General features: G+C 44.9%; 1 protein-coding gene and 1 long non-coding RNA gene across 7 annotated transcripts; one reads left to right on the forward strand and one right to left on the reverse strand.

Annotated features, from left to right (window-relative positions):
- Positions 1-10,095: 10,095 nt before the first annotated feature.
- On the reverse strand, positions 10,096-33,361 carry LOC114816488. Its single transcript, XR_003764267.2, has 4 exons — positions 33,316-33,361; positions 27,427-27,604; positions 13,001-13,209; positions 10,096-10,451 (listed from the first exon to the last, which is right to left on the reverse strand). It is a non-coding gene; the product is annotated as an uncharacterized LOC114816488 (long non-coding RNA).
- Positions 33,277-110,615, forward strand: FERMT2 (FERM domain containing kindlin 2). 6 transcript variants are annotated; one of them, XM_029078747.2, is made up of 18 exons: positions 33,277-33,498; positions 34,946-35,111; positions 60,543-60,776; positions 79,863-79,997; positions 86,318-86,350; positions 86,701-86,926; positions 87,044-87,146; positions 87,540-87,647; positions 95,495-95,629; positions 97,047-97,096; positions 100,698-100,822; positions 102,355-102,461; positions 102,608-102,829; positions 105,450-105,473; positions 106,039-106,059; positions 106,698-106,822; positions 107,148-107,289; positions 110,342-110,615. In XM_029078747.2, the coding sequence occupies exons 2-18, from the start codon at positions 34,955-34,957 to the stop codon at positions 110,513-110,515; spliced, it is 2,121 nt and encodes a 706-aa protein (XP_028934580.1). In that variant the 5' UTR covers positions 33,277-33,498; positions 34,946-34,954; the 3' UTR covers positions 110,516-110,615. The 6 variants fall into 6 exon arrangements, with proteins under 6 accessions (XP_028934580.1, XP_028934581.1, XP_028934583.1 ...); XM_029078748.2 differs by lacking the exon at positions 105,450-105,473 and having other exon boundaries at positions 33,278-33,498; XM_029078749.2 differs by lacking the exon at positions 86,318-86,350 and having other exon boundaries at positions 33,279-33,498.
- The last annotated feature ends 10,841 nt before the right edge of the window (positions 110,616-121,456 follow it).

Here is a 121,456-nt window from a genome sequence, read left to right on the forward strand (position 1 = left end):
TTTCCTGGGAATTCTTTGAGTCTGACTCAGTTCTCATGAGAAGCCGGCTTGTTGGCTCAGGTGAGTGGCTGAATCATGAGAGACGTTGGCGGGGCGGGTCGCTCAAAGAAGCACGCGGTGGTTTTTCCTAACGAGCTGGAATGTCACGAGTCCTTCGGGAATATTTACGGGCATTGAGTGAGCACCTACAAGCTCTCTGGTTTACTTTTGCCAGCTGTACTGGGATAAAGAAATACCATTCACATGGTTGGAGGAATTTTGCTTCGTCTGCATTGGGTTCCCAATGTCTGTTGCAAACCCCCTTAGTCCTTTTGGATCCGTGGATGAGGCGGTGTCGAGTAGGTGACTTGTACCGAGAATTCCTCACATGTGGCAGAGAAGTCTTTCCAAAGCGAGAAGCAGCGTAGCCTGGTGGAAAGAGCCCGGGCCTGGGCGTCCGAGGTCCTGGGTTCTAATCCTGGCTCCGCCCCCTGCCTGCTGGTGAGTCGCTTCACTTCTCTGGGCCTCAGTTACCTCATCTGGAAAGTGGGGATTAAGATTGTGAGTCCCTTGTGGGACAGGGACTCTCTACAACCCGATTATCTTCTGTTTACCCCAGCGGCTTGGTACGGTGCCTGGCACGTAGTGAGCACTTTACAAGTACCAAAAAAAAGAAAAAAAGAAATCATTTTGCTGGAGGAGAAACCGTACAGTTCGCTTTAAACTTTTGAACCGGTTTGTGTTTGCATGTTGTCGTGGACTATATGTGTACATATTGAAGTGTGTACACAAAACACGGAGCTTTGGCTGGATTTTAAAGCTAGATCAGTTACTGAGTAACATTTTACGGCCTCCGGGGCAAGTGTTGAAATGGGCCAGGGATTTTGTGTTGAGACCATTAAAATTTTGTTCGTTCCTTTTGTGTTTGGGCTGCGATGACTCTCCTGGGTACAGGTTCTATGTTCTCGTTTTACGTAAAGGTCGTTGGTGCCTTGGGGTTTTTCTGTGTACCAGACTTCAGGGTGACCAACTTTTACTGCTGTTGAACATCTCCAACCCCGTTACTCTTCTGATTGGAGGTCTGTCATTTGCGGACCTTTTGTCGTAAGCCGTTTTCATCCCATTCTTGGGAGTTAGTTTATTTTCCAGGTTGGTAATAAGTAGTCTTATGCAACAGATTTCAGCTGCAGGGAAAATTTCACCAAGGTTCACGGTGCTCTGTCCCTTTTTTTAATGGATGACCCCTCATCCCCTAACACTTCCAGTTGGGGGGAATAAATGAACAATTTCAACCCTTGACTGTTCTCCACTTTCTACTCCTTTTGGCTACAGAACCACCTCTGGATTGTAAGTTCCTTGCAGGCAGGGAATGTGCCCGGTTTCTGTTGTATCGTACTCTCCCCAGTGCTACTCTGCACCCGGTAAGCGCTCAGTAAATGCAATTGACTGGCACCTCAGCCCCCCAAACTTCACGAGTGAGATGATTGCCCAATAATAGATTCTAGCACTTATAAGTATGTATCTTCAATAATAATAATCATAATGATTATATAATTGTTATAATTATTATTATGAAGCAGCGTGACTTAGTGGAAAGGGCCCAGGCTTGGGAGTCGGAGGTCGTGGGTTCTAATCCCCGCTCCGCCTCTTCTCTGTTATGTGACCTCGGGCAAGTCACTTAACTTCTCTGTGCCTCAGTTACCTCATCTGTAAAAATGCGGATTAAAAAAAAATGTGAGCCCCACGTGGGACAATCTGATTACCCTGTATCTTCCCCAGCGCTTAGAACAGTTCTCTGCACGTAGTAACTGCTTGACAAATATCATTATTATTATTATCTTTAAATTATTTATTCATATCTTTGTCTCCCCCCCCCAGACTGAGAGCTCACTATGGGCAGGGAAGGTGTCTGCTAATTCTTTGGTATTGGACTCTCCCAAGCACTTAGAACAGCGCTGTGCACATAGTGAGCACTCAACAACCCCGCGCCTACTGGGACATTCCCCAAACTACTGGAACCGGACTCCCTGATCCCTGGGGATCCGTCCGTCTTCAGCGGCCAGCCGGGAGTGGGGTCGGGGTGGCTTCGACCTCCTAGGAGGGCTCGAGATCCGAGAACCATCGAGGTCCCTTGACCGGGACCCGAATGAGTGGGAAGCGGGCACCGTCAGGCTGGGACTAAAAAGCCCACGTTTTATTACGCTGCGTCAGCCGGAGCACGGTGAGTACGGTTTAGGGAGCGATTGGCCTGGCTTAGTGGCTAGAGCCGGGCTTGGGAGTCAGAAGGACCTGGCTTCTAATCCCGGCTCTGCCACGTGTCTGCTTTGTGACCGCGAGCAAGTCACTTCATTTCTCTGTGCCTCCGTTCCCTCATCTGCAAAATGGAGATGAGTGCGAACCCCATGTGGGACAGGGACTGTGGCTGACCTGATTAACTTGTATCTACTCCAGCACCTAGAACGGTGCTCAGCACATAGTAAGCGCTTAACAAACACCATTATTACTATAATAATTATAATAAAAATAACAAGAAGAAGAATTGGGCTTGGCCGGTGCTGATTTGGGTCCATTCGAAAAGGGCTATGGAGGTAGGATTAATGCTGAGTTCCTCAAATCTCTCTTCCTTTAGCGATTGGCGCGCACTTCAGGAATGTACCAGAAATTTTTTTCTTCTTTTGTTTTCCCTTTTCAAGATTCTAGTGATAGAGATAGGAGCTTTTCCTCTGCCTTTGTTTCTGGGCGGAGGAGGGAGCGTGGTGAGCATTGTCCGGCCCCTTATGTTTTATCGTTTATAGGTAAAAAGGCCACAACCCACTTCCTCCCCACCCTACCTTCTGTTTAGTCAGGAGATCGTGGAGACTTTTTCCTTACAAAAGCATTTTTGCTGCTTCTACGTCTCTTTAATGTTAAGATGGGGAAAATGAGCGTAATATTGTGCCTTCGCCCCTCTCCCGGGTCCAAACGTGAACGGACCCGAGGCAAGGAAATAGCCCAGTATCCGACTTCTGTTACGTTCTGGGGATTTTGAGAATGAGAAGTCATAAATGTTTTACTGTTTGCAATGATGTATAGTAACATCTCTCTCCCCCTTTAGACTATAAGGTAGCTGTGGGCAAGGAATGTGCTTACCGACTCTGTTATGTGGTGCTCTCTCAAGCATTTAGTACAGTGCTGTACACACAGTAAGTTCTCAGTAAGTACCAAGGATTGACTGAAATTCACCGTACTAAGCCCTTGGGGGGAAAAGAACAACAGAGGCATGAGACCTTTGTTGCCGATCCACAGTTGCACACACGGTGTCGGGCGTCTGTACGTGGGCCTGGGAGTCAGAAGTACCTGGGTTCTAATTGCGCCTCCGCCACGTGACCTTGGGCCAAGTCACTTAACTTCTCTGGCTCTCAGTGAAATCTGTAAAATGGGGATGAAGACCTTGAGTTCTATGTGGTTCGAGGGCTGTGTCCAACCTCATTACCCGATAAACCCCAGCGCTTAGTGCCGTGTCTCCAGATGCAGTTTAATTCAGGATTCCACTGAATTAGGACCGTAGACTAAGCCCATCTTATAGACTGAAAGCTCATTGCGGTCACAGAGCGTGTCTACCAACTCTTGTATACTCTCCCAAGCCCTTAGGACAGTACTCTGCACACAGTAAGCACTCTCTAAGTATGATTGTTTGATTAGGAAATGTCATGGGAATTTTTTTTATATTATCCCACCAGATTTGATAATTGTTAGTCACCTACTTTCTTGAATGTCTCCTTTCCCCTCTCCATTTTCAAGTAGGTGGTTTAGTTTCTTGCTCATAAAGAAGCACATCTCGCATAGCGCGACCCCCGGGATGTGAAGAGAAGCAGGTCCCCCCCCCCTTGACGATTCTGAAATCTGCCCTCCCTTTCGGAGAGACTTAGGCCAACCGTGCTTCTCGGTATGCCAGTAAGTCGATTGAACGGACAGCCGTTCGCAACTCGTTTTATATAATTCCCTCAGACGAATGGTGAAGCCCGTTCTCCAGTTGGGTAATTCTGTCGGTCCCTCGTCTTCCATGTGCCCTCGAGGTAATTGATCAGAACCCGTGCCTGGAGATCGGGCCTGGGGCCGTGGTCACACGTCATTAACCCAGCCGGGCCCTGGAGGGCTCTGGACGCCTTTAAGACCCGCGTGTAACGTTCCGCTTCGGAGTACAGTGGCCTTTTTGTTGCAGCGTTCGGAGTTAAAGGATTCTCTTTATCCGCTGCCAGAAAATTCAGACATTCCCTTCGGTACAACGTACTGTACGTGCCTTAGACTTGTGCCTACTTGTGAAGCATTAGGGATTACTGAGTCCATGTCCCCCTTCCCTTATTTTTTTTTTTTATTTGAAACTGGTCCAAGAGGAAGAACACATTCAACTTTTCGATTGTGTCTTTTTTGGGAGCTCACGTTTGTCCAGACGTCTGGTGTTGGGCCTTAGGTGCTCAACCCCAGAACTGTTCCTTTAAAGCTGCACGGTGAGCGACCGATTGGCACTGCTGCAAAGGGGGAATCGTTAGGGCCATTCGTCCTCTTCCTCTCTACGGCCCTCCCGAGCCTAGGGAAGAAGCAAGGCCTCATGAGTCGATCGTATTTACCGGCTGGTTACTGTGTGCAGAGCACTGTAATAAGCTCTGGGGTAGATAGGAGCTAATCAGGTTGGATGCAGTCTCTGTCCCACAGAGGGCTCAGTCTTAATCCCCATTTTCCAGATGAAGGAACGGAGGCACAGAGGAGTGAAGCGACTTGCCCGAGGTCACGCAGCAGATAAATGGCGGAACCGTGATTAGAACCCAGCTCCTTCTGACTGTCAGGCCTGAGCTCTATCCATTGGACCAGCAAGGGAATACAAACCTCAGGGTAAGGAACCAGAAACCACAATGAGATTCAGGCCATCTGGGCGAGAACGTTAAGATTTTGTTTTCAACCTTAATGACTATGATTAAGGTCCTCGAGGGCCAGGATTATGTCTCCTTCCTCCCTTGAACTCTCTCCGGCGTGCCCTGCCCTGCAGGCAGCCAATCAGTGGTATTGATTGAGCACTTACTGTGTGCAGAGCACTGTACTAGCATTTGGGAGAATACAGTAGAGTCGGTAGATGGGATTCCTGCCCTTGAGGAGTTTAGAGGGGGAGGCCGACATTAAAATAAATAACAGATTGGGGAAATCGGCTAAGGGTGGGGTGAAGATCAAGTGCGTCAGGGGTACAGATCCGAACGCATAGGAACGCAAAAGGGAGAGGGAGTAGGGAAAATAGTGAGGGCTTAGTCAGGAAAGGCCTCTTGGAGGAGCTGGGATTTTAATAAAGCTTTGAAAGTGGTCTGTCGCATATGAAGAGAAGCAGCGTAGCCTAGTGGATAGAGCATGGGCCCGGGAGTTAGAAGTAAGCAAATAAGCACTTAATACCACAACTATTATTATTGAGAAGGAAATTCCAGAGCAGAGGGGAGGACATGGGCGAGGGGTCGGTGGCGAGACAGACGAGCTGGAGGTACAGTGAGTAGCTTGGGGTGAGAGGAGCGAAGTTTGCGAGTTGGGTTATAGAAGGAGATCAGCAAGGTGGGAGAGATCGGATTGGAGCACGCAGTAAGTGCTCAGATATTTCTGATGGATGAATTGCAGCCTAAAACAGCAAGGACTGAAAGTCTCTAAACTTAAAATCTGTCAGGAATGAGGTCAGATGGGTTATAGTCCCGAGGGCATATATCAAGGAAAAACTGAGTGTTCCTAATGGAGTGAACTCATAGGGAAATCAGGGTCTTAAAAATAAGATTTACTGTCCATTATTGCAAGGGAATGGTTTCTGCATTGCGTTCAGTAGTTTCTCTCAAAAAACTTGTGATTTTTTTCAAAAATAGCACAGTTCCTGGTCTGCAATTGGGAGCATTTAAAAGTTTTGGGAAAAGAAATTCAAAAGAGAAAGGTTTTAAAACACACACACACGCATACATATTCACACTAACATACATCGAAGGGAAGGGAGTGCAAGGGAGAGAGAATGGGAAGGAGAGAAAGAGAGAATGTGAGAGAGAGTCGGAAGCCTATGCAAACAAGCCGTCTTCTGCACTGTCAAAACTGATGCTTCGTTGTCTTAAGAGTCAAAATTAGAGACTGGAAAGAGCACGGGCCTGGGAGCCAGAGGACTTGGGTTCTAATCTGCTGGGTTCTATTCACTTGTCTGCTCTGTGACCCGGGGCAAGTCACTTCACTTCTCTGGGCCTCGGTTTCCTCATCTGGAAAATGGGGGTTAAATCCTACTCCCTCCTACTTAGGCTGTGAGGCCCCTGTTGGACGGGGACTGATAATTGGTATCTAACACAGCACTTAGTAGGGTGCTTGGCACTCAATATGTGCTTAACGAATACCATTATTCGTCATGGTGGTATTATCAATTAAAGATATCTTTATCGATGGATGTCTTTTTTGATATCTGTATCGATTCAATTAAAGATGGCCTACCTCACCCTTTCCCTATCACTGTTGGAGTCAAGTGGGATCGATGAAAGGTTCAATCTGGTTCAACATGTCCCATGTTGCCGTACTTAATCATTCAACAAAAGACTTAGAATCTGGTAGGGGAAAATACTTTCAATCCCATTAAACCATCTTTAAACCTACTCCACAGTCTATTTCAGATCCAATATTTTTTCTTCCTCTCTCTCTCTCTCTCCCCCTCTCCCCAGACCTATACAATGGAGTTCTGCCAGGGGAATCCTGTTCCACCCCATGGCTGATGGAATCTCCACCTGGTTGCTCGCTTAACCTAGCTGTCAGACGTAACCCCTGCCTTTTTTTCTCCCGTGGTATTAAGCGCTCACTGTGTGTCAAACACTGTCCTAAGCACTAGAGTAAATACAAGTATATCAGGTTGGACACAGTCCCCGTCCCTCATGTGCATTACACCCTCTTGCTAAGGCTTCTGGATAACAGCACCGGTGCATTTTGCAGGGGGTGAGGGGGAAGGGCAAAGCTAAGTGAGATGGGTCTCTTGCCCGGAACTTAAAACCCCTGGGAAAGACAGGACTGAGGTAAATGTAGAGATAGGGTAAGAAGTCATCCGGCGTCAATTGGGATCGCCCAGGAGAGACCCTAGACCCCTCAGAGCAGAAGCTCCTTGTGGGTGGGGGATGTGCAATGTGGTCTAGTGGGAAAAGTACAGGTCTAGGAGTCTTGGGAGGACCCGAGTTCTGATCCTGGCTTCGCCACTTACCCGCCGTCACTCGGGCGAGTCGCTTCTCTGGTTCCCCAGTCCCCGCAAGATGCGGATTCAGTCCCCGTTCTCCAACCTATTTTGACTGTGAGCCCTATGTGGGAAGAGGGCCTGCCCTACCTGATTAGCTTGTATCTCCCCCAGTGCTCAGAACAGGGCTGGATACACAGTAAGGGCTCAAATACCATGGGGAAGGTTAAAAAAAAAAACAAGTTTCAGGAGCGTTGTCCCTCTGGGAGAAGGCCCAGATCTTCCTGCCAGAGAGCATGCGGGTACAAGGGTTACACAGTTGCCTTTTGGAGGAAAGAGAAGGACCCGGAAAAGTTGTCCTTGGCTGGAGTTACTGAGCATGAAATTTGTTGCATCGTGAACTGTAATGCAAGACATCATTACCTAACTCCCTTATACTCTTCCAAGCGCTTAGTACAGTGCTCAGCACGCTAATGAATGATGACCGTGAGGGCCAGCGTGCCCTAGTAGAAACAGCACTAATCCCTGCTCTGCCAGTTGGCTATGTGACCTGGGGCAAGCCACTTCTCTTCTATGTGCCTCAGTTTCTCCCACTTAGACCGGGAGCCCCCGTAGATCAAGAACTGTATCCGAGTTGTTAGAACAGTGCTTGACTCATAGTTTAACAAGTACAATAGTAATAATAATAGGTTCTGTAAAGATCAAGATGTTGCCGAGGGGATTTGTGTGATAGAGTCGGGCTGGTCGTACCTCGGTTTTCTCCCTGGACAAGATACCGGGTGAGGGTGGAGGGGACAGCCTGAAAATCAGTTAATCAGTGGCATTTATTGAACTCTTACTGTGTACAGGGTTACTGTACTTGGGAGAGGGCAGCACAGCAGAGTCGGTAGATGGTTCCCTGTCCACAGTGAGCCTAGAGGCGGAGACCGAAGTTAATATAGATCATTTATTTATATGGATTGTAATTACAAATCAATTATTTATCATTTATTCTTAACTTGGCCAACATAACGCAAGTCATGCCTGGTTCAAATGGTCCGTCCAGTGATCCGGCCCTGAGACCGGCTCGGCGTCGGAAGCGGCGTGGCACCGTGGATGGAGCACGGGCCTGGGAGTCAGAAGGTCGTGGGTTCTAATCCTGGTACTGCCGCTTGTCTGCTGTGTGACCTTGGGCAAGTCACATGACTTCTCTGGGCCTCAGCTGGAAAATGGGGATTGAGACTGTGAGCCCCATGTGGGACAGGGGACTATGTCCAACCCGATTTGGTTAGATCCACCCCAGCGCTCAATACAGTGCCCGGCACATAGCGTTTAACAAATACCACTATTATTATTATTATTATGCTCAGAAGAAATGTGTGGCATTGGGCCTCCTCGACGCCCAAACTGCATGGTCAGCGATGAATTGCTCACGTTCCTGGCGTTTCCTTACCGGAACCCACTACGGGGCCTCTCATCCAGGAATTTAACCAACCTCCTCTGGATATTTTCCGCCTTCACAACTTCTGTTGGTAATGAATCCCACATGTTTACCATTCAGTAGGTGAAAAATTATTTCCTTTGGTTTGCTCCCAACCCACCATCAGCAGCCGTGGCCTAGTGGAAGGAGCACGGGGCTGGCAGTCAGGGGACCTGGGTTCTAATCCCGGCTCTGCCCCTTCAATCAGTCAACTGTATTTAGTGAGCGCTGCCTGTTTGCAGAGCACTGACGATTTCTACCCTTTCCATCGGGCAGTGTACCTGTCCCGGTTTTAAATACGACCGGCCTCTGCCTTTGTTTCATTTTCTATCCCTTCCTATCGATGCTGAAACCCTACTTAAAAATCACCTCCTCCAAGAGGCCTTCCCAGACTGAGCCCCTCTTCCCCCTCTACTCCCTCTGCCATCCCCCCTTTACCTCTCCGCAGCTCAACCCTCTTTTTCCCCTTTTCCCTCTGCTCCTCCACCTCTCCCTTCCCATCCCCACGGCACTGTACTCGTCCGCTCGACTGTATATATTTTCGTTACCCTATTTATTTTGTTAATGAATTGTACATCGCCTCGATTCCATTTAGTTGCCATCGGTTTTTACGAGATGTTCTTCCCCTTGACGCTGTTTATTGCCATCGTTCTCGTCTGTCTGTCTCCCCCGATTAGACCGTAAGCCCGTCAAACGGCAGGGACCGTCTCTATCTGTTGCCGACTTGTTCATCCCAAGCGCTTAGTACAGTGCTCTTCACATAGTAAGCGCTCAATAAATACTATTGAATGAATGAATTTGTTTGACCTATGTGGCAGCTGCAGCGTGGCTGAGTGGAAAGAACCCGGGCTTGGGAGTTGGGGTCATGGGTTCAAATCCTGACTCTGCCACTTGTCAGCTGGGCGACTGGGCAAGTCATTTCACTTCTCTGTGCCTCAGTTCCCTCATCTGGAAAATGGGGATGAAGACTGTGAGCCTCACATGGGACAACCTGATTACCCTGTATCTACCCCAGCGCTTAGAAAAGTGCTCTGCACATAGTAAGCGCTTAACGAATGCCAAGATTATTATTATTATTACAAGCTAATCAGGTTGGACCCAGTCCCTGTCCCTCGTGGGGCTCAAAGACTTAGGATTCATTCTCATTTATTCTGTACCTAAAGGCGTAGTGGAGTGGAGTGAAAAATCAAAGTGCTTAGGGGTTAAAGATCCAACTGCATAATGGGCTAAAGAGTTGCCAACCCTTGTTTTTAGTAGTTGCGATGGTTTTTGTGCGTGCCAGGCACTGTACTAAGCGCTGGGGGGATCGAGGAGGGGAAATACAAGCAAATGGGTTGAAAATAGTCCCTGTCCCACATCAGCCTCAAAATCCTAATCCCCATTTTACAGATGAGGGAACTGAGGCCCCGAGAAGCAAAGTGACTTGCCCAAGGTCACAAAGCTGACAAGTGGCGGAGCAGAGATTAGAACCCATGATCTTCTGACTCCCAGGAGGCCCCGAGCTGTATCCAGTAGGCCATGCTGCTTTAGTAATGCTTGCTAAATTGTTCCCCGCGGGCTGCTGGATTGTAAACCCCCTTGAGGGCAGGGATCATGTCTACTAACTACAGTTCTCTCTCAAGCACTTAGTAGAGTGCTCTGCACACAATGGGCATTCAAATACTATGAATTGATGGCTTTCTGGATCCCTAAAGCAGCTCATTTACCACAAAAAAAAGCTCCGACCTGTCCAGACTGTAAAAGGCTGCAAGGCTTTCCATTCCTGCAGGAGTTCCTCCTCTTCCCGGTTAAATTGTTCAAAGACTAGAGGCCTTCACAATACCCCTGTTGGTGAGAAACGAATGAAGAGGTTCTTTCAGTTCTGGGAATCTCATAGGGCCTTTCCAGAAGAAGTCGTGCTGACCACACAGAAAAGGGTGCAGATTTCATGCCACTTCTAATTTTCCTGAAATGCTCTGATCTCTCCCCGGCTGGAGAGTAGCAAACTCCATCCGCCTTGAGGTCCAAGAAGAACTTCAGAAGTGTTTACATGCCGATTTTTCTCCGTTAAATCGGAGATGATGCATCTGGTGCAGTGTTGAGGAGTGACTCCTCATTGGTTGGGCCTAGCAGTCATCATCCCGAAAGGCTGTTTTTTAATGGTCTTTGTTAAGCGCTTACTATGTGCCAGGTAATGTACTAAGCACTGGGGTAGATACAAGCCAATCAAGTTGGGCACAGTCCATGTCCCACCTGGGGCTCACACTCTTAATCCCCATTTTCCAGGCCCAGAGAAGTGAAGTGACTTGCCCAAGGTCACGCAGCAGCAGACAAATGACGGAGCCCTGATTAGAATCCAGGCCTTCTGCCCGCCCGGCCCGTGCCCTATCCACTAAGCTGGGCTGTTCCACAATATTCTCACATCACATTCCACTGGTCAACTCTTCTACTTAAAAAAAGACCTACACATGGATTTTTAGAGTCGTCGGTGCCGCTCAGTCGATGGGAGTCAGAAGGTCCTGGGTTCTCTTTCCGGCCCTGCCCCTTGTCTGTTGGGTGACCTTGGACAAGTCACCTCACTCTGTGCCTCAGTTCCCTCATCTGTAAAATGGGGATGGAGACTGTGAGCCCCGCATGGGACAGGTACTGTATCTAACTCGACTTGCTCGTATCCACCCCTGAACTTAGTACAGTGCCTGGCACATATTAAGCGCCTAGCAAATACTATTATGACGATGATGAGAGTAGCGACCACCCTCTCTGCACCACCCACCCATAAAGGATGTCTTTTCCACGCTGTTGCGTTTGCTACCGTGCCCTGGGGGAGCATATTCAGTTTCTGTTTCCGTTCTGAAGGTTTTCCGATCATCACCTGCCGGGTCTGTCAGCTGCTGCTGTTTTCTAGCTGTTACTTCAGGTCGTACTGTGCTACGTCTTCCAAGTCCTCCTACTTTCCTCTTAGCTTACATCCCCCCAACTGGGCAGCTCAACCTACGTCATAACAGTACCCGTAGACCCTGAACTCGTTGTGGGCAGGGATTGTCTCACTTTATTGCTGTATTCTGCTTTCCCAAGCGCTTAGCACAGTGCTCTGTACTACGATTGAATGAACAATAAATAATTGTGGTGTTCATTAAGGGCTTACTCTGAGCCAGGCTCTCTACTGAGCGCTAGGGTAGACGCAAGATAGTTGGGTTGGATACAATCCCTGTCCCACACAGGGCTCCCAGCCTAAATCCCCATTTTACAGGTGAGGAAACGGAGGCACAGAGAAACGAAGCGGCTGTGTCCAAGGTGACGCATTAGACGGGTGGCGGAGCCGGGATTGGAATCCAGTCCCTCTGACTCCCAGGATCTTTCCACTGGGCTACGGCTGCTTCTCAGCAACTGTTGGGACATCCTGTTGCCATGGTTCCCACTTAGGTGAGATGTAATGAGCACCGCTGAAGTGTTGGTGAGGTGGCCACATCTCAGGATTAAGATGGGGAGTAAGTCATCCCAGAGTTGGGCGACCTTCTCAGGGCTCTGGGAAATTTTCTCTATACCCAGTTGCGTGGGAGGCGAAATGACTTGTAGCATCTGATAAAATTAACAATAATAATAATTATAATAGTATTAAGCATTTACTCTGTACCAAGCACTGTACTAGGTGCTGGGGTAGATACAAGATCTATCGAACGCTTACTATGTGCAGAGCACTGTACTAAGCACGTGGAATGTACAAATGGGTAACAGATAGAGACAGTCCCTGCCCTTTGACGGGCTCACAGTCTAATCGGGGGAGACAGACAGACAAAAACAATAGTAATAAATAGAATCAAGGGGATGAACATCTCATTAAAACAATAGCAAATAAATAGAATCAAGGTGATGTACATCTCATTAACAAAATAAATAGGGTAATGAAAATATATACAGTTGTGAAAATATAATCAGGTTGGACACAGTCCCTATCCTACACTGGGCTCACAGTCTAAGTAGGATTTAATCACTATTTTAAAGATAATTTAAGATACTTTTGCATGTGTGTGGTGATTTAAATGAATTTATTTAATTGCTCTCCTCCATATAATCAGATGTATAATCAGTTGTCCCTCTCTGATCTCAATCCCTGTGTCTGCTGCCGTGACTAAGAAAGGCCAGTGTTAATAATCCCTGTTCACGTGTAACTCTGCCATATCCTGGGCTATTTTCAATTCTGCCTTGTAGATTCCTGCTTTGGCAAAAGCTTCTGCCCGAAAGAAACAGCCCCCTTCCCCATCATTTCTCCTCCTTCTGGGAGCTTCAGGCTGAAATGTGGGTAAAGAATGGGGAAGCCAGTTTATACTGCTTTTTGTCAGTAGCTCTTTGACAGTCACTAATAATAATAATTGTGGTTTTTGTTAAGCACTTACCATGTGTCAAGCACTGTCCTAAGTATTGGGGTAGGTAGGTGTGAGATGATCAGGTCCCACACCTGGGGCTCACAGTCGAAGCCGGAGCACTCTCCAGCTGCCATCTCAGATTCATCAGCTTTCTGTTTCAGAACTGACGGTGGTGTTCCCGTTTGATTCGTGCCTTGAGTCCTGTGGTGGTCACCTTAAGTTTCGGTTGCAGTTGTCATCTGGAAGACAATTTAAGTGACAGAGCTGAAGGAATGAGTTGGTAATTGGTCCGGGAATCTTTCATTTCTAATGTAACTCGGGTGTTTCTGATGTCTTGGCAGTACGGCCCGTGGCTGTCGACATAATCGATCTGATGCTTCAATTTAGATAGTAAGTTTGGCTGTGCTGTTTTCTCACTGACTTTATTCCAAAGGTTCAATTCCCTCTCACCTTTCGTTTTAAAATTCCCAGGTAGCATCAGTCACTCTTTTAATAATAATGATTGTAAAGCAAAACAAAAAACAAATGCCATCATCGTCACAATATAATAATAAAGAGACATATTCCCTGCCCCCGACTGGTGCCTAGGGTGGGATGCCCTGCCAGTTCGGTCAAAGGCCCCGAGGTGCCCGTTGGTTCCTCTTTGCTCGTCGATTCCCGAGTTCATTCTTACTAGTAGATCCAGTGCGGTGAAGAGGTGAGCATCCCTCTTTGCCCTCCCTTAAGAAGGTGGAGCTCCTCCCTGTTCCTTGAGCAGCTTGCCTCCTGCTTGCCAGATTTCATTCCTGGTGACAGTGTTCTTTGCTTAAGTTTTCAAACCAGGATTGTGGGGCAGCGTTAGGGGAATTTGTTTATAAGGGCAAGTCTCCAAATGAACATCTGTGTCGCTTCCCTGACTGAAAAAATAGTCGTTGGGCATTAGAGAAGCAGCACAGCCTAGTGGATAGAGCACAGGCCAGGGAGTCAGAAGGGCCTGGGTTCTAATTCCAGTTCCGCTTCTTGTCCGCTGTATGACCTTAGGCAAGTCACTTCACTTCTCAGGGCTTCAATGACCTCATCTGTAAAATGGGGGTTCAGACTGTGAGCCCGGTGTTGGGCAGGGATTTTCTCTCTCTGTTGCTGAATTGTACAGTCCAAGCGCTTAGGACAGTGCTCTGCACACAGTAAGCGTTCAATAAATACGATTGAATGAATGAATGTGGGATATGAACTGTGTCTGACCTGATTAGTTTGTATTTACCGCAGTGCTTAGTGCACATCGTAAGTCCTTACCGATTGTGGTATTTATGTACTTACTGTGTGCTAAGCCCGGTATTAAGCACTGTGGTAGAGACGAGATAATCAGGCTGGTTGCAGTCTGTGTCCCACAAGGGGCTCTCAGTCTGAATCCCCATTTTAATGGATACTATTGAAAAAAACAACAACACTTGGGGTATTTGACTCTCAGGGTCTGGCAGAGTCAAATATTAATCCAACCAGCTGGGAAAAGAGACAGATTCCATTCCACCACGGCCTTCACTTGGTTGCTTTTGCAGCTCCTCGGGTCGGACACCCCCTTCCCCGGGCTCCTCCACGGAGGAGGACTTAGAAATGCGAAGGTTGGACTGGCTTTAGTCAGTCTTCTCCCAGGCTGTTTGCTTTGGGTGACCCTATTAGGAAAATGGAAAAGCTCCAAACACATAACCCTGACACCCTAAAGGTCATTAGATTGGGCAAGCCCCGCTATTATCTACAGAAGCATAGTCCATGAGTCAGTCCTATTGGAGTGCTTACTGTGTGCAGAGCAGTCTACTGAGCGCTTCGGAGATCCAGCGCTTAGAACAGTGCTTGGCACATAGTAAGCGCTTAGCAAATACCATCATTATTCTTATTAATATAACAAATAATGCCCATTTTACAGATAGTGTTGGTATGCGGTAAGTGCTTACTATGTGCAGACCACTGTTCTAAGTGCTGGGGTAGATACAGGGTAATCAAGTTGTCCCGCGTGAGGCTCACAGTCTTAATCCCCAATTTACAGATGAGGTAACTGAGGCACAGAGAAGTTAGGTGACTTGCCCAAAGTCACACAGCTGCCAAGTGGCAGAACAGGGATTCGAACCCATGACCTCTGACTCCCAGGCCCAGGCTCTGGCCACTGAGCCACGCTGCTACAGATGAAGTAACAAGCACAAAGAACTGAAGTGACTTGCCCAAGATGTCACAGCAGACAAAGGGCGGAGCCGGAATTAGAACCCAAGACCTTATGACACCCGGGCCCGTGCTCTTTCCACCTGGCTGTGCTCCTTCCCTCCAATCTCTGCTGCTCCCGCTTAAAGACTGTGAGTCCGTTGTTGAGCAGGGATTGTCTCTATCTGTTGCCCAACTGTACAGTCCAAGCGCTTAGTACAGTGCTCTGCACACGGGAAGCGCTCAATAAATACGATTGAATGAATAAAGAAGTAACTGGGGTCTTGCCCAGGCGGCTTTACTCTTCCACAGAAGTCAAAAAGGGCAAGGCGAGAGGCACCTCGGGTTCTGATTCCGGCTCCGTCAACTTACCTGCTCTGTGACCTCGGGCAAGTCACTTTACTTCTCTGGGCTTCAGTTCCCTACTCTGCAGAGCGGGGATTCAGTCCCTGCGCTCCCTCCTCTTTAGACCGGGAGCCCCATATGGGACCTGATTATCTTGTACCTACCCCAGTGCTTGGCACAGAGTAAGTTTAGTAGTAGGAATATTACTGGATCAAATCCTGCCTTGGAGCCAGAGAAAACAAGTTCTAAGGGCTGAAGCAGTAGGAGAAAGACCCCAGGGAAACCAGGGTGGGGTGCGTGGGGAGCCTGAGAGGAATGCCTCGGGGGCGAGGGCCAGAGACCACCCTTCCCCATTTAACACAAGGCCATTCTGGGTGTCTCCAAGTGGCCTGAAGATGAACTCTAGGGGTCTGGTCATTTGAAATGGGCTGCAAACACAGGGGGCAAGTTCATCACCTTCTCCACTCCTCCTCTTGGCTTAAAAAACCAAAAATCCACCCGACACAAAGTAGTGAAATTTGCCCCTCGTGCTGAAGGCTTTAGCTCACACTTTAGAGAAAGGACTTGAGAGGCTGCGTGTGATCTAGTGGAAAGAGAATGAACCTGGGACTCAGACGATCTGGTGTTAATTCCAGCCTCACCCCCTTCCCTGCCGTGGGACCTTTGGGAAGTCCCTGAACTTGTCTGTGCCTCAGTTTCCTAACCTGTAAAGTGGGAGTTCAGTAGCCGTTCTCCCTCATATTTGGACCGTGAACCCCATGTGGGAGAGGGACTGTGTCTGGTCTGATTATTTTGTATCTGCTGCAGTGTTTAGTCCAGCGCTTGGAGCATAGAAAGTCCTTAATGTGTGCCCACTATTAGTATTATTCTAGGGAGTCCACTGTGCCTCTCCTGTTTCCTTAAGTCTGTGGTCTCTTACTCTTTCTCTCACCTTGCATCAGTCTCGAGGATCTTCCCAAGAAAATTAATTTTGGAGATGATTCCAGACCAGCATTGTCCAGACCACAAACGCCAGCCTTTTTATTCCAGCTCTTAACTGTCTGTGCCAGGCTATTTTCTGCAGTCTGTCCTGTTAGAAAGTACGGGGTGCCCTGCTAACTTACGCCCACCCTTCGGAAAAAAAACAACCCAAACTCCCAATTTCAGCTCTGGAGAAATCTCTCTTACTGAACCCTGACTTTCAAAAACATTTTTTTCCTAATGAAATGTGCTGATCCCTGCTTGGGCTTGAATCCCGTGAGGTAAAGCGGTTCTAACTGGTTAGCTAGCTATTTACATCTATTTTTAATCCGTTATCCTCTAGCCCCGTATTAAACGCACCAAGTTTGTAGGCTTTCGCAAGCTACGGGGAGCATCCAGACGCGGAAGCCTCCCTATTTGGAATTGGAGGGAAAGACGAGGGGCCCGGCCCAACGATTACCATCGTGATCACGGTCATTTCTCAGAAAGAAACAACTGTCCTGCCCCATCTTCGTCTGGAAAAAAAAAGAGCCCGTACATATTTCATCCCTGGCTTGCTCTCATTTGAGTTTTCTTTAGTAGAAATGTGTGTGTGTGTGTGTGTGTGTGTGTGTGTGTGTTTTGAGCGTTCTTGCTGCCTTTGTAACCGATGACGTACCGCACCAGGCTTCCGTGCCTCAGAGCGGCATTAAAGGTAGCTTTTATCCTGAAGTCAGTGATCTAAATCACGTAAGCACCCACCGCGCTGCCTCGGACTTGTCGGAAGGGTGCGAAATGATTTAAAATGTAGCCCGATGATAGTTCTGGCGCTGGCTGGGTAAATAGGCCTTCCCACTCTTTTGGAGCCTTCCTCAGAGACTAGCTGGGCAGAAATCTGTTTGCGAAACAAGTCTGTCGTTCTTATGCAATTGCTTGTTATTTGCTCTGTTGGAGCAGTTGGGATGTGCTGCCTCCCCAGGGCCTAGGGACGATGATGGCCCGAAGGTGCCGTGTGTCTTGCGGAAGTTTTTCCCAACTCTGCCTGCTCTTACCGTTCCTGAAAGGAATAGGCAACCCGGCTCGCTGGTCTTGTTAAATTCCAAATTTCCATCGGCTTCGGAGGGAATGTCGACCTTAAAGCAAAGGGCGCGTTGGGTGGATGAAAACCAGGCAGGTTCTAGGTGTAAGGATTAATAGCAAAGTCCGTCAGTCATATTTACTGAGCGCTTACTGTGTGCAGGACACTGGGAGAATACGAGATATATTCTGTGCCCGCAACGAGCTTACCGTCTAGAAGAGATGAATGAAGGGAGCAAGTCAGGGTGACAGAAGGGAGCAGAAGAACAGGAAAAGAGGGCTTAGTCGGGGAAGCCCTCTTGGAGGAGATGGGCCTTCAGTAAGGCTTTGAAATGTTGGATTTGAGGAGGGAGGCAGAAGCAGGAAGTGGGCGAGAGGTCGCAGCGAGATAGATGACACTGAGCCACAGTGAGAAGGTTAGTATTAGAGGAGCGAAGTGGGTGGGCTGGGTTGGGCAAAACAGCTCACAAGAAAAATCATTGGAACTGTTTTTATATGTAAATCCTCGGATGACTTCGCCCTCTGGGCTGTTGCTTGGGATTAGGTTCCCCTTGGTGGCTGTTCAGCTCCTTGCTTTACCACTCTCTCCCATCTGTTCATGCTGGTCCGACTCCTCTCAGTCAATTAATCAGTCAGTTGTATTTATTGAGTGCCTACTGTGTGCAGAGCACGGGACTAAGCAGTTGGGAGAGAACAGTAAAACAGAGTTGATAGGAGTGTTCCTTGCCCACGATGAGTTTACAATCTACAGTCTCTCGCCTCTTCCCTGCGCTTATGTTGTCTGTCTTGGCTTTTCTGTCTGTATTTCTGAGAAACAGTGTGGCCTACTGGAAAGATCCCGGGCCCAGGAGTCAGGGGACTTGGCTTCTAGTCTTGGCCTTGCAAAGCAGCGTGGCGCAGTGGAAAGAGCACGGGCTTTGGAGTCAGGGCTCATGAGTTCGAATCCCAGCTCTGCCACTTGTCAGCTGTGTGACTGTGGGCAAGTCACTTAACTTCTCTGTGCCTCAGTTCCCTCATCTGTAAAATGGGGATTAAGACTGTGAGCCCCACGTGGGACAACCTGATTCCCCTGTGTTTACCCCAGCGCTTAGAACAGTGCTCTGCACATAGTAAGCGCTTAACAAATACCAACATTAACTTGCCTGCAGGATGACCTTGAGCAAGTCACTTAACATCTCTGTGCCTCTGTTTCCTCTTCTGTAAAATGGGGATAAAATACCCGTTCTCCCCCCTATTTAGAGTAGAGGCCCCAGAGGGGACAGGGACCGGGTCTGACCTGATTATCTCCTATCTACCCCAGTGGCTTAGTGGACTGTAAGCCCGTCACTGGGCAGGGATTGTCTCTATCTGTTGCTGAATTGTCCATTCCAAGCGCTTAGTTTACAGTGCTCTGCACATAGTAAGCATGAATGAAAGAGCATGGGCTTGGGAGTCAGAGGTCGTGGGTTCTAATCCCGACTCCACCACTTGTCTGCTGTGTGACCTTGGGCAAGTCACTTAACTTCTCTGTGCCTCAGATACCTCATCTGTAAAAATGGGGATTAAAAAATGTGAGCCCCACGTGGGACAATCTTATTACCTTGTATCTACCCCAGCGCTTAGAACCGTGCTCTGCACAAAGTAAGTGCTTAACAAATACCATAATTATTCTTATTATTTAGTACAGTGGCTGACACACAGTAAGCACTTAACAATGACCACAAATGCCACAGTTATTCCTGTGCTGGCTTCTGACACACTTTGCAAGGGCTTTTAGTCAGTATTTTACAAATGGATAGAGATTTAAATCTGTGGTTATAGGGCACTTCACTAGCTAGAGCAGGGAAACAGTTGGTGTATAGTTTTGTGGGGGGTTTTCTTGCGTCTTTGATTCCTTTTGATGTAAATGCTTGGTGAGCTTGCAGCAAATTCTATAGATATGAATGGGCTTATTCACATAACCTCTTGTCTAATTTCTCCAGGAGGGTGGAGTGAATGTCCAAAAGGGAAAAAGGAAAATTTTTTTCCCATATGGGGGGTGGGGGGAAGCATCAATAGAGGGTAGCTACGCAACTGAGAAATCAAAATTCTAAAACCATCAGCTAATTCAGAATGTACAATGATTCATTGTGCTAACTACTCTGTTATTGGCAACATTAAGTACTATTGTATTGTGAGCAGTCTCTGTGGTAAAATTCGGCATTAGCGCACTTCTAAATCACAGGCTTAAATCCCAACTTCAAATAGGCCCTGACGTTTTGTCTATGCACTTTTCCCAAGTATTTTCTGCTCAGAATGCAATATTAATGGAACAACCAATCAGTGGGATTTATTGAGCACCTACTGTAGCTTTGTAGTATATAACAGAAGTAGACTCGATCCCTGCCCACAAAAAACTTGCAATCTAGCTCATGTTCTTTCTCGTCATATCCGCTTCCATTTCACCTATCTGTAATTTTTTTCGAATGTCTGTCTCCCCCTCTAGGCTCTAAGCTCCTCAGGGGCAAGGACTGTGTCTACCAACTCTGTTGTATTCTCCAGAGGGCTCAGTACAGTGTTCTGCACACAGCAAGCGCTCAATAAATACCACCGATTGATTGAGGCGCTACTGGAAAAAAAAATCCAGGTTCTGTGCATTCTGTGCCTAGATCCTACATGTTCTTTACAAGATCCTCTGAAAAGCCCAAGCTGACTTGCCCATGATGAGCTTACAGCCTAGAGGGAGAGACAAAAATATAAATAAATTACAAATACGGACATACGTGCTGAGGGGGGTGAAAATCAAGTTCTCAGAGGGTACGGATCCAAGTGCATAAGCGATACAGAAGGGAGAGGAAGTCGAGGGAAAGAGGGCATAATCGGGGAAGGCCTCTTGGAGGAGATGTGACCTTAACAAGGCTTTGAAGTTGGGGAAAGTGAGGTCTGGCATATCTGCAGGGGAAGGGAGTTCTGGGCCAGAAGGAGGATGTGGGATAATGTCGGCAGGGAGACAGACGAGATCGCGGCACAGTGAGCAAGCTACCGCTAGAGAAGCAAAGTGTGCAGGCTGGGCTGTAGTAGGAGATCAGTGAGGTGTAAGGTAGGAGGGGGCAAGATGATTGAGCGTTTTAGAGCTGCTGCCAAGGACTTTGATGCAGAAGTAAAGCTTGTTGTGGACAGGAAATGTCACTGTTCTGTATTGTATTGTACTTTCCCGAACACTTAGTACAGAGCTCTGCACACAGTAAGTGCTCAATAAATACGATTGAAGGAGTGAAGTGGATGGACAACTACCGGAGGTTCACAAAGAGTAGGGAGGCAGGAACTGATTTTTTTTTTTTTTAAATAATAAACGATCCAGGCAGCAGCATGCAGTACGCGCTGGAGTGGGGAGAGGCAGATGCAAGAGGTAGGATAGGATAAGTCCTTGGATCTGCCTATTAGTGGTTTGTATGGAGAGGAAAGGATGGATTTTAGCCACGTGGTGAAGGTAGAAATGGCAGGATTTAATGAGATACTGAATATGTGAGTTGGATGAGAGAAATGAGTGGAGAATAATGCCAGGTTTACGGGCTTGTGAGATAGGGATCGTGCTATTGTCTACAGGATGGGAAAGATGGGAGGACAGGGTATTTGTTAGACATTCAAAACAATTGCCTGAGAAAGTTACTCAGTTTTGTGAGCTCATTTCTGGGCATTTGTCCTGAGGTTGTTGGAAGATACAGCTATATATGAGTTCATTTCAGCTGAGCAGGCAGTGTGTGTGTATGTGTGTGTTTGTGTGTGCGTGTGTGAGCACACAGGCTGAGCTTTTTGGGATCTCTGCCAAAGACGCTGGGGAAGATCCTTATGAAAAACCTCAGGGACTTAGCCATAAAAAGATGACCAGCTCTGTGGTGCATCAAAATGGTGCTCTCCAAGGAATGTTGAACTCTCTGGCAGTGGGAAGCTTCAATGTCTGCAGCAGAAAAAAAAAAAGCACACTCTATCCTGCCATCCTGCAGTTGGCTGTGACTGTTGGTGTCCACTGGGGACCCCGGGGGTTCCGTACCTTCCCGGAGGCCAGAATAGGGTGGACCGAGAGGCCTGTAGCCCCTAGTAATAATCATTATAATTGTGGCATTTGTTAAGCTCTTAGTATGTGCCAGGCACTAACAGATGATCAGGTTGGGTGCAGTCCCTGTCCCACTTGGGACTCACAGTCTTAACTTCCACTTTACAGATGAGGGAAGTGTGGCACAGAGGAGTTAAAATGACTTGCCCAAGGTCACGCAGCAGATTAGTGGCAGAGTTGGGATTAGAACCCAGGGCCTCTGACTCCAGGCCGGGGCTCTTTCTTTTCTAGGCCACGCTGCTCCTGTCTGAATGCCGAGCCTAAGCGGGCTCCCGGTGTGGGTCCCGGTCTGACACTGGTATGAGATTGTATTGAGGGGTTCCCAGTTCAGCTCAGGTCTGAGGAGTGTAGGACATCCAAGACCACCCCGAAACTGACCCAGCCACAAGATCCCTAGGTCCAACCCAAGCCTGCAGCAACTGGAACAACCCACCGCGGGCCACCATTCCAAAGGCGGTCCAAGGAACTCAAGGATGCCACCAGGTTCTGGTGTGACCTAGTGAATAGAGCATGGACCTGAGTTCTAATCCTGGCTCTGCTACTTGCCTGGTGTGTGACCTCAGTCAGCTCCTCCGTAAAATGGGATTTAATACCCGTTATTCCTTCCGGTGAACCCCATGTGGGATAGGGTCTGGGCCTGACCTGATTATCTTGTCTATCCCAGCACATAGTACAATGTTTGGAAAAGAGTAAGCACTTAATGAATTCCACAGTGAGGATTATGACTACTGAGACAATAGGTATAGGATTTGGTGTGGCCTAGGGGTGGCTTTGTTAGCCAAGGGGAGGTTTGGGCATGTGCATTAGAGGGGAAGGACCCAGAGGCAGGGGAAAATGGGGAAAGATAATAGCTCCGAGGATGGGAACAAAGACTTTCCAGAGGGAAAATAGACTGTAAGGTACAGCTTAAAGGGTTAACTTTAAAAGCAGGGGCGAGATCCTTCTAGACCTCTGTGACAAGTAAATGATTGAGGAGGGGGAAAAGTGGACTCTAGAAGGAGCAAGCGGTAATGGTCTCTCTCTTATTGTTGCTAATCACTTTGGTATAATTTATCATTTTTCATCTCATTCCGGGGCATGGTTGAGCATGATCTATCACCATTTTACAGAAAAGAAACCTGAGGCACAAAAAAGATTTGGGCGCTGGAAAAGATTTGGGAGCTTTCCACATTCTGACAAACACGTTAGTCCCTTTGTGCTACCTGTAGATATTTTCTGACACAAAATGGAAGTCGTCGATTCTAAATAGAACATGTAAGTACTGTCTCTTTCTAAGGATTTTTAAAGTCCTTTTTAGATACCGGTCATGAATTTTTCATAAGATTCTGAGGCTGACGCATTTTACGAAGGCCGAAAAGTCGATCAGAGGAAGTTGTCACTACGTAAGTAACTAGCAGTTGTACAGTGAATACTTGGTGAAGCCAGGAGTAGAAAATCCCAAAACCCCAATCAGCTATTTTTTAACCTATGTTCATTCAGTAGGAAATTGTTTCTGAGCAGAAAAATGATGCTGGGGGCCATTTAAAGTAGCTCTTTGGTTAAAAAGAAATGCTGAAATGCAGGTTTTTTCTTGAACAGGAAAAACCATGAAGCTGCGTATCTTTAAAATCTCTAAGAATAATAGTGCGTAACAAATTTAAAATGTGATGTGGCAGAAAAAAGCAGACTAGTACTCTTTTGGTCTTCATTCAACATACCCTAAGAGTTTAGCTGTGTAGTTCTTTTAATAATACCGATGAGACCACAAGTAGAAAATAGTGCTGTGTTATGCTTACTTTCAGGTATATAGCATGAGAGAGGTAGGCAAATTGGCAGGTGTTCAGAGAAAAGCAACAAATACAGGACTGGGAGAGAGATTTAGAGACGGACTATTTTTAGGATTTCAGTCAGGGAAAATGATGATCCACCAAGATCAATGCATATTTGCATATTTGAAAGCTGAAACTACCTTTTAAGCTTGATTCAAGAGTGCCCTGCACACAGTAAGCGCTTAATAAATACGACTAAATGAAGAAAAATGAAGATTGAGATTCCTAGCAGGAAATACTCCTTGGGAGGGAAGACCTGTATTAAAAGCTGGATCAGATAAGGATCAAGATGTTTTAAAATAGGGATCTGGCTTGGACTACATTCCTACCTACCCTGCTCCCTAGGAAATAGACTGGACTGATCGGTGGAGACTTTTCCTTCATTTTATTTGGGTTCGAAAGAACCTGCAAATCCAGCAATGACCTGAATGCTTTTTTTTGTTTTAAAAGTGAGCCCTGACGGCATGCCTGGTAGATTAAAATTGCTGAGAAGACATAGCTTCAACCCTAAGGATGTGCAGTTTAACCTCCCATCCTCCCCAACACACTCACACACCACTGTCCCAACAAGAGAAACAGCTGTGGCCTGATGGCTAGAGCACGGGCCCCGGGAGCCAGAAGGACTTGGGTTCTAATCCCAGCTCCGCCACTTGTCTGCTGCGTGACCCTGGGCAAGTCACTTCACTTCTCTGTGCCTCAGTTGCCTCATCTGTAAAATGGGGATCGACTATAAGCCCCATGTGGGACATGGACCATGTCCAACCCTATTTGTTCACATCCATCCCAGCGCTTAGTACAGTGCCTGACACGTAGTAAGTGTTTAATAAATACAATTAAAACTACGAGAGCTCATAGTCCAAGGAAGGTGATAACATCCAAAAAAACCCAACAAAGATAAAAACAGGGAGTGTGGCAGACAATGGAGGAAATGGGTAATGAACTATTTAAGTGGGGACAATTGTAGCTGCGATTAAAGCGAGCTGAGAAATTAGACCGTCATACGAAGGAGAGGATAAAACCTTTGAAGGAATTTCAGATAGAGAAGTACTGACATCTAAATGGTGAGTGAAGATGAATCTTTAATCTTTGGTTATCCCTCCAGCAAAGTGTCAATGAAAGGAGGACAATGTAATTGAAAATTAAACTAAAACCACAGGGAAAAGTCTTGGCTCTTGTCCAGAATGGGATTCTTAATGCCGCAGATGCAGCATAATGCTCGCGTGAATAGTAAAGTGCGGTGGCTTAATTGGCTGTGTTCAGTATTCTTACGTAGATCTAATTTATGGATGCTACGGGGATGCTGGGCGGAATTGTTTGGCCAATCCTCATCCTGTCAATCTCACAGAGGGAGAGGACGTAACCCCGGAAATTGAGGGGGGGGAGCAGTTGCAAGGGGCTGGAGAAGGCCAGCAGACACAAGGTTGACTCCCTCACCAGCCTCTTCTTCAAATTCCCCTGTACTAGCTGTCTTTTTTTTTTTTAATGCACTTGTTAAGCACTTACAAGATTATCAGATTGGACACAGTCCCTGTCCCACATAGGGCTCACGGTCTCAATCCTCATTTTACAGATGAGGTAGCCGGGACCCAAAGAAGGGAAGTGACTTTCCCAAGGTCACCCGGCAGACAAGCGACAGAGCTGGGATTAGAACTCAGGTCCTCTGCCAGGCCTCACCTCAGCTGCTGTGATTCCTCTCTCTCTCTCTCGTACAGATCCTGTGTCCCAGTTCCTGCTGCAGCTTCCTTCTCTCTTCACTTTACTGACTAGGACCTGCCCCATTGTCACTGGTGCTCTGCTCCCATCCTCCTCTGACATCTTCTCCTTCCACTGCTGGGAGACAGAATCTCAGAGAAGTGTCCATTGTAGACATTCCAACCTGGAGTTCTTTGTTCCAATATCACCCGTTGTGAGTCCAACACTGATTTTGGCATCTACAATACCCTGATCTCACCACTGACCCCTCTCCCTAACCTGGAACTCCCTCTCCTTTCTTTTATGCCAGACCACCACTCTCCCTACCTTCAAAGCATTATGAAGGTCACATCTCCTCCAAGAGGCCTTCTCCGATTAAGCCCTCTTTTCCCCCGGCGCCTTTTCCCTTCTGCATTGTGTACGCGCTTCGATCTGAAACCTTTGGGCATTTGAGAGTCACCCCATCTTCAACCCCACAGTACCTTAAAGTTATATCTTCTAAATGATTTATTGATATTGCTGTCCATCTCCCCCTCTAGACTGAGCTCGTTGTGGGCAGGGAACGTGTCTGCCAACTGTTGAAATGTGCTCTCCCACTCATTAGTATAGTAGTGCTCCCCATATAGTGCTCAATAAATACCTTTGATGATGATGAAGAAGATCTGTCTGCCTTGCTCGAAAATATGATCTTGAACAACAGGAGGAGAAGCACTCAGCTTTATGCTACATTTTCAACAACGTTAAATCATTCTGAAATTTTCCCCAAATCAGCAACACTGATGAGAATACTGTTGTAAAATCATGGGATAATTTGTCGGAACAGCCTAAGAGCTGCCAATAGCCCGTTACTAGGAATTGTTTAGAAAGCCTTGGTCAGACAACACAAAGATTTTTCGTTTTTTGGGGTTTTTTTAATGGCATTTGTTAAAGGAATGTGCTGACCATCGTACTAAGCGCTGGATGGATAGAAGATAATCAGGTCGTACATAGTCCCTGTCCACCTGAGGCTCACAGTCTTAATCCCCATTTTGCAGCTGAGTCAACTGAGTTAAGTGATTCGCCCAAATCCGCAGAGCAGACAAGTGGTGGAGCTGGGATTAGAACTCAGGTCCTCTGACTTCCAGGCCCAGACCCTTGCCGCTAGGCCACACTGCTTCCCAGCCTTTCTCCCGTCTTGCAAATCCACAACTCTTGCTTTCGAGGCCCATCTTCTCTAACCTCCCTTTCAACATACTCTTAAAATTCTTGTATTTGTTTATACATTTGATATTCAACACATTTAGCTTGTCATTCCTATCTATGTATTTAATGAACATTTTCTGTGAGCAGAGCCCTGTGCTAAGTGCTTGGGAAAGTAGAGTAGAAGCAAGACGCCAATTTCAGTTCTTGGGAAAGTAGAGTAGAAGCAAGACCCCAACTACCACGATCTTAAAATTTGATGTGGGGAGACACTAAAATTATTTACAAATAGCGGGGATGAGAAGAGGACCGAGGAGAAAATAAATCACAGTATAGAAGTCAGGCTGAACTATTAAAATAAATAATTGGATATTCATAAGAGTTGAGGATGGATGCAGATACATGTGTCCTAAGGGAGGCTGTTGGGTGGCTACAATTTGGGATGTAGGGAATTAATTAGGAAGGCTTCATGGAGGTGGGATTTTAAAGATGGGGAGAGCCTTTTGGATCATAAAGTCTTTTAAGGGCAAGAAACACAAGTATAGGGTGTGTAGCCTGGGGAGACTAAAAAATTCTTGTGGCCTCCCACTCTTCTAGATCTCATTCTCATCTTTATCTCCCCAGACTGGATCCTTGCTCCTCCTCTCCATAACTCTTGGGCAGGTTGGGCTCTGGGCCCGCACAGAAGTTTGCAATAGGAGTTGCAACAGCCCTTTAGCCTAGAATTTTCCACCCCTGGTAATTCTCTCCTGGCTCTGAATGAAAGCTCCCATCCTTTCCTGCCCCCTCGATGTTTGACTTAGAATTTTATTGAATTTTTTTGTTGTTTTTTTTTAACATCTATTCTGTGGTTTCCCCTGTTCTTCCTGTCTCCATTATTTCATGTCAGCTTTTAATCTGGGTTCAAGACGTCTCACAAGACGGTTTCGGATTAAAACTCCGTGAGACTAAAATCAGGGGAAAGTACAGAACGAAAGAGAGGCCTTTTAACCCCGAAAGGGCTCAATTTCATTTTGCGGCGAAGTCCGTAAATGGATCTTGAAGGGTGGCCTCTCCAATCCCACAGGACCTTCTGGGGCCGTCAGCTGCCGGGAGATGGGCAGGGTGCCTACTTTTCTCCATTTCTCTCGTGGTCTAAATGTGAGTTCCGAACCCTGACCTCTCGTAGCAATTACCTTCTCTCCCAACTTTTTCCATCGGCGCTCCTCTCCGGATCCTTTCACCGCTGCCCGGCACAGCTGCAAGGGATGTGACGTCTCTTCCAAGCCCTTCTTCTCACCACCTCCTCAATGGCCAGGAACAACCACCGACTCCTTCCGTTCGGGACCAAGATGGGAGGGTGATGCTTGGTGCCTGGCAAAGGACCAGTAACGTTTAACTTATCTTAAGAAATCAAGACTAGCCATTAGCTTTTCTGTAACCGATGACATTAATTGAGCACCTACTGTGCGCAGAACACTATGTTAAATGCTTGAGAGGGCTCAGTACAACAGGGTTGGTAGACATATTCCCTGCCCGCCAGGAGCTTAAAGTCTAGAGGGTAAGCTTTCAAGACCTGAAAACACACTAAGAAAATTAAATTGGTGGGCTATTTTGTAACCCCCACAATCAGGAGTTTTAGTTATAATTTTTTTTTTTAAATACCTGGCACTTTCTAAATAGACTCAAAGAGAGAAAGCACAAGTTCGCAGTGAGCGCCAAGCTTACTGGCTAAATCGAAGGCAGAACTGTTAGGTATTATTTAGTCTGAATCCAAGACCCATGCTTCTGTACCTTATTTGGATATTACTGCTTTTAAAGCCGAGCTGTTCTTCCAAACACTGGGAAGAGTTCAGAGCTACTTTACAGTGCATGATGTAAGACCCACAAGTCTCTCGCTGCACTTTCCAGGGGAGGATTTCAGATACCTTCCCGAATGTGAATATACTGAACAATGTGGCTGAGTCAACTTTTGAAGGGGGGAGGGAAAAAAAAGCAGCAAACTACACAACCACTCTTGATCAAGCAGATCTTCTCCGAGTTAAAGAGATCAGTGTTTAGCCCCTTCTCATCTAAAAAGCAAACAACTCGGCTCACAGCTAAAGAACAGAAGTGGCCAGATGTGGTATGCTTTATCTCCACTCTCACAATGGCAGTTAACTCTGGATCCCGGTTATCCCTTGGCATTTCTACAGCTCAGATACAAGCTACTGACCTTTAAACACTAACAACAAAATAGGGCAGTTTCCCAGAAATTATTTTTTCCCACTTTTCCTCCATCCCTCAACCAAACTTTCCCCAGGACTGAATCCTAGCCTGGAAGCCCAGCTAAGCATGACAAGAGGTTACACTCAGAAATCTCCCTGAGACTTGGAAGAGAATGAAAATTTAAAAACTATCAAGGTTTGCAGTGCTGGGGGCTCTTTCCTTTTTTAATGCTCTAAGCCACACTTACTGTTGGAATTTAGAAAATTTGCCAGGAAAGATACTGACTGATTCCATGGGTACATAAAGCCTTTTGGTTAGGAAAAGGGTTTTTAGAGGAGGCAAAGCCTCCCAAAAGCCAACTTCAAATTCCAATTAAGTGGATATTTGCCTGGCTCCAGAACAGCCTATTATTAACTTCCATCTCTTTTTCTCCACTGATTTCCCTATGTCAAAGTGAGGAGGAGGAGGAGGATATAACACATGTAGACCAGCGGTTCCCTAATTTTTATTTCAAGCACCCCTTTGGCAGGACCCTGAATTTAGGAGTATCCGTTTCATTAATCCTTTTATTTACCGAACTATTTCTCCTCATGTCCCACGTAATCATTTAACCTTCCAGGGTCTCCAGAAATTTCAGGCAAAGTGTAGGGCTGGGCCAGTGACCTGGTGGATACTCTACGGATTAAGTCGATTGACCTGGTGGATACTGAACGGATTAAGTCGATCCTGTCACTTTAGGCAGGACGGGCTGAGATGGGGAAAAGAGGGGAAGTGAGGGACAAAAGGTAAAGAAGGAAGGCAAGAAAGCTGGGCAGAGAGGAGAAGGGAGAGGGGCAAGACTCACCTACTTTGGCCACCACGGCTGCCTCCTAAAATGCTGCCATCTCAGCCGGTGAGGACTTGGCCCCGAATAATAATGATGGTATTTGTTAAGCGCTTACTATGTGCCAAGCACTGTTCTAATAGGTCAGTTCCCCTGAGGTAAGGGACACAGCCCCATGGCTACGTGGGCAGCATGGTCAAGTTGGCCCTAACACCCTTTTCTGGAGCTGGGAGTCTGGATAGAATGAGAATTATTTAAGCACAGTCCCAGTGTGCACCATTAGTAGGGTGGGGTCGGCAGCAGTGACTGTCCCGCTGAAGAGTTGGAAGAAATCAGCTGCCTTTTCTTCTTTTTCCTTCCTGTGGCAGCATGGCTGAGGGTTCTTCTTCTACCTCCCCATCAAAGGTGTGGGAAAACTTGATGGGTCCTGCCTGAGGCAGTGTGGGTGTCAGGATGGAATCCAAATCCTTAAGGTCCTGCCTAGGGCAGTGACTGGTCCCTGAAGCATATAATAATAATGATAGTATTTGTTAAGCACTTACTATGTGCAGAGCACTGTTTTAAGCGCCGGGGTAGATACAGGGTAATCAGGTTGTCCCAAGCGAAGCTCACAGTCATCATCCCCATTTTACAGATGAGGGAACTGAGGCACAGAGAAGTGAAGTGACTCGCCCACAGTCACACAGTTGACAAGTGGCAGAGCCGGCATTCGAACCCATGACCTCTGACTCCCAAGCCCGGGCTCTTGCCACTGAGCCACGCTGCTTCTCTGCATATAAATGCACTATGCATTTATACAATATGCAGATGGGTACTCAGCCCAAAGCGCACGGGATATTGAATTTTTTTTTTAATGTGGTGGGGAAAGGTGGGTCTATGTGACTTCTTTTCATTAGAAAGCTTCAGACTGGTACATTTTCCCAGGCTTTTGGCTTCTGTCTGAGCGCCTCCAGACGAAGAATTTCAGCCCTCCAAAGGGGAAGCTTCTGGATTCCGATCCATCTCCCACCTCCATCCTCATCTTCCCACCCTGAAGTAGATGGGATCTCTGGGAACCAAGTCTAACGCCACATTTTTCGGTCTGCAACTTTGTCACCCGTTCCTCACTTCCAAAAAGGACTTCTAATAATAATTGTGGTATTTGCTAAGCGCTTACCATGATGTCAGGCACTGGACTAAGCGCTGGGGTGGATACCAGCAAAAAATAATGATAATAATTGTATTTGTTAAGGCTTACTAGGTGCCAAGCACTGTTTTTCAAATCGGCTTGGACACAATACTAAGTCCATCGCTTAGTCCAGTGCCTGGCACACAGTGCTTAACAAATACCATAATGATGATGATTAAGAGGGAGAGCGCTGCAGATTGCCGAAGCTCCTTTCATTCATTCATTCAATCGTATTTATTGAGCGGTTTCTGTATGCAGAGCACTGTACTAAGCACTTGGAATGGCCATTTCGGCAACAGATGGAGACAATCCCTGCCCAACAATGGGCTCCCAGTCTAAACTGGGGAAACAGACAACAAAAGAAATGCCTCATTCCAAATGAAGAAAAAGGAGCTGCACGCCAAGTTTTTGCAAGTTTAACTAACAGTCCCTTTAAAAGAAACTTTCCACCATCTCTACCTATGTATTAGACGACGTGGGAAAACCTCCTGGGGGTGAGCAGGGAGACTGGCTTGGGTGTTTATTCTTTTTGGGGGGGGACTTCAAAGCCCCCATTGCCTGGGCGTTTATTCAATCATTCAATCGTATTTATTACGCCCTTACTATGTGCAGAGCACTGTGCTGAGCACTTGGAACGGACAATTTGGCAACAGATAGAGACCATCCCTGCCCAACAAGGGGCTCACGGTCTAAAAGGGGGAGACAGACAGCAACTTTTTTTGGGAGGTGTTCAAAGCCCCCACTGCTTGGGCGTTTATTCAATCGTATTTATTGAGTGCTTACTATGTACACAGCACTGTACTGAGTGCTTGGAATGGACAATTGGGCAACAGAGAGAGTCAACCCCTGCCCAACAACGGGCTCATGGTATATGAGGGGGAAACAGCAACTTTTTTGGAGCTGTGTTCAAAGCCCCCATTGTTTGGGTGTTTAATCATATTTATTGAGTGCTATGTGCAGGGCACTGTACTAAGCGCTTGGAATGGACAAATGAGCAAAAGAGAGAGACAATCCCTGCCCAACAAGGGGCTCATGGTCTACAAGGGGAAAACAGACAGCAACTTTTGGGGGGCTGTGTTCAAACCCCCCATTGCTTGGGTGTTTAATCACATTTCTTGAGTGCTATGTGCAGAGCACTGTACTGAGCGTTTGGAATGGACAGTCGAGCAAAAGAGAGAGACAATCCCTGCCCAACAAGGGGCTCATGGTCTACAAGGTGGAGATGGGCAGTAACTTCTTTTTTTGGGTGGCGTTCAAAGCCCCCATTGCTTGGGCTTTTATTTAATCGTATTTATGGGTGCTATGTGTAGAGCACTGTACTGAGCGCTTGGAATGGACAATTGAGCAAGAGAGAGACCATCCCTGCCCAACAAGGGGCTCATGGTCTACAAGGTGGAGACGGGCAGTAACTTCTTTTTTTGGGCGGTGTTCAAAGTCCCCATTGACTGTGTGTTTAATCGTATTTGAGTGCTATGTGCAGAGCACTGTACTGAGCGCTTGGAATGGACAATCGAGCAAAAGGGAGAGTCCATCCCTGCCCAATAAGGGGCTCATGGTCTACAAGGGGGAAACAGACAGCAACCTTTTGGGGGCTGTGTTCAAAGCCCCCATTACTTGGGCATTTAATATTTCAAGAGTGCTATGGGCAGAGCACTGTACTCAACGCTTGGAATGGACAATCGGGCAAAAGGGAGACCATCCCTGCCCAACAAGGGGCTCATGGTCTACAAGGTGAAAATGGGCAGTAACTTCTTTTTTGGGGCGGCGTTCAAAGCCCCCATTGCTTGTGCGTTTAATCGTTATTTGAGTGCTATGTGCAGAGCACTGTACTGAGCGCTTGGAATGGACAAGCGAGCAAAAGAGAGAGACCATCCCTGCCCAACGAGGGGCTCATGGTCTACAAGGTGGAGATGGGCAGGAACTAACTTCTTTTTATGGGTGGTGTTCAAAGCCCCCATTGCTCGGGCTTTTATTTAATCGGATTTTTTGAGTGCTGTGTGTAGAGCGCTGGACTGAGCGCTTGGAATGGACAATGGAGCAACAGAGAGACCATCCCTGCCCAACAAGGGGCTCATGGTCTACAAGGGGGAGATGGACAGTAGCTTCTTTTGGGGGGGCGGCGTTCAAAGCCCCCATGGGTTCCTCCCTGGGGGTGTCAAAGGCCGGCTGGTGCTTGAGGGAGCCTCATTTTGCCGGGCCCGGGGGGGTGGAGGAGGCGCGGCCCCCTCGGCCCGAGCTGAGGAGCAGCCGCCCGCGGCCTGCTCTTTTCCCGCCCCCCCCCCCAAGCCCTTGTCGTCGTAGTCGTCGTCGTCCCCTGGCCTCTCCCCTCCGCCCCCCTCCTCAGGACCCGCCGACCAGAGCCCGGATGTTGGACCGGCTTCCCGCAGCGGGTCCTTCATTTCCATAAAAGGGCAGCGGGCCGAGGGGCGGCGATGGCCGCCGGGTCCCCCCCCTTCCCTTCGCCCCTCAGCCTCCCCGGCCCGCCCTCCATCTCTCCCCTCAGCCTCCCGCGCGCGCGCGCGCCGCTCGCCTCAGCCTCCCCTCGCGCGCGCCCCGAGCCCCTCAGCCTCGCCGCGCGCCTCAGCCTCCCCTCGCGCGCGCCCCGAGCCCCTCAGCCTCGCCGCGCGCCGCTCGCCTCAGCCTCCCTCGCGCGCGCGCGCGCGCCCCGCGAGCCCCTCAGTCTCCCCTCGCGCGCGCCGCTCCCCCCGCCCGCCCCCGTCGCGCGCTCGCCTCCCGGCGAAGGGGAGGAGGGGGGGGGGGGCGCGCGCGCTCGGGGCGGGGCCGGGCACGAGGCCGAAGCCTCGAGCCCGAGGGAGGGGGAGGCGCGCGCGCGCGGGGCAGGGGGGGGGGGGCAGCCGGGACCGACCGACTGAGGGACGGACGGACCATTAGGGCGCGCTCCGCCTCCTCCGCCTCCTCCGCCTCCTCCTCCTCCTCCTTTTTCTTCTTCTCCTCTTTCTCCTCGTCGTCGTCGTCGCCGCCCCTGAGGAGAAAGCGGGGGCGAGGACGCCGAGCGCTTCGCCGCCGCCTGCGGTCCGGCTGAGCGAGCCCGAGGAGAGGCGAGGGGAGGTGAGAAGGGGGGAGGGGTCCCCGCCTCTTTCCCTCCCTCCCTCCCTCCCTTTTTGGGGGGGCTGCTCCTCGGACGGAGCCCCCCATCTCCCCCCCCCCCCCCCCGCCGGGGACTGGACCTGAGGGAGGCCAAGGGAGCCGGGCCCACCCCAGCCCTGCTTTCTTTCCCCCTCCTCTTCCCTCCCTGGCTGTGATTTCCCCGGCCCCGGCCCCGTCCCCGGCCCCGTCCCCTCCCCGGCTCGGTGGGATTGTCCTTCCCCCGGGGAGGGCAGAGCAGAGAAAGGCTGCCGAGGACCGTTTCCTCTCCCCCTCCCCGCCTCGCTCGCTCGCTCGCTCGCTCGCCTCTCTCTGTCCGGCTCGCTCGCAATCTCTCTCTCCCTCTCCATCTCTGTCTCTCCGTCTCCCCCGCTCTCTCCCCACTCTTCCTCGCTCCCTCTTTCTCCCCCCCCGTCTCTCTCTTCTCTCTGTCTCTCTCTTCTCTCTCTGTCTCTCTCTTCTCTCCCTGTCTCTCTCCTCTCCCTGTCTCTCTCTCCCTGTCTCTCTCTTCTCTCCCTGTCTCTCTCTTCTCTCCCTGTCTCTCTCTTCTCTCCCTGTCTCTCTCCTCTCCCTATCTCTCTCCTCTCCCTTTCTCCCTCTTCTCTCCTTGTCTCCCTCTCCTCTCCCTCTCTCCTCTCCCTGTCTCTCTCTCCTCTCCCTGTCTCTCTCTCCTCTCCCTGTCTCTCTCTTCTCTCCCTGTCTCTCTCTTCTCTCCCTGTCTCTTCTCTCCCTGTCTCTCTCTTCTCCCCCTGTCTCTCTCTCCTCTCCCTGTCTCTCTCTTCTCTGCCCGTCTCTTTCTCCCCCTGCTTGATTCTTTATCTCATCTCTCCCTGTGTCTTTGTTCTCTCCATCTCTCTCTTTTCTCCCTGTCTCTCTGTCCTCTCTCCCTCTCTCCTTGTCTCCCTGTCTCCCTCTCTTCCTTCCTCTCTCTCCCTCCCTTTCACTCTCCCCTCTCCCTCTTTTTCTCCCTCTCTCCCTCTCTCCTTGTCTCCCTGTCTCCCTCTCTTCCTTCCTCTCTCTCCCTCCCTTTCACTCTCCCCTCTCCCTCTTTCTCTCCCTCTCTCCCTGTCTCCCTCTCTTCCTTCCTCTCTCTCCCTCCCTTTCACTCTCCCCTCTCCCTCTTTCTCTCCCTCTCTCCCGCCCTCCCTCTCTCCTCTCTCCCTGTCTCCCCCTCCCCTTCACTCTCCTCTTCCTCTCTCCCTTTTTCTCTCCCTCTCTTCTTCCCGCTTTCCTTCCCTGTCTTCTCTCTCCCTTTCTCTCTCCCTCCCTTTCACTCTCCTTCTCCCCTTCCTCCCCCTCTTTCTCCCTCTTTCCCCCAACTCTTCATCCCTCCCCCTCCTTTCTCCCTGACTCCCTTTCTCTCCCTCGTTTTCCCTCTCCCTCACTCTTTCCCCCGTCTCCCCCTTCCCAGACAGGAGCCATGGCCCTGGACGGGATAAGGATGCCAGATGGCTGCTACGCCGATGGGACGTGGGAACTGAGCGTCCATGTGACAGACCTCAACCGAGATGTGACGCTGCGAGTGACGGGCGAGGTCCACATCGGAGGGGTGATGCTCAAGTTGGTGGAGAAACTCGGTGAGTGGCATCCTAAGAATGCCGGCTGGGTCCCACGTCCCCCTCACCCCCCAACCCCGGGCACCGAGAAGTGCTGTGACCCAGTGGATAGACCCCCCCCCCCCCCAGGCAATGGAGGCACAAGGACCTGGGTTCCAATCTTGGCTCCGCCGCTCATCCTCTGGGTGACCTAATAATAACGTTGGTATTTGTTAAGCGCGTACTATGTTCCGATCACTCTTCTAAGCACTGGGGTAGATAGAGGGTCATCAGGTAGCCCCAAGTGAGGCTCACAGTCTTCATCTCCATTTTACAGATGAGATCACTGAGGCACTGAGAAGTGAAGTGACTTGCCCAAAGTCACACCGCTGACAGGTGGCAGAACCGGGATTCGAACCCATGACCTCTGACTCCTAAGCCCGAGCTCTTGCCACTGAGCCAGGCTGCTTACCGTGAGCTCATTTTGGGTGGGGAATGTGCCTGTCCAGTGTTGTATTATACTCTCCCAAGCGCTTAGTACAGTGCCTTGCACACAGTAAGCGCTCAGTAAACACCATTGACCTCCGACCTCAGTTCCCTCATCTGGAAAATGGGACATAAGATTGCGAACCCCCTGTAGGAAGCCCGATCAGCGTGTCTGTCCCAGCGCTTAGTACAGTTCCTGGAATTCATTCAGTAGTATTTATTGAGCAGTTAGTACTAAGCCCTGGAATGTAGTGAGCGCCTAACTGGTACCAGAAGAAGAGGGTGTGTGTGTTGGGGGAACTCCTCGAACACGGTGACGCAGCCTGAATGGACAGGAGGGGAAGGCTGGGACCTCGGATTTGCCTCAAATACTCCAACCCATAAAGCACCCACAAAGTTAGCAAAATGTGCTTTTTCTCTCACCACTCCCAACTCTTGGTCCAGAAATAAATCGCCTTGTCACATCTACTTGGTTCTGCCCCTCTCCAAAACCTGACTAATGAATCGCCGACCTGGGAGCCCCATATTGTCACCGACCTCACCTTGTCTTTGCTGTGGCAAACTCTCTCTTTAGACTGTAAGATCACTGTGGGCAGGGAATGTGGCAGCTAAACTGTTGTACTCTCCCAAGTGCTCAGTACAGACTCCTCCACATAGCGCTCAATAAATACCATTGATTGTTTAAGGATGGAGCTCAGAATATGACAGATTAATCATTGCAATGTCCAAAAAGGTGAAGACGTTCATATTTTGCTCACCAGAATGTCGACTTGTTGGACTTTTTTAAAAGCAAGTAAAAATTGACAAGTTTTTGTGTGCAATTTCCAGCTGTGATACGCGGTGCATTTAACTACTGTGGGATGGCAGCACATAGTAAGCACTCAGTAAATACCACTGAATGATGGATGGGACATTGTGTTTATTGAGCACATACTGTGTACTGAACACAGTACATTGTGTCACTAAACTACTACATTACAACGGAGTGAATAGACACTTTCCTACCCACAGTGAGCGTACAGTCTACTGTAGTTTACACGGGGGAATGTGCCTCTTATATTGTCATATTGAACTCTCCCAAGTGCTTAGAACAGTGCTCTGCACGCAGTAAGAGCTCAATAAATGCGATTGACTGACTAGAGGAGGAGTTTTAAAAGAGCTCATTCTCCCTTTGAGGAGGGGTGGGGCACTCTGACAATGTAGTGAGGTCTGGAAATCGAGTACTCTTGAACGTGGCTTTGGACTAATAGGGAGCTAGATTTAAAATAACTAAAATAGATTATTGAAAGCAGTATTATATTTCAAATGTTGATTTAGTTATAGGTGTGGATTGTAGCTTTTTTTCTTTTTGGTTCCACTACAAGGTCAAGGGCACGGAACTCCTCCAGTGCACAAGAAATGTGTGCCAAATAGTTTGACAGTCTGTTTAGGATGCCTTAAGTATTTGAAGCATCAAGGATCATTTTTGTGTGTGTGTGTGTGTTGTGTGTCTTAATGCCAACGTTGAGTTTCTGACATGTCAAATTACTTTTAAAAATGTGGAACATTGTCTTCCGTACATTTGAAGTCGATGTCTGAAGGATTGATGATAGGAATAGTTGATCTTAAGTGGGAGTCGATTCATTCTAAAGCTGTAAATGGAATGGCTTGAAATACGGATTTACTCTACTATAGCAGTAAAAGTAGCTAGTTTATGTGCAGTTCTTATGTCCACGTATTGCCTCCTAAAGATATATTTGGAACTAGTATTCTTAAAGTATTTACCAAGTTCTAAAAATAACTCCTTTCTTATACCAATGTGCAGTTCTTTTATTTTGGTACTTGAAAACGAGGAAGGAAAGAGCAGGTTTAAAGTTCTTGATACTTCAGAAGCAAATGAAAATTTACCTCAGGAATTCTTGCACTTCAGATGAGCTTTAAAGAATGAGTTTGGAGAGGAGTTTTATGTGCAATAAAATGAAGTAAAAGTGACTGCAATAACCTGTAGAATTCTAGATAAGTTAATTAAGCTTTGGAAAGGGCAAAACATAACCTATGTAATGAATAAATAATGCTCCCTATTATATGTTGCATTAATTAAACTGTCTTTGCTACGTAAACCTAGAGAAGTTTGTGAGACCAGTCTACAGACTAGGAAAACTGACCCTTTTTTAAAATTTAGCCAGTGATTTTAATCTTTTAACTGGAATTACTCTGTAGTTGGTCTCCATCTAAAACTTAAACTTACAATGAAATAGGTAACTAGCATTTATCATAAAGAGGAAAACAATGACATTTCTAAACTCTTGTCAGTGAAGTGTCATCTTTTGATTTAGGACATATTCCAATTTTTTTATTTGAAAGTGCTTTAGAATATAGAGATGGATTTGCCAACAAAACTGAAGGATTGTGAACCACGAGATATGGATCTCTTCTGAGTAGTCACTCTAAAGTCTCCTTTAAGTCCCTCTACAGTGTAAGTTCCTTGTGGGCAAGGAACATGTCTATTAACTCTGTCATAGTCTCCCAAGCGCTTATCACAGTGCTCTGCATCCAGCACTCAATAGATATGACCGATTGCTTTCTTTGGTGTAGAATGGGGAGAATACCCATTCCCTCTTCAGATTTTTTTTGCAGATAATCCCCGACGTGGTAGTAGAACTTTCTTTTGAAATTCTGTAGTAAACAAGATATTATAGTGATTTTGCGCTTAGAGGGGAACCCAAAGTGCCTGTTGAACTTTGCAGCCACTTGTGGCAGTGAATCAGAAATGCCGTTCTCTTCCCATCATGTGGAAAAGAAAGAGAATACGTTTATGCGGTGAAACGACAGGAAGGAGGAATTATAGTCCACACATGTGGACTGTAACGGAGAGTTAAAAAACTTAGACCAGTTGGTGTTAGGATGACTGGAGCTTTAGTTTTCTTCAAGGAGCCTGGAAGGCTCACTGGAATCCTCAACTCCCCTGATAACTGTACACCTGAGGTGCTTAACCCATCAATAGTGTTTGAGTACTTACTAGGTGCAATAAATTAATATATAAAGGGCAAACAGTTAAGTGATTTATTGCATAATTGGAGTTTACTCACTTGTCTGTCTTGTCTCTGCTAAATTGTAAACTCCTTTGGGATTAGGGCTCCATACAGCACTCTGAAGTGCATGGCAAATGGCATATCCTATGTTTTAAAAACGATTCTCATATAATCTTTAATTCGCTAGAGCCATAGCCTATTTTTAGGGTCACTAAAAAGGGGAATATATGTGATTTGAACACCTGGAAATGAAGTAATGGAATATTAACGAGAAGAGAACTAGCAATATAGTCTTAGGATTTACATAACTTAAACAGTCGAATTCTTAAAATGTATGTAAAGTGATTTTGTTTAAGCACTTTTTAAAAAATAGGCAGTATGTTTCAGAAGACTTGCAAGATATGATTAGTCACGCTGGGGAATAGCAGGAAATAGAATTTTGCATTTTGGTGTATCGGGAGTGACTGAACGCTCCCTAACATCCCTGGTTTGCCTCCTAGACTAGGGAGATCTACGGCACCTAAACCATTCCTAAAACTGTTTCAGAAAAACTTGATATTAGTGTTATTTATTAGGTGTTTTCTCTGTGTGAAGTACTATGCTAAATGTTAGGATAGAATCAAGATAGTCAAGTCACACACAGTCCTCGCTCTATGCTCATAATCTAAAGGATAAGGAAAGCAGCTATTTTACCCCCACTTGGGGGTAAAAATTTTGGGAAAATGAGACCCAGAGAGGTGAAGTGACTTGCCCAAGATCACACAGCCAGACTGGTTGGAGAGCTGTGACTACAACCTGTTTTTGCATGACACCTGGTCCCCTGATTAGCTTTCTTCATTAAAATTCCTGGCATTCTTCACATGAAGTAAATATGGCCTAATTTCTTTGGCATTATGGTTCATAAAAATATCGAGTAGTCCTGGTGCAGGCACAGAGGAATATTTATAAACAAGATAGAAGTAATTCATTAGAATGGAAGCGCTTGTTCTTATCCTTTTAGTACCTAAGCTGTATGTATAAAAGCGAAAAGGTCAACAAAATATTTTAGCTTTAGGGGTAAATTCGTAGAGTTGAAAAGACCTTTGTTCTAGTCAGGGCCAAATATAGGTTTTGGGATATGGCATTTTCAAAATTGGTAGTGTATTTGACCGTATTTCTTTAAGCACATTTATTTCAGTCTGAGGGTAAAAGTAAAGCCTATGAAACAGTTCCTTTAATAGTAACAAGTTGTTAGAAGGCATACATTGGGAAAGCAAATCCTGTAGTGATGTTGCATACGAGAATTAAGGCGTAGTGTAATATGAAGTCATTTTTTCTTACTTGGAGTAGCTGTTTTTGCTTACCTTTATCAGGTCATTCAGCATCCAGCTCAGGGCCCATCTCCACTTCTGAAACCAAGCAAAGGGATTGATCAAGTTTGCTCTCCGTTTAATGTGTGTTTAAATTTGGTGCTCAGTATTTGCTCAAAAAACACTACAACATTAATTTTTAAAAAAGCAGTTTCTCTGGACTAGAGGGAAAACGGCTTGAGACCGGGGCCCACTTCTTCTCCATATTATGTACTTCCTCTGTAAGCACTCAAAAGTTGTTAAATCCCTATATGCACGTACACGCTTTTTTTTATATACTCAGTGAGGACATATTCTTAGATGTCTAACTTATCTATATTGTGTTGGGAAATGAAGCTGTGTTTCAGGGAGAGCTATCAGTTCAGTGAATAAGGGAATTGATTATGCTCTTAGTTTCAAGAGGTTTTTCTTAATGGAGCACTTGGAGTGTTATGAATAAAACACCAAGGAAGTGCAACATTAAGGAGTGCAGCTCTAGACTGTAAGAGCATTGTGGGCAGGGAATATGACTATTGCTGAATTTTACTCTCCCAAGTGCTTAGTACAGTATTTTGCACACAGTAAGCACTCAATAAATGATTGAATGAATAATTGTAGGTAAAGTTCTATGTTTCCCAAGCACTTGCGGATTTTAGAGCATTTTATAAAGCCCCCTAAACTCAGCCTGGATTCAGATTCATTTGAACGTTCTTTCCAAAGCTTTTACTTGTAGAGGTGAAGAGGAAGTTTGTTGCCATCTCAGAGTGCTCTGATTGGGTTGAGAGAGGTCGATTGCCCCCAAGCTCTGAGTTAATCCCCTGCCTGTAATGGCAATTCTGCCTCCCCGAAAAGAGGGCTGGCCACCTTCCCCCAGGTGGAAGCCATGACCTTCCTTTCTTCAGGCGCAGGGCCAAAATGGTGCCCAAGATGAGTGGGGTCCTGCTCTGAACATCTGTGAGCGTGTTGGAGGTTAAAGAGTACTGGGGAGCAAAGCTGAGCAGCTGCATAGGGAGTGGGTGAGAGAACATTGGTTGGGCAGCGTGGCTCAGTGGAAAGAGTCCGGGCTTGGAAGTCAGAGGTCAGGGGTTCGAATCCTGGCTCCTCCACTTGTCAGCTGTGTGACTGTGGGCAAGTCACTTAACTTCTCTGAGCCTCAGTTCCCTCATCTGTAAAATGGGGATTAAAACTGTGAGCCCCACGTGGGACAATCTGATCACCTTGTATCTACCCCAGCGCTTAGAACAGTGCTCTGCACATAGTAAGCGCTTAACAAATACCAACAGTATTATTAGTTGAGATCATGACAGTTGTTGAGATAGCATATACATGCCTCTCCCCACTTCCCAGCTAGAGAAGATAACCTCCCTTTCGGGAGAGGGAGGAGAGAAAGACATGCTGCCTCTGTTTGTCAAATGCCATTTCCTCTTCTCCTTGCTGTTGTAGCACTGTTAAATCAGTCGATCATTTGTATCGACCTAACACTGTGTGCAGAGCACTGTGCTGAACGCTTGGGAGAGTATAGTACAGCAGAGTTGGTGAAAGTCGTTCCCTGCCCACAAGGAGTATTCATTCGACGCTCAGAGAAAAGGGGTTGTCCTTGTCTCAGACACTGATGATTAAGAGAGTAAAGGAATGTCCTGTTGGCACAGGTCTTGTCTTTTCTTGAGCGTTGATGGTTAGCACCACGACATCCGCCTCTCCTGCCCGGTCCTCCCCACGTCCAGTGGCTTTCATCGCGAGATGGCTGGTAGGGAGAAGGGGTGTGGTCCGGGCGTGGACCGGGTTACAGACACAGTTCTCGTCAGTGAGGTTACATTCTAAATAGGACCAGGCCAAAAAAGAACACAAGGCACCAGTGAGTACTTGGGTGGGGTGAAGGCATCTGGTTTAATTTATGTTTTCTTCTCTTATGGAGCCTCCCAGTGGTGAGTTTGTCTTAATATTGGGAGAAGTTTCAGTAGTTAAATACACAAAGACTTGGAGAAAGAAGTACGGGGGAAGATAATACACTTGGGCAGGGTAAGATGGGGAAGTAGGAGAAACTGGGGGAAAAAAGTTACTTGTGCTAAGGATCGTAGAGGAGAGGCTTGAAAGGGTGAAAAATTTAGTTGGTCTGTAAGAGGCTAGAGGCGGCCAGTGAAAGGATGAGGGAAAAGGAGTTGGGCGTTTGTGAGGCATCTTTATGAATAATCTATAATAATAACCTGCTCTACGATAAAGCACATCTTCCAAAAAAGGTGGCGACCCTCTCATCCCCTCCGAGGACTGGAAGTGGGTGAAGGGAAAGCAGAGTCCCCGTGACAGGGTGGTACCCAAATCTGGAGTCTAGCTTGGGTGGTGCCACTCCCTTTTCGAAGCCCATCAACTGAAAACATTTGCCCTGAGAGTTGGGCCCTCAATCAGTGGTATTTATTGAGCGTTTACTGTGTGTAGATCACTGTACTGAGCGCTTGGGAGAGTACAATACAGCAGAATTAGCAGACATGTTCCCTACCCATTGTGAACTTCCAGTCTAGAGGAGGAGACAGACATTAATATGACTAAATAAGTAATTTTTAATATAGAATTTAAAGATGACATAAGTGCTGTGGGGTTTGGATGGGGTGAATATCGAATGTCCAAAGGTTACAGATCCAAGTCCATAGACGATGCAGAAGGGAGAGCGTCATGGGGTCTATAAGGTTATTGTTAGAAGTGATGTTTGAGGATTTGGGAATGGCATAGGTTGGGCTCATCATCACAAAGAACTCCAGCCACCCCAGCTCCTAACTGCACTCTTAGTGGTGGGCACTTGTGCATGTATCTGTAATTTATTCATTTATAGTAACATCTGTCCCCCCCGGCCCCAGACTAAGCTCGTTGTGGGCAGGGAATGTGTCTGTTACCTTGTTGTTCTCTCTTGAGCAATTTGTACAGTGCTCTGTGCGTAGTAAGCACTCAGTAAATACAAAATTGCTGGAATATCTGTGAGTATTGGAATTTGAAATATGTGAAAACTTTGGCAGTTTTTTTTCCTAAAACCTTTATATGCAGGAGTAAAAGAAGCGTAAATACCCACTTTTGCCTAGGCACTTAAATGAGTGGGAAGAAATGTTTGCTACATGTGAGACAGAGTAAGACTGCATTGGCCTGAGTAACGTTGTATCTCAATGGGCTAGAATTCGAAAGTTTCCGCCCTGAACAGGAAATGACATCCAAACTTTGGCATGCTTTAAGGAGCATTATTTTCAACAGTACATAAGTTCTAGCACCTGACTCTTAGTCAAGCAAGCTGCAATTTTTTAGCCATGCAGTTTTTAGTCATCTACATTTCCTAATATTCTTGTATTGAGTCTTAGTGTTGAGGTCACTCTTGATCATTATTAATAATATTTGCATTATACTTGCTCATAGAACCTACCTTTGCTTGACATGTTGGAAATGGGCCACACGTTGCAAAAGCTGTCAAATGATAAAATCTTTGATATTTACACTGGGGTTGGGCCCCAGAACAAATAGTCTCTCTAAAATCTAAATTGTTTGTAAAGCTTTTCCTTTAGCAGTGATGTCTTCTTAATACTGCTTTCATATGTAATTCTGTTACCATTGCTCGTGACTCAACCTTATGAAATATTTGAAGATTTGGGGTTTTTTTTTACAAGAACAATTTCCTTTTTTTCCTCTGGACGCCTACAGGATTTTCAAGAATCTTTTTGACAATAAGAAATGGAGTTGTAGGTCCCTTGTGCCACAAAGAGGTTATATAAATGGGCATAATCCTGTTTATTGTGGGAAATGATCTTAATTCTATTTAAAGGGTTGTTTTTTGTTTTTCTTAGTGGTATTTAAGTGCTTACTATGTGCCAGGCATTGTACTAAACTCTGGGGTAGATACAAGCTAATAAGGTTGGACGCAGTCCCTGTCCCACATGGGGCTCAGTCACAGTCTTAATCCCCATTTTTCAGATGAGGTATAATGAGGCACTGAAAAGTGAAGTAATTTGTCCACGTTCACACAGCAGATAAGTGGTGGAGCCAGGATTAGAACCCAGGTCGTCTGACTCCCAGGCCCGCAGTCTTTCCACTAGGTCACACGGCTTTGTGGGTTTAAATGAAGGCTTTGACCATTGAGGGCCAAGGGCAAGATTGGCAGCCAGCATGGTTCTGCGGCTTGGTTCCATCACGGGTGTTCCTGGTGGTCCTGGACTACCAAACCTATCCTCATAAAGTCTTGCGGGATCACCCCAAACTGGGAATAGTCCAGACCCGAACTAACATCCTAGAGTCCACTGGGAACAATGAGCCCAGCCCTGTGAATCCTGATACTGTTTGTACAACTGCAGATGGAGTAAACTTACAGTAAACTGGCCGAGAAAGTCAGGCCCAGTACTGACCGGGAGTTTGGAATAGCCCGTGCAGGAAAGTCTTTTGGTGACCTGCTGACTCAAACCTCCTTTTCCCTTTTATTTGGAAAAATGAAGATTGAAATGTTCAGTTATAATCTGGTGAAACAGACTAACCTGACCCACAGTGGGGGGGAACTCCGTACCTTTTTTTAAATTTTTGGTCAGTTGGAAAATTCTATTGTAGTAGTTATCTAGATAAGAGGTATGTTTAGGGGTACCCATCCTTCCAACCTCTCTTCCAATATGACCTTAGCCCCTTGAGGGCAGGGGATGTGTCTACCGACTCTTTAATATTGTACTTTCCTAAGCACTTATTACAATGCTCTGCACATAAGAAGTGCCCAGTAAATATGACTGATGGATTAAATACGAGTGTTTGAAATCAATGGCATTTCTGGAGTGCTTACTAAAAAAATCATCTGGCATGGCCCGGGCCTCCATCTTTGGAGACACAGGCTCTTGCCACTATAACCTGAGTTTGCCAAAGGTGCGTGGTCACACATCTGCCTTCACCCCCTCTTGTGAGGAGAATCCGTTTGTTCGGTTTGTCTCGCCTCCATAAGACTTCAGCCGGGTTGGAAACAGGAAAGGGAGGGGCCTCTTTTTGGGAAGACCGAATTCTAATCCCATCCACAAGAGCTTTCCCATACCTTCTTATAGGACAGCCTTTTAGCTCTCCGGCACGAATTACACTGTGCATCCCCCAAATTGCCCCCTGTTGTGCTGTTATGTTTGTCATTGCAGTGCCTGGTTCTGTTTTTACTTCCACCTCCTTGTTTTACACTCCCCACAAAGCTTCCAGTCGAGGAACTGCCCCTTTTTTGATCACGGTGCTCGGGACAGTAAAGCCGTAGTTAACTCCCAGCTTTCCAACGAAGTGCTTATGATACTTTATACTGCATATTTAAAATAATGCCCTGGTTCCCCTTGTTCACAAATTGCCCGGTTTCAGCTCACGGTACGGCAGCTGTCTTGAAATTATGCCGGTATCCATTTTCCTCACACGTCCCACCCACAAGCGCAGTTTTGGGGTAGACATCATTTCAAAACTAGGCCACTACGTGAAAATCCGAGCAAAGGGAAGAATGGCAGAGAGCAGTAGAGGAATCCTTTGGGGAATGAGTGTTTCCTGATGTAGAAAGGAGAAATGAGCTGACTTGCAAGCATTTGCAGCCTTTCTTTTTTTTTCCCCCTCAAATCAGGATGTCAACTGTTTGGATTGAAGAATTTGTTTTAATATCATGAATACCAGAATGCTACTTTTGTTATGCCACATACAGGAAATTGGTTACAATTGTGACCAAACCTAAATCAGTAGTTTCCTCTTTGTGACTTTCACATATCTGTGGGGGTAGTTTACAGACGTGAGCCGAGTAGTGATTTTAATTTCACTACACTATTAGCAGGCGATCGCTTTTTTTAAACTCAAAACAATAGCCCAAACAAATTAATTGGTAATTTTTCCATTGAGAAAATGCTTAACTTTCAAATTTAATGTAAATGGGGAGATAGGAATGGTCTCCTTCCCTGGTGATCTTTAGTAGTGGCCTCCACTAGAATGAGCACCAGTCAAGGAATCAGGAGTTGGGTCACTGACCTGCTGTGACCTTGGCCAAGTCACATTAGTTGGTCCTCAGTTTCCTCATCCGTAAAATGGGGTAATAATCCCCACAGGGTCATTGTGAGGATAAAAATCAATCAGTGGTATTTATTGAGTGCTTACTGTGGGCAGAGCACTGTAGTAAGCACCTATGAGATTTTTTGATGTGACAGTGTGTTGGAAAAATAAAACCATGTACGAATGCAAGACCCAAATATATACTTTATCTCAGCACTAATTGAAATGAGATTAGCTGCTGATGGACAGGGGCAAATGCTGGACATATCTGCTTTTGGAGAGGGCTGCCTGCTTAAGAATGATGGCTATGCAGTCGGTCAGCTTTGCAGTCAGACAGTCACTATCAGTGCCAGTGCCTCCAAATGACAAATGTAATGAAGAAGCAGGGTGCTTTTACAAAGACGTAGAAAAATGTTGGTATTCTGATGAGCTGATCCTAATGGGAGATTTCAACGTTTGAGCTGGTAGTGTGATGGTCAGACAGGAGAGAAAAATCACCAGACCACGTGGAATTGGTATACTAAACAGAAATAGTCTACTTTTATTTAGTGGTTGTGCCCCAAAGTACTTTACACATCACTAAAGAAGTCATATGTCTTGCTACCTGATAATACATCGCTCATGAACAGTGTGATAGGAAACAGTGATAGAGGAGTGGGTTAAAGAAGGGAACTTGGAAGAATTCAGTTTTAGAACTATTCAGTTTGAACCCAGCTCATCTGGGTCGCAAGAAACTGGAAAGTGGAAAGCAGGTGAAAAACCGGGTTGGCGGTAAAGAGTTGGTAATTATTCATTTAGTCGTATTTATTAAGCTCTTACTGTGTGCAGAGCATTCTACTAAGTGCTTGAATTATCCATATAGAGAGGGTAGTTGAAGGCTTGGGAGTGAAAGAGCTCCCTGAGAAAATACACTTTCAGGAAAAGCAAACCTTGGGAATTGGCTACAGTCAGTGGGTAAGGAGGAGACTCTATCAGCCTGCAGAGATTAGGATTAAAATGGAGAAGAGGTTCATGGAGCTAGCCAGAAGAGCCAGTGGAGACTTTGCGGAGGTGAGCTTCTATGGAGTGAAGTGGAGGAAATATTGAAATGAAATGACTAGATGTATAGGTAAGGAGTCTCGAGTAAATGCAATAAGGGAGGGACAGTAGACAGTAAATTGAGCAGAGGGTTCCAGAGGTGATAAGTGGTATGTGTCGGTGCCATATCAGGAAACATTGCATGGCAGAAGATCTCCTGGGCTGCTAAAGGGCCCTGAGTTGCGATTACAGGATTTTATTATTAAATAACAAGGATGTACCTCAGAGAAAAGTAAATGATTCAATCCGGCCTTCGTGACCCGTGAGTTAAATCAGGTTTTCATTGTATTTGGTGCCTTCGTTGGGAATCGTAATCTCAGGCTCCTGCTTCCTTTGATGTGGTACTGTTGCGCTGACATTTCTCTGAGACACTGGCCGGGGAAGAGAAATCAGGGCTTCGTAGTCCCTTGTTCTTAACCACATTTCCTCCCTTTGTTCAAAATGAAACTTGGGTTGGGAAACCACACAGTTGCCCAAATGTTTAAACTCTTGAACTTTTTTCGTGAATGTCATTGTAATCCTTCAGCTTGTTCTGTTGAATTGACATGTGATTGAATTTAGGTTAACACGATGGATCAATCCGTGGTATTTATTGAGCACTTACTATGTGCAGAGTGCTTGGGAGAGTACAGTACAACAGAGTTGGCAGACATTTTTGCTGCCCATGACAAGCTTACAGCCTAGAGGGGTGATGGGCTTTATTATAAATAACTTATATGAATTTATATATATGTACAGAAGTGCTGTGGGGTGAATGTCAAATGCCCAAAGGTCCCAGATCCATTTGCATGTGATCTTTTTTTTATCCCCTTTAGCCTTACATTCCTCAAAAATACAACTACTATGCTGTAGCGGAAGTGACCCTAATGTATGTTCACCAAACCTCTGTTGAGGAAAAAAGGCTAGAAATTTAGAGATTTGGGCATTTTCTAAATTAAACAAGGAAACCCTGGCTACTTCCAGACAAAGGAAAAAGAATAAGAGGTCAAATTTAGTTAACCAGCCAAATAATTAGTAAGTGCTCAGGGTGTGTTATGTTTAGTTAAGCACTGCATGAGCAAACCAGTGGCTATATTTGGTCTTCGCCTGGATGACAGAGACACTCATTTTCTTTTCCCTGTGGCCTTTCCCACTTCCTGTAATCCTCTTGTTTCTCTGTCCTGCCTCTGCTACTAAACTCTTGGGTTACTATGTCTGTTTCTTCTGTCCAGTTACCCGCTTCTTTGTCCTTCTGTCTCGTCCCCCAACTTCACCCCTCCCCTTGTTCCCTCTTCCCATTCAGTTTTCCCTGTTATTTCACGTTCCTCCGTACTTTTGCTTGATCGTGAAGTCTTTTGCTCCTTTTCTTTACAGGCCCCCGATCTGTTCCTTTCCATCTGCTCTTCAGTCTCCCCACATGCCCTCTCTGTTCCTCTTCTGGACATTTTCCTCTTTTTTTCGGCTGCACTTTCTCCAGAGCCATTCCCTCACCTTCCCCGCCGCTTCCCCACAAAGTCTTCTTTCCCTGCAGCTTGGCGGGTAGGAGGGAGTCACAGGAATCCTTTTCTCTGGCCTCTCTTTTCCTGTTTCTCCCCTCCCTTGTAAGCCCTGGGAACCCCAAGGGGTTCTGGGGTCTGTTTGCTTTTGCTTCACTGTCTGACAAGCCACTCAGAGCCTCTTCTCCCATTAATCAATCCATCGTACTTATTGAGCGTTTACTGTGTGCAGAACACTGTACTAAGCTCATTATGATTGCAGTGCACCGTTGCGGTCTCTCTGCCGCTGGTTCCGGGTCTTTAGCTGTAAGGCTGGATCGTCTGAGGCTTTGTTTTACCACATCCCTAAATGTTTCCTATGCAGTCATCCTGAAAAATCCGACTGTGTTTCTCAAATTGAGTTATGTTGAGACAATCTCTCCGAGTCTTGGCTGGTTTTAGCCTCAGTGTTTGGAAACTGAAATAGTAATGATGTAGATTTGATATGCTGTACTGTGGCTTGGCGTTAGGAATGGCTTTTTAGATTCCGAAAAGTACTCTCTCCTAGAAAAGGAATGTAAGTTGGTTGAGAGGAAAAGGCCCATCTTTGAGGGAAGTATATTTTAAGCTAAATATATTTTAAGCGAAAATGAACTAGTAGAATACTTTAGATCTTCCTAGTAGCATATTTGGAAAAGTTCCAGATAGGAAGGAAAGGCAGAATTTGTTCAGCATTCTCACATCCTCTGGACTCAGGAGTAAAATTGATATTACTGAGTGTGCAGCAGCATGGCCTAGTGAGTCAGAGGACCTGGGTTCTAATGCCTCCTCCCCCACCTGTCAGCTGTGTGACCTTGAGCAAGTCACCTAATTTCTCTGTGCCTCAGTTTCCTCATCTGGAAAATGGGGATTCAGTCCTGCTGCCCCCGCACTTAGTCTGTGAGCCCCATGTGGGACCTGATTATCTTGTGTCAAACCCAGCATTTAGTACAGTGGTTGGCACATAGTAAGTGCTTAATAAATACCACAGTTAATATTATTATCGTTATGTGCTTTTTTCTAAATGGTATTTAAGGACTTACTGTGGGCCAGACATTGTACTATGAACTGGGGAAGATTCAAGTTAATCAGGTTGGACACAGTCCATATCCCACGTGGAGCTCACATTCTTAATCCCCATTTTGCAGATGAGGTAACGAAGGCACATAGAAGTGAAGTGACTTGCCCAGGGTCACACTGCAGACGAGTGGCAAAGCCAGGATTAAGACCCATGTCCTTCTGACGCCCAGGCCCATATTGTATCCACTAGGCCGTGGGGCTCTTGAAATGAGCTTCTTATTTTGACTTGTCTTCCATTCCTAACAAGGCAACAACATGAAGCATTGTTTTATTTAGGTCAGTCTGTGTCAGTGCTTTCAGTGAAAATCCGTGTGCTCTCCCGGGCTCTTGATTTCGGGTGCCTTTTTGAATAGCAAAACTGACAGCCACCAACTATTGGAGTAATCAAGGTCACAAACTAAGGCTTTTAGGCAGGTCTGCAGTAGAGAGGAAAAATCATGCCACTGTAAAATTGAAGCATGGGATGTGATCGATGATCTGTTGAATGCACTACCAAGTATTTGGAAGAGTACGCTAGAATAGGTGAGCCATACTATCTTTTTCATCTTCTAAAAGCGAGGCAATCAAATCTTGCAGTTTCATCAAACACACGTTTCAATTGGAAAATAAACCCCAGAGGCAGAGGGGAATAAAATTGAGTCTGCAAATGGGAACTGTTGGCCACTCTCTTATTGGATGAAGTCACTGGCTTGTTGTTGGTATGAAACCACCGACAGTGAATCACTAACAATGTGTCTGGGTGTGGCCAAAGACTGATGTGGAATCAGTATTCTCCTCCAGACTCGGCACATTTTCTTTTGGTTAAAAGATGCAGCTCTTGATTGCAGTATCTTGGGCTCCTTCTGCTTCTGCCTTCTGTGACTCAGCCTCCCCAAAACCCACGTTCCCAAAGAGTCACTCCAACCCCGACTTCTGCTCAGCGTGCCAGTCGATCAGATACCTAACAGTAATAACTGTGATATTTGTGAAGAGCTTACGGTGTGCCAAGCACTGTCCCGAGTGCTGGGGTAAAGACAAGATCATCAGGTCCCACATGGGGCTCACAGTCTAAGTAGGAGGTAGAGCAGATGTTGAATCCCCATTCACAGTTGAGGAAACTAAGGCCCCAGAGAAGTGAAATGACTTGCCCAAGGTCACACGGCAGGCAAGTAGCGGAGTCGGGGATCAGAACCCAGGTCCTATGGCTCCCAGGCCAGTGCTATGATTCTCCACGCAAACAGCTCTTTCTTCCGACATCGCTTCACAGTCTCTCCAAAAAAGATGTGAGCCCGTTCTTGGGTAGAGATTGTCTCTCTTTGTTGCCAAATTGTATTTTCTAAGCTCATAGTACAGTGCTCTGCACACAGTAAGCGCTCAGTAGATACGATTGAATGAATGAAGGTGTGTTGTTGGGAGAGCGGTCGGTCCCTGATTCTACAACAGTAGTAATAATAATTATGGTACTTGTTAAGGGCTTACTATATGCCAGGCACTGTTCTAAGCACTGGAATAGATACAAGTTAATCAGGTTGGACACAGTCCCTGTCCCACATGGGGCTCACACTCTTAATCCAGTGCTTAGAACAGTGCTCTGCACATAGTAAGCACTTAACAAATACCAACATTATTATTATTATTATTATTATTATTATTATTATTAATCCCCATTTTAATAATAATAATAATAATAATGTTGGTATTTGTTAAGCACTTACTATATGCTGAGCACAATTCTAAGCGCCGGGGTAGACACAAGGTAGTCAGGTTGTCCCACGTGAGGCTCACAGTTTAATCCCCATTTTACAGATGAGGGAACTGAGGCCCAGAGAAGTGAAGTGACTTGCCCAGGGTCACACAGCAGAAGAGTGGCAGAGCCGGGATTAGAACCCACGACCTCTGACTCCCAAGCCCGGGCTCTTACCACTGAGCCACACTGCTTCTCATATTTTAGAGACAAGGGAACTGAGGCCCAGAGAAGTGAAGTGACTTGCCCGAGGTCACACAGCAGGCATGGGGATTAGAACTATCCCAGCTCCATCCACTAAACCACGCTGCTTCTCAGGTAATGTTCCGTCCAAGACACCAAGCAGTAAGCCGGCATTCTGGAGGAACTGACAGTAGAGCACACGATGGAAATTTGTGTCCTATTGTGTCTTCATGGCCTCTTCTCCTCCCCTTCACCTCAGTTCACTCTTTGGGTAACCATATGGCCGCTGTGTGGGTCTCCTACTCTCATCCACATTCAGGAAAACCAGCCCTTCATTTTGGATGGTGGCAGAGTGTATGACACCAATGAAACTTCAAGCTCAGTCCATAGGAGGACCTATTTGGATCCATCTTTAGTTTTTTAGTTAACATTTTCCCACTTGACAGTAGTTACTGTGTTCCAAGCAGTTCTAAGGAGCTGCTGGATATCACTCTCTTGGATAGATCACCCACCCATTTGGTTTCATTTACCACTGCAGATAACTCCTGATACCTCCTTCTTAGTCTTTTTTTCCCTAATGGTATTTAAGGGCTTGCTACGTGCCAGGCACTGTACTAAGCACTGAGGTAGATACAAGTCATACTAGTGTTGGCAGGGCAAATTACACTCTAAAACACGGAGGCTATCCGAATGAACCGGCCGTCGACTTGGTTGAATTTCGGATGTGGGGCCAAGCACGTAGGAGAGTTTGGGATCTAATCAGGGCAGCGGAGGAGCTGTCGTACAAGAACTGTTGTGGTGTACCATCAGAGCCCTCAACCTCCTCAGTTGGCTAGCCGGGCAAGGCCCAGAATGTTGGCAGCTCTCATCACCAAAAATTAATCACTGGGTCGAGTACCTGCCTCAGCAGCAGTGGAATTTGCAGCACCTGATGGCCAAGGTCCCAGACCCCGAGTCCTCCGTCCCCAAGGACATCAGCCGGTGAATGTGGAATACAGATACGGCCTTGTTCTAATTGGAAACGACGTCCCCTTTCACTGAAGGGTGAATGTGTGTAAGTGTGTGCGTGCACGCATGCGCGTCCGTGTTTTTTTCTGTTTATATAATACCATAGTCTCACATACTGTTACTGGCCTGTCCTAAGTTTATGAGTGCCTGCCAGATATCATTAGGATGTCTACACGAGGGAATAGAAATAGCTTCTGTTAAATTAGAGATGAAAACATTTACATCCCTCGACTATCTAAAGTATTTCCAGACTCATGATAAATCGACCCCGGTCCGTGGTGGCTGTAAGAAATCGTTCTGAACAATTGCAGTGATTACAGTTTTCTTGAAGTAGGTGGGCAGGTTTTTTGTGTTTGTTTGATGTTTTTATTTGGATTCACATTGATTGTGGAAGTTAAGACTATTGCCCCATCCTCTGGTTTTTAGTTAAGTGAGGAATAGTAAGCCATAAAGTCAGTCAGTCAGTTGTTTTTATTGTGTGCTTACTGTGTGCAGAGTACTGAACTAAGCAGTTGGGAGAGTACAATATAACAATAAACAGACTCATTCCATGCCCACATTGAGATTAGTCGGAGCAGGGTTATAAGTACTCATCGATTGACTAGATTAGGTCAACGCAAAGATGAGCCAAGCCACCCCAGCATTTCCCTTTTTTATACCTTTTTAATGGTATTTGTTAAGCGCTTACTATGTTCCAGGGACTCTACTAAGTGCGGGGGTAGATACAATTGAATTAAGTTGGACATAGTCCTTGTCCCGCATGGGATTCGCAGTCTAAATAGGAGGGAGAACAGGAGAACTGAAGCACAGAGACATTAAGGGATTTGGCCAGAGTCACACAGCAAATGTTTGGCAGAGTGGGAATTAGAATCGAAGCCCTCTGACTCCCGGGCCCGTGGTCTTTCCACTAGACCCTGCTGCTTCTCTAACCTTTCTGAACGCTGAACTGGCCTAAAATTCTACTTGGCTCAATTCTTCCCTCTCGGTGTTTCAAAGCAACTTTCCTGCCTCTCCCCAACTGTCGCAGGGTCTGTTAGAGCCAAATAAATTCCCAGGATGTCAAGGATGGAAGGGTCTGAAGATGGTATGACTAAGAGTGGAAGCAGGACAGGGCGTGGACTCTAGTTAGTTCCAAGGAGCTGCTGGATATCCCTTTCTTGGATAGATCACCACCTGCATGCTTTCATTTACCACTGCAGATAACTTCTGACACCTCCTTCTTAGTCTTTTTTTTTTCTAGTGGTATTTAAGGGCTTGCTATGTGCCAGGCAGTGTACTAAGCACTGAGGTAGATACAAGTCATACTAGTGTTGGCATTTATTGAGCACCCACTGGCTGCAATTTTCTATAATCATAATAGTGCTGTTAAGCATCTACTATGTGCCAAACTCTGTAGTAAACCCTGGAGTAGATGGGAAGCAGTATGGTCTAGTGGATTGACAATGGATCTGGAAGTCAGAAGGACCTGGGTTCTAATTCTGACTCTGCCAGCTGTCTGCTTTGTGACCTCGGGCAAATCACTTCTGTAGCTCAGTTCAGTCATCTGTAAAATGGGTATGAGCTCCACATGGGACAGAGACCGTGTCCAACCCAATTTGCATGTATCTACCCTAGCGCATAGTACAGTGCCGGGCACAGTGTAAGCGCTTAACAAATACCCCACTTCTCATTATCCAAGTTAATCAGGTCGGACACAGTCCCTGTCCCACATGAAGCTCACAGTCTAAGAGGGAGGGAGGAGCAGGTCTAAGCATCTGGGAAAGTACAACGGAAGGAAGAGATATGATCCCTGCCTACAATGGCAGAGCTGGGCCCTGACATTTCACCAATAATCAAAATAAATAATTGAGTGTATAGTCAGATGTACTGCATATGCACAAATGTCAAGGACGGGTGCAAGCTAGAGGTGGCTGTTGAGTGAGCGAGACTGCAGTTGGGAGTTAAATGAGGAAGGCGTGTTAGAGGAAGTGGGATTTTTAAAGGGATTTCACCACCAGGAGAGCCGTGATCTGTCAGATATGAAGGGGGAGGGATTTCCAGGCGTGGGGAACAGAACGAGTATGGGGATGGAGGTGGTTAGAGGCAAGGAAGTACAGTTAGCAAGTTAGCCTGGGAGGGGCAGAGAGCGGCAGAACTGGGTAGTAGCAAGCGACGAAGCGAATTAATTGTAAAATGGGGAAAGTTGGCGGAGAGCCTCTCTTCTGGCTCAGATTTCTTCCTGACTCCAGAATACGCTGACTTCCTCTGAGATGGGTGTGTTCACTTGACATTTTGCTAGAATGCCGATAGGGAATTGGTACACATTCATCTGACAGCATGACGTGATCTTGGAAGAAATGGTTTGTGCATGTGCACATGAGCAAGCGGTGAGACAAGCCAAGAAATCGATATTTAGGCGCTTACTCTGTGTCAAGCACTGCACTGAGCGTTGGAGTCCATATAATTCATTCAGATCAGAAACAGTCCCTGAGCAGCAGTGTGGCCTAGTGGAAAGAGCCCAGGCTTGTGACTCAAAGGACCTGGGTCCTAATAATGATAATGGTATTTGTTAAACACTCTGTTCCGGCTCTGCGACCCTTGATTCATTCAGTTGTATTTATTGAATGCTTCCCATGTGCAGAGCACTGTACTAAGCACTTGGGAGAGTGCAATATAACAATAAACAGACACATACCCTGCCCACAATGAGCTCATAGTCTAGAGGACCCCTCTGTGCCTCAGTTCACTCTTCTGAATGAAGATTCAGAATTTGTTCTTTCCCCCTACTTAGACTGTGAGTCCTTATGTAGGACAGAGACTGTGTCCAACCTGATTATTTTGTATCTTCCCAAAGTGCTCAGTACAGTGATTGACACAGAGCAAGTGCTTAGCATTATTATTACTACTTTTTCCCCAACCCAGATGGGGCTCAAACTCTAAGGGGTGAGGGAGAACAAGTTTTTCATCCTCTTTCTACAGATAGGAAAATTGAGACCCAGAGAAGTTGAATGACTTGTCTAAGATCACACAGCAAACACTCCCATTCCCATACTCTCTCCACTAGACCACATTGTTTCTCCTGGAGTACAAATGCGAGTTTTCCTCAGTATAATCAGTCGTGTTGAGCGCTTACTGTGTGCAAAGCACTGCACAAATGCACTTGGGAGAGCACAGTATAGTAGAGTTGATAGACACCTTCCCTCCAACGTAAGAATGAACTGGGTGTGCATCCTGCCTTTAGTTTCCTACCTTTAAGCCATCAATGGGGAAATAGGGTTGGTTTTTTTTGTTGTTTCTGTTTTTTTTATAGTATTTAAGTGCTTATACCCGCTGTCTCAAGTTCCACTCCTCCACTTCTCTCCTTGACCCTCTCCAATCTCGTTCCCATCCCCTTCACTCCACAAAAACCGTCCTCTCAAAAGTCCCAAATGATCTCCTCCTTGCTGAATTCTAATCCTCCTCGACTTTTAAACTGCCTTCAACCCCGTTGACCACCCCCTTCTCCCAGAAACATTATCCAACCTTGGTCCTCTCCCGGTTCTCCTGTCTCTCTGGCTGCTCATTCTGTCTCTTTCTCAGGCTCCTCCTCTGCCTCCCACCTGCTAAAACTTTGGGGGTCTTTCAAGGTTCGGTTCTGGGTCCCCTCCTATTCTCCATCTACACCCACTGCCTTGGAGAACTTATTTGCTCCCATGGCTTCAAGTACAACCACTTTATGGATGATTCTCAAATCTGCACCTCCAGTCCTGGTGTATCTCTCGTTCTCTGAGAGAGAATTCCTGCGCCTTTGACCTCTCTACTCGTATATCGTCCCGTCACCTCAAATTTAACATGTCTAAAACAGAACTCCTTATTTTCCAGCCCAAACCCTGCCCTCCCCCGACTTTCCCGTTGCCCTAGATGGCACCACCACCCTTCCTGACTTACAACCCCATAATTTTGGCATTATCCTTGATTCCTCTCTCATTCAGTCCACATACTCAATCTATCCCTAAATCCTGTCCGTCCAACGTTTACACTGTCGGTAAAATCCATGCTCTCCTCTCCACTTAAGCTGCTACCAGGTTACTGCAAGCACTTATCCTGTCCTGCCTTGATTATCAGCCTCCTCACTGACTTCCCTGCCTCCTGTCTCTCCTCACTCCAGTCCATACTTCACTCTGCTGCCAGGATCATTTTTCTACAAAAACGATCAGTCCACGTTTCCCCACTCCTCAAGAACCTAAAGTGGTTGCCCATCCCCCTCTGCATCAAACAGAATCTCCTTCCCTTCAACTTTAAAGCTCTCAATCACCTTTCCCCCTCCTACCTCACCTCACTGCTCTCCTACTACAACCCAGCCCACATCCTTCACTCCTCTAATGCCAACCTGCTCACTTTACCTCCATCTCGCCAACCTCTTGCCAACGTCCTGCCTCTGGCCTGGAGCACCTTCCCTTTTCCTATCCGACAGACAGTTACTCTCCCCTGTTAAAATCCTGCTTGAAGGCACATCTCCAAGAAGCCTTCTGTGACTAAGCCCTCATTTCCTCTTTTCCCACTCCCTTCTGTCTAACCCTGCCTTGCTCCCTTTATTTATCACGCCCCCTCCCACCCTACAGCCCTTATGTCTATATTCGTAATCTGTTTATATTAACGTCTGTCTTCCCCTCTGGACTGTAAGATCGTTGTGTGCAGGGAATGTGTCTATTACATTGTGTTGTCCTTTCCCAAGCTCTTAGTACAAGGCTCTGCACACAGGGAGTGCTCAATAAATATGATTGATTGATTGCCAGGCATTCTCTTAAAGGCTGGGGTAGATAGAAATTAATCACATTGGACACAGTCCATGTCCCACATGGGACTAACAAGCCTTAATCCCCATTTTTTACAGATGAGCTAACTGAGGCTCAGAGAAGTTAAATGACTTGCCCAGGTCACACAGCAAAAAAGTGGTGGAGGCATAGGGTTGTCACTAGCCCCCCTCTCTGTGACTGTTTTTTGAAAGGTAGCCGAACAAGCCACTGCCCCTCCCAAAGTGTGAAATATCAGGCATCGGGAGATTCGGGCCCAATAGGAGCCTGTTAATAGCAGTCTCTAGAAAAGCCTCTAAAAGTCTTGAGAAGTAATTTTGTTGTCACAATAAAGTTACATTCAACCAGGAGTACCAATCAAACAACGAAACCCGTTCACTGAATTGTAATTTATTAGCATGATAATAGCTTCTCCGTTGGAATGCAGAACAATCTTTGTTCAGAGTTTGGAATGTTGATTGCTTGCCACTGCCCCAAATGCTAATTTGTTTTGAAAACTAAATTCCATTCTACTCTCCCTCCCTTCTTCCCTCCAGTAGGGTTAAAGTGTAACTGATTCGAAATGCTTTTATTTTCACTGCCCTTCTTTTAAACTTTCAAGTAGCAGCTGAAGTGGAATTTCATTATTGCAAAATAATTGCAGTGATTTGTCAGATGTCTGAAAGTAGCCAAAGCCTGGGCAAGTTACATGCTTTTCTATATTTGGTTTTGTTTAATCAAAAAACTATTAGGGAAGTTAACTGAAATCTCTCTTTGGGGGGGACACATTTGTAACAGCATAGTGAGGAGAGATATAACGCTGTGGTTTTGTCGGGGTATGTTTGCTGGAGCCACGTGTCTGAGAATGTATGTTTTGAATTTCCTATGTTCTTTTAAAAGTATTGCCGTTTTAGTGCCATTTATGGGTACATTAATTCCATGCCCCTTTCCCTAAATCAAGCGTTGGATCCCCAAATAGGTAAGGTTTGGTTTAGCTCAAATAGATATATCACACCAGGCAGTGGCATGATGGAACCTTCAGTTGCTGGTTGGATATTCCTATTTTTAAAAAATGGTCAGGGCCCAGGGAGCGTGTACCTCATCTGGAAAATGGGGATTAAGACTGTGAGCCCCATGTGGGACAGGGACCGTGTCCAACCTTGTATCTATCCCAGCTCTTAGTACAGTGCCTAGCAAATGGTAATCGCCTAGAAATTATATATATATGTTAAAAAAAAGTATATTGAAGTGGTCTTAGGAGAGCGGTCCAGGCAGATGAAGAGGGATGTGGAGCTAGTGAACCCGGGAGTGGAAGGCAGTTGTTGTTGCGGTTCAAAAATATTGGATTGTGGGCTGTTCTGAAACTGGATAGAGTGCTTCAGCTATGTGTCGGCAGTTTCCCCGGTCTTCCCAGCAGTAAACCTCTCTCAGCCGAGGAGAACATGATGGTGGTGGGGGCTGGAGGCTGAGAATGTTAACCTTAATAGGCAGTAAGTGGCATCTTTTTCTTGGAACTCCCTTGCTGTGTGTGAGAGAAAAGAGCTCTCCAAATGCCTCTGCGGGGGGAGCTTCGGCCAAGCCGTCTCTTCCCCGCTAACAGGCCGTAATGGTCATCACCAAACATGGAGGACAAAAAAAAATAAATCATTTAAACCTGGCAGTGTCTTTTCTGATGTCGGGATGAAAGCGTTCCGAGGGTAGGAGTTAAATGATTGATCCTGGGAGCACAGTGAGTCGGTGCTGGACCCTGGAATAGAGTCAAGGTTATTCGACTCCTGCTTCAGGGACTTCTGGAGGGGCTCTTGCATGAAGATGCCCTGGCAGGGGGTGTGGGTTTAAGAAATTAATTAATTCATTCATTCAATAGTATTTATTGACTGCTTACTATGTGCAGAGCACTGTACTAAGCACTTGGAATGTACAATTCGGCAACAGATAGAGACAATTCCTGCCCAGTGTTGGGCTTACAGTCTAACTGGGGGAGACAGATGGACAAAAACAAGACAACATAATCACGATAAATAGAATCAAGGAGATATGCACCTCGTTAACAAAATAAATAGTGTAATAAAAATATATACAAATGAGCACAGTGCTAAGGGGAGGGGAAGGGAGAGGGGGAGGAGCAGAGAGAAACCAACCCACCAGTCCCTCCCTAAACTGAAAAGTTGGCTCTCTGGTCTTAGAACCCAGGACCGTGGAACTGGGAGAGAACCCAATAAGGTGGAAAGGAAAGCAGTGTGGCCTAGGGGCCAGAGCACGGGCCGCCTGGAAGTCAGAAGGTCGTCGGTTCTAATCCCGGCTCCGCCACTCATCTACCATCTGACCTTAGGCAAATCACTTCACTTCTTTGGGCCTCAGTTACCTCATCTGTAACATGGGGGTTAAGATTGTGAGCTCATGGTGGGCAGAGAATGTGTCTTTTGTTTATTGCAGTCTCCTAGAAGTTTAGTTCAGTGCTGTGCACCCAGTAAGTGCTCAGTAAATGATTGAGTGAAATTAATGTGGGACAGGGACTGTGTCCAACCTGACAACCTTGTATCTACCCCAGCACTTAGAACAGTGCCTGGCACTTAGTAAGTGCTTAAAAAACCCACACTGCAATAAAATGGACTCGAACTTAACTATAAACCAGGATCTTGGGGAAAGTAGCAGCTTTTCATCTCACTGCCACCTTCATTGGCAGTAGAAAGAGTACAGGATTGGGATTCAGGAGGTTTGAGTTCATTTCGGCTCCACCGCTTCCCTGCTCTATGGCCGTGGGCAAGTCGCTTCACTCCTGGGCCTCAGTTTCCTCATCTGTAAAATGGAGATGAAATTTCTGTTGGCCCTCTAACTTAGTCGGTGAACCCCACATGGGGCAGGAATTGCATCCAATTTGCTTACCTTTTATTTCTTCCAGCTCTTAGCACAGCGCTTGGTGCGTATAAAAGGCTTAGTAAGTGCCATCATTATTATTACTATTTCATAATCTTGTACGCCAAATCAATTTTAAATGAACCCATCTGCCTTGTTTATACGTACCGTTTTGGCTTAGTGTTAAAGCTTCTTTGGTGTCATGTTGATTTTTATCCTTTTTATTAAGGGTTCAGGATTAGGAACGTTCAGAATAAAAGAAAGTATATGGGTGGTTCTTGCAGGTCATTATAATTAGAGTGTACATTTAGGGCATTTGTCTTCTCTTCGGTTCACATTCAGAACTCCCGTTAATATTTAAAAGAGTAGACGAACTAGTGAATTGTTTCTCTTCCTTGGATTGATTCAAGTGGTGCAAAAACAAACGTTTTAATTGATCAATCTTCAAGATGTTTTTCTGTCCGTTTGCTGTAGATGTCAAAAAAGATTGGTCGGACCATGCCTTGTGGTGGGAGAAGAAGAGAACGTGGCTTCTCAAAACTCACTGGACTTTAGACAAATATGGTATACAAGCTGATGCTAAGCTCCAGTTCACACCTCAACACAAACTGCTCCGCCTCCAACTTCCCAACATGAAGTACGTGAAGGTGAAAGTGAATTTTTCCGACCGAGTCTTCAAAGCCGTTTCTGACATCTGCAAGACTTTCAGTAAGTAACAAACAGACCCTTCCCCTGAAGAGTAACCACTGCTCCGTCTCCTCTTCTTTGACGGTAGTTTTTCCCTGACACTTTGGACATCGCAAGTATCAAATGTACTAAGCGCTTGTTCAGTGTTAAATGTTCAGCTATACCTTTCTTGGGTCTTTTTATTTCATTCCAGAAGACATTCTTGTGGTAACTGAAGAGCTAATGTGGGGGACTTAGAGGAAAGAGGAGAATTATAGCATATGTAATAGCGTTTCTACTGTGACCATAGTAGGCATTATTGGTCATTTCTTCATTTAAAATCTTGGCCATTTTGTTGATCAGTAATTAGGTTTTGTGACGTTTCTGTTTCTTGGGCATAGCCATTCCAGTTGCCTCCTTGTTCAGACTTTAAATCTAATATAATGTGGGTGGATTTTACTCATTTCCTTTTTTGAGGGCCAGACAGGATTTGAAAGGAAATGACCAGAAGAATATAATCTTCTCTAACTGAGGTTTACAGTTTGAGTTCTGTCATAATAAATTCCTTCATTCATTCAATTCATTCCGTCGTATTTATTGAGCACTTAGTGTGTACGGATTACTGTACTAAGTTCTTGGAAGATACAGTTGGGCAACAAATAGAGAAAACCCCTACCCAACAAAGGGCTCACAATCTAGAAGGGGGGAGACAGACAATAAAACAAAACAAGTAGACAGGCATCAGCATCGATATAAATAAATAGAATTATAGATCTATACACATCATTAATAAAATAAATGGAATAATAAATATGCACATAGATACACGTTCAGGGGGCGGGGCGTAGAGCAGAGGGAGGGAGTCGGGGCTATGGGGAGGGGAGGAGGAGCAGAGTATTTCTTCATTCTGAAATGAGTTGTGAGTTACTTTTGGCTGATCCACAGCAAAAAGTGTCCTGCTCTAAGAAAATGTGAACTATGGACAGGGTCGTTAATGTGTGTTTGTTGATCTTATACTTATGTTCTTTAGTTAAAGGCAAGCTTCTCTTTAACAGAGTTTACCCTTTAGAGTGAGACAAACTGAAAGATAGAAGAGCTAAAAGAGATTAAATATGGCTGAGTAAGTGCAAGGTTTTAACCCTTCAGGAACCAAGTCCACCCTTCAGGAACCAAGTCCTAACCTCTGATTTATTACTAACGCATCAGGCTTTTGTGAGTCACTCGTCAGGAAATCCTGCTCTGTAGAATCCGTTAAAAAGGACACGATCTCCTCTTGAGATTAAATACAACACTCATTGAAATAGATTTTAACACTAACAATGAATGAATTCTGAATTACCGGGGAATTGCTTGGGCTGTGCTTGGAGTTAGGAAGACTAGGCTGAGGTGGACTCAGGGAGCCAGGTTGGGTAGGAGGCGAAGACAGAGTCGAGAAGGTTTGGGGAATGAATATCCGAGCAGGAAGGAGAAAGGGAACCACAGGATGGCTGAGATGGGACAGATACCAAAGCGAACAGAAGAAAGAAACCAGAAATCATAGAAATACCGTCACCATCGTCATCTTTACCGTCACAGCCGGGGTAGGAGGTGAAGTGAGAGTTGGGATAGGCTTGGAGAGGGTCCAAGCAGGGAGGAGGGAAGGGACCACAGGATGGCTGAGATGGGACGAGTACCAAAGCCAACAGAAGAAGGCAAACAACCAGAAAGTTCAGAAAAGTACAGTCACCATCGCCATTTTAACCGTCACAGCTGGACTCATCTTCCCTGAGTTCATACTCCACCCGTGCTCCCTTCTGTGCATCTGTTGGAAAGAGGAGTAATGGCTTTGCTGTTGATTGTTTTCATTGTGTTGACGGGACAGAATTCTTCCCTCAGAAGTTGGGCTGCAATTTAAAAAGGCATATTTAAATTGATCAATCCGCAGGAGTTTAGATAGCTGCTTTAGTAATAGTATTTATTATAATAGTGTAGTACAGTCAATGCAGTTGAATGAATAGTGGTAGTCTGGAAGTATAATAGTATTATAATAATACAGTAATATTTATTAAACACTTACTCTGTGTCAAACACTGGGAGAGAGGTCACGTGGGAATTAAGACATGGTCCCTGTCCCTCAGAGGGCTCACAAACTAAAAGCTGCTTTAGCGATGATGTTCTTCATTAAGTGTCTACTATGTGCCAGGCACTGTCCTAAGCGCTGGGGTAGATACAAGCTAACTAGGTTGGACACAGTCCCCGTCCCCCATGGGGCTCACAGTCTCAATCCCCGTTTTCCAGACGAGGGAACCGAGACCCAGAGATGTGAAGTGACTGGCGTGAAGTCACACAGCTGACAAGTGGCGGAGCCGGAATTGGAACCCCTGTCCTTCTGGCCTGTGCTTTATCCACTAGGCCATGCTGCTTTCTCCGCGCGGTGAACAAGGGATTTAGAGGGGCAGGAAGGAAGTGGCAGAGCCATAGGTGAATGGTTGGTTGAATTATCTTTTCATTCTGAACTTGGGAATCACCTTATATCTGGGACTTCTTGGTTTTAGAGCAGTGTGATAGCACCTACTGTAGATGTACTCAAAAGTGATTACCATTTGTATCCCACAAAAGAGGACAGACTTAAGTCCTATCAATTTAAAGTACTGGGCAAGAAGCCTTGAGTATTATTACTTTTATTTTTAAGCAGGTACTTGCTTTTGGTTTATCCCATGTTCTTGTCATTTGAGACAATGACGAGACAAACCTACTGCTGTTAGATTTTTCCCATCTAAAGCCCATGTAGAAAAACTCAACCCGCCCCCGGGCTGCCAAGACTCTTGTAATAGTCTGATTGAAATGCTTATCCTCTTTCTACTGCCTCTCCCTTCTGACAATCAGCCTAATGATGACTTTTATTCCCTGCTGACTACATGCTAAGCAGTAGGGAAGATTCAAGACAGTCAGATCAGACATAATCTCCATCCTACACAGAACTCACAGTATGAGAGAGAACTGGTATCACCCCCATTTTAAAAATGAGGCAACAGAAGCAGAGAGAGGTGAAGTGACTCTGATGCCCTTTCAATCGGTAGTATTTATTAAGCGCTTACTATGCGCAGAGCACTGTACTCAGCGCATTGGAGAGTGCAGTACAACAGTGTTGGTTAGACCAAACTGCCTCTCATCTCTGAATTCCTCTCCCCAGAATGATCCCATCCCCAACAATTTATTTAACTTTGCACTCTGGGAAAGAACTGAGTTTATACAACCTTCCCAAAAGACAGTAAATAAGTCTGTTATCAGGCATCTACATATGTGCTGTTAACAATCATCCTTTCACTCAGTAGTACTCATTGATTGCCCACCGAGGTGAGCCGTCTCTTAAGCCCTTGGAAAGACCGCAGAAGAGGAGAAATTAGACACAGTCCCTGACTCCACAGGGTGCTCAGCTTCTGAAAGTAGGGAAGGGAGCCGGGTGACAGGCATCCAAGACATGACTGAAATAAGAAAAGCAGGCCAAGACATCAATAGATTGACGAGGTGCTGCAGACCACTGAAGTTAAAGGAGCTGTTTCCAGACTTCCAGACTCCATAGACTCAGGACAGTCAGGGGGAAGGCATGATGAAAAAGTTCCAAGGATTAAAGCCATGCTGAATTGTAGCCAGAAATTTTAATGTCACACCTCACCTGCCTTTGCCACGTGAATCATATCACCTTTGTTTTAGGAGGAAATGCTACCAATGTTTGTTTTACATATATGTAATTGGATTTGCTTACAGTGCACAGTTTAACCTGGGAAGCTGTGTTTACAAGAAACGTTTCTTCAACTTTACCTATTAACACTGAGAGAGCCATGGCTCAGTAGAGTATGTACCGGGGAAAAGTTTTCTTATGAAAAACAGAAAGCTGAGTATTATAAAGCACCTTCACTTTGGGGTGAATTTTCAGTAGATATAATCAGAGGAGAGTAGAGGAGTAGAAAGGATTGACTATTTTGAGAACCTGGCTTCTAATCCTGGCTCCTCCACTTATTTGCTCTTATGGGCCTGTCACTTCACTTCTTTGTGCCTTGATTGCCTCATCTGGGAAATGGGGGTTAAGACTGTGAGTCCCATGAGGGACAAGGACTGTGTCCAGTCTGATTAATTTGTATCTACTCCAGCTGTTAGAACAGTGCCTCACATGTAAGTGCCGAACAAATACCATTTAAAAAAAAACAAAACTGAAAAGCTAGAGGTGAGGCAGCTGACCCCTTTCTCTTGGATTCTTGAGGTATTTACATGTGCCAGCAGCTTTTAAATCCAAGAACATATGAATGAGTAACATTAGGTTGTTGCTCATACCTGTGCACAAGGCATCTTCAGGGATGCTTACTTAATTAGGATGCAAGAAAACTTAAGGTTTACGTGAAATAGAGAAACAGTTTTAGGAGTTAAAATGATTGATTTGTTTGCTCTGCTTTGTAATTACTAATCTCTGGAAAGACATTGAACTTTCTTTTTAAACGTGAAGGCCTAGCAGTCTGAGCTAGGGACAAAAGTTCAAAAGCCAAGTATTTAAACCCATTCTTCTTTTCCTAGATATTTTTCTGTAGTCTTATCTTGTGCTCGATTTTTCCTTTTTTCGAAGACCTAGGGGTGGTAACATGACTGTTTTCAGACTTAATGTTTAATAGGCAATTTAGTGAGTGGATCTAAGTAGCAGAAAGAATAATCCCACAAAACCAAAATGAGAAACTCAGCGTTTTCAGCATCCACTATTACGTGATGAAATGGACTTAACACTAAACTGCCCAAGAAGATAGCTGGCCAGAATTGCTCTGAAACAATGAAGCTTCAAAAACCGAAAGCGTGGAATAAGGACTAATATGATTTTTTTTTTTGTTTAGAAATATGTGGGGTTAAAAAATGGAATGGAATTAGGAAAGGAAATGGACAAGAATAACCCGTGGCCTTTGAAATCAATACTATTTAAGATTTTGTTACAAAATAACCATTTTTAAGATGAGCTTCCTGTGAAATTCCATGGCTGATATTGACCTTCACGTTAACCATCAGTGTAACTAGATCTGTTGGATTTCAGTCCTTGAAAAGACTGCCAAGAAAAATGATCCGTTAAATTCTGTATAGTTGAGCCTTTTTATTTTATTAACAATGCAGGATTTGTAAACCCTGACGTGTCCTTAGTGGACCCTGCCTATCTCTTGTCCAAATGGTACATGAGGGAAGGGCGCTGATAGGAGGGGAAAAAAAAAACCCAACAACTCTCCCTGCAGGCACACAACTGCCAAAGGCCAGTGACATTTCAAAATAATAATGGTAATAATTGCAGTATTTGTCAAGCGCTTACTACATGCCTGGCAGCGTACTAAGCTCTGGGGTGGATTCAAGTGAATCAGATTGGACACGATTCCTGTCCCATGTGGGGCTTGCAGTTTCAATCCCCATTTTATAAGTGAGGTAACTGAGGCCCAGAAAAGTGAACTAATCTGCCTAAGGTCACACAACAGATGAATACTTCTTGTTCAGGATGAGAGTGAAGAGCTGCTTCAGAAGCAGGGCTGCCCTCCTTCCATATGACATCCCTGCGCTTCACTGCCCACATGATGAAGTCTTGCAGAAGTCCATTCATTCAGTCGTATTTATTGAGTGCTTACTGTGTGCAGAGCACTGTACTAAGCACTTGGGAAAGTACAATACAACAATAAACGGTGACATTCCCTGCCCACAAGCGCACAGTCTAGAACATTTCTCATAGTGAGGGACTCCCGTTGACCCAGAAGTCGGTTTCAATTCGTTCAGGGGGCGGCTCCGTGCCTTCACCCTCGGCCGATATCTCTGACAGCGCTCCCCGACTCGGCTGCCTTGCCCGCCGACCGGCTGGAGCCAGAGCTTCTGGGAGGTTTAGAGGTGTTGCTCTGGCTGAAATTAGCTTTGCCCCAGTGACCATTTCTCCATTTCACTTCTGTCCTTCATTCTTGACTTCTCCAGAAGCGGCGTGGCCTAGCAGAGAAGCAGCGTGGCCTAGCAGATAGGGCATGGGCCCGTGAGACAGGAGGACCTGAGTTCTAATTCCGGTTCTGCCACTTGTCTGCTGTGTGACCTTGGGAAGTCACTTCACTTCACTGACCCTCAGTTCCCTCATCTGTCAAATGGAGATGAAGACTGTGAGCCCCATGTGGGACATGGACTGTATCCAACCTGATGACTTTGTATCTACTCCAGTGCTTAGAACAGTGCCTGGCACATTCTAAGCGCTTAACAAATACCGTAAGACCATAAGAAGAGAAGGATGTCACACATCACCTGACGTGGGCTCAATATTATCAATCAAATGTAACTGCTTATAGCAGAAGAGTCAAACATCACCGCAGTGATTGGTTTAACATCTGACCTGAAATTGAGTTGTCCATATAGATTTGAAATATGACACAGGCTATTTGGTTAGAAAGGTTTTGGATCTTGGTAATTGCTGACGGGTTTTAAAATTTTTGAACTAGACTTGCACTTTTAAAAGTTGCACGCTCCCATTAGATCAGCTTTTAATCAGTCGAGGGTATTTATTGAGCACTTACTGTGTGCAGAGCACTGAACTAAGCACTTGGGAGGATACTATACCATCGAGTAGTTAGACCCACAAGGAGCTCACAGATTAGAGGGGGAGGACAGACATTAAAATACAGATAGGGAAATGGGAGAGTATAGACTTCTGATGTTTTGAATCGCTGGTAACTACATAGTCATTCTAGTTTTAAAGCTGCTGAAAACATGGACTTTTCAGGCTTTTTTAGAACCCACACCCCTGCTATCTTAAGGTGGCCTCGAGGCTCCTCTCCCCTTACTTCTCCTCCCTTTCTCCCCACCACAGATACTCTCAAAGAAATATTTCTTCTCCACGCTTAAGTTGCCATTCAGGTAAAGCAAAGAGTAACAGCTTCTAAAGCTGGTGACTGGAGAAGATTGCTGGTCTGCCTCAGGTCTTTTCTGGAGGCCCTCTTTTACCTTGTCACCCCTGCTGTTTCTGGCTGAAATCCCTAGAGTTCCCATTATCTGTTCCCCTTGTCTGTGGTAATGTCCATGTCCTCTTCAGTGCTTTGAAGTACCCCAGGGTAATCCTTACTCTCCTAAAAAGCCCGGGGCAGCATGAAAGAAATCATTCTTCTTGTTAAAAATCTTGTGAACAGAGTTCGTTTTTCAGAACTACAGGTATTTTACATGTTCATTAAAAACTTTGTTTTTGACATTCCGGGGAATTGGTCAGAAAAGGCAAACATTCTGCTTCCCCAAATTGCCCTCCCAGGAGGAGATTTTGTAAGAGCCATGTGGAGGGCCAGCAAGGACTGTACAATTGGAAATAATAATGATCATAGTAATAATTTTTAATAGTATTGGTTAAGCGCTTAGTATGTATCCGCACTGTTCTAAGCACAGGTTAGATACAAGGTCATCAAGTTGGACACAGTCCTTGTCCCACATGGGTTCAAAGTAGGAGTAGGAGCGAGGAGGATTTAATCCTTATTCCTCAGTTGAGGTAACTGAAGCAGAGAGAAGTTAAATGTTACGGTCACACAACAGACAAGTGGTGGAGCCTGGATTAGAACCAGTGTTCTTTGACTCCTAGGCCTGAACGCTTTCCAGTGGGTCATACTGCTTCTCAGTGTTAGTATTTGTTAAGCTCTTAGTATATTCCGAGTAGTGTGCTAAGTGCTGGGGTAGAGAAAAGATAATTGGTTTGAGAGGGGAGGGAGAACTGATGTTGATTCCCCATTTTCCAGTTGAGGAAACAGGACCCAGAGAAGTTAAGTGACTTGCCCAGGGTCACAAGAGTGGCAGAGCTGGGATTAGAAACCAGGTTTTCTGACTCCCCAGGCGCATACCATAACCATCAGGCAAAACTCCCTACAGAGACTGAATTCTGATCTTGCTTAGAATCAGATATTTGACAAAGATACTCCTGAAAATCCCTCCAGTGCACCGTTGCCAGAGGGAGAACTGATGACTAATCAGGTTAGTAAAAGAGTTAACTGCAGCCACCTATTCATTCATTCAGTCGTATTTATTGAGCGCTTACTGTGTGCAGAGCACTGTGCTAAGCACTTGGGAGAGTGCACTATAGCAATTAGACGCATTCCTTGCCCACAGCGAACTTACAGCCAGTACATAAGGGCCAGTGTTTGACTGAGCTCCCAGTGGGATGCAGGTCTGTGTCCTTATCTTGAAAATCCCCCCCCCCCCCCCCATTGAGCATTTACCTAGTACGTTAAGGACAGGGAACGGGCCTGCTAACTCTGTTAATAATGATGATAATAATTGTGGTATTTAAGTGCTTACTATGTACCCGGCACTGTACTAAGCTCTGGGGTGAATACAAGCAAATCGGGTTGGAATCAGTCCCTGTCCCGTATGGGGCTCACAGTCTCAATCTCCATTTTACAGATGAGGTAACTGAGGCACAGAGAAGTAAAATGACTTGCCCAAGGTCACACAGCAGACAAGGGCCAGAGCCAGGAATAGAACCCAGGACCCTCTGACTCCCAGGCCTATGCTTTATCCACTAGGCCCTGCTGCTTCTCTGTTGTACTTTCCCAAATGCTTAGTTCAGTGCTCTACACATAATAGACACTCTGTAAATACCATTGATGATTTAGTAAGTGCTCAATAAATGCCATTATTATTGTCCAGGAGACTTGGATTCAGCTGGTCTCTATCAGCCCCTTCCCTCAAATGCCGGGGGAAACACCTCAGACATATTTTGATCATTGTAAATAAACTGCTTATGGTGGATGGAGGCATTTGTTAGAAGACTAGCTTATTATTAAAGCACCTTGGATTTGGATTCCACATGCCAGGATTGCAGTTCTAATCCAAGTGGCGATTTGAGAAAGTTGATCGATTAGAATGAATAATGAGAACCAGCAAGAAATGTATGGTTGCCCCAGGCATGCTCAAAGACCGCAGAAATTGGAGACAGTGGAATTGAGTTTTACACAGAAAGGAAAGAAAAAGGATAAAGACATGTTAGGTTCAAAATGCTTATTTCCTTAGTCATACAGGCTCCATCAACTCATGTCCATAAACAAAGTAAACTTCCATAAGTACAAACAGTTCTATAAACACACAAGCCAACTTGAGCTTGAACACATTACTCATGAATTCCCATGTGGAAGAAGCTGTAAGGTGGTAGGGCGAGCCGAGGAGAAACAAAGTTCCCTGTCTTGCTGATTGGCCAGACTCATCATCTTCCTTGAAGGCTCCACTCTCCCAAAGAATTTTAGGTCTTGGGAAAATGTAGTTTCTTGGGAGGAAAGGGCTGCAGGAAGAAACTTAACTTTTCCCTGCTCTTGCCATTAGCATTCCTCCAGAAGGATCAAGGAGCCAAGATGGCAATGCCGTAATTTTCTATTTTCGGTTAATAAAATTCTGGGGTGTTCCAAGTAAACAGCACTTTGCTTTCTCTTGTAATTAAATATCAGTGGGCATCTACAGTCGAGAAAGTCAGCACCCTTATAGTGGAAAATGTGTGGATTCAGTCTAGAGTTCTAGTTGCTTTTGTCGGTTCCTCATGGTTTGTGGTTTTCTTTTTTTGGTTGTGTTTGCAGACGACTCTTGCGTTTCCAGTTTCATGATTCATAGCGCTGTAGCTCATTTCGTCATGGACACTCACTAGTGAAGGAGAATATAGGATGGAAAGGAAATTGCCTCCAATTCTAGATTGGGCTTTGGGGAAATTAAAAAAAACTTAATCAGGATTTTGATCGCTCTCAGAAATAGGTACTCAGGAAATAGGAAGCAGAAAAGGACAGTTAAGAATAATGTCTGTGCGTGATATAGAATGGATTGTTCGTGCAGTCATCTTACGAGCACTCATATTAATAAAAAATCTCGCCGTCATTAGTGTCCTTACAACCCAAAAAACAGCGTTTGGTAGAGTGGCTTAGTAGATAAAGCGCTGGCTTGGGAGCCAGGGGACCTGGGTTCTAATCCTGGGTCTGCCCCTGCCTGCTGTGTGAATTTGGGCAAGTCACTTAAGGCTCTGTGCCTCCGTTTCCTCAACTGCAAAATGGGGATTTACCACCTGTCCTCCCTCCTATTTAGACTGTGAGCCCCATGTGAGACAGGGACTGGATCTGGCCTGATGGCCTTGTATGTATCCAGTGCTTAGAACAGTGCCGGACACATAGTAAGCGCTTAATAAATAACATTTTTTAAAAAAGGACCCACACAGAAATGCAGACTATAGGGGTGACTTCCCTCCACTTTAGGCACCTGAAGTTCAGAAAGGAAAACTTCCTTGTCCATAACTGGGCTTTCCATGTATCTAACTGGCCACTGTGCCTCAACTCTCTATTTGTTCCTCCCACACGCCAACCATCTCGCTCTTTACTCTCCAACTTCTGTCTCCTTCACGCTATTCCTCCGACTCAACACTCCCTCCCTGCCAGAATCCAGCAGATCACTGTCTTCCCGAAAATTCAAAGCCCTCTTGGAATCCAACATGGCTTCCTTGATTAATTTCCCAGCACTCTAAGCTGTAAACCCATCAGTCAACTCTAGCATTTATGATCTTCTCTCTCCCTATCCTCAACACTTTTGTATTTCATGTTTGCTCATTTGTACCTTCAGTTACGCAATTTTACTACTGGAGTAGAGAAGCAGCATGGCCTAATGGCTAGAGCACGGGTTTGGGAATCAGAGAACGTGGGTTCTAATCCCGGCTCTGCTACTTGTCTGCTGTCTGACCTCGAGCAGTCGCTTAACTTCTCTGTGCCTCAGTTACCTCATCTGTAAAATGGAGATTAAGACTGTGAGCCCCACGTGGGACAGCCTGATTACTTGAGTGAAGGAGACTGTAAGACCAGGCTTAGAACAGTGCTCGGCACGTAGTAAGCACTTAACAAAAACCATAATTATTATTGTTATTTGTATCTGTCTTCCTTCCAAGTTAGGGTGTATGTTCCTTGTGGGCAGGGAATTTGTCAATATTTTTCTTCTGTACTTTTGGGGCAGAAGTGCAAACGAGGGAATTGCGTTACTGCCTAAGACACATGGTCCAGGTCCACGAGATGCAGAGATTTGGGAGATTAGTTTTGTCTTTCCAGCAAAGACTTGGCTTAACGTAGCAAGCCACCCTCGAAACAGAAACCACTTTACTCTTCCCTTCATAAACCAGAGTGGGAAAGAGGGAAACAACCAAGGAAAGAAGGTTCTGGAAAATGAGCAAAAATAAGTTCTGGCTTTTTTGTTTGTTTTTCCTTTTTGCCTTCCCCCAAGACACTCCCCTTCTTGACCCCTTCTCTAAGGGAAGACAAGTAGCATTTTAATGTAACATGTAGTTGTACACTTATATGGTAAAAATGTTAATGAGCAGCTTCTCATTGCCCAGTGGAAAGATCATGGAACGGAGAGTCAGGAGATCGGGGTTCTAGTCCCGGCCATGCTATGGGCTGTGTGACTTTGGGGCAAGTCACTTAACCTCGTTGTGCCTCAGTTTCCTCACCTGTAAAATGAGAATAACAGATGGTATTAGATTGTGAGCCCTGGTCGTGGGGAGGCTGGGGTTAATCTTGGAGATGTGGTAAAAATCCCCTCTCCCGGCTCTTTTCTTCTGTCTGTGGAGGCACATAGAAGAGATACCAAGCTGGAGCATCAGTGCTGTAGAAAGAGTTAGAAGAATGTCAAGCTTCACATTGTTTATGTTGGATTGCGACAGCATAAACAACATGAAGCTTGACATTCTGCTGTTGCAACCAACGGGGCAGCAGGGAAGTCTGTGTATCTGGGAGGAAGAGAGGTGCACAGAGCTTAGAATTTTTTGTTCAGTCAGTGGTATTTATTGAGAGCTTACCATATGCAGAGAACTGTACTAAGCACCTGGGAGAGTCCACTATAACTGAGTTAGTTGCCCCCTGACAATATTGAACTTCCAGTCTAGAGGGACCTCTGCCTGTTAACTGCTAACCACCAGACACTAGAGATGATATGTTTAGCCCTTTGTTACTAGGAGAAATTTCTACCCTTTTCCAGGGCAAATCTGAGGTCTTGTGGTGGAAATGGGGGTAGAAAACGGATGAAGGGGAGAGAATCCTGAAAAAAAGAACCTGAAAAATGTCGGTTCGAAATAAGGAGTTAAATGCTTAAATTTACATCTGTGCCAGCTTCTGAGTAATCTAGTAATAACACCTCCCCCCGAGTTGTAATAAAATTCCCTAGGATTTTGTCCAGGATGCCCAGTGTCATTGTCTTCTGGTTTTGGCGGGGGGAGGTGTGGGGGCTCACAGAAACCTGCAGAAATAATAGAACAAAGAGCATATGGATGAGGAAAATTCCATTTGTCAAAACAGGGTGTTACTCAAGATCACCAAGTACCGCTATGAGCATGCCAAGTACTGGGAAGGGCAACGATGCACGTCGGGTTGTTGAAACACCAGTACATTTTAAAGTGGTATTACCAACTTGTCTTTTAGGCCCAGCTGAATCTGTGATTTCAGAGTCGCCAGATTTTTCTCTTTTACCCCTTTACCTTCCATACCACCTGGGAATTGCCTCACAGTCAATAAAAATACTCAGAGGAGGCAGGCAACCAGATGGTGACAAATCTATGCGCCTGTACAGATGCTTCCCATGTTACCTTAAACTGTCTTTTTTTTCCCCCATTTAGAAAAGCCAGGTCTAGTTGGTCGAGATGCAAATATTTCTTCTTTAATAATGAAGTGAAAGGGAAATGAAAGACTTTCCAAGATTATCACGCACTTTTTCTTTCTCGATGATGAAAACTCAGTAAAAACCTTTACCTCTCCTTTCCTTTGCCGGCGCTGTCCGAGCCCTTCAGTTTTCTTTCAAGCACGTAAGCCCCAACTAAATGAAAAAAGGTCAAGTAAATCACCCATGAACTGAGAGTGTGAGGGTTTACCTCATGCATCTTTTTAAATGAATCTTCACAGCCCATGTGGATGAGTAATCAACAGGGGAAGCGCCTTTAAAGGGACTTGCACTCAACTTCAAAAACAAGAAACATGATACTCCAACCCCATTCAGAATCTTGTGTTCACTTTGGGAAGAATTCTTTATTCCACAAATAGAGCACACACGAGTTAAGGTTGTCACGCTCTCAAATCCATACTTAGCCCACTGTACGTCTAGCCCTGCCTCTCCCGGCGTTTTCTTTATTCTCTTTAGATCAAGACCTGTGTCTTTTCTGTTTTCAAAACTTGGAAAATAGAAATAATACTCATCTTGTCAAAATAACGTCTAATCTTCAAAACTTTGTAAAATTGGCAGAGGCATTAATTATTGCTGTTGGAAGGATGCCTTTTGTTCAGATGGAAGCCAGAAAGAGATGTTGTCAGCCTAAAGGAGGGAGAGGACCTCGAATCAAATAGGAAATAATTAGTCAATGAATGGTATTTATGGGACGTTTACTGTGTGCAGAGCATTGTATTAGGTGCTTGGGAGAGCACAGTAGAACTGAATTGGTAGGTGTGTTCCCTGCCTAGAAGGAGTTTACCTTCTAGAAGGGATAATACCATAGTGCCCGCATAATAGCTTGATTTTGGAGAGCTCTTTGTTTCCTGAAGTGCTTTCCCATTACTTTTCTCATTTGGTCTGCAGATCATGGAGAAAAGCCCACAAAATTTTTGTATACAAAGCTAATTTAGGGCCAGAGTGACCACAGCTTAGTGCTGATGCTGGGCCACAGTCCAGCAAGCAGTTGCTACGGTAGCTTCCTTGTTAGCCAGTGTGGTATTCGGTTCCCAGGCTAGCCAGCTATTCTGAGGATTCCAGCTGAGCCTGGCCACTTCGCAAAACACCTAAACTGTTTCTTGTTGTTTTTTAAATGGTATTTATTAACTAGGGCACCGAGAAGTGATTTGCACGAGGTCACACGGCAAACAAGTGGCAGAATCAGGATTTGAACCCAGGTCCTCTGAATCCCAGGTCCGTGATCACCTTCCCTACTGATGACACTGACACAGTCCTACAGGCATTCTCCTCCTTATGGTTTCACCCTCAAACTGTGGCGAGGAGTGTCAGATTTTAGAGTCAGATTTAGGCCTTGAATTGTAATGAAGCTGTCCTCTCATGCCATCAGTTCATTTGCACATCGCTCTTGACTCATGCTATTGAGACCCAGGATGACTCATTCACCTGTCCTCTTCAAGAAAAACACAGGGCCCTATACCCAAACCAGATGAGTTTTGTCTGCTTTTCTTAGTACACAGTGAAAGAGGCAAAAATATAGCACCAGTAAATGGGAAACTTGTTTTTTTTTCTGCCCTTCAACTGGCTTTTAATAAATGCCATTGACTGATTCAGCTGTCCACTCTTCCAGTTACAGAGAAAAATCCTCTCAGCTGATTTGAGGAAGGGACCTTCAAACTGAGCGGGTCCCCCAATCCAGAATTTTTGTCCCCCACAGCCTTCACACTCTAGGAGTAAGCAGATTTGAGGAATAAGGATAACAAGATGGCAGTGTTAAGTTAGAATAAAAAGTTCTTAATAATAATAATAATAATAATGGTATTTGTTAAGCACTTACCATATGACAAGCACTATTCTAAGCACTGGGGGAGATACAAGATAATCAGGATGTCCCACGTGGAGGCTCACAGTCTTAATCCCCATTTTCCAGATGAGGTAATTGAGGCACAGATAAGTGAAGTGACTTGCCCAAGGCCACACAGCAGACAAGTGGCGGAGTCCGGATTAGAACCCGCGTCCTCTGACTCCCAAGCCCGGGCTCTTGCCACTAGATCATGCTTGGAAGGGGGTCTCAGTTTCCCCACAGTTCCAGGGAAACAAATCATGGTTATTTGGGTCTGGTTGTACACTGGCTTGAGAGTAGTGGCTTGAATATGTACCTAAAAGCTCAAGACTCTCTGAGCTTATTGTAGAAGACTTACAGGTGGAAGGAGAAGGGAAGGTGGGAATGAGGAGTGGAAAGCGGGAAGTGGGCGGGGAGGGAACTTTAGTTTCAAAATGTCTTTAGCAGATGCAGCAGAAATCTGCTAAGACCCCTGGATGGGCCTGTGCGAAGCCATCCCTCGGCACTTAGGTAAATATCTGTAATTTTTTTTATATCTATGTCCGTCTCTCCCTCTAGACTGGAAGCTCATTGTGAGCAGGGAATGTCTGTTACATTGTCGATATGTCCTCTCACAAGCAGTTACTACAGCGCTCTGCACACAGTAAGCGCTCAGTAAATACGATTGACCAACTGATAGGAATGAGGGAAATCTACCTGGCCTGCTCGGACTAGCTGCTTGGAAGACAGTGGGCCAGGACCAAATATGCAGTGCGGGACATATGTGCAAGTGCCTCCGGGTATTGAAATGAGCCGTATCTGTGGTGTGTGTCTACCCCCAGCACTTAGAACAGAGCTTGACACATAAATGCCCAACAGATACCCTAATTAGAATTAGAATGATTATTCTCTGGATGCCCAGGGACTAACATATTTGTCAGTCAAACGCACTTACTGAGTCCTTACTGTGTGCCGAGCACTGTAGTAAGCCCTTGAAACGGTTGCCTCAGGCAAACTCAGAAGAGGTCTGAAATGGAGCAAGGACAGGAGCAAGGGAAAGAGGCAGGTTGCCTTTCCACTTCCTGGCTTTCGGCCCCGACTTCTCTGAGCCACCAGCTGGGCATTTGCCAGAAGGGAGTTTGACAGGCTAGGATCTGATCCAGCTAAGAACAGACCCCAAAATTAATCCATCGGTTTTATTCATTGAGCGCTCGCTGTGTGCAGAGCATTGAACTACGTGCTTGGGACAGTAGAGTAATATGAGGGAGAAGTGGGGCAGGAGGAGAGTGGTATAGGTGGGATCTGTGGTGGAAAAAAAAGGCACAAATGTGAGCTTTTGTGTTTGGAGACAAAACAGGGAGCTAGTAAAGAAAAGAGGGCTCTAATTCAATTCAAAGTCTGACTCAAATTATGCCATCCTTTTTGAAGTTTCCTGTTTGGGTGAGCAAATACTCATCTTTTCTGAGGTGTTGAACTACAGTGACCCCTGAGTAGTGATATGGTGATGCTCAAGCCTGTAATTTAGGTGAAGCCCAGAGCTCCATAGCAACATAGACAAAAACAATCTATTTTAAACGGGGTTGGGTAAAACCAACAAGAAACGAGGTAAGGAGGCAGCCAAAAAGGTGAATGAGGACAGGGAATAGAGGGAAAAGGAAGAGTATCAGTAGACAGAGAGGTCAGGAGAAGGACCGAAATATTTGAGGGCAACATTAATGGCATGTCCTTGTGGGGGGTGGGGTGCAGCCAGGGAAACAATCACACTGTCCTGCAAGAAAGCAACAGAAACGGAGAAGGGCCAGAGTGGTAAGTTTACAAAGCCGCTATTTCCCAGATTGGCCACGTGGTCACAACTAGCCAGAGAACACAATTTGTAAAAATGATTCCACTAGTCTTTTTTTTTTTTTAATCAATTATTTTCAGAGGCTTTGGATTTGGTTCAAGCAGTCGGTCAGTTTTGGAGGGAAAAATTCCCAAGGGCTAGATACCAGGTATTTTCAATTATATTTTTAAAACCCCTGGTTTCAGATGATTTTATTAATTTTTTTCCCATATGCCTATCTGGCACATTTTGAGGTCAGGTTGAGGGAGCAAACTTTCTAATTGGCTGTAGTCTGGTGTGAATAGCGTCCATTTTTAAAAGGGTATATGCATAGCCCTCTCTGGCTAAAAATGTGGGTGTTGCATTGTGGAGAGATGTACCATTGGCTCATGTTGAACGCAGGGAGTCCCTGCCATCTGGTAGTCCTTAAACCCATGGAATTTCTTTGCTTTCGCTACAGAATCTAAACATCATGATTGCCAAGATTGGCTTTTTGTCCAAAACATGTTTTAAGAGACTCTGCAAATGCATTACTCATACTTAATATGGGCGGAGACTCTTTTTAATAATTTACTTGGATGAGAAAAAGCATAGTACTGTTTTATAAAAAGCGTGTGGGACAATTTGCCCCTTTTTTTTGACCTAATATTTAAGAGCTGTGGTCTGTACCTTCAGGGATAAATGCCTAAATAAGGCAGCACAGAGCAGCGAGGCACATGTGGATAGGTGCACAAGAGCATAAACAAAGGCATTCATCTGGAGAAGTTGCATCTCCTGGAAGACTGCCCCATTGCCAAAGGATGGTGGGGATAATCTCAGAGCCCTCAATGAGAAATTGTCGGGGGAGATAAATTTGGCCTTTAGCCATTGGTGAGCAGCATGGCCCCGGTGTATCAAAACTGTGGTGAAATTTTAAAACTGATTGAGACCCAGCTAGTAATAGCCCTGTTGCAGACTGATTTTTTGCAGGAAGAAACATCTGTATTTTGATTGAGGTTTGATCATTCATATGTAGTTGGGTGAGGTTTTTTTGTTTTGGGGTTTTTTTTGTTGAGTTTCTTTTTAATACATCACTCTAGGATAGCCACAGGTTTTCACCGTTGTGACTTGCCCCAGCCCACATTATTTGTTACCTTTTGAGCCGCCATCAGAAGCTAGAACTGGCATTTCCCAGAAACGAGTCCTGGAATTTATACAACGGAAACTGCGTTTGAATAATGGAGTTGATTTCTCCTTATCCTTTCTAATTATGTTATTGAAGTTAAGTTAGAACTAGCTAATTCTTGGGACAGTACAGGATGGAAGAGTCGTTCTTATTTGTTTAGTCGCATGTGGGTTTTCTGTATTTATTTTGGAATTCGAGGCTTCACAGGAATTAGTGATCTGATTTAGTTTTAAATAGATTCATAAGATAGCAGATATCTATCACCCTTACTGTGTTCATATTATATCTCTTGGCTTCCCAGTCTCCACATAGATACATGATCGTTCTATGTAATTGCACCATTATGATTCAGAAAGGAGTCATTCATTCAGTCATTCAGTCGTATTTATTGAGCGCTTACTGTGTGCAGAGCACTGTACTCAGTGCTTGGAAAATACAATTTGGCAACAAATAGAGACAATTCCTACCCTACTCATCCCTATGGTTGTAGTTCTTGGAGCTATTACCATTTTAACATGTTTATACATTTCCTCCCATCTACTTAGCCTGTAATAAAATTTGAGGGTTTTTTTTTAAAGATAAGTGAGCTTTCCTACCAAATTTACAGTGACATCAGTTAGATCATGTACACACACTGTGAAACTGACCGCTTCATTTAATTTAGATTTTAATCGAGAACCTTATGCTAAGCACTGGGATAGATATGAGGTTACGAGGCTGGACACCGTCTCTCTCTGGCCCGGGACTCTCAGAATTTTACAGATGAAAAACTGAGACTCAGAGAGGTTAAATGACTTTCCCAGGGTCACACAGCTGGCCAGTGTTAAAGCTGGAATTCAAACCTGGGTTCCCTGATTCCTAGTCCCATGCTGTTTTCACAAGGCCATGCTATCTCCTCAGCCACACCTTCCTAGGTGAATAATATCTCCCTGTCATTTTTGTAAATGAAGGACAGTGGACATATTCATTCTCATTTATATTCTTTCTCTCTCTAGAAGCACTACAGCCAGAGAGATAAAAGAACTCTTGCTCTTAACTGAAATTAAAATGTCACTTTTTCTGGGGGAGAACTTGAATTCAGTTCTCACCTAGTAAAAGGCAGCCTCCCATAAGGACAAATTTAAAGTATTAAGTGGAAAGTAGACCATTCCAAGTCCCACTAAATCAGGAGTCTGATTATCATGTTTGTGGGTTTTCTGTGCCCTTTGATTCTCCTTACATTGCTAGCCTTTCTGACATTGTCCCTTTGGAGGAAGGGGTTTAACCAACCCTTTCCTCCTTAGAAATAGTTCTGACAAAATATATGTTTATGGGGTTGGTTAAGCATTTACTGTGTGTTCGGCACTGTACTAAGCACTGGAGTAGATAGAAGATAATCAGGTTGGACACCTTCCATATCCCACACTGGGCTCACAGTCTTAATCCCCATTTTACAGATGAGGTAACTGAGGCCCAGATTGATTAAGTGATTTGCCCAAGGCCCCACACCAGGCAAGCGGCAGAGCCGGGATTAGAAGTTCTTAGTTCAGTGGACGTCATTCAGTAAGCACCTAATAAATACCATCGATTGATTGCCAACGGACAGATTTCCCACCATTCATATTTGCAAGTTTTCATTTTGCTCTAGTAACATTTTTTTCCCCCTCTAACCAGATATCCGACATCCTGAAGAGCTCTCACTCTTGAAAAAACCCAGAGATCCCACAAAGAAGAAAAAGAAAAAACTAGATGACCAGTCGGAAGATGAGGCGCTTGAACTAGAGGGACCGTTGATTACTCCTGGATCGGGTGAGCTTTTGTCTAATCTAGGAGAGGAAAATGAGAAATGTGGCAGAGATTGAAAATGAAACCCTGTTTGAGCTAGGGCTAGGATGTGTGTATTTGTGATAGTTTTAGCTTGTAGGGAGGTTTTGGGGGTTTTTTTGCTTTCTGAATAGTTTGCAAAATTGACGAGAGGGAGGATTTGGCTTTGAAATGAGTTCTTTCTAAAAATCTTGGGACCCACTGAAAATTTCCACTCCCTAGACACTCTCATTGGTTTCCCAAATTTATCAATGACAACTCCTTTCTTTCATATGAGAAAACAATGACATTTCTTTTGCTGAGAAGCAACATGGCCTAGTGGAAAGAGCACGGGCCTGGGATTCAGAGGACCTGCATTCTGATCCTGTCAGCTACCTGCTGTGTGGCCTTGGGCAAATCACTTCTCTCTGCCTCAGTTTCTTCATGTGTAAAATGGGGGTTCAATACCTGCCCTCCCTCCTACTGAGCCTGTGATCCCCATGTGGGACAGGGACCGAGTCCAACATGATTTATGTGGATCTACCCCAGCACTTAGAACTGGAAACGTAGTGATCGCTGAACAAATACCATCATCGTCATTTGCACCCACATCTAGTTTGTCACCAAGTCCTGTGGGAGTCATTTATTACTCCAAATGAATTACATAATAATACTAATGATCGTATTTATTAAGCACTTCACGCAGTCCCTGTCGCACATGGGGCTCGCAGTCTTGTACTCATTGTTTAGATGAGGTAACTGAGGCATAGAGAACTTAAGTGACTTGCCCAAAGTTACACAGCAGACAGGTGGTGGAGCCGGGATTAGAACCCACATCCTCTGACTTCCAAGCCCATGCTCTTGCCAAGGATGGTTTTTCAATTCTATGAAGGAATAGGCTGTAAAATCTAATCTTAAGGAAGCCCTCTTTTTTGATCAATTGTCTCTTATTTGTATTGGTTAAATTGTTTCATATCTGGTAAAATGATTTGAATAGTTAAAAATAAGCCAAATAAATTCCTCCCAAGAAACTAAGTGGTAAATTGAAACAGACGGAATATGTAAACATGCAGTCTGTTGATTTTTTTTTTTTTAAAGAGTTGATCAGTTTTCTCCTTACACTTTCAGTATGCCTAAAACAAAAGTGGCTTTGGGAAAGTGAGATTGATTTATCCCCATGAATTCACATACATGTGTATTTAACACTTTCAGTCTCACAGTACAGTCGCACGTTATACTGCAGAAATGATCCCCACATAAAAATATCCAAGGATCCGCCAGTAAGACGTTCTTATCCAGCACTAAACAACATGAGAACTAGGAGCTATTTCTGTGACCTCCCAGTACAAGCCTTTAATCTAACACCTAGCATCCATGTCCTTTTCTGAAAGCAGGCTTCGCTTGATTAGCCGAGAATCGCTAAATGTTTTCTTCTTTTGACTGCATGGATCTGCCATTGGGACCAATTTCTGACACTTTCTACAAGAACCAGGATAGATGTTGATGGCCCTAGGGCCCTGCTGGATCTCCAAAGAAAGATTAAAATTACTCCATGGGCAATACGGTTTTATTGCTAACTTTAATAGTGCATTTAAGTGGGTATTTGCGATGCCTATAAGACTCCTATTATACATACAAAACAGTTAACTGTTTAATTTTTAGGTTAACTGAAAAATGCGTAAACCCTTGAAAAACAGAAAAGACCCATCACTCAAAGGTGCAACTGAACTGTTACCTGACTATTTTGCATACATTTATTTTTTAAAATTTGGGGTACATTTTTAGTATTCTGTTGAAAATTAAGTCTTAGGTAAACAGAATCCTTGACTAGCCAGGACCTCCCATTCTTTCAGAATGCCAGGTAGCAACTTTCTGTAGAAGTAATAACAGACTACTTATTGAGCACCCACTGGCTGCAGTGCCATATGCTAAATGCTCGGGAGTAGCACAAAACAAGACACATTCCCTGTCCACAAGGAGCTTACCCTCAGATGGGGTAGAGGGCATATCTACAAATAGAAAAATAATGCATAAAGTGCTGAGAACGGGCAATCTTGTAAGCGCTAGAAATGACTGACAGAGTTGATAGCACTTGGGGTTCTAGGAATTAATCAAGGGCATCTTGTTAGTGAAGGTGACTTTATGAAGGGCTGCAGTCTGTCAGCAGTGCTGAAGGGGGGGAAAAATCACAGAAATACCAGGGGCTCTCACTGCCCCCTCTTCCCGCCTGCCCTCTCCTCAGTGGCGAAGAGTTTTATGGGAAGGAGGGAGGGTGGTAACGAATGTCACTTGTTGGTGCAGAAGAGCCCACCTCTGAAGGGAGGACATCATCCGATTTGCAGCCCGAGGCACCCTCCAGGGAATTTACGGGAGAGGTGGGACTGGAGAGACCCATTTCTGGACATTTTCTCAGAGCCAAGCTCCACCTGGTTCTGGGGGAGGGCCAAGCTGGGGAGTAGCCGGAGTGAGGAGATGGAGGTGAGAGGAGAATAGGCGGGAGAAGCAGATGGGAAACAAGAAGCAGAAGTGGCAGTAGAGGAACGAGGGAACTTCGGTTACGTTGGCGTCTGATGGTTTCACTTTTGACCACAAATTAGCCGGAGAGGTCATCGGGGATGGCGGAGGGAGTGAGAAGGGTTAGAGCCTTCAGGTGGGACTTCTACATATTCATTTTTTAAACTGCTTATTGACGCAGTTAAATACGGACATGGGTTCCTTTCAAATTCTCATCTATACAGGAGAATTATGGAGCGAGAGACGATCTAGAGAGAGAGCATCTAATCTCTCCCCCTTTCTTCAGGCAGGACCACTCGGGAAGTACCTCAAATAGATGAGAATCTGTCCCTCTTTTAAAGTCTTTTTTAGGGGCTCGCCTTGTTTCCATTCCAAATGTGTAAGGCCCTCTGTGTCGGGAAATTATTTTAAGAGTCGCCGTAAGGTTTAGCGGGTACCCACTTAATGCAGTGCACTCTACTCAACACTTGTGGGGTAGAGAATAAGGAAGTAACACCTTCCTTACAAAGAAATGCAAATTCCATAGGTCAGTGGTACTTATTGAGTGCTTACTGTTTGCAGAGCACTCTACTGAACTCTTGGGAGAGTACAATACAGACGAATTAGCAGACACGTTCCATTCCCTTGGCCATAACTTGGCCTACAGTGTAGCGACCCGCTTACAGCCAGAGGCTGGAAGCAATTTAAGTATAAAAAATGGCCTCTGCCCTCAAGGAATGATCATGGAGGCATCAGGGGCCTGGTGGAATGAGCCTGGGCTGAGACTCAAGACACCCAGGTTTTAATCCCAGTTCTGCCACTGAAATACTGTGTGAAGTTGGGCAGGTCACTTAACCTCTGTGGCCTCTGTTGTTAGGGGTTAAGATCCCAGTTCTAATGATAATAATTGTGGTATTTAAGGGCATGATCTATGCAAGCACTGTATTTCTCCCTGACTTGTCATTCATCTCCCCTCCCAGCCCCACAGCACTTATGTACACATCTGACAGTTATTTACGCTTATTAATGCTGTCTTCCCCTCTAGACCGTGAGCTTGTCGTGGCAGAGAATGGGTCTTGTTATATTGTACTCTCCCAAGCGTTTAGAACAGTGCTTTGTACACAGTAAGCACTCAATAAATTCAATTGAATCAATGAATTTAGCGCTGGGATAGGTAAAAGATAAATTGGGTTCTCCCTTCTTCTTAGGCTGTGAGCCCCAGGTGCGGCAAAACCTGTGACCGGTCTGATTATCTCATATTTACCCCAGTTTTTGGCACATAGTAAGTGCTTAAGTTATCATCATCATCGTCATAGTGCTTCCTTTCCAGTCTAATGCATGAGAGAAGTAGGTCCACATTGCCACATAATAGAGTAAAACCGGTGGTACAAATGATGAAAACTAAACAGTTAAATCGATAATAAAAAAGGAAGCACTTTCCCCAACGACCAAAAACGTAAGCACATGAGTGAAGGCAGCTTGGTAGACTAGCACGACTAGCATGACCGTTAGAGATTTTGGTTTAGCGCACTCTAAGAAGTGATACTCCGGGCTCTTTTCTGTACTCCCCTTCATCTTGGTTTAATCCTTGTTCAATTAGCTTAATTAACTGTGAATTCACTGTGCAGTTCATTAACCTCTAAGAATACGTCTGAACAGACAAAGCCTATTTACATGCATTCCTATGGGAAAATGCTACTTCAGACTTTGCCCAAAGCCCGAATTTATTGTAGTGTTTCACATGTGTATTTCTTTGCTAGGTTTTCCTGGTTTTTGACAATAATTAATTTATGTAGTTGATTGTGACTACAGTGTGCTATTCATTGCACCCCCTAACCTCTAAGGGTATGCAAAATGGACTAAGAGGGTTTATACTAACTCTTAGTGGGAAATATAGCTCACTTAATGGCTGTCCTGCTTACTTGTTTATTTTAGAACCAAAGAAAAGCTTTAAGCAAACCTGCTTTCAGAATATATAAGACTGACAGACATTCCTGTGTTTTGGATTATTCTTTCGAGAATAGGACACTTCCAAGCAAACTCTTTCAGGTCCTGTAACTCTAGTCTAGTTGAGAATCTGGAAACGACCACCCCCAAAATGCCTGTTCTTGTCAAAGAAACAATTTTTGCTTTTTCCTAGAAGTGGTTTCTTCTGGTTTCAATCAGAAAGACAGACTGTGGGGAAAGGCATCATTTGTTATTTAAAAAAAAACCAAAAAAACACTTGGATGGAATCTAGTGACAAACTAATTTCCTGAATCTTCCCCCTCCCGTGTGTCTGTATATGTGTGTATATATATTCATGGCTTTCTTACATGGACTAACTTATTATGAGTGGAATGTCTTAACAATTTCTAAAATATTTTAACCTTTGATAAGCTAAGTGAATATGTGCATAACCAACACTTCAGAGACATCTGAAAGTCAAGATTAGTACAGTGCTCCACTCAGTAAATGTCATTGATTGATTAAGCTGTAGTATTTCAAATTTTTAAAAAATGTTTCTGTGGGGGGGAAAATAAATTCATTCAGATTTAGTTCTTACACCTGAAATGTGAGTTCTTTCTCTAGGCCTCAGTTACCTCGTCTGTAAATGGGGAATGGGTCTGTGAGCCCCACGTGGAACAGGGACTGCGTCCAACCGATTTGCTTGTGTCCACCCCTGTGCTTAGTACGGTGCCTGGCACATACCAACAAATATTATTATAATTAGTAGTATTATTATTATTAGCTAACCGGAGCCATTATTATCCTGCAGTGGAGTATTTTTTTAGCAGTATTTAAATAATAAAAAGTTATTTGTCCCAGCTCTTCCACTTGTCTGCTGTGTGACCTTTGGCAAGTCACTCAACCTCTGGGCCTCACTTACTTCATCTGTAAAATGGAGATTAAGATTGCGAGCCCCATGTGGGACATGGATGTTGTCCAACCTGATTAGCTTGTATCTACTTCGCCGCTTAGTTCAGTGCCTTGTACATAATAAGTGCTGAACACAGAGCACTCAATAAATACGATTGATGAAACAAATACCTTTTTTTAAAAAAAATATTGTTATGAAGTTTTCTTTTTTTCCTTCAGTGAATAAGGTCTTTGGGCCACCAATAAGTCTAATAAAACTTCAGTAGTTTAAGGAAAGGTTTGGGTTGGCATAATTTTCAACAAGATGAAATGGATCAATGATTGTGAAATTCTTTTTTGTTAAACTTCAATTCAAGCTGGTTATCCTTTGATATAAAAAAGCTTAGGTCCTGGAAAGTATTAGGATGACTCCTTCATGTCAAATTCCCCCGCCCCCCACCACCAAGTTTTGTTAACCTAATATATGTGCCAGTCAGTCAATCTTATTTACTGAGCACCTACTGTGTGCAGCAGACTGCACTAAGCGCTTGGGAGAGTACAATATAAGAATAAACAGTTACGTTCCCTGCCCACAACGAGCATATAGTCTAGAGGGGGAGACAGACACTAATAGAAATAAATTACAGATATCTCTGACTCGTATTGCCTTCACATTCAAAACATTTTCCTTATGTGAACTTGATTAGGCAGTGACCACACAGGGTGCTGAGGGCCAGGGAATACATTTCTTGCCTGAGGTTGGGCTGGAATGCAACTCTTTTTCCCTTAAACTTGCCAAATTTGATCTCACCCAGCTTGTAGTTGCAGAAACCCTTGGATTCAAACTCAGTTCAGGGAAGCCAACATCACCTTACTCTGTGAATGTTCAGTGATGTTAGTATGTATGTCTGTCTCTTTCACTTTCCGCCTGTTTTCCACTTTCTTTTCATTGTCTTTCCCTTGCCTTCTCACTTCCTTTCTTTCCTCTCCTGTAGGCACTGATGTTCTTTACATTGGCCCTCTGAAAGGTGAGCCTCCATGAGACATATTAGTCCCTATTGATTGTAATATGTACAGCTACTGTCTCCTTGCCTTCTGTTCCTTTTCCTTGAAACCAATCTGGCTGTCAGTGTCCCCTGCCAATCAGGACTGATCTCTGGGTCTATGACCGTTTAAATGCTCAAAATTCAGAGTCTAAATACCTAAAGTGGATTTGAAGTGCAGCTAAAGACAAAGAACGTTATGTGACCTTTCAGAAGAACTGTCAGTAAAAACGTAGGAGTCATAGCTTTCACTACTTTTAGCAAATAGCCACTGTTGTATTAGTTAAAACCGCCTCCCTCCCCCAGACTTATTGCAATTTTTCCCTTACTATTAGGAAGCATATATTCGAGCCCAGGACTCTATAGTAAAACAATGACTCCAACTTACGACGCTCACGACGGCAGCCCCTTATCGCCAACTTCGGCGTGGTTCGGAGACAGCGCTTTATCAGAAGGCAATCCTGGCATACTCGCTGTTAGCCAGCCAATCACGTCACCGGAAATCTTGGCCAAAATGTTCAAGCCACAGGCACTCCTCGATAAGGCAAAGATCAACCAAGGGTGAGTGTGCGGCGGTGCTTTTGGAAACGCCCACGGACGTTTCGGAGGTGAGCGGGTAGGTGCTCTTTCAGGCTAAGCCTTCTTTTTCCCTTCATTGCCCTCATTGGATACTTTCAGGTGGCTGGATTCCTCGAGGTCGCTCATGGAGCAAGATGTGAAGGAAAATGAGGCCTTGCTGCTCCGGTTCAAGTATTACAGCTTTTTTGATTTGAATCCGAAGGTACTGAGGGTCTTTTGGATCGGGGAGTTGATGGGAGGGCAGGGAGTATGGGGGAGAGTGAGATTTAGCAGCAAAGCCTAATGGTTAGGGTACAAACTGGGAGTCAGAAGACCTCGGTTCCACCTTATGCGAATCACTTAACTTGCCCAGGCCTTGGTTTCCTCAACTGTAAAAAAACGGGGATAAAGATACCCTTCTCCTTCCCGCTTAGACCGAGCTCCCACGTGTGGGACGGGGGAACAATCTAGCTGATTATCTTATATCTACCCCAGTGCTTAGCACAGTGCTCGGGAACATAAACGGTGCTTAACCAAGAAAGAAAATTATCAGTAGAAGGGGTTATCGTAGCAGTCCCAGGTTGCCTAAAAAGTTCTGTGCTTGTATCCACTACAGTACGATGCAATCAGGATCAACCAACTTTATGAGCAGTCCAAATGGGCCATTCTTCTAGAAGAGATTGAATGTACAGAAGAAGAAATGATGATGTTCGCAGCCCTGCAGGTAACTACCGAAAAGTGTAGTATTCTGTTTTTCCACTCTTCTGTCATTCAGAATCATGGATCTTCCCCCTACTCTGAAACTTGAGAAAGTACAACAAAGATTTCGAGTCTACAAGCCTTGTGAAATAAAACTTTTGAATGCAACTTGGGATATTTCATTATTCTAGCTTATCGACTTAAGCATTTAAGATAGTTTAAATATTTGTCTTGTGCTCTTCATTTTTTTTAATCAAGGGTGTTTGTTTTATCTTGAAATAGCCCTTTTTTTCCTAAATTTTTTTTTTTTACAAATGAGTATGTAAGGTTAATGAACTCTATTGTTGGCTATTGCCCCTAGAATAGCTGTGAACAATCTAGTGGTGCAGTCTGGTTATTTTAAGCAGCGTGGCCTAGTGGAAAGGACATCGTCCTGGAGTCTGGGAATTTAGGTTCTAACCCTGCTTCTGCTGCTTGCCTGCTGTGGAACCTTGGACAAGTCACTTCCACATCTCTGTGCCTCATTTACTTCATCTGTAAAATGAGGACTAAATACCCATTCTCCCGCCTTAGAGTGGGATCGATCGATCAGTCAATGGTATTTATTGAGTGTTTACTAAGTGTAGAGCACTGTACTAAGCAGTTGGGAGAATACAGTTCAACAGAATTAGCAGACATGTTCCTTGCCCATAACAAGCTTACTGTCTGGAGGCGCCGTGTGGAACAGGGCTCGTGTCCAAACTGAGTATCTTGTATCTACCCCAGCACTTAGTACATTTAATACAGTGGTTGGCAATAAGTAAGTGCCTAATTCCACAATTATTTGTATTATTATTACTACACACACACACCTAAAATGTTTTGTGAACTTGGATCACGTCTAGTGTATGAGACTTTATAGACTACTTCCCTTCACCATTTAAGACAGCAGAATTTCTCCTATTCCAGCCAACTAACAGAGGCCCCTTTGACACTTAACTGAATGTTAAAAAAGTCCTGGTGTTTTGAAAGCTGCTATTTCCAGCCAGAGGAGGCATTAAATTACAAATCGTAATCGAGAAAAGCATAAACTTATTCATAGCTGTAGAAAATTCACTTTGTTTCTTTAAGGTAGGGTGCCTAGTGGAAAGAGCATAGGCTTGGGAGTTACCGTCAGCTATGAAGCGAGTAGGAAGTTCCAGGGCAGAGGGAGGATGTGGGCGAAGGGTTGGCAGCGAGATGGATGAGATCCAGGGGCCGTGTGAGTAGGTTGGTGCTAGAGGAGTAAAGTGTGTGGGCTAGGTGGTCATAGAAGACCAGTGAAGTAAAGTAGGAGGAAGAGCTGATTCAGTGCCTTAAAGCCAAAGGTAAAGAGTTTCTGTTTGGTGGTGGGTGAGTAACCATTGGAAGTTTTCGAAAACTTCTTAGAAAAATGGTCCTGGAAGCAGAGTGAAGTACCAGTCGATCTATGGTATCTACTGAGTGCTTATTATGTGCAGGGCACTGTACTAAGCATTTGGCAGAGTGCAGCAGAATTAGCAGGCAGGTTCCCTGCCCATAATGAGCTTAGAGTCTAGAGGAGGAAATAGACAATATGAATAAATAAGTAATTTATAATATGTAATTTAAAGATATGTACACAAGTGCTGCCAGATTGGGGGTGCGGCGAATATCAAATGCTGTCATTTGAACTGGAAAGGGAAGGTCAGCGAGAAGTCAAGGCAGGATATGATGCAGTAGTCAAGGCAGGATATGATAAGTGCTTGGATCAGCTTGGAAGCATTTTGGAAAGAGAGGAAGGAATTCTAGAGAGGTGATGAAGTTTGAACCTACAATTGAATGAATGAATAATGAACCAACAGGATTTGGTGAAAGACTAAATATGTGAAGGAGTCAGGGTTGATGCCAAGGAGGCAGAGTGGCTTAGTGGAAAAGAACATGGCCCTGGTAGTCAGAGGACTTGGATTCTAATCCCAGCTCTGCCACTTTTATTTTTAATGGTATTTGTTTAGCGCTTACTGTGTACCAAGCACTTGGTGTAGATAGACGCTAATCAGGTCACAGTCTGTGTCCCACTTGGGGCTCACCATCTTAATCCCCATTCTTCGGATGAGGTAACTGAGGCCCAGAGTAGTGAAATGACTTGTCCAAGGTCACACAACAGGCAAGTGGCAGAGAGGACATTAGAACCCAGGTTGTCCTACTCCCACGAGGTCAGGCTGCTCTCCTGTACTGATAGAATAACACCTCATCGACCCCACCCAAACTTCACTTGCTTCATAAAACCAAGACCTTCAGAATGCCTGGTCACTGCCATTGGAAGACTTTCTTGCAATTCCCGTGATCATCTTTTTAAAATTACTGCAGGCCAATTTGTAGCAACTAAATCCCTTGGGGTTTTGTTTTGCTATATGGTACCGTATCCTTTAAATCTGTGATGGCTGGTGTCGGCTACCTCCTTAAAAGTCCTCATTTTCTGCTACAAAGGTCGTGATGATTCTAATTAGGAAGGATCCTATGGCTGTCAATGGTAATTGTCAATCAAACAGTCCATATTTATTGAGCGCTTCCTATGTACAGAGCACTGTACAAGGTACTTGGCAGAGTACAGAATAACAGAGTCGGGAGACAAGTTCCCTTGCCCACAGTGAGTTGACACTCTAGAGAATTATAGAGAAATACAGAATTATAATTTATTCTTGAAAAAATCCCAGGGACTGTGCTTGTTCTGATTTATTGTATCTACCTAAAGCGTTTAGTCCAGTGCTTGACATATGGTAAGCGCTTAACAAATACCACCACCAATAGCCCTTTCCCATTCGCCTTGAAAATTTGGTGGATAGTGCTTGTTACACTTGAGTTCTGGGAGGGACAGGTTAAGTTGCAAAATATCAAACCTAGATGGAATTGACAACTTTCAAATACAGGTTGGGCTCAGGTTATTAAAATTTCCCTGATAATAGTGACTATCGTGGTCATGGAGTACTTCCAGGGCAGTGGCTCGCTCTCAGAAAATCAATCCACCAAACAACTAACTTGCCAAAACAACAGTGCAAATGGAAAAAAAAAAATGTCCCTCAGGAAGCTAATTGGCTATTCTGATCTCAGGAAGCTAGTTCGCTATTCTGATCTCAGGACTGATCTAATTGAGCCTCTAAAGCAGGAAGTCCATGACAGTCGGCTGTTAATCCCAGAAATCTAAAATGGCTCTAACAGATGCCCCATCCCCCTTCCCCATCAGGCCCAAAGATCCCAGGAGAGACCGGTTGATGCTGGGTCACTTTCATAGGCCCAGTTTGTTTTTTAATGATATTTGTTAGTAATAATAATAATGGCATTTGTTAATCGCTTACTATGTGCCAGGCACTGTTCTAAGTGCTGGGATAGATACAGGGCAATGAGGTTGGACACAGCCCATGTCTCATATGGGGCTCACAATCTTAGTCTCCATTTTACAGAAGGAGGTAACTGAGGCACAGAGAAGTGAACTGAGTTGCCCAAGGTCACACAGTAGACAAACAGGGGAGACGGTATTAGAACGCAGGTCCTTCTGACTCAAAGGCCCGTGCTCTGACAATTAAACCATGCTGCTTCTCACTATAGAAGAGCAACCAGAATCTCTCTGATCTCCTTGGGTATAACCCAGGCTCAATCTGGTGTAGGCGGTAACTCCTTCTGGTCTGGGCCTTGCGAAGTCATCCCTTAGTGGTTTCGAGACACCAGGTGAGGCGTGGACCAGCTGAGACGAAGGCCTTCAAGAACAAGTTGGATGAGAAGCATCGGCAGCCCATCAGTATTTGACTGACTGCCTCGCTCCCAGGATAGGTAAAGGGCCAGGGCAAAAGGATCATTTTAGTATCTCCTCCCCGATCGGAGGAGGAGGAGATAAGCCATAAATTCAAAAGCTGTCCTGCTAGAAGGTTCAGGAAGCCAATGCTCAAGTAGGTACAAGTTCATCCCACTTAAGATGTTAGCAGGAGACATTCCTTGCCTTTCAGGGTTGATCTACAGATAAGAACTTGTAATTCTTCCTCCCCTTCCCTCTACTTCCATTTAATAAAATATAAAAAGCAACGCACCTCAGCTCCGAAGAGCCGAGCCCCGGGCACCAGCGTGCCCCCCACATGACGCCTCAGGGATCCCCCACTTCGCTGGGGCAGATGTCCAAGTGGAAAGCACCCAGGCTCTTAGATCTTATCAATTCCATCAACTTTGGATGGTTATCCTCTTTCCTCTCTCTAAGGTGGGACCTCAGGCTACGTTTTTCCTGTCAAGTGTAAGCTCAGTTGTTGTTTTTTGTTGTTGTTGTTGTTTCCTTCCTCCCATAGAAGCAAGGAACACAGCCTCTTCTCTGTCTGTCTCTATGCAGGCTTTAGCAGGCAGAGAAACTGGCCCTTGGCTGACCTGGCATTCTTCCTTGCTTAGCCCAGATGCCCCCTTTCTTTCTCACACAATACCGGTGTAGAGATGGGAAAGGATCCCGGTCACCTCACTGGGGTGCTCCTATCTTGGCCTCACCCATCTTTAGCAACTACAAAAAAAGAGGAATTGTAGTCCTGTCTCCTTGCTCGGTTATATCATACTCTCCCAAGCGTTTAGCACAGTAAGCGCTCAATAAATAGCACTGATTCCTTCCCAACATTTCCAGGTTAACAGTGAGTCTCATTTTCATGCCTCTCCGTGGCACTTTCAAACTATTGCCCTCAGAAGAAAAAAGGGACTACTCTTTAGGGGATTAGGGGACACCCTAATCAGCTAATTTGCACTCTTTCTCAAGGGATTGTTGCACCTCCCCCTGCTAAGGCATTTTCCCGCAGGGGTATCCTGCCTTCTTCTGACTTCTCAAGGGGGACTTTCTTTGTTCTCTTCCCTCAGGGATATCCTGGCTTCCGGAGGGGGACATTCTTTGTTCGGTTTCATTTCTGTTCCTTTTATAGTGATTGACATTTTGATTCTCTCCGGGGCAGGCCCAGTGCAGAGCCCTGTGCTCACTTCTACCCATTCCTGCTTGTGGAACTGTGCCGCTGTCATTGTAGTTCCTGGCACGTGCATAATTCCTGTTCCTCCTCCCTTTGTCTCGCTATTCTAGTAAAGCTATGGTGTCTCTTTTGGGAAGGTGGAAAAGTAATAATAATAATATTGGTATTTGTTAAGCGCTTACTATGTACAGAGCACTGTTCTAAGCGCTGGGGTAGATACAGGGTAATCAGGTTGTCCCATGTGAGGCTCACAGTTAATCCCCAGTTTACAGGTGAGGTAACTGAGACACAGAGAAGTTAAGTGACTTGCCCACAGTCACACAGCTGACATCGAACCCATGACCTCTGACTCCCAAGCCCGGCCTCTTTCCACTGAGCCACGCTGCTTCTCTAAAAAGTACTGCTTTTACCAAATGGTTCTTCAGAAAACGTCAAGTTCTAATAGTCCACCCCCTGCAGAGAAAGTGGAACTAAATCAAAGAAATGCAAAACCATCTTGACCATCTTGTTAGGGCATATCAGAGAAATTTTGATTAATCACCCAGAGTTGTGTCTTTAATGAGAACCTGCTTTCTGTCATTTCTGGAGTTCGATGGGATTATTTAAAGACAGTTGTCCTCCGAAAGATGAAGTTTTAAAAAAAAAAAACAACACAAAAAACTACTACCCTCATCAGCTATTAGGAGGAATGGATTCCCTGCTTTGGTAGCCACATCACAAATTTTTTCTCCTGCAGTTCAGATGGATCTCATCAAAGTATTGGGCTCTGAAGGGTTTCCTTCATCAGATACCTGAACTTATGAATCAGAGGGAATCCTGAGCGGCTTCACAGAGAAGGAGTGTCTCCTCTCTTGCAGAGATAATCAGAATGGGATCAGATCCATTCTACGAAGACCTTCCCAGTAGCATTTCCCTCAAGAAAATTGCTATTGTATGAACCTTGAAATTAGACAAGAAGTGACTAGCCTACTTTGTGGGATTTTTTTTCCCCCCAGCAATAAATGCACCCTTTTTTCATCATCTTGAAAGAGGCAACTTGCAAGCAGTCAGAATTCGGTAGACCAATTGAGCCATGTCAAACTGTGGGTGCCAAGTCCTGTTCCATGTACACGGATTCCACAACGTGTCACACCGATCCCTTAGATAAGCTTCCTGCCTCATGTGGTTAAGACCAACGGTTGCCATTGGATCCCCTCTAAGTAGTTTAATGCACAGCTGATTTATGCCTTAATCATTATGAAAACAAATAGCTATCAAGCTTTCATAATCAAATATCAAAGAGCCCTTCTTGCTGTGGTTGAAGATTTACAAATGACCCTGGAAGCCCTCCAAAGAAGCTTGTAGATTCTAACTACACTCGACTAGAGATTCGATCAATTTTTACAGCCTGGGCATCTTCCATGGATGTCAGTACCTATTGACATTCCTGGAACAGATTGACCCATCTCCTCACCTCGACTCAAATTAAAACCATTGAGTAGCAATAGTTCTTCATCAATAGCATCATTGTGGCATATTGGATAGAGCACAGGCCTAGGAGTCAGAAGGACGTGGGTTCTAATCCTAGCTCCGCCACTTCTCTGCTGTGTGACCTCGGGCAAGTCACAACTTCTCTATACTTTAGTTACTTCATTTTTAAAATGGGAATTATTATTGTGTATTATTGTGGCTTTTGTAAGCACTTAATACGTGCCAAGCACTTTTCTAAGCACTGGTATAGATTAAAGGTAATCAGGTTGTCCCAGGTGGAGCTCACAGTCTTAATCCCCATTTCACAGATGAGGTATTTGAGGCACAGAGAAGTTAACTGACTTGCCCAAGCTCACACAGCAGACAAGTGGCATGGCCGGGATTAGAAACAACGTCCCCTGACTCCCAGGCCCGTGCTCTTGCCGCTAGGCAATGCGGTCAGCCCCATATAGGACAGGACTGCATCTAACCTGACAAATTTGTATCTACCCCAGTACTTACTATGGTGCCTGGCACATAGTAAGTGCTTAACAAGTACCACAATTACTCTTCTTATGATCACTAAAAGAGAAGCTTAGGAAAAGTTGGTAGCTTTTCCACTATTACAAAGATTCTGGCAGAGATCTAAATTGATATAACTGTAAAGGTTTGGAGAAGTTCACATTATCAGGGTATTGGTCAACATCCCCAGTTTTACCACTGACCCCGTTCCAGCCTTCAACTAAATCATTTTTTTGAAAATGAGGAGGGTCATAGTTCTGCGAGACTGGAAGTTTCTTGAAGCCAGGGGCTGGGTCTTCTAACTACTGCACTTCAGACACATCATGGCTGCTTTTCTACTTATCCGTGAAGAGTTTTTTAGGGTCTGTTCTGCAGAGTGTATCTGTCAAGATATAACTTCACCTCCCATAGTCCCAAACCCACAAAGATGATGACTTATAACCTTTCCTAGATTCCCCACTTTCCCCTCCAACCCTAAACCTCCCCAGAGTTGATACCCTGGAATGTAGAGATTGTCTTTTTGCATAGTAGGGGGTGGAATTAATATTTTTCTAGTAAAGCCATTCTAAACTGCACATGGAAAAGGAGGAAAAATGGAGGCTTGTTGTGGGTCTCCAAGAGGCCTACGTAGTCAGGTGACCACTGATGCAGGTACCAAAGGTTCTAAAAACATCCTTTAGACAGGCTAAATAAGAAGCATTTATGATTTATCTTGAAAATTACACTAGAAACATCTGTGGATTGGATATTTATAAGGCATAGGGATCAAATCTATTTGCATAGATCTGCATTGGAGTAGTAATGGCGAATGCTGTATTTTGTTGCATTTTTCCCCTCATCCTGTAATGTAGAAATTTTAGGGAAGAAAAGGATTGTATAAAAATAGAGTGGTGGGATTTGAAAATTTCAACATGTGATCATTTTTTGTTGTTGTTGTTTTTAGTATCACATCAATAAATTATCCATCATGTCGTCAGAAAATCATTTGAACAACAGTGACAAAGAGGTTGACGAAGTGGATGCGGCCCTTTCTGACTTGGAGATTACTTTGGAAGGGGGTAAAACATCTACCATTCTGGTACGATGTACTATTTTTTCCTCGGTTGTACGATGTTAGACTGGGCGGTTGTCAAATAGAGCCCCACGAGGCTTTCTGATTGAATGGCATTACTCCTTGTTCTCAAGAAAATTGACAATAATGATAACGTAGCCTGCTGTCAAAAAGTGGCTACTGTGCCTCAACCCTGACACGTCAGGTCTGGGGGACTGTAAAGGAAGTAATTATAGCGTTAGTTGTTTGTGCAGTTTCCCTCGCCGTTCCGTCTCATCTTTGCCAGTTGCGTTTCCACAGGGGCGTAGAGTGCACTGAAGGAATAGGAAGGGGTTTAATTTAGTACAGGGCTAAGCTATTTTTTAAAGGTAGTTTAGGGGCAAGACACATTTCCAGCCGAGTGGTTAAGTACCAATGCTCTGTTCTTTTTTATGGCACCTTGACCTGCCTGACCGTTGCCTTGGTAGTCCCGCTAGCCAGTGATTTTTTAGGATTCCTGCTAGGATTATCCACCTTGTGGTTCACCTTAGGTGGTTCTTTGGTCAGAAAACATCCCCATTGATGGCAAACATCCCCAGCAGGCATTTCGCTACCTGCCAAGATGGGACTAGAACCCCGCTGTCCTGATTCCCAGAGCCATCCTGTTCCTACTGGAGCAGGAGCAGGGAAAGCATTACTAGTGGCAAAATGAATTTTTGAACAATAGTCAGAAGCACTGTCTTAATGGATGACATGAAGAAGAGAGTCTTTGAGTGATGTCGAACCTGCTGAAGAAGAGAACTGAACTTTTAGTGTCAGGCACTGCAATTTTTAAATTGGATTCGTTTTCAAGAGTCCTAAATTTCCTTCTATATTTTGAAACATTAGAACATCTACTCCCTCTTCTGCATTGTGCCACGCCTGTTTGTAGAACTACCTAACATTCCTTGTATCGGTCATGCTTCCAGAGAGGAAAACATAATCATAAACAGTTGTGTGCTTGCTGCCTTCAGTGTAGAAATGGTCACACTTAAAATGTACCAAAAGAAAGGGATGAGCTTTAGCTTTTCGATTAGGGAATCCGTGACGCTACTGAGCATGTCCTTTAGGTCTAAGCACAGCTGTTGTCTTTTGATGCGATCCAGCCATGTGGAGCCATAAGCATTATGCAACTTCAAACATTCGGTGACGTTTAAAAGTAAATGATATATTACCATTAGTGTTTCTATTCTTTGTGGATTTTAGAAATCATCTTTTTCAGCAGATTTTTCAATGTGTGCTTCCTTTTTCCAAACCAACTTATAGCAGAATAAAGTACAAGAAGGGAGTTGTTATAGAATTATCTATCCTATTTTATCCTGGCTTCCTAACTTTAATTCTACTGCGAATATTTTGCGACAGTCAAAGGAACTGAATCTTGAATTAGACAGCATTTTAATCTTCATGAAACAATTCTTTCTTTTAGGGTGACATCACTTCCATTCCTGAACTTGCTGACTACATAAAAGTTTTCAAGTAAGTAAAAGATAAAGGCAATAGACAATAATGAATAATTAATGGGAAGAGCACCATTATATAATCATCTTCACTCTGTTGAAATTTTGATGCAGAAAGCTGTTGTTTCGATTTTAAGGCTATATCCTGGTACTCCCTTTTTTTTTATCTTGTGCATTATGGGTCTGTTAAATACTGAAATACTCCAGGCTTTTCTCAGGGTCATGATGTGCCAGAATTTCTTCCTAACACCCACAGGATGGCTCAGAGATCAGGAGGAGCCACTGTGGATTCGATCCATGGTTCCACGGATTTTGGCTACCTCTGATCTAGGAATACATCCACCCACGCCATCTCTACCATCTCTATGGTTCCATTGTCCCATTTCAATGCCCAGTCGTTCTGCCTGGAGCACATACCCTAGACCTGAAAATTCTGGTTCAAGATCCAGGCTGTAGGGGACTTAGAAAATTAACTTACCAAAGCATTCCCTTGTAATAGTCAAGCTTCTGGTAGTGCAGTTTCCTCCAACTTGAGAGAGTTGAAGCAGACTAATAAGACAAGGCATATGGCTTTTCTTTTTTAAACGCTCAAAGATGTTATATTTCAGCTTTCATGGATAAATTTGAAGCAGTCATTTCTTGGAATACTTAAATGCTTCAGGGTCATCTCTTTAGAGTAAAAAAAACAAACCTCTGGATTAATTCAGTGGTCATTGAGTGGTGTGTGTTGACCACTTACTGTGTGCAGAGCACTACACTAAGCACTGGGGAGAATAGCATACAGCAAAGTTGGAAGACATGTTCCCTGCCTACAAGGAGTTTACAGTCTAGTGGGGGAGATGACATGAATGTCAGTAAGTTGCAGATATAACGTAAGGGCTGTGGAGTTGAGGATGGGGTGAATATATTAATAATTATGCTATATGTTAAGTGCTTACTATGTGCTAAATGCTGGGGTGGATCCAAGCAAATCAGATTGGACACAGTCCCTGTCCCACCTGGGGCTCACAGTCTCAATCCCCATTCTACAGATGATGGAACTAAGACAGAGAAGTGAAGTCACATCTCCTCCAAGAAGCCTTCCCTGACTAAGCCCTCCTCTCCTCTTCTCCCACTCCCTTCTGTGCTGCTCTTACTTGTTCGTTCATTCATCCTCCCTTCCATCCCTTTAGCAGATATGTGTATATCTGTAATTTATTTATCTGTTCATTTATCTTTGTATTTTTACTAATGTCTGTCTCCCCCTCCAGACTCTGAGCTCATTGTGGGCAGGAATGCGTCTCTTGATCTATTGTACTCTCCCAAGCGCTTAATACAGTGCTTTGCCCACAGTAAGTGCTCAGTAAATATGAATGAATGAATGAAGTCACTGACCCAAGGTCACCCAGCAGACATTCAGACAAAGGATGGGCAGCAGGTATAGGACTGGCTCGCGCTTCTAGGAACACGGGGTAACGGGACCACCCGAACTCCCACTGGATGGTGGGCAGCAGGAAGCAGACAGACAGGCCCCCAGCCCCAGTGTTCGGGGCAGCAAGCCCCCCCTAGGTTGTTTGAATCTGAAAGGATACTTCTCTTTCGACAGATGATTCTGGTCTGTTTTTGTCTGTCTTAGTCTTTGTCTGTGTCTCCCCCGATTAGACTGTAAGCCCGTCAGTAGGCAGGGACTGTCTCTATCTGTTGCCAATTTGTACATTCCAAGTGCTTAGTACAGTGCTCTGTACATAGTAAGCGCTCAATAAATACCATTGAATGAATGAATGAATGAATGGTCACTCACTGTCTAAAAAGGGAATCTTCCAGGGTCTCCACTCAAATGTTCTAATAACAATAATAATAGTAATACTAACTGTGCTACTTCTTAAGTGCTTACTATATGCTCAGTGCTGGGGTAGGTACAAGTTAATCAGGTTGAACACAGTCCCTGGCCCACGTGGCGCTCACACTTTCAATCCCCATTTAAGCTGAGGTAACGGAAGCCCAGTGAAGTGACTTACCCAAGGTCTCACAGCAGACATGAGCTGGGAGCCAGGTCCCAGGCCTGGACTGTAGCCACTGAGCCGTGCTGCTTCTGGAAAGACCGGCAGTTGGAGCAGGCTTGCTGGCACCTGGCCTGCCCCATCATGGCAAAGAGGGTGTGCCATGCACAGGAACAGCATTCCTGTCATAGTGCACACTTAGTTCTAAAAATAAGTACGTCACTGCTGGTTTTTATTCAGCACTCCCTATGTGCCAAGCACTGTGTTAACTATCGTGGGAGGTACGGAATAATCGCCGTTTCAGACACGATCCCTGTCTGACCCGAGGCTCCCAGTTTAAGAAGACGGGGAGCAGGCTTTTTTATCCACACTTTATAGGTGAAGAAACGGAGGCCCAGTGAAGCTAAGTGACTTGCCCAAGGTCACCCACAAGGCTAGTGGCAGAGCTGAACCTAGACCCCAAGCTTCCCAAGCCCCGTGTTCTTTCCGTTAGGCCTCTTTCCCAGTCATTCAGTAGTATTTACTGAGTGCTTACCATGTGAAGGCACTGTACTAAGCACTCGATGGAGTACAATGTGACAGTAAAGAGACACATTCCCTGCCCTAACTACACAATAATATGGTTCTTCCCAGGAAGCCAAAGAGCAAAACTGGAGTGCCCTTTTTTTTTTTTTTTTACCACTTGATCCCATGAAATTTTTCAACTTGGGGTTCGAGGATGACATTTTTCCCCTTTAGTTAGAGATTTTAGTTAGCTCTTTTACCTTTGGGGGGAAGTAAAGATCCAAATGCCTATGCAGTGAATGCTCTATATTAAAAAATAAAATGTCAAAATAAGTTTATTTTTTGTAGGTTTACTTGAAGTAGCCTTCTCTAAGCCCCCATTTCCTCTTTTCCCACTCCCTTCTGCATTGCCCTTCCAATTGGATTTACAACCTTTATTCACTCCTCCCTCTGCCCCATAGCACTTATCTATGTATCTGTAATTTATTTTAATGTCTGTCTCTCTGTCTAGACTGTAAGCTTGTTATAGGCTGGGGATATGTCTACCCAACTTGGTTATATTGAACTCTCCCAGGTGCTTAGTACAGTGCTCTGCATACAGTAAGTGCTCAATAAATATGATTGATCAGTTGAATCTGGCCCACATAAACTCTGATGAGAAGCAGTGTGGCTTAGTGGAAAGAGCATGGGCCTGGGAGTCAGAAGACCTGGGTTCTAGTTCTGGGTCTGCAACTTGCCTCCTGGGTGACCTTGGGCAAGTGACTTCTCTCTGCTTCAATTTCCTCTTCTGTAAATTGGGAATTCATTACCTGTTCTCCCTTCTGCCTAGATTGTGAGCAGCTCTTTGTGGGACAGGGATGGTGTCCAAACTAATTATCATGTATATATCACAGTGCTTGATACATAGTAAGAACTTAACAAATACCACTGTCAATATTATTTTTATTAGTGGTAGTATTAAGGTTTTCTAAAAGAAAAAAACTACCTCCTTTTCTTGGAAACTGACTTTCAAGGGCTTTCCTGAGCTGCAGTTATTATTTGCCAGCGTCCCACACTTCTTATAAGTTGCCAAAACTTCTATTCACTGGCCAGCAAGAAGAGGCATTTTTTTGTAATCCCCTCAAATGTATTTAACAGGCCAAAGAAGCTGACCCTCAAAGGTTACAAGCAGTACTGGTGCACCTTCAAAGACACATCTATTTCGTGCTACAAAAGTAAGGAGGAATCCAGTGGAACCCCAGCTCACCAAATGAACTTGAGAGGTGAGTGAAGGGCCCTGGAGTACCCCGATCCCTGATTGGTGTCGGAACCTGTCTCGCTCATCTTGGAGTCCATTAAGGTTTAGACCCAGGGCATCTAAACCTCCTGAATTGAAGGGTAGCAAACCCAAAGCGTTACCCGGCCAAGAGCTGGGAAGTGGCGGGCTCTTGAGCCCGGGGTGATGCCAGGCACCACCTCCGAAAGGACTGGAGCAGTGGCACCACAGCCCACACTGTCAAAGTAGCAGAGCGTAGATCATCACGCTCATCGCTGTGCCACAAGTGAAGAAGAGTCGCAGTGTAGCCAGCCCTCTTTTAGGCGTCTAGGGTCACAGTCTGGTCCGCCCACCTGCGTCTCCCTTTTCTTTCTGTGACATCAGAGGCGTTTATTTGGATCCTTTCCTGGGGCTGACATGGGCCATTCCATTTGTGTGTTTTGCATTTTCTAGGTATCCTTGAGATTTTTCTCATGTCACACCACTTTCCTCGTCTTCCAGAATATCTTTCAGATGTCATAAATCTCCATGTAATGTGTTGACTCTGAAGTCATGCGTTCTCTCAGTCTGAACCACATTCATGCTCTTCTACAGGTGCTGTGAGAGGAGTTATGGGAGTGTTGACCTCAGAGTTTGCCGAGATAGTGATATTCCTGCCAAGAGTAGCTCTTGGGTTGGACTCCTCTGTATTTCCCTTTCTCCATTTCCCTTCCCTGTAATTTTACTTTAATGTCTGGCTCCCCCTGTAAACTGGAAGCTCCTTGCAGAAAGGGATTATGTCTGCCAAACTCATTATATTGTCCTCTCCCAAGTGCGTAATGCAGTGCTCTGCGCACAGTAGGCACTCAAATACCATTGGACTGACTGAGGTAAAAAGGACGTCGTGGCCTAGTGGAAAGAACACAGACCCGAGAGTTGGGGGACCTAGGTTCTAATCCCAGCCCTGCCACTTGTCATCTGTTTGACCTTGGGCAAGTCACTTAACTTCTCTGGGCTTCAGTTCCCTCATCTACAAACTTGGGATTCAATACCTGTTCTCCCTCCTAGTTACTTTGAGCCCCCTGAGGGACCTGATGATCTTGTAAGTAACCCAGTACATAGTACAAGGTTAGTACTAAGTACTTAGTACTTGGCACATAGTAAGTACATAACAAAAACTGCAATGATTATATACTTGGAAGGATTTCTCTACAGTGTCAAAAATGAGAATCACTTCCATATTGAATGTTGACTTTATTTAAACTGACTTTATTAAATTCACAACTTGTGTTATATAGTCAATCTGAATTATGTACTCTTCAACACTCCTTTAAACCAGACAAAGATCAGCAGTGGCGTTAGCATCCAACTTGTTTTTACCAAGTAATTTCTCTCAGTGATTTGCCCGTTTCATATAAAGCAAGCATGTCTTGAATATACGTCTATCTCCCCAGTTTCTAGAATTAAACTGTTGCATAGCATTTAACCAATATCACCACTGATGCTTGGGAGGAAAAAAAAGAAGTACGGCCTATGTAATCATTTGCTTTCCCGTTACAGGATGCGAGGTTACTCCTGACGTAAACATATCTGGCCAGAAATTTAATATTAAACTCCTGATTCCGGTGGCAGAGGGGATGAATGAAATCTGGCTTCGTTGTGATAATGTGAGTTTGCCAATTAAGTAAAAGCATTTGTTCCTCCTGGGTTTGTTGGGTTTTTTTAATGCCACTGCCCAGAGGCTTCCGCGTCAAATCGGCAGGGTGACTTTTTCCCGCCTGCCTCTGATGAAGTTTCCTGCTTGAAATTGTAGGAGAAGCAGTACGCCCATTGGATGGCAGCCTGCAGATTGGCCTCCAAGGGCAAGACCATGGCCGACAGCTCGTACAATCTGGAAGTTCAGAACATTCTCTCCTTCCTGAAGATGCAGCATTTGAACCCAGACCCTCAGTTAATAACTGAGCAAGTCACAACAGATATCAACCCTGAATGCCTGGTGTCCCCTCGCTACCTAAAAAAATACAAGAATAAGCAGGTATTTGCTCTCATCCGGCCTCTCAGCCAAGGACCATTCTGTTTACGTGCCAGATCCTTCCCGGACGATAGCGTGTAGATTTAACTCAAACACTTCCTTCCGCTCTAGTCTTTTACTCGCAAGTCTTTCCTTCCAGAGTAAGTGATCAGATTGAAAGAGCAGCACCTTCTTCCTCTTTGGTTCAGATGAAATAGAAATTGATCATTGAGGAAAAGCAACAGCGACAGTTTGACGGCGGTGACTATCGAGTCAGAGAACAAGAAGTTAGACCCGGTTCGGAACAACTTTGGACAAGTTGATCCGAGTACCTGTGGAATACAAATAACTCAGTGTGGTAAAATGTTTCATTTTGTGAGTTCTGATATTGAAAGCTTGACTCCAAAGTCACATGGTGTCAGATTCCAGGACAATCCCACGGTGGCCAAAATGTGAGCTCTTTTTAAAATTACAGGACACCGCTTATATCTGTCCGGGGAATTAAAATTCCCTTCTCCGAATCTCATGTAATTAAAAGGTTTGCAAATTAGGGGCAGAGGTTATTCCTTTGCATCGACACAATAGAAGAGATTGTTTGAGAGAAAATTTGGAATAGCAATCAGTATTCCGTGCACTACCAGCATTCCCTGCTCACTGCCATTATGAAGGGGAAGCGTGTCTTTTAAAGAAAACTCTTAAAGGGGGAAGCTTCATTTGACAAAGAAATAATAGCTCCAACACAAAGGATGAAGCAAAAATTAATAGGCCAGCTGAAATGCAAGGAGAAATGATGGAACCTGAACTGTAGTTGCTTATTAAACAGGTCTCTCCACTCAGTGGTATTTATTACCACTTACTGTGTGCAGAGCACTGTACTAAGCCCTCCGGAGAGTATGAGGAAACAGAGTTGCTCGACGTGCTTCTTGCCCACGACGAATGACAAACTGATGAGTGTCCAACGTTGTAAGTTAGCTTTCATCTCGAAGCCTCCGGGGTTGTATATGCTACACTTGAGATTGTTTATCCCACGGGGTCATGTGATGTGGGAGTAGTAAGGAATGGAGGAAATGCTGCCCTAGGGAAATTTATGGAATGTAGATTGAAAGTTAAAGAGGAAAATGCAATCATTCTAAATTTAGTATAATTCCTGAAAAGAACTGCATAAAGAAGTTTCTGAAAGTCTGTAAAACCTAAAAAAATATATATATAAACGGTCATCAGACAATATAGATAATTCTCAGATGTTAAAAATGATTGCACTCCCCTCTCATTAGCATTGTAATGATTCTAAAAACCAGGTGCGGGATGCCAGCTGGGATGGGTAAACATTGAAATGATTTATCTGGGCGGTAATCGAATTTGCTTCCGCTCTTCCGTGAAGGTTGTTATCTCTCTGTCAGAGTCTTAGGGCCCGGCAGACCAGAAAGGCCCTCAGGGAAACCCGGGTGACTGGAGGGTGGAGGAGAAAAGACAGATCAAGGGCCATCCCATTATGGTAGAAGTGAAAAACGTTTATTACCGTCCACAGGGCACTGTACTGGGCACTGGGAGAGAGTACAAAAGAGGTTGTCAAGACACTGTCCCTGTCCCTTAGGGGCTCACAAGAGTGGAGCACTGTATTGGGTACTGGGGGAGAATACAGCGGAAGGAATAGGTCCCAGTCCCTGTCCCTCAGGGGGCTCGCAAAGCCCTCCTTTGGGGCTGTGGAGTGGCCCAGAGTCCACAAAGAGCAGTGCGCTGATGGCAGCCAGAATAGTCGAGTTCCTGCATTGAACCGCGCCCCCACCCCCGTTCTCTCCTCTCAAACTCTCCAGGCCAGGGATTTCCTGTAAATTTGTCAGCTCCAAACCGCAGAGGGAGTTGACCTCTCCCTGCCCTGCCACCCACCTCATTCTCATCCAGCCCCCTGTGATCAGATGTCCTTCCTAGCAGCTGTCCTCCTGGATGACTGCGGGCTGGATCTCTTCTGCTCCGAGATTGATGGCGTCCTTTCCTTAGACGATAAATCCCAGAGGACAGCAGTCTCGCCTTTCACTTCTCTTGTATGCCCCCCAAGGATCTAGTACAGTTAATTGAGAGAAGCGGCATGCTCTAGTGGAAAACGGACAGGAACGGAAATAAGAAGAACTTGATTCTGTTCCCCACTCCACCACTGCTGTGTGGCCCTGGGGAAGTCATTTGACCTCTCCGGACTTCAGTTTCCTCATCCGCGAAATGGGGATTCAATATCCGTTCTCCATCCCCTCCAGACTGTGAGTCCCAAATAGGATGGAGAGCGTGTCCGATCTGATTGAATTATATCTACTCCTAAGCACCGTGTTTGGCCAATCGTAAGCACTCAACGGATCCCGCAGTAATTAATACTTTTGAACGATCAGGCTTAAGAACGGTGACTGATTAATGGTTCCTAAAGCAATTCTCAGTCTTTCAGATCTACCTAAGATTCTAAAGTGTTGGCAGAGTTTTTACAAAGCAAGACCCCTCTTGGTGTTTTTCAGCTAATATATTCAGAATCCAATTTTTTTCAAGCTTTAATTTTGCTCTTTTACGCTCGGGAAACTTTCGGTTGAATTTGAATGGAGCGCTCCAGTAGGACTGCAGTTTCTAGAGGCTTGTGTGGTTTGTCTTTCTTTTTTTCCTCCAGGAAAAAGGATGCAAAAAGCAGATGGTAACTGGAACTTTTGTTTAGCCCTGGTGACTTTAATTTGAAACATTGTGGTCTGCTGCAGCATTTTAGGCTCTTTTTGTCTTTTTCTCCAAAGAGTTAGTGCATGGATAGTGTCTCCATTGTTCGGAGGTATAACATGAAAGTCGATTTTGGTGAATGGTAATATTGTTCTCCTGAAACTGACGAGTTCAACTCTAACCAGTTACAGCTTCGAAATAAAAGAAACCGTGGGTTTTCCCTGTGCATCTCCCCCTCCTCTAAGCTACCCACCCTTAGGATTGCAGTGCTTTAGTCAGGGTTACCATTTTGAAGCGATTGGAAATGGTCCCCCAGTGGATGATTCTAAAATTAAAGTTGAGCTGTGCTTCCTTGTTTTCATTTTCATGCTTGCATTCACTTTGCTTTGTTTCTTTCTAAGGAATTGTGCATGTGTTTTTTGGCTGAAATTTCTGTTTGCAGAATACTGCAACTTTTTCTTTGCTTTGTTGCCATTTTTCTGATTTGCTATTTTATTTTTTTTTTGTCTTTCTGCTCCTTTTTTCTTTCCTCGCATTGTCATCTACAGCCAGGCTATATAAGAGACTTGGTAAGTTCCCTCTATTAAAAAAAACAAAAACAAAAACCCTCATCCTCCCCATTCGTTGAGTGCTTCCTTTAAATTCCCCCAAAGGAGGAAAGCATCAGAGTATATGTGGCCTTTTTAAAAGACCCAAATTCCCTCGTTTTTCTTAATGACTCCTTCAACAGGCAGTAGAGGTTTTTTAGGTGCTGGCAAACTGCTATCAAAGAGCCTTCTTGACTAGAAGATTTGATTTCAGAAACTCATTTTTGAGGCTGAGGGCAGTTTTTGGAAAGTGTGTCATCATGGATAATAATATTATTATTATTACCTCTGTTATCATCATCCTGTCTGATAGCGGCACCCTGCTTACCTGCTTGAGCCAAACATTCAAGAATGGCAGCTTGTTGCTTCTTCCATATCTTTGTCTGGTAGTACCTGGTCCAGTAGAATTTTGGGATTGAAATACCAAAAATATTTAAATTGGTATCTTTAATTCATGAAACAACTTCCCACATGTGTTCTCTTGCATTTTCTTAGCAATCTGTTCATGCTCTTGTTTTGCACTTTTTTTTGAGGGGGGGTGGTTAACTAATCACTCCAAACTTTTTGCCATAACTCAAACGTAGAAGAGTTGTCTAAAGGTAATGTCTAATCATATTCAGATCACAGCAAGAATCCTGGAGGCCCATCAGAATGTAGCTCAGATGAGTCTCATTGAAGCCAAGATGAGATTTATTCAAGCTTGGCAGTCTTTACCGGAATTTGGCATCACACATTTTATTGCAAGGTCAGTATTTCTGCTAAAACCTTGACTTCTGAACTAGCATTCTGTCTTCATCTCTATACTGTAAAGGATTTACAATGAGCAGAGTAACGTGGTAAATCCTACCAATACGAATAGGATTTAAAAACCTAGATGACAGAGTCTTCACAAAGTTTATTTCCTGGGCATGAAAAAGCATAGGAGTCTTACGAGGCATTGATGTTTTGTCAGACCTGTATGATACTGAAGCTTCAGGCATTGTTAGAATGCCTCGGCTTTCGCTTACTTAATTTCAGTAACTAAAAGCTAGGTGTGGACCCTTGTAAGCTTACAAAGTCCCTCGTTACAGGTTCCAAGGGGGTAAGAAAGAAGAACTGATTGGCATCACTTATAATAGACTAATCCGAATGGACGCCAGTACCGGAGACGCAATTAAAACGTGGCGGTTCAGCAACATGAAACAGTGGAACGTCAACTGGGAAATCAAAATGGTAAAGAAATCCCTAAACTATTTGGCAATGCAATTTCCCTTGGATGTTGTGTTCTGAGAAACACTGCCCAGTGTCTGAAAGGTCAGGAACAAGTTACGGGGACATTTACACTAAGCACCGGGAAACCCCAGTGATAGGGACAGGAGGTGGCTTTCCAGCCTCTGTTTGCATCATGGACCCAACTCAACAAATTTACCTCTAGGCTCTGGATCCCTGGCTGCCCTGCCCTCTGAATCACCGGCTATGGGCTCTGTTTGGCTATCTCAGGCTCCCCACCACTCGCCGATCAGTCCCTGACTTCTTGTCAATCCCTCCCCCTCAGCTGCTTTCCATTAGTTAGGGCATCATGAATGTGTGTCCCAGAATTTACCAGGAGCATGGAAACAGTTGCTGTGGTGCCGTGCTTGACTGCCATAGCCACCCCAACTGGTTAAACTCTCCCGGCTCCCTCGCGCAAAAGCAGCCGACCTAGTCAAAAGAGCACGGGCCTGGGAGTCAGAGGATCTGGGTTATAATCCCGACTCTGGGAGTCAGAGGATCTGGGTTATAATCCCGGCTCTGTCAGTTTCCTGCTCTGAAGCCTCGGGTCAGTCACTTAGCTTCTCTGACTCTCAATTTCCTCATGTGTAAAATGGGGATTCAGTACCTGTTCTCCCTCCTGTATAAGCTGTGGGCCTTGTGTGAGAAAGGGATTGGGTCTGACCTGATTAACCTGTATCTACCCAAGCTCTGAGGAGGGTGCTTGACACATAATAAGTGCTAAATAAATACCATGAAAGAAAAGAAAAGTAGTCCAGAAAACACCAGGGCTGTGGACCGCCCCCTTGTCAGTGAGGGAATTGGTTCTTTGTCTCAGTTAATCTAGCTCAATTCATTGCTTCCTCAGACCTGGAACTCTTTAGGCAACTTTTTGCTATTCCTTCCTGAAACCCAAGTTGATGTTCGTGGTAAAGCTCCTCTCCATCTTCAAAATAAAACCACTCACTGGCATGGATTCCCATGGGCCCACGATGTTCCCCGCAACTGGAAAATCCATGATGTGGGACAGGCTTCTGATAGCTTTTATTTGAGAACCTGTTTGGTAAACAGGCCTCTGGTAGAGATAATGACGGCAGGCAGGTCCTATTTACTATGGGTCTAGTGGACGTGGGCGGTTGGAGGGGCATCCCGTGGCCAAACTTCCCCCTGCTCCTCTTCTGGGAGCGTATGGAGCTTCGGGGGGCAAATTGTCCCTCTTCCCCAGTTGTTGAAGCCATCCTGAGCGTTTGTCTTGTTTTAGTCTCCTCGGCACTCATGACATCTGAGTGTCCCGGTGTCCTCAATTATTGATTTTGATGGCTGTACTTGTAAATCTCTCTCCCAAGCCAGCCCACAACTGCAGCATTATCTGCGGCATGGAGAAGCACAATGGCTCAGTGGATAGAGCCCGGGCCTGGGAATCAGGTGGTCATGGGTTCTAATCCCGGCTCAGCCACTTGACCGCTGTGTGACTTGGGGCAAGTCACTTAACTTCTCTGGGCCTCAGTTACCTCATCTGTAAAATGGGGATTGAGACTGTGAGCCCCACGTGGGGCAGGGTCTCTGTCCAATGCTTGTATCCACCCCAGCTTTTAGCCTGGTACACAGTAAGTGCTTAACAAATACCAGCATAATAATAATTATCCTCCACTTATATCTCTGATTCAAACTACATGTTCATTCCGTCACCAAATCCTGTCAGTTGCACCTTGATAACATCATGAGAATTTGCCCTTTCCTCTCCATCCCAACTGCTACTCCACTGATTCAGGCACTTAGCCTATCCCACTTGACCACTGCATCAGAGTCTCTGACTTCTCTACCTCCCGCCTCTCCCGCTCTAGTCTTTCCTTCCCTCTGCTGCCCGGATCATTTTTCAAAAAAGCGTTTATTCCCTGTTCCCCAACTCCTCAAGAACCTCCAGTGGTTGCCCATCCTCCCCGGCGTCGACAAGAAACTCCTTACCATAGGCTTTAAAGCACTCAATCGGCTCACCCCCTCACACTTTACTTCCCTGAACTCCTACTAGGACCCAGTCCATAATCTAACTCCAATTTACTGTACTTTTTTCTCATCTGTCCCACCCCTGACCACTTGCCCACCTCCTCCCCCTTCCCTCCCTATATATATACACCCAGGTAGACCACCACTCTCCCCAGCCTCAAAGCCTTACTAAAATCACATCTCCAGGAGGCCTTCCCTGAATAAGCTATCTTTTTCCCTACCTCCTCTCCCTTCTGCATACTTTAAGCACTTGATATTCACCACACCTTTGGCCCCACATCCAGATTATTTATCCTGATCCCCCCCCCTTCCCCTTCTAGACTGTGAACTCCTTTGTATCTACCAATTCTATGGAATTGTATTCTCCCAGGAGCTTAGTACAATGTTCCCCAAAGAGTAAATACCATTGATTGATTGAAATGGTTTGTGTGTTTGATTATCCCATTAGAATTCAGGGAAGGGCAGGGAAGGCTTCCTTTCTTTATTCTCTGCTTCCCTGTAATGTAGAGCGCTGCACCAGTGAGTGCTCAATCAATGCTCTGTTCTCATTATTACTACTGGCCCTCTGATTTCAGGGGAAATCCAGATTTCTGGTACCCAAGGGTTAATAAGCTGCTAAAGCAATTATTGAATAAACACAGGAAGTTGGGTTTTCTCCCAAGGCTGCAAGAGAGACATTCATTTATTGAGTCACTAGAGATTAGTTGGGAAAACTCTAACTTAGTGACCTAAATACCCTGCAACTGGCCCTCTCAGAAAATCAAAGCAGAAATGAACGGCTTACTTGTAAACAGTGGCAAGTTGAGTAAACTAAGCATTAGCCTTTCATCACCGGAAAAAATCTTTAGTTTGGGATAAAAGGAAAAACTGAACAGGTGGACTCCAGGACATATTTTTATGTTCAGCTCTTGCCTCCCCACTCCTCCACCAGTTGCCCATCCACCTCTGCGTCAACCGTCACCTGTGTAATAGCCACGTCGTCGATCACCATCTTGGCTGATGACACGGGGGTTTCGGTCTTGTTTTCTAGGTGACTGTAGAGTTCGCCGACGAGTTACGGTTGTCTTTCATTTGTACTGAGGTGGATTGCAAAGTGGTCCACGAGTTTATCGGCGGCTACATCTTCCTGTCGACACGCGCAAAAGACCAAAATGAAAGTTTAGACGAAGAGATGTTCTACAAACTTACCAGTGGTTGGGTGTGAGTTGTGCGGTGTAAAACGAAACTCCATGGCCATAGCGATATTTAACTACAAAAGCTGTTATTTGAAATATGCTGCTTAATAAAGTAAGCTTGAAAATGTATCCTTTTATCATGGGAATTCTTTGCATTACCAGACCAGTTAATACGTGCACTAACAAGCACTTCCATTAATCCGCTACCGAGGTACAGTCTGTGGCAAGTTCTGCTTATCTTATGACTGTGGAACTCAGAGGTGATAGGCAAAATCAGGAATCAAATTGGACTGACTTCAGCTAGCAAAACTGCAAGCAATCCAAGCCATTTATTGTGACACTGTCCAGGGCTTAAACTATATGAAGTCTATTTATCATGTTTAATGCATGTGTTTTATTTTATGTGTAAATTTGACCTCATGTTTAGCAGACCTCCTCCCTCTGGTAGCTGTTTGATCTTTATTTTCACACTACATAAATCAGGGCTTCTGTAGAGGCCTGGAATGTAGAAGTTTCACTGTGTGTGAGATCTTGAAGGGTGTGATCTTTAGCCCGTTATAGCTTTGTTCATTTCTGTTTGTTTTGTGTCCTAATAATCATTTCTCTTATTTTATGTTTTTATTTTATTTTGACACCATATTGTATTACCAACACTCGTAGTATTCACCAGCATATTCACCGTCTGCCTAAGAAGCAGCTTTTGCATTACAAAAATGAAGTAAAGGTTTATGAAGTATGCATATTGTGTAACTAATGTACAAACACAAATTTTATAAAAACTGTACAGTTTTTGTTTTTTGTTTTTTGTTGTTTTTAAAAAACTAGCCTCACAAGGGAAGAATGCCTAGATTTAGTGTTTCAGCATTAGTTATAAGGCTTCTGAAAGACGGCTACCCATTTAGGAAAAATCCGGGGCAATACAATCAGATTGTATTTCAGCTAAGTGAGGTTGCGACTTTGTCGCAACCAGTTTGGAAGGTGCCACAGTGTCCTTAACTCCGACGATGTGAGAGGGCCTGAGCCAGCCCGTCAGGCTCTTGCACTCTGCATTGGTGCTAGTGAGGTAACCCCCAACCTTGACAACCCCAAAAGGGAAGCAGGAAGGGCAAGTTACCAGCGTTGTCCGGTATGTTTCGGTTTAAAAACTGTATAAATGCATTTTATTTTAAATAAAAGTAAAACCTTTTATTTAATGGTTCTTTTCTGTTTCTGTATTTTTGATAGAGTGACCGCTGAAAATATAGGCAGTGCCTTCATTCGGGTGGTATTCTGTCTCCCAACGGTGACGTCAGGATGCTTGGACGAAACGTGTGGTTGCCTTTGGTGATAATGAACCTAATGTTTTGGGCTGGACTGTCTGACATTCCTTATTTTGCTCTCTACATCCCCGGCCTTTCCGCTTGTAGCCAGCCGTGGGCTTCTCATCTGTTAGTTTACCTTGACCCTTCTGGGAACCAGTGATATTTTTGGCTGGCACAACTTTCCATGGTAGGGAATTTCACCCGTTTTAAACCACCTGATTGACCCGACCCTGAATCTACCACCTCTAGATGTCTGTGACTATTTCTTTATCCCAGTGTCACTTCTGCGTTTGTCCTGTCCAAACCCTTCACTGTTTTTGAACTCCCATCATGTCCTCTCAGCCTTCGTCTATCCAGATTGAAGTCTCGAACTCTTTTTCACCGTATTCTCATTCGGCGGCATATCCATTCCCCAGTTATCTTGGTCGTCCTCTGTTTTTTTCTCCCACTTCATGTCCCTCCTAAAATGCAGCAACCAAAACTGCTTGCAGAATTCCAGGTGCGAGTGTACCACGCCTTTCTTTACATCAGTTTTCACTGTCTCTTCTGATGACGGCCATCATTTTGTTGGCATTTTGGCTGCTCCTCCACAATGAAAAAATTATCTGATGGGATATAGTTGACCACAGTGGCAAGACTGAGAGCTCAGAATCTCTTGCTGGAGAATTGCACGGGGTTTTCCCCTCTTCCTCACATTGAGGTTTATCTGCCACACTCCTGCCTGTTCACTAAGTTTTATAAGACTTTCCCTGCATTCAGCTGTACACATTTAGCCCTTTTTCACCCAGAAAAGCTTGGTGTCCTCTGCAAACTTGAAAATTTCCCCCATGATCTCCCTCTTCAGATTGCTTTGCAATAGGTATTAACATATAGGTATTAACTTTGTTGGTGTTCAACTTTGTAGTGGTCCCTGGAGGGATTCCATTTCTTATATTTCTCCACCCTCAAAACTTAGCCATTAATTCCTTCTTTCTTTTTCTCTGTCCTTTGGCCAATTTTCTCTCTGGCCACATTCCCTTCAAGTCCATGATTGCTTAATTTTCTTTTAAAGTGGTGGTGGTTTTTATTAAGGTCTTACTGTGTGCAGAGCACTGTATTAAAAGCTGGGGGGGCGGGGGGGAATACACCGACAGGAGTTAGACATGGTTCTTGTCCCTTGGGGGGCTCATGGTCTAAAAAGTGTTTGGTGTGGGCTCATAGCCTTTTGTAAAAATAAATCTGCTATGTCTCCAGTTAACCTTCTATCCAGATGCTTTAATGGCCCTTGAGAAAACCTCAGAATATGATAAGACATGATTTCCTCTTGAGAAGCAGTGTTGCCTTTCCACTCATAGATTGTTTATCCAGATGCTCTCCAATCCTAAATATAGAGATTACACCAATTTTCCAGGTAGATGGGTGAAGTGCATCGGTCTATAATTCCCAGGATCTCTCCTAGGCTACTAGTTGGGCTTTATATCAGGGATCTGTTGGTCTCTTGGAACTTGGATGAGAGAGATGAGGGTGGGGGAGGGAAAGGGAGAGAGGGAGATAATAAATATATCACTGAGATTGCGCTCTTCCTGGAATTCCACAGATTTTTCTCACCGAATTCCTTTAGAGCCTTCTGATGAAGGGAGTTCTTTAGTTTTTATGATGTATTTGCATCTGATATATCAGTGCGGGCTCAAACATCTGGCCTGATCCTCTTACCTGCCTGTTAAACAATGAAATAATATGCAGGTGGGCATTTAACATCTTCCTCAGCACAGACTAAACTGAAAGGATTCATTGAGCCTGTTGACTCTCTCCTTTCACCCATGATCACCTCTTTAATAAGTGACCTTGGGTGGAGTGGGTGGAGTTTGGTGGGTTTCAGGAGCCCTGGGCCACAGTGACTTCCACTGCCTCCCGGGATTTGTCACCTCTGTGTGATTGACCTTTTGTTTCGGTTCCATTTGCCATTCCTCCGAAATGCCCCTTGTCCGTTCGTCCAAAAACGTTAGAGAGTTTTGTGGTTGCAGTTATTTTAACAGAGCTCTTTGGCCATTCCTTATAAGTCTCCAACTTTTAGGGAGGATGTTTGGAATCAAACAAAGCTCAGGTACCCTTTAGCCAGCGGTGGAAATTTAGCTGGTCCGGACAGTTAGCTAGTGGTTCTGCGACTCTCTTGCAGACCCTTCTTACCAGGTCAACACTGTCGACCTGTCTTCTCTCAATCAGTGGCATTTTTTGAGTGCTTACCATGTGCAGAGCGCTGTACTAAGCATTTGGGGAGAGTGCAGTTCAACAGAGTTAGTAAATACATTCCCTGCCCACACAAACTTTCAGTGTAGAGGGGGAAGAGTTTAGCGAGGGTCATCTTTCGTGTTTGTGTTGCCCTTCTTTAAAAAAAAACCAAAAAACACCTTCCATTTATTTAGTAAATAATGACTATATTGGCAAGATGGCACCAGTATGTGTGTACATAGAGCTAAGGTATTCCCAGATTTGACAAAATAACTCAGGATCTAATGCATTCTCTTGTGACTTCTCCATTTGCCAAATGCATTCAGTGTTACCCACCGCTGAATGTGTTCCAAGTTCAATGCTAATTATATTTGTGATAAAAACAGCTCACAACTGACAGAACAGCCTGAAAGTCTTTGGAGACAAACATTCCATTCAGGCCTTTCAGCAGGCGGACTAATGGAATGAAGATGGAATCATACTGATACGGTCTGCCAAGTCTCGGGCAGTAGAGAGATGCCGTTATTAGAATTTGGATGCCAAGCTGAAAATAATCCGTGTGATATTTGTGAGGCTGATTCATCTACAGCATTTATCCGGGATTTTTTATCTCATACTGCTGACAAATTCAAATGTGGGGATTCCCCGTATATTAGTCATAAGAGTCTGTGGCCTATCAATCAGTCAAGCAAGTGTATTGAGAGCTTACTGTAATCAATTATATTTGGGTATTTACTCTGAGCTGAGCACTTGGGGGAGTACAATATGACAGTCTGTGCAACTGTGCCATCAATTAAATTTCAAGTTGCGCTGATAGGTAAAATACCTAAATTTGTGGACCGGAATCGAAGACTAATTTAATCTGCCCAAGAGTATATTACTTGTCCCTTTCCTACAGGGATGGAAGCATTGACAGCTAACGAGCCCACCTCTTTTATTTTTTGGATTGCCAGCCTCATTCGCTCTACTCCCTACTCATACTTCCACCAAGTGCCTGTGTTTTCTACCCCATGGGAGCCCCAAAGTATGGTTTTGTTTTCCCCACCCCATTTCAGCATCTACGTTAAAGCAAGAGAGCACTTTCCAATTCTTTTTAGGCAATTAAACCCACTCAGCCCACTTCTCAATCGGAGATGGGCCTTTGAGGAGAGAGCCCCAGGGGCTGAATCTCCTTGCTCATTCCTTTCCATTTCCTCCACCTAGGTTCTCGCAGGCTGAATTTAGCCAACTGGTTAAAAGACACTCAGTTGAGCATCAGGAAAAAAAAAATGAGAGAGGCTCAGCAAAAGATGAGGAAAGCAGTGTGTTCATGCAATGATTCACCGGTGATCCAGAAGCCTCACTGATGTGGCTTTTGTTGGAACAGCAGAGAAACCAAGGTGCAGCTGAAAAAAGAAGACTGCATTGTACATGGTAAAATAACTTCTTGGAAGCGTTCCAAGTTTGAAAGATCAAGAGGTCACAAAGAAGTACCATGGGAAGAGAGACACACTTTTAAAAGATGTTCTTTGCACTCGGGACGATGAGGAACGAGGGCCAAAAGCCAACAGATGCGTAAACGCATCCTTAAGGGAGGAAGAAAAATTGCTGAAGAACTTAAAATTATCTCAGCAAGGGGATTGAGGGATGGGAATTTCTTAGTAAAGTGGTGAAAGATGGGAAGAGACAGTGAGCAGATGTTTTTAAAGCCTCTGTCCCAAGCAAATAAGATGGGTCTGAGGGGAAGTTTCAGGGAGGAGAAGTTGGAGTGCTCTAAAAGAGGAGAGCGCCCCAGAGAGAGATTGAGAGAGGGTTGCATAAAGAATATGGTTGGCAAGGGTAGAATAGGTGAAATCCCGGGAGAGAGGTGCGATCTGTGATTGAAAGGGCTGTGAGGTCAAAGGAGAAATATTTAGTCGATAGTGACAAAGAGTTGAGTAAAATGGAAAATACTAGGCCTTAAACTTCAGCATTGTGCTGAGGGTCTGCTTCCTTTGATCACGATTGTTGACCCTGATTAATTCATTCAATGGTATTTATTGAGCACTTATATGGAACATTTTACTAAGCACTTGAGCGAGTGCAATACAACAGTAGATCCATTCCCTGCCCACAGTGAGCTATCCAGTTGGCACCAAGGGGCGGCACTCAATGGCTCATTTGCCTCTTGGGTACCCTAAACTCTCCGGGGCAGATCCTCCTGTTCCTTAATATGGTAGAAAAATGGCCTCGGTGAGTGAGATGATGAAATAAGTTGCTGATTGGAACTCAAGGGTATGAGTTGTGGATTTGTGACGAATTTGGAAGCAGATTTAATAACAATAATAATAATAATTATGGTATTTGTTAAGCACTTATTATGTGGCAAGCACTGTTCTAAAGTGCTGGGGTAGATAAAAGGTAATCAGGTTGGACACAGTCCCTCTCCTACATGGGGCTCACAGTCTTCATCCCCATTTTACAGATGAGGTAACTGAGGCATAGAGAAGTGAAGTGACTTGCCCCAGGTCACGCAGCAGACATGTGGCAGAGACGGGATTAGAACCCACGTCCTCTGACTCCCAGGCCCGGAATCTGGATGGGAGAGAGATGTGCCGAACCAAGGAGAAAATGCAAGGTATTGATTCTAGACTCGAGATAAGGTGGTGAGGAAAAGAAAAACTATGCTCCCACTAGCTATCCATTTCAAAGGGCTAAGCAAGAAAACGATGTATGGCTTGGAATGAGTGCCTCCAGATTGCTGAGGGTCTAGAATTGGGTAAAAAAATCTGGATTGTATTAATAGAAGTATCAAATATATCAGAGGATATAAAAAACAGGGAGGCTTGAGGTTAAACTCCAGCCCCAAAAGAGTGCTAGAACTATAAAGGAATTCATAGAAACTTGCTCTGTGGGAGGAATAATTAATACCATATAAACATTGAAAGGCCAACCAAAGACAATACTTTAGATTCAGTTTTTCTTTAAAAACTAGTATAAGAGTCATGACATCAACGGCCAGGTTGAGGCTGTTTGAAGTGGAAGTGCCTCAGTGCTTCCCGACTCCTCCAATCCCCAAGTTTTCTTTACCTCTGTCTAGTTTAGCTGGTTTTGCCTGAACTCACCGCCTCCTGAAATGGAAAAAAATGGACAAATGACAATATAGGTAATAGTAGAATGGCCTCTGTGGCCGTTGGAGCCCTGGCTGTTGTCCTGTCTGGTTCCTGTTGCCTTTCAACTTAATTCCATGCAGATGTGAAATTCTCATGGTCTACATGACCAAGGGGAAATGGACAGGGCCTCAGGGCCATAAGTAATGTACACATGCAAAGAACAAATGCTGGGAGAATGTCAGATAAGAGTTGCAGTGTAAACAAACAGCTTTGGGATCATAAAAGCAGTCAACTTGTCAGATCCTCTAAAATGAGAAGGGCACATGCCATGGAAAGAGCGTGGAGGAGGACAAATTTAATAATAATAATTATGGTATTTGTTAAGCGCTTACTATGTGCCAGGCACTGTACTAAACTCTTGGGAGAGTACAGTATAACATCAGTCACATTCCCTGCCCACAACGAACTCAGAGTCTAGAGGAGGAGACCAACAGTTATCTAAATAAATAAATAAATTACAGATATATACAGATGAGGTAAAAGTTGAGGTAACTGAGGTACAGGACAGTTAAGAATTAACTTAGATTTTGAGGTACAGTGAGAAGGTTAACATTATTGATTCCTATTAATGTCAGTCTCCCCTTCTAGACTGTGAGCTGGTTGTGGGCAGGAATGTGTCTGTTGTGTTGTACTCTCCCAAGCGTTTAGTACAGTGGTTTGCACATAGTAAGCGCTCAGTAAATGCGATTGAATGAATGAATGAAAGTGGCAGAGCCGGGTGGAGAACCCAAGTCCTCTGACTAGTGAACAAGGTACCAAAGAGGAGAGATAAGAGCAAGCGTCATTGGGGAGGTCTGAGCTCACCCATGGAAACCAGATGAATCTGATAGTAATTATTAATAATACCTTTGGTACTTTTTAAGCAATTAATATGTGCCAAGCACTCTTCTAAGCCCTGGGGTAGATACAAGGTATTCAGGTTGGACATACCCCGACCCTCATGGGGCTCACAGTCTTGATCACCGTCTTACAGATGAGGCAACTGAGGCACAGTAATAATAATAATAATTATGGTATTTGTTAAACGCTTACTATGTTCCAGGCACTGTTCTTAGCGCTGGGGTAGATACAAGGTAACTGGGTAGGACACTGTCCCTGCCCCATATAGGGCTCAAAGTCTTAATCTCCATTTTACAGATGAGGGAATGGAGGCACAGAGAAGTTACATGACTTGCCTAAGGTCACACAGCAGACAAGTGGCAGAGCTGGGACTAGAACCCATGACCTTCTGACTCCCAGGCCCGGGACTCCATCCACTAGATCACGTTGCTTCTCTTAGAAGTGAAGTGACTTGCCTAAGGTCACACAGCAGACATGGGGCGGAGGGGGATTATAACCCTCGACCTCTGATGCCCAGGCCCGGACTCTTAGCACGAGGCCACGCTGACGAGTAAATTTGCAAAACCACATATCCAATCTACCCCATGGAGGAAAAATAAAATTATTGTGGATTAGGGTCTGTTTGCATGACTCAGTGGAACCTTCTGTCCGGGAGGAGAGTGCAGGGGAGAAGAAATTGAAAAGTGGGAAAGAACTTGCTGACACTGAAAGACAAATGGCACTGCTTTTGCAGGATGCACACAATGGTTTGTTAAATCCCTGTTAAAGACTCCCCCAAACCAAGCAATTACAACTAGGACTGTTTCATTTCTCCTTATTACAGTCATAGCTGGGGGCCCTCCGAGGACCTTAAAGAGCCATTTCAAGAAAACAATTGACCCATAAAGCCCATTACAGCTGACCATATGTTGAGTAATAGGAAAGGCCCTAATGATTGATTGGGAAAATCTTTTGAAGTTCTGGGAACTTCGATGAATCTCATTACTTTTATGCTACTACTTAGAAAAGCTTCCTGTGGTCCAAGTCTGTTCAGACGAAAGGGGCAGGATTAACAGACTGAATTGGTTAACTGCATTTTATGCTTATGAACTTTCTCAGCGGTCTTCCTGTCCAAGTGGACATCAGAAGGTTTGTTTACTTTCACAGATAGGTGACATCTGGCAGGTGGACTCTTTCTTCCCGGCTAAATTAACTCACCCTGGTTGATGAGGGACTTCAGTTTGTAGCTTGTTGATTCTCTCACTTTGGGCTCTGAGGCCTAAAATGTTCCCTCCTGTCAGTTAGGGAATTTTAGTTTGTAGTTTGTTGATTCCCTAACTTGGAAATGTGCGCTCTGCTGCCTAAAATGTTCCCTCCTGTTGAATCTTCCCCTCACTATGGAAATAATTTCCCATATGAGTTATTTTTAAAAGAAATCAGAACCTAAGGGATGAGTAACCTCATGGAGCTGAGTTGCCTTTAATTCTATTGAATTTTAAATTGGTGGTCCAAGGAAACCGAGCTGTTTTTTTCTCTGGAGAGACAGGAAGATCAGTAAAATCCACTGAGTCATGGGGATGAATCACAGAAAATGAGGCAGCTGAATTGTGAACGCTCTGATGTGGGTTATAGTTTCCATTTTTGAATCAAAAAAGACAGCGATTCCAACCAACTTTTTAAAAACTGAAAACATGTTGCAGAATGCTGTCAAAAAAATCATTAGGTTGATTAGCTGAGAATTCCTTGTTTCTTATAAAGCGGTATTTCTTCGGCTGCCTTAACTGTTTCCATTTCCTGGAATAATTATTTTTTCAAACGAATTCTAAATTAGCCACTTTTTTCTCTCCGTTAAAAAAAATTTGAGTGGATATTGGCTGACCCCGGCGAAATTACATTCCTCTCTGCAAACTAGATTATTTAAAGCAGAGGGGAAAAACGTCATTTTTAAAGATTGGGTTCCTGGTGCCTTGCTAAATTTCCCCCCAGCTCCAGCTCTTTATGTTTATCTTTCTTGTAATGAGCTAATTAAATAAGTAGCAAGGAGGTCTGGTTGGGATTCTGGGGCCACTTACATTTGAAGATAAAGAACTCTGCAAAGCCTCTTGACCTCTCCCTGGACCATTCATTCGCTCATTCATCCTATTTATCAGTACTAAGTGCTTGGGAGAGTACAATGTAACATCAGACACATTCCTGCAGACAGGAAGACCCAGGTTTGGAGGGAGGTTTTACGAGGGAATATTTAATAAAACGGTGGATTTGTCCAACTTCCAAGTTTGCCAAATTGTCATGTGTTCCTAAAATCTGTTGGGAACATCCGGGAATCTGGGTGGTCCTCTTAGAGCAATAAACACAATCTGCATATTCTACTGTGTTTGGGGAGTTTGTGGGCTCAGGTAGGGGCTCTCTTAAAACCTCCTCCCCTCCTTGTAGACGTGGTGTGCAAGGAATATTGTTATATTGTCACACTGAACTCTTCCAAGCGCCTAGTACAATGCTCTGCACACGGTAAGCGCTCAGTAAGTGCAACTGACTGACCGACCAGAGACTTGTAAGAAGACTTGAAGTTGCCATCTGTCTAGGTTGGTTTAGGCGGGGGACTGGAAATATATATATATATATATTCTTGTGCATGTGTTTAAACTAGATTTTTTTTTCCTTTTTCTGATGTTTTGGAGCAGAGAAGGGAGGAGAAAGGGCAACCGCAGTACGAAGGTAAACTCACATTTTCGATTTCATTTCGGTGGAATTAGAATGTCCAGTTTAATGACCCTAGCTACAGCCCCCTTACGGAGACTCCTGTCGAGGCACGAAGCCTGCTTGGGATTTTTAATTCCGTACATGAAACCCTTGCTCGCCTCCATTTCGGGAAATGCCACATTCGGTTTTAACATTAAGCATCATCCGACTTAACAAGTGTTCGAAGAGCTTCTTTCACGGCCTGTGGAACTGTGGTATGGTTTCATTCTAATACAAACCACCTTCTGTTTTTATGATCTTTCAGCCGTTTCCTTAATTAAAATCTCCAGGCTTATGTTACGGGATTTTAAGTACTGTGTAGAATTGCACGGAAAAGCAAAGCACTAAAAAATGTTTTTATGAGTCCAGTACTATTTTCCAGGGAATGGGCAAATGGGACAGTCTATTAATGACAACTGATAAACCTCCCTGTCAGCGGGATCCTCTTCAAATATGAAAGACAGTGGGGTCCGTGTGTATGTGTGTAGATAGGAGGGAATGACTCAAATCTTTTGACATTTACCGGGAACTATTCCCTTAGTGAATGTTAAGTTGAACCTCAATTTCCTCATCTGAAAAGTGGGATAAGAGCCAAGTCTTGGGAATCAGAGGTCGTGGGTTCTAATCCCAGTTCTGCCACTTAGCTGTGTTACTTTGGGCAAGTCACTTAACTTCTCCGTGCCTCAGTTACCTCATCAGTAAAATGGGGATGAGGACTGTGAGCCCCACGGGGGACAACCTGATTACCTTGTATCTATCCCAGAACTTAAAA

Source organism: Ornithorhynchus anatinus, chromosome 14 (assembly GCF_004115215.2).
Source record: "Ornithorhynchus anatinus isolate Pmale09 chromosome 14, mOrnAna1.pri.v4, whole genome shotgun sequence".
NCBI classification, from domain to species: domain Eukaryota; kingdom Metazoa; phylum Chordata; class Mammalia; order Monotremata; family Ornithorhynchidae; genus Ornithorhynchus; species Ornithorhynchus anatinus.

Coding starts and splice junctions, on each gene's coding strand:
- FERMT2 (XM_029078747.2), top strand. CDS start 34,955: ATGGCCCTGGACGGGATAAGGATGCCAGATGGCTGCTACGCCGATGGG. Junction 105,474..106,038: donor AAGGATGCAAAAAGCAGATG/GTAACTGGAACT, acceptor TGTCATCTACAG/CCAGGCTATATAAGAGACTT. Junction 107,290..110,341: donor TCAACTGGGAAATCAAAATG/GTAAAGAAATCC, acceptor CTTGTTTTCTAG/GTGACTGTAGAGTTCGCCGA.